The following is a 119,861-nucleotide window of genomic DNA, read 5'->3' as shown; positions in this document are numbered from 1 at the left end:
ATATCAATGCGACATATGTTTGTAATCAGTATAAAAGGGCTATTGACGGCAACTCATCAATGTCAGATGTCATAAATGAGGACCGGAAAAAGAAAGTGGAGGAAAACTATACTTACATTAAAACAATTGCAGATGTGCTCCTATTAACTGCCAATCAAAATATAGCGCAGAGAGGTCATTGAGAGTCTGATGAGCAGAGAGGTCATTGAGAGTCTGATGAGCAGAGAGGTCATTGAGAGTCTGATGAGCAGAGAGGTCATTGAGAGTCTGATGAGCAGAGAGGTCATGAGAGTCTGATGAGCAGAGAGGTCATTGAGAGTCTGATGAGCAGAGAGGTCATCGAGAGTCTGATGAGCAGAGAGGTCATGAGAGTCTGATGAGCAGAGAGGTCATTGAGAGTCTGATGAGCAGAGAGGTCATGAGAGTCTGATGAGCAGAGAGTCTGGTGAGCAGAGAGGTCATCGAGAGTCTGATGAGCAGAGAGTCTGATGAGCAGAGAGCAGAGAGGTCATTGAGAGTCTGATGAGCAGAGAGGTCATTGAGAGTCTGATGAGCAGAGAGGTCATTGAGAGTCTGATGAGCAGAGAGGTCATTGAGAGTCTGATGAGCAGAGAGGTCATTGAGATTCTGATGAGCAGAGGGTCATTGAGAGTCTGATGAGCAGAGAGGTCATTGAGAGTCTGATGAGCAGAGAGGTCATTGAGAGTCTGATGAGCAGAGAGGTCATTGAGAGTCTGACTCTCACAACAAAGGTAATTTTGGACAATCTTAGAAGAAATAGCAAAGCATGACCCTTTCATAGAGAAAAGGATGAATGCATGTGGCAAATGCTCAGTACACAAGCCACCAAATCTAGAAGGAAATTATTGAGGGCTTAGCTACGATGGTACAAAGTCAAATAATAAGAGAAAAAGGTAGTGAAGATTTTTAGTGTAATTTCAGATTAAACCAAACATTTAAAGACAAAATAACACGTCTTTAGTTGTGAGGTACTATAACAATGGGGGCATCCATAAAAGCTTTTATACTTTCAGTCAGCTGAAAGCTTAGATGTTGCAGGTCTCACAAAAATGATCATTGATTGCCTTGAAAACATGGACTGGACTATAGAAATAATCTTGTGGGGCAAGGTTATGACGGTGAATCCGCATTCTGGTGTGTCTGCATGGATTAAAAACAGTGCAAGATTTGCATTTTATGTGCACTGTAATGCACATTGTTTGAATTTGGTTCTTGTCGATGCTGTCAAGTCAGTGGCTGAGGCAAGGGCTGTGGATCTAGTAGGTGCCCTTACAGACACATTACAGGAAGGGCTGTGGATCTAGTAGGTGCCCTTACAGACACATTACAGGAAGGGCTGTGGATCTAGTAGGTGCCCTTACAGACATATTACAGGAAGGGCTGTGGATCTAGTAGGTGTCCTTAGACACATTACAGGAAGGGCTGTGGATCTAGTAGGTGCCCTTATTACAGGAAGGGCTGTGGATCTAGTAGGTGTCCTTACAGACACATTACAGGAAGGGCTGTGGATCTAGTAGGTGTCCTTACAGACACATTACAGGAAGGGCTGTGGAAGGGCTAGTAGGTGTGCCCTTACAGACACATTACAGGAAGGGCTGTGGATCTAGTAGGTGCCCTTACAGACACATTACAGGAAGGGCTGTGGATCTAGTAGGTGTCCTTACAGGAAGGGCTGTGGAGTAGGTGCCCTTACAGACATTTACAGGAAGGGCTGTGGATCTAGTAGGTGTCCTTACAGACACATTACAGGAAGGGCTGTGGATCTAGTAGGTGTCCTTACAGACATATTACAGGAAGGGCTGTGGATCTAGTAGGTGCCCTTACAGACACATTACAGGAAGGGCTGTGGATCTAGTAGGTGTCCTTACAGACACATTACAGGAAGGGCTGTGGATCTAGTAGGTGTCCTTACAGACACATTACAGGAAGGGCTGTGGATCTAGTAGGTGTCCTTACAGACACATTACAGGAAGGGCTGTGGATCTAGTAGGTGCCCTTACAGACACATTACAGGAAGGGCTGTGGATCTAGTAGGTGCTGTGGATCTAGTAGGTGTCCTTACAGACACATTACAGGAAGGGCTGTGGATCTAGTAGGTGCTGTGGATCTAGTAGGTGTCCTTACAGACACATTACAGGAAGGGCTGTGGATCTAGTAGGTGCTGTGGATCTAGTAGGTGTCCTTACAGACACATTACAGGAAGGGCTGTGGATCTAGTAGGTGTCCTTACAGACACATTACAGGAAGGGCTGTGGATCTAGTAGGTGCCCTTACAGACACATTACAGGAAGGGCTGTGGATCTAGTAGGTGCCCTTACAGACACATTACAGGAAGGGCTGTGGATCTAGTAGGTGTCCTTACAGACACATTACAGGAAGGGCTGTGGATCTAGTAGGTGCCCTTACAGACACATTACAGGACTACAGTAGTGAGGGTTACTTTGGATAACTATAGAAAGAGGTTCAAGAGGTTGAAGAGATTGCGGAACACTGCAAAATAAGTGTACAAACAGTGTGTAAAAGACAGCCTTAAACAAGCGTATGATTTCACGACTCATTGATGATGAGCCCTGTAGGACAGAAACATAGTGACCAAAGTGATGGTGAGAGCTTCCAAAGAGCTGTCTTTTATCAGCTGCTTGACAGTCTCACAGCTGAGCTGCAGAGGCCGTTTTTCAAAGAAGAATTGTGAGATAAAGCAAGGAATCCAGTCTCTCAACCCAAAGACTACAACATTCTTGAATGAGGAGCCTCTGTTTGCCTTCGCTCAGACCTTTGAGTCAGATTTAGAGGACCACAAACATGAGGGTCATCAAATCAAGCGACTTCTTGATAGGAGAGAGAAAGTTGGGAGGGACAGCCCGTCTACTCTCCTTAACTTGTTGTGTTTCTAGAACCTTTCTAGAACCTTCCATGAGCCCATATTGATGGGCACCAAAATAGTTTTTATTTTTCAAGCCCATTTCTGCTTGATACCTGGTATGTCAAATTGCAGTGTGTTTTTTTTGTAAATTTACTTTTTTGTAAATAAACTATGCAATTTATGTAACACACAAATTTAATAGGATTAATAGCATCATCATTTAACGGATTACAGTTTGAATCGGACAGCAGCCAATCAAATTGTGCCGGCTGAGAAAAGTTGTGCGTGGCAGTGCAGAGGAACATCGGCGGGTGAATTCAGATGGAGCCCTTGGAAATATACAAATACAACGCTGTATCAACAAAAAATCAATTGCAAGCCTCCCGGGTGGCGCAGTGGTCTAGTGCCACCAGAGACTCTGGGTTCGAGCCCAGGCTCTGTCGCAGCCCGCCGCGACCGGGAGGTCCATGGGGCGACGCACAATTTGCCTAGCGTCGTCCGGGTTAGGGAGGGTTTGGCCGGTAGGGATATCCTTGTCTCATCGTGCACTAGCGACTCCTGTGGCGGGCCGGGAACAGTGCACGCTAACCAGGTCGCTAACCAGGTGCACAATGTTTCCTCTGACACATTGGTGCGGCTGGCTTCCGGGTTGGATGTGCACTGTTTGTGGCTTGGTTGGGTTGTGTTTCGGAGGACGCATGGCTTTCGACCTTCGTCTCTACCGAGCCCGTATGGGAGTTGTAGTGATGAGACAAGATAGTAACTACTAACAATTGGATACTACAAAATTGGGGAGAAAAAGGGGTCACATTATTTTTTTTAATTAAAAAACATGCGGGAAGAAAATTACAGACAGAGGCGCAACAATTTCCAACTTTGTCCGACATTTGAAGCTGCACAAAGAACGCTAAGTCATGGCTAATATAGCTGACAGCTATATATTTGATTACTTTACTAGTGTATCAGTGTGTGTGTTAAGGTTGGGCGATTGTGTACAAGCCTACATCGCCCGATTGCGCCCCATAGTGATCCTCGATAGTCGATCACTAATGGGGGGGGTCTTTCTCATGGCTACCCATGTATTTCCATGGAAATATAACGTTTATTTGGAAAGTTATAAATATATAGATATTTTAAAGCATTCATGATTTGCTTAAATGTAATATACTAACTATTACTCTTGTTAAAAATATGAAAAGGAAGAGGACATTATGACTTGTTTAGGACTCGAAACTCAAAGTTTAGGACTTGAGACTTGACTTGAGACTTGACGATCTTGACTTGAGACTTGACTCGGACTTGCCTGTCTTGACTTGGGACTTGAGTGCTAAGACTTGAGACTTACTTGTGACTTGTAAAACAATGACTTGGTCTCACCTCTGCTGAAAATGTTTTGGATGTTCAACACTTATAGACCCAGTGTGTGTGTGTGATAAAGAAAGAAGTAAATTGAGCTGCAGTTCCCGAGGTAGAGACACTGAGTATTCAAAGTATCTTAAATAATTCTAGTGAAGTAACCCTTATTGACCTCACTATCTGCCTCATTGAAGAACTCTGGGTTCAGTGAATTATCACTTCTACCTCTAATCAGCAGTTATAGGATTCATTCATGCTCCTTAGATGCCAGGTTAGGGTTACTAACTAATGTTCTGTCATGGTCTATGGACCCCCTGAAGTAGCCTTGGCAACCCCCTTTGCCATCCCATGTAAAAAATTTAAAAAAGCTCTAGTTACGCCACTGCCTGTAACCAGTCTATGGACATTCAGCTTTGGTTGTATTTCCCTGGTTACAGGGTAAGCAAATCAACATGTCATTTTGTTATTTGGGTCAACTATCCCTTTAAGTTACAAATGCTATACAAACTCCCATAGGGGTTGAATTGGTTCCATTTTGTTCATAACTATAACTTTAATTATTACTTTCTATGCCACAAGGTACATCGTCAGTCTCCATCATACAATATAGCGGAGTTTATACATGCAGCCCAATTCTGATCTTTTACCCAAGTCTTGGCAAAAGATCGGATCTGACTGGTTAAAAGACCAACAATTGGACCAAAATATCTGAATTGGACAACCTGTATAAATCAGAATTGTGCTGCCTGTGTGAACGCAGCCAGTGAGGTACAGCTCTTATTCCAGCCACAGTCTGTCTATAGCCTACTTGAACAGCAACCAAGCTCAGATCTAGTGGGACACAGGTGGCCTATGGTATCTTTGTATAAAATATTCAATAGCATTAGAAACTCCTGGTACTCTTAAAGCACCACTCGAGACCTCATCTCATTCAGTCCTCTCATATGCGAAAAAAGAAACAAACACTTGAATAACAAATAAGGCAATTTACTGGGAAACTATTGCTATTGCTACCCACAAATGATTGATCCATGTCGATTGTGTGCCTGGATAAGGCACAGCCAAAACATCTGTGTTTCTTCCTCAGTACGTCTTTATGAGTGTTGTTTGCTTTCTCAGGAATGGGGAAATGTGGGGATTTGGTTCACACCCATACAGGACGCCAGAGATCCAGGCAAGCAGACAGTGTTTCAGGAATAGTATCGTGGTAGAACTGCATGTACAAGTACTCGTACATCATAACACTGTCTGGCAGGTGGTGAAAGGTCTGGAGTTTTGCCTGGGGGAGACTGAGGACTGAATACTGGAGACGGCCATGAGGAGCTGAAAGACAGGCATTTCTCCCTTAACACCTTCAGGTTGATTGATCACACGCACACACATTAGGGAAGTCATTCAAACAGGGTTCAACTAAAATACAATACATACAGTGTAGATATAGGGTTTCACGCTTCGGTTGATTTTATCATTTATGATGTCAATAATTGATATGTTGGATTCACATCTCTATCTCAACCAAAAATCTAAGTTGAAGAATAGGACTAAATCAAATCAAACTTATTTAAAGTTAGATTTAATTTAGTCCTATTCTTTAACTTAGATTTTGGGTTTAGATAAGAGATGTGAATCCAACATATTAATTTGTAGACAAACTGGAATTAAAGTCAGACTAAGTCAGTGGCAGAAGATATACATCTCCTTCAAATGTTGATATTTCGTTGCATTGACAACCAAACACAATTCAATATGACTTTTGCAATACACTATATAGACTTTTAACTTGTCCACAAGTGATATGTTGGATTCATGTCTCCAACTAAACCAAAAATGCAAGTAAAAGAATAGGATTAAGTGATGTAGGTGTCTCAGATGAAACTATCCAAGCACTAGATACATCTCCTTTAAATCTTGATATTTGGTTGCGTTGTCAACCTAAAACAATTAGATATCACTTTTGTAAGACAGTAAATAGCCTAAAGTTAAGGCTACCTTACAAACTAATGTACAGTTGAAGTCGGAAGTTTACATACACTTAGATTGGAGTCATGAAAACTAGTTTTTCAACCACTACAAATTTCTTGTTAACAAACTATAGTTTTGGCAAGATGGTTAGGACATCTACTTTGTGCATGACACAAGTAATTTCTCCAACAATTATTTACAGACATATTATTTAACTTATAATTCACTGTATCACAATCCCAGTGGTTCAGAAGTTTACATACACTAAGTTGACTGTGCCTTTAAACAGCTTGGAAAATTCCTGAAAATTATGTCAACGCTTTAGAAGCTTCTGATAGGCTAATTGACATCACTTGAGTCAATCGGGGGTGTACCTGTGGATGTATTTCAAGGCCTACCTTCAAACTCAGTGCCACTTTGATTGACATCATGGGAAAATCAAAAGAAATCAGCCAAGACCTCATAATTATTTTTTAGATCCCCACAAGTCTGGTTCCTCCTTGGGAGGATTTCCAATTCCCAAACGCCTGAAGGTACCACGTTCATCTGTACAAACAATACTATGCAAGTATAAACACCATGGGACCACGCAGCCATCATACCACTCAGGAAGGAGACGTGTTCTGTCTCCTAGAAATGAACATACTTTGGTGCGAAAAGTGCAAGTCAATCCCAGAACAACAGCAAAGGTCCTTGTGAAGATGCTGGAGGAAACAGGTACAAAAGTATCTATATCCACAGCAAAACGAGGCATATATCGGCATAATCTGAAAGGCCGCTCATCAAGGAAATAGCCACTGCTCCAAAACCGCCATAAAAAGCCAGACTACGGTTTGCAACTACACATGGGGACAAAGATCGTACTTTTTGGAGAAATGTCCTCTGGTCTGATGAAACAAAAATAGAACTGTATGGCCAAAATGATCATCGTTATGTTTGGAGGAAAAGGAGGATGCTTGCAAGCTGAAGAACACCATCCCATCCGTGAAGCATGGCGGTGGCAGCATCATGTTGTGGGGGTGCTTTGCTGCAGGTGGAACTGGTGCACTTCACAAAATAGATGGCATCATGTGGCAGGAAAATTATGTGGATATATTGAAGCAACATCTCATGATATCAGTCAGGAAGTTCAGGCTTGGTCGCAAATAGGTCACAAAGCCCTGGCCTCAAACCCATAGAAAATTTGTGGGCAGAACTGAAAAAGCGTGTGCGAGCAAGGAGGCCTACAAACTTGACTCAGTTACACCAGGTCTGTCAGGAGGAATTCACCCAACTTATTGTGGGAAGCTTGTGGAAAGCTACCCGAAACATTTGACCCAAGTTAAACAATTTAAAGGCAATGCTACCAAATACTAATTGAGTGTATGTAAACTTCTGACCCACTGGTGATGTTATGAAAGAAATAAAAGCTGAAATAAATCCTTCTCTCAACTATTATTCTGACATTTCACATTCTTAAAATAAAGTGGTGATCCTAACTGACCTAAGACAGGGAATTTTTACTAGGATTAAATGTCACAAATTGTGAAAAACTTGAGTTTAAATGCATTTGGCTAAGGTGTATGTAAACTTTCGACTTCAACAGTAACAGTTTTTATTCAACCTTAAAATTAGTAACTCATACATGGCCACATTTTAAAGTTACTTTACCTCTAAAAGTCGTATTGTGTGATCATAGCAAGCGTGCATGGTCAAGATAGCATGCAAAGGTTGCAATTTTGTGGAGATCTTCACATTACAAATATCCAAACAGAATCTCCAACGGCATTGATCACTTGTACCATGTACTTTTAATCTATTCTCAACTGCAATCCAGGTCATTTGGTTCATTTGGTCTATTAGATGAAGCGCGGTGAAAACACACATTTGACAATGTATTCCCATTTCAACTTTGCTGTGTCTTTCATTGGTTGAAAGTGCAGTGATAACACATTTAGATTACTACTCAAACAGAATGTCTCAGAGGGAATGTCCACAGTGGGAATGTCCATAGATTGAATGTCCATAGTGGGAATGTCCACAGTGGGAATGTCCATAGTGGGAATGTCCATAGTGGGAATGTCCCAGAGGGAATGTCCACAGTGGGAATGTCCACAGTGGGAATGTCCATAGTGGGAATGCCCACAGTGGGAATGTCCATAGTGGGAATGTCCACAGTGGGAATGTCCATAGTGGGAATGTCTACAGTGAGAATGTCCATAGTGGGAATGTCCATAGTGGGAATGTCCACAGTGGGAATGTCCACAGTGGGAATGTCCACAAGGGGAATGTCCATAGTGGGAATTTCCCAGAGGGAATGTCAATAGTGGGAATGTCCATAGTGGGAATGTTCCAGAGGGAATGTCCACAGTGGGAATGTCCATAGTGGGAATGTCCACAGTGGGAATGTCTACAGTGGGAATGTCCATAGTGGGAATGTCCACAGTGGGAATGTCCATAGTGGGAATGTCCCAGAGGGTATGTCCACAGTGGGAATGTCCACAATGGGAATGTCCACAGTGGGAATGTCCATAGTGGGAATGTCCACAGTGAGAATGTCCATAGTGGGAATGTCCATAGTGGGAATGTCCACAGTGGGAATGCCCATAGTGGGAATGTCCACAGTGGGAATGCCCATAGTGGGAATGTCCACAGTGAGAATGTCCATAGTGGGAATGTCCATAGTGGGAATGTCCACAGTGGGAATGTCCATAGTGGGAATGTCCACAGTGAGAATGTCCATAGTGGGAATGTCCATAGTGGGAATGTCTACAGTGAGAATGTCCATAGTGGGAATGTCCATAGTGGGAATGTCCACAGTGGGAATGTCCACAGTGGGAATGTCCACAAGGGGAATGTCCATAGTGGGAATTTCCCAGAGGGAATGTCCATAGTGGGAATGTCCATAGTGGGAATGTTCCAGAGGGAATGTCCACAGTGGGAATGTCCATAGTGGGAATGTCCACAGTGGGAATGTCTACAGTGGGAATGTCCATAGTGGGAATGTCCACCGTGGGAATGTCCATAGTGGGAATGTCCAGCGTGGGAATGTCCATAGTGGGAATGACCATAGTGGGAATGTCCCAGAGGGAATGTCCACAGTGGGAATGTCCACAGTGGGAATGTCCACAGTGGGAATGCCCATAGTGGGAATGTCCACAGTGAGAATGTCCATAGTGGGAATGTCCATAGTGGGAATGTCCACAGTGGGAATGCCCATAGTGGGAATGTCTACAGTGGGAATGTCCATAGTGGGAATGTCCACAGTGGGAATGTCCATAGTGGGAATGTCCACAGTGGGAATGTCCATAGTGGGAATGTCCATAGTGGGAGCAGCAGCAGGGGGGGGTGAGAAGTGGATGAAACAATAATAAGGGATGGGCAACATTGATGGGGGTGGGGGCCACAGCGGCTCGCGGGTCCCCCTATTTTAGCAGCCCTCCTCTTGACAGCGAAGAGAAAACGTTTGAAGTTAAACATTTAATTGCCTGCAATTCTACACATTTTGCCATAAGATGTGGAGACAAATGTTTGCAGCTGTTAATAAGAGTATTTGATGAGGCCGCATATCGTCCATGACAAACGCATCATCAGTAACATTCCACCATGACGGCTTCACTGCAGTAACGTCGCGCTGGCTAAAAGGAAACGAGCTGTTTAAAAGAACACTTAGGACTCTTGTCAGGCTTTTGTCACATCTAATTCCCATGTCAATGAGAGGCCCAGGCCCTTTTGTGTGGTGCGGAGTGCAAATCTGTACATGAAGGACGGGTGGACAACCCCCCCCCCCCACAGAGGTCAGACGAAGAGAGCGATCTCCCCAGAGCTGGGAGGATGATAGGGGACTGGAGTCAGCCCTGTGGCCTCTTGATGTCCATCACACCTCTACCATTGTGTCTGTCTCTCTGTGGGGCCCAGTGCAGGTCAGGGGCAGTCATGTGACCTTTAGTGGCGTAAATTGAATTCCATCAAACTTTATTTAAACATCAATGGGAATTGTTTATACTAGGTGACGTTGTGTGTGTGTGTGTAAATACGTGACGTTGATACATTAATCTATCGTAATATCTTCATTCAAGAAAAAAAACATTTGACTTTTTATTTTTATTTTTAACTACAGAAAGTGTATAAATGCAGGAAACTATTAGAGTCAGAAGAATCCCATGGCAAAGCACAGCAGACTTGACCCAGGCAAGGCAGCTGAACTGAGGCAGTCCTTTTCGTTCAGTCATACGAGCCCTGGGGCCAGGGTAGCAGAGGATGGTTCATCCTCTCAACATTAGCCCCATTGTGAGCGCAGAGCGCCTGGGTGACCGTGCTAAATGCAGTGTTGTTGTTTTTCATTATAACGTATGATATTTCATTATATCTCCCCTAATCAGTTGTCTCAATATGGCTGACATGGTTGCTTCCCCAGGTATAGGCCGTCATCGTTGATTTCGATGGTCAAACATATTGTTACTTTATGTCGTTCACTGTGCGTCCCATTTTATAGTGTATTGCAGAATAAACAGTTGCTTTGCTGGAGAATCATGATGACTTATATTTCAAACTTTTATATGAAACAATGTGTTGAAAACTCTGTGTGAATGAACAAAGACATTGAAATTGTTTGTCTGTGGAAGAATGAAAGTTAACATTTTATGACAAAAAGATGTGCATATATTTCTAGGCATCACCTTGACTCCAATATATATATATATATATTTATTTATTTATTTTAAATGTTATTTTATTTAAAAAAAAATGTTATTCAACCTTTATTTAATTAGGCAAGTCAGTTTTAAGAACGAATTATTATTTACAATGACGACCTAAAATAGCCCAATTGACTGACGTCTGTGGATTTCAACTGAAAACATTTTAAGACATAACACCGCACCCATGCATTAATAACGGTGTTATCATACTGTTCTCATGTCACCGTTAACCCGGTCCTCTTGTGACCGGTGGGCGTTACCCCGTCCGCGCATGCCCAGTATGTTCTGCGTGTGACCATAGGGCCAGAAGTTGTCTTTCTCATCCACAGTTCTCGGCCTGCACATGAGCGGATCACCAGAGAGCCGCAGTCGCTGATGACGCCGATACAGAAGGTCGCATGGAGCTTATCAAGGCGGCAGTGTTTTTGTTGTATTTTCCTTCACAATGCACTTTAGGATTTCAATAAGATGTATGTGTGTTTTGAGATAGTGACTTTTCTTCTCGCGTTCAACTTCTACGATTTGGTTCTTACTCAGGGTAAGTCTCCTGTTGGTTTTTCTTATTTCGCTAAACGTTACATACAGTAATTGTCCTGTGTTTAAGTCCATTGTTGTGCTCTTAGGGGTTGTAATTGTTTAAAAACATGCAAGCTATATACAATGGTAAAGTTCGCTTAGCTGAGAACAAATAATTGTAGGGGACGCAAGTATTCTGTGCGCTGAGTTTGACTTTTTGATTCACTCCTACAGTGTAGCCTACAGTCCGCATCTTGCAATATGAGCGACCAACAACCGTTGTACAGATTTATTAATAACAGAATAGACCATACTTTGTGTTTTCTAACGGTAGCCTACTTTGTATTGATATAGTTTTTACTCTTATTTTGGAGGGAATACACTAAGTCACTTTCCATATAGGTTTCCATTGTGAACTTGATATCCGTCATATTTCTCCACATTGTATCACGTAAATGGGGAGGGTCGCTTTACCGGTGATGGACTTGTAACCAGCCCGTAGCTTGTAGCCTATACCGGTGATGGACTTGTTACCAGCCCGTAGCTTGTAGCCTATACCGGTGATGGACTTGTTACCAGCCCATAGCTTGTAGCCTATACCGGTGATGGAGCTGTAACCAGCCCATAGCTTGTAGCCTATACCGGTGATGGACTTGTAACCAGCCCATAGCTTGTAGCCTATACCGGTGATGGACTTGTTACCAGCCCATAGCTTGTAGCCTATACCGGTGATGGACTTGTTACCAGCCCATAGCTTGTAGCCTATACCGGTGATGGACTTGTTACCAGTCCATAGCTTGTAGCCTATACCGGTGATGGAGCTGTTACCAGTCCATAGCTTGTAGCCTATACCGGTGATGGACTTGTAACCAGCCCATAGCTTGTAGCCTATACCGGTGATGGACTTGTAACCAGCCCATAGCTTGTAGCCTATACCGGTGATGGACTTGTTACCAGCCCATAGCTTGTAGCCTATACCGGTGATGGACTTGTAACCAGCCCATAGCTTGTAGCCTATACCGGTGATGGACTTGTAACCAGCCCATAGCTTGTAGCCTATACCGGTGATGAACTTGCCCATTACCAGCCCAGCCCATAGCTTGTAGCCTATACCGGTGATGGAGCTGTAACCAGCCCATAGCTTGTAGCCTATACCGGTTATGGACTTGTAACCAGCCCATAGCTTGTAGCCTATACCGGTGATGGAGCTGTAACCAGCCCATAGCTTGTAGCCTATACCGGTGATGGAGCTGTAACCAGCCCATAGCTTGTAGCCTATACCGGTGATGGAGCTGTAACCAGCCCATAGCTTGTAGCCTATACCGGTGATGGAGCTGTAACCAGCCCATAGCTTGTAGCCTATACCGGTGATGGACTTGTAACCAGCCCATAGCTTGTAGCCTATACCGGTGATGGAGCTGTAACCAGCCCATAGCTTGTAGCCCATAGGTGATGGAGCTGTAACCAGCCCATAGCTTGTAGCCTATACCGGTGATGGAGCTGTAACCAGCCCATAGCTTGTAGCCTATACCGGTGATGGAGCTGTAACCAGCCCATAGCTTGTAGCCTATACCGGTGATGGACTTGTAACCAGCCCATAGCTTGTAGCCTATACCGGTGATGGACTTGTAACCAGCCCATAGCTTGTAGCCTATACCGGTGATGGAGCTGTAACCAGCCCATAGCTTGTAGCCTATACCGGTGATGGAGCTGTAACCAGCCCATAGCTTGTAGCCTATACCGGTGATGGAGCTGTAACCAGCCCATAGCTTGTAGCCTATACCGGTGATGGAGCTGTAACATAGCACGTTGTGTTCATGACATTAAATCGTGTAATACGTGTTACGTTGTTGCTCATCGGTGAGAATAGCCTGTGTATGAGGCTACAGTAGATGAGTGCTCCCACAAGAGTATAGCTAGATATCGTTGATGTTAAATCTCAACGTTTTACTTGTTAGGTAATAAACATGGCTAAACATTTGACACACGAATCAAGTGTATGACAATGATGAGCTGCTGATCCTTCACACCAGGCAATTAGCAAACACAGAGGTGTACTTACACTTGTATTGGTGTTAGAGGTCTGCCCTTGACTTTGCTTAAGTCATTGAATAAGGCAATAGTTGTTGTATGTTGACATGTGTCACACTTTAACAATGTGTTAACCAGTTGGCGCACCCACGTTTCAACATGTAGGCATACAGTAGGCGTACCCTTTAAAAGTTACTCGTCAATATTCATTTGTCCGACATCATTCAGCTGATTCCTCAATCGTTACGGATGGGGTTAGTTGGCAGCGGCAGCTATTAATTCGCATCTGGCGGTGTGGAGACTTTGATGTTGAGAAAATTGCTGTTTGTCCACATGCGCTCAGGATGTGGATTACTCCGCGTAAAATATCGCTTTAAAGTTACTGACACAAGACATCTGTCACGGTGTGCGTGGAAGATGAAAGAATATCGCTTAGAACTTCAGTTGGGAACACTGATGTATGTAAAACCTAGATTGCTAATGCTATGTATTGGCCAATGAAAGGCTTTGAAGCCGGTGGGCCATATTGGCACTCCCCAGAAGACGCAGACCTACCTAGGAATGACTGGAATTCTACAGTATTTCAATTAAATGTTTCAAGGACAATCCATTTACTATTTAAGTATTTTTGGTTGTAGTGGGGACAGTAACACTGTTACTTAAAAATATATATGTTTCTATATATATATTTTATGTTTAGCTCACTTAATATAATTTAAAAGTTTGCATTAAGGTGTCTGTAATAGAATATACTTGTCTAAAACGAATATAGACATTAATAAATGCATTTCTATATCTTCCAAAATATTTTTAACACCGGTCGGAGAGTGCCAAGATGGAGGTGTGGTGGCTTCAAAACAGTGCCCCCTGTCAGTCATCTAGTCTTTATATAAATCATTGGTTTGGACCCATATTTGCAAGCTGACATTATGAAGAGGACAAAGTCGCCTACACACAGGGCCTTTTTTTTAAAGTTCTAAAATGGGAATGATAGTGGCCTCGCACCTTGGGAACATCTGTGCAACTAGTTTGATGCCTTCCAGACCACTACACTGCCTCAAGATAATGGTTTTCTCATTGTCCAACTCCCTCCGTTACTTCATGTAAAAAGAAATGTCTCCGGTTAGCTGAAACTATCTCTCCCTTTCCCTTTTAGTTTCTTTTCAAGCATCCGCTATTGTGACTAGGCATCCCTTTTTTTAATCTGCAAACAATTGAACCTTTCAAGAGAACCACAATGGAAATAAGTCCCAGACTTTATTGTGTGTTGTCCTCGATGTTTTAACAATGGAAATAAGTCCCCAGACTTTATTGTGTGTTGTCCTCGATGATTTTTAAACTGTTTTTAAAAAATATATATATATATTTTTTTTAGCCCTTTTTCTCCCCAATTTCATGGTATCCAATTGTTTTACTATCTTGTCTCATCACTACAACTCCCGTCCGGGCTCGGGAGAGACGAAGGTTGAAAGTCATGCGTCCTCAGATACACAACCCAACCACTGCTTCTTAACACAGCGTGCATCCAACCTGGAAGCCAGCCGTACCAATGTGTCGGAGGAAACACCATGCCCCTAGCGACCTGGTCAGCGTGCACTGCGCCCGGCCTGCCACAGGAGTCGCTAGTGCGCGATGAGACAAGGATATCCCTACCGGCCAAACCCTCCCTAACCCAGACGACGCTAGGCCAATTGTGCATCGCCCCACGAAATGAAGAAGTACTCCTATTCTTCTACGTGTCACTCAGAAGGTCTCTATTCTTTTGGTGTGCGTGAACAAGAGCGCGCTCCATGTTGTTTTTCTTCGGTATTGGAAACTGTTTATCCCGTCTTATATTTTATTGTTTATTTACATTTTAGGGTACTTGAGTTTGGATTAGAAACGTTGTTTGAAATGTTTGGACCAAGTTTACAGGTAACTTATTAGATACTTTGTAGTCATGTTGGGCGAGTTGGAACCGGTGTATTTCTGAATCAAACACGCCAAATAAATGGACATTTTGGGGATATAAAGAAGGAATTTATCGAACAAAATGACCATTCACTGTGTCACTGAGACTTTTAGGATTGCAAAAAGATGAAGATCTTCAAAGGTAAGGCATTTACTTATATCGTTATTTCTGACTTTTGTGTCGCACCTGGCTGGTTGAAAAATTATTTTCATGTTTCTGTATGCGGGGCGCTGTCCTCAGATAATCGCATGGTGTGCTTTTGCCGTAGAGCCTTTTTGAAATCTGAAGTTAAGCTTTATTTTGATGTAGTACACTTATATTTTTGTGAATGTCGACTGTTTATATTTCTGTAGTTTGAATTTGGCGCTTTGCAATTTCACCAGATGTTGTCAAATCTATCCCTCTAATGGGATTGGTGCTTTAAGGGATCCCTTAACTCACGTGCACGTATGGCTTTTTCAGGTTTTATGTGAGCTGGTTTTATAAAATGGTCAAATTAATAAACTAAATTAAAACTAAATCCTCAAAGTAAGGCTGTTTTAGGAACATGAGAGGCAGAATAGAATGGATGGCATTCCTTACCTCAGCATGTTGTGCCATGCTTTTAAAGCCCACAACAAGAAAAACATTTCACAACCAAGGCTATTAACTTGGTGCATGGTTAATGAACTGAACTGTATTTATTTTGATCTGACTCCAATAATTGTTCATTTGGGAGGGTATAGAGAATGTTTGCAAGAACATTGGTTTTCATTAACATTAATGTATTTCATGTTTCAGATCCGAGACCTAACTGAACAGTTTTCAGGTTATTAGATGAGAAGTAACAAGGCTTGAGGCCTTCGGCTCTGTAAAACATCTGTATTTATGTTGACACAAGTTGTTACATTAAGGGCTACCATAAATGTCAAGGTTACCAAATGAAACCTGACTGCGACTGAGGATTACTACATAGGCACGGCTTCATTTCTGTGCCAACTTCAAAGAGCAATACCTGACCCAGGATCTGTTTCTTCAAAGTGCAATACCTGACCCAAGATCCGTTTCTTCAAAGTGCAATATCTGACCCAAGATCTGTTTCTTCAAAGTGCAATACCTGACCCAAGATCTGTTTCTTCAAAGTGCAATATCTGACCCAAGATCTGTTTCTTTAAAGTGCAATACCTGACCCAAGATCTGTTTCTTCAAAGAGCAATACTTGACCCAGGATCTGTGACTTCAAAGAGCAATACCTGACCCAGGATCTGTACAGACTTGAAAGGGACACACTATTAAACTCCATAGCCATTTGTATAGCATTCAAGGCTGATTTTAGAACTCAGCTTATATTACCTTGCACCTCAAAAGCAAATGTGTATTACGTTGGCGCTGTTCAATCAATCAAATGTATTTATAAGCCCTCTTTACATCAGCAGATGTCACAAAGGGCTGTACAGAAACCTAAAACAGCAAGCAATGCAGATGTAGAAGTGCAGTGTCTAGGAAAAACTCCCTAGAAAGGCATGAACCAAGGAAGAAACCTAGAGAGGAACCAGGATCTGAGGGATGGTGAGTAGTCTTCTAGCTCTGTCGAGTGGAGATTATAAGAGCACAAGGCCATTAAAGCCAGATTGTTCTTCAAGATGTTCAAACGTTCATAATCACAGTGGGTGTAGAGAGTGCAACAGGTCAGTACCTCAGGAGTAAATGTCAGTTGGCTTTTCATAGCCGAGCATTCAGAGGTCAAGACAGCAGGTGCGGTAGAGAGAGAAAGTCGAAAACAGCAGGTTTGGGACAAGGTAGCACGTCCGGTGATCAGGTCAGGGTTCCATAACTGCAGGCAGAACAGTTGAAACTGGTGCTGCAGCATGACGAGGTGGACTGGGGACAGCCAGGTGTCATCAGGCCAGGTAGTCCTGAGGGGAGGGAGAGAAGGAGAGAGAATTAGAGGGAGCATATTTAAATTCACACATTACACCTGATAAGACAGGAGAATTACACCAGATATAACAGACTGAGCACAGCTTCATTTCTGTGCCAACTTCAAAGAGCAATACCTGACCCAGGATCTGTTTCTTCAAAGTGCAATACCTGACCCAAGATCTGTTTCTTCAAAGTGCAATATCTGACCCAAGATCTGTTTCTTTAAAGTGCAATACCTGACCCAAGATCTGTTTCTTTAAAGTGCAATACCTGACCCAAGATCTGTGACTTCAAAGTGCAATACCTGACACAAGGATCTGTTTCTTCAAAGTGCAATATCTGACCCAGGATCTGTGACTTCAAAGAGCAATACCTGACCCAGGATCTGTGACTTCAAAGTGCAATACCTGACCCAAGATCTGTTTCTTCAAAGTGCAATACCTGACCCAGGATCTGTGACTTCAAAGAGCAATACCTGACCCAGGATCTGTACAGACTTGAAAGGGACACACTATTAAACTCCATAGCCATTTGTATAGCATAGCCCCCCGGCACCTAAACTATAGCAACATAGATACTGGAGACTGAGACAGTGGGATGTCGGGGACACTGGTCCCATCAGACGATACCCCCGGACAGGACCAACCAGGCAAGATATAACCCCTCCGACTTTGCCAAAGCACAGCCCCCCACACCACTAGAGGGATATCAACAGACCAAGTTACTACCCTAAGGCAAGGCTGAGTAAAGCCCACGAAGATCTCCTCCACCGCACGAGGGGGCACAAAACAAGTAGATTGGATTTGAATAAGTCCAGAGCAGACTGTCTGACCAGCAGGCTCAGAGGCTGGCCGCAACAGCAGGATATTATGTAATAGAACAAGATGTGCTCCTTGTTTGATCGCTTGCCAAAAAAAAGACACTGAACTGATTCTATCACCACTACCAATCCTTCCCTCAACACACACACACACACACACACACACTCATGCACAAATGCACACACACACCACTTCCCTTCTTTCCCCTCTACCTGGACGTTTGTTCGCTTGTTAATTTACTCTATCCGTCTCCGTACTAAAGGTCGACTGATTATGATTTTTCAACGCCGATACCGATTATTGGAGGACCAAAAAAAGCCAATACCGAATAATCGGCCGATTTTTATTTATATTTGTAGTAATGACAATTACAACAATACTGAATGAACACTTTTATTTGAACTTAATATAATATAATATCTATTTAGTCTCAAATAAATAATGAAACATGTTCAATTTGGTTTAAATTATGAAAAAACACAGTGTTGGAGAAGAAGGTAAAAGTGCAATATGTGCAATGTAAGAAAGCTAACGTTTCAGTTCCTTGCTCAGAACATAAGAACATATGAAAGCTGGTGGTTCCTTTTAACATGAGTCTTCAATATTCACAGTTAAGAAGTTTTAGGTTGTAGTTATTATAGGAGTTATAGGACAATTTCTTTCTATACCATTTGTATTTCATATACCTTTGACTATTGGATGTTCTTATAGGCACTATAGTACTGCCAGCCTAATCTTGGGAGTTGATCGGCTTGAAGTCATAAACAACGCTGTGAAGCAAGCATTGCTAAGAGCTGCTGGCAAATGCAGGAAAGTGCTGTTTGAATGAATGCTTATGAGCCTGCTGCTGCCTACCACCGCTCAGTCAGACTGCTATATCAAATATCAAATCATAGACTTAATTATAATATAATAAACACACAGGAATACGAGTACATTAATATGGTCAAATCCGGAAACGATCATTTCAAAAACAAAATGTTTATTCTTTCAGTGAAATACGGGACCGTTCTGTATTTTATCTAACGGGTGGCATCCCTAAGTCTAAATATTGCTGTTACATTGCACAACCTTCAATGTTATGTCATAATTATGTAAAATTCTGGCAAATTAATTACAGTCTTTGTTAGGAAGAAATGGTCTTCACACAGTTCGCAACGAGCCAGGCGGCCCAAACTGCTGCATATACCCTGACTCTGCTTACACTGAATGCAAGAGAAGTGACCCTAGTTAATATTGCCTAAGTTAATATTTCTTAACTAAATATGCAGGTTTAAAAATATGTACTTGTGTATTGATTTTAAGAAAGGCATTGGTGTTTATGGTTAGGTTCATTGGTGCAACGATTGTGCTTTATTTTGCGAATGTGCTTTTGTTAAATCATCCCCCGTTAGGCGAAGTAGGCTGTGATTTGATGATAAATTAACAGGCTCCGCATTGATTATATGCAACGCAGGACAAGCTAGTTAACCTAGTCATATCATCAACCATGTGTAGTTAACTAGTGATTATGTGAAGATTGATTGTTTTTTATAAGATAAGTTTAATGCTAGCTAGCATTTTACCTTGGCTCCTTGCGGCACTTGGGTAACAGGTGGTCAGCCTGCCACGCAGTCTCCTCGTGGATTGCAATGTAATCAGCGACCAAAAATGCCGATTACCGATTTGTTATGAAAACTTGAAATCGGCCCTAATTAATCGGCCATGCCGATTGGTCGACCTCTAATGTGTACTATTTCCATGAATCCCAATTTTTTTAAAGTTGAGTTTTTGCGTCTTTTACTTTCGGTTTCAGCTTCAAACAGCGGGAAAACAGTATTTTTGGTGTCACAGCGGTGTAGAGGGTACTATGATTCTCTACACTACACTTGCTTGTTTTGTCACATTAACTGAAATTAGGCAAACTATTAGAATGTTTGCAACCAGAAAATGCATCTTTAACGTCGCAGTTGAAATCGCTCGTAGTCTTAACGCCTGCCTCAGACCTCTCGTAGAACAGCTTAGTGAATCGTTAGATCTCCATTTACACTCCCGAGTCACTTTCCACACAGAAAATATCTGCTAAACATATGAGTATCTGTGACAGCCTGATAGTCGAAGTCGAATATAAATAGCCTAAAATGTTTGCAATGTTATTAACAAGCGAATCAAGGATGGCCTCAATTTGTTTTATGAAAACGTGATAACCAAATTATATTAAAGCTAGATTATTAGCCTGAATATTGACCTCACTTTCATGTATGTGCAATCGATAGAACTACCTAGTATTAAACCATTAGGCTACATCTGAACTGCTTCAATATTCATACCAAGGCTACTATTATCTCAAAGCTCACACTCTCTGTAGCCTAACTAATAATCTAAAGGTCAACATATTAGGTATATGGCAACGTCGATTAACTTATTTTAATTGTTTAATTATTGAATTGTTTTGACTTTGGCTTTATTCATTCGTGTTCACAGTTTACCCAAACTGAAGAAATGCATCATTTACATAATCAAAATACCAATAAAAAAACATTTAGAATACAGAACACATGGCCAACATAATACAAACAATTAGAATACAGAACACATGGCCAACATAATACAAACAATTAGAATACAGAACACATGGCCAACATAATACAAACAATTAGAATACAGAACACATGGCCAACATATTATAAGCACTTAGAATACAGAACACATGGCCAACATATTATAAGCACTTAGAATACAGAACACATGGCCAACATAATACAAACAATTAGAATACAGAACACATGGCCAACATAAGAATACAGAACACATACAAACAATTACAGAACACATGGCCAATACAAACAATTAACACATGGCCAACATAATACAAACATTTAGAATACAGAACACATGGCCAACATAATAAACAATTAGAATAAAACAATTAATAGAATACAGAACACATGGCCAACATATTATAAGCACTTAGAATACAGAACAAACATGGCTAACATAATATAAACAATTAGAATACAGAACACATGAAACAATTAGAATAAACATAATACAAACAATTAGAATACAGAACACATGGCTAACATAATACAAACACTTAGAATACAGAACACATGGCTAACATAATACAAACAATTAGAATACAGAACACATGGCTAACATAATACAAACAATTAGAATACAGAACACATGGCTAACATAATACAAACAATTAGAATACAGAACACATGGCTAACATAATACAAACAATTAGAATACAGAACACATGGCTAACATAATACAAACAATTAGAATACAGAACACATGGCTAACATAATACAAACAATTAGAATACAGAACACATGGCTAACATAATACAAACACTTAGAATACAGAACACATGGCTAACATAATACAAACAATTAGAATACAGAACACATGGCTAACATAATACAAACAATTAGAATACAGAACACATGGCCAACATAATACAAACAATTAGAATACAGAACACATGGCTAACATAATACAAACAATTAGAATACAGAACACATGGCTAACATAATACGTACAATTAGAATACAGAACACATGGCCAACATAATACAAACAATTAGAATACAGAACACATGGCTAACATAATACAAACACAATAGACTAGAAAACATGTCTTCTCTTGATGGGAAAACTGCATTGTGTAAAAAAAAAAATATGACTTTGAATAGGCATAAATCATTTAAGCGCTACAGCAAACTCTTTAGCCTATATTCTGGAAGAATGTTCAGCACGGGACAGCTCCTGTAACAAGACAGTTAAGTGTCCCTTTGTGACAAGTGCACTGCTAGTTTTTTTTTTTGGGGGGTAAATTGGTGTGAAATCTTCAGCCTTTAGTTTTACGATGCATCGTTAAAACTCTCGTAAGTCTAAGTTCCATGGCTTTTGGGATACCGGGCCCCGGAGCACACATAGACCTGCTGATCACACTGGCTGTCTTTACCTAGCCAGAACCACTGTCACTAAGGTTTTCTCCTGTCATGTTATGGCAGAATAGTCCAAACTTTATGTGCTTATGTAGATAATGTGAAGTCAGGCATGCATGCGCAGAAATGTATTATGTTGTTGTTCCCAAAAGGATAGGAACACTTACTGTTGGGTCTTGGATGAATTCTTGTGGGCTGTGGTGGGCGTTGTGGCTCAAAGCATTGTGATTGTGTTTGTTGAATTCCAGAACCTGCGTTTGATGACCCAAAAAGTGGGTCATCAATCGTGGTTGAACATTAAAAGGATATTTTGGAAAATATCTACTTCCCAAGAGTCAGATTAACTTGTGGATACAATTTTTATGTCTCTGTGTCCAGTAGGAAGGAAGTTAGAGGTAGTTTTGCAAGCCAATGGCAATAACTGGAAATCTGTGGGTATCTGCTAGCATGCTAGCAGATGCCCTAGACTTCCAGTCATTATACTAACACTGGTTAGCAACTCCCTTTAAACTGCGAATCCCAAAGTATCCATTTAAGGAACCACCATGTTTGGAGATCAGAAATTAAATCAATCAAATGTATTTAGAAATCTATTTATACATCAGCAGATGTCACAAAGTGCTTGTACAGAATCCCAGCCTAAAACCCCAAACAGCAAGCAATGCAGCTGTAGAAGGCCTGTTTTGTTTTTGAATATTGTAACGTGCCAGGAGCAGTGTTATTGGTAATTGCTATATTTCTTATTTGTTGCTATGAGGTTCCAAAATGGAAGTTGATGGATTTAGACTGGACCCTGATTATGGATCAGTCATCCATCTGATTTTAGCTCAGAGACACATCACTATATCACTCTCTTCCCCCTGGTTGTTTTATGAGTCTCTCAATCCTCACAGATGTCATTTAAAACAGCTGGAGGAAGACATTAGCAATGACAAAGCCTTAGGTTTTTGATATCTAGCACTTCATCCATCATGTAGCTTTCATTTATATATTTAGAACTTTGTGGGAAGACATTTTTTCTTCAAAATGGAACAGACTTTTATAGATGCAAGAAACTACTTATGGCCTTTCATGCTTTCAAAACCCAAATACATTCTCTTTAGCTGGTTTCTTATTGATCTTGCGTGATGGAGGAACACGGACCGTTGCCAAATAATTTGACAGCCCAGCATGCGTAATAAACACACATTCTTGTTGTAATTTGACTGTTGTTTGTCTATTTTGCAGTTACTCTGTTAAGACACTTCAATGAGAGGAATCAAATACACAAATTTTAGCATTAGTCAGTTGAATAATTACAAGGACGTTTATTTATCAACCACTGATATGAGAAGATTTGGCTTCCATGGATCAGGGGTTCTAATGATAATATGAATATTCACGATTCATTCACGTGTTGATTTGAATAAGTGGAGTCTGCTGCTCTTAGTCCTATTACACACCAGATACATACAGTTGAAGTCGGAAGTTTACATACGCCTCAGCCAAATACATTTAAACTCAGTTTTTCACAATTCCTGACATTTAATCCCAGTAAATATTCCCTGTTTAGGTCAGTTAGGATCACCACTTTATTTTAAGAATGTGAAATGTCAGAATAATAGTAGAGAGAGTGATTTATTTCAGCTTTTATTTGTTTCATCACATTCCCAGTGGGTCAGAAGTTTACATACACTCAATTAGTATTTGGTAGCATTGCCTTTAAATTGTTTAACTTGGGTCAAACGCTTCAGGTAGCCTTCCACAAGCTTCCCACAATAAGTTAGGTGAATTTTGGCCCATTCCTCCTGACAGAGCTGGTGTAACTGAGTCAGGTTTGTAGGCCTCCTTGCTCGCACACACTTTTTCAGTTCTGCCCACACCTTTTCTATAGGATTGAGGTCAGGGCTTTGTGATGGCCATTCCAATATCTTGACTTTGTTGTCATTAAGCCATTTTGCCACAACTTTGGAAGTACGCTTGGGGTCATTTGTCCATTTGGAAGACCCATTTGCGACCAAGCTTTGACTTCCTGACTGATGTCTTGAGATGTTGCTTCAATATATCCACATAATTTTCCTTCTTCATGACGCCATCTATTTTGTGACGCCACCTATCAGATGCTTCTAAAGCCATGACATAATTTCCTTGAATTTTCCAAGCTGTTTAAAGACACAGTCATCTTAGTGTATGTAAACGTTTGACCCACTGTTATTGTGATACAGTGAATTATAAGTGAAGTAATCTGTCTGTAAACAGTTGTTGTAAAAATTACTTATGTCATGCACAAAGTAAGTGTCCTAACCGACTCGCCATAACTATAGTTTGTTAACAAGACATTTGTGAAGTGGTTGAAAAACAATTTTTTATAACTCAAATAGAAGTGTATGTAAACTTCCGACTTCATCTGTACAGTATATGTGCATACAAAACATATACACTACAGGATGTCTCATTCCAAAATCATGGCCATTAATATGGAGTTGGTCGTCCCCCCGCCCCCCCCTTGCTGCTATAACAGCCTCCACTCTTCTGGGAAGGCTTTTACTAGATGTTGGAACATTGCTGCAGGACTTGCTTCCATTCAGGCACATAGTGAGGTCGGGCACTGATGTTGGGCGATTAGGCCTGGCTCGCAGTCGGTGATGTTGGGCGATTAGGCCTGACTCGCAGTCGGTGATGTTGGGCGATTAGGCCTGGCCCGCAGTCGGTGATGTTGGGCGATTAGGCCTGGCTCGCAGTCGGTGATGTTGGGCGATTAGGCCTGGCTCGCAGTCGGTGATGTTGGGCGATTAGGCCTGGCTCGCAGTCGGTGATGTTGGGCGATTAGGCCTGGCTCGCAATCGGTGATGTTGTGATGTTGGGCGGTGATGTTGGGCGATTAGGCCTGGCTCGCAGTCGGTGATGTTGGGCGATTAGACCTGGCTCGCAGTCGGTGATGTTGGGCGATTAGGCCTGGCTCGCAGTCGGTGATGTTGGGCGATTAGGCCTGGCTCGCAGTCGGTGTTCCAATTTATCCCAAAGTTGTTCGATGGGGTTGAGGTCAGGGCTCTGTGCAGGCCAGTCAAGTTTTCCTCACCGATCTTGACAAACCATTTCTGTATGGACCTCACGTGGTGCACAGGGGCATTGTCATGCTGAAACAGGAAAGGGCCTTCCCCAAACTGTTGCCACAAAGTTGGAAGCAGTTTGCATTATGTATTGGGGCAGGTAGCGTTCTCCTGGTATCCACCAAACCCAGATTTGTCCGTCGGACTACCAGATCGTGATTCATCATTCCAGAGAACGCATTTTCACTGCCCCAGAGTACAATGGAAGCGAGCTTTACACCACTCCAGCCGACACTTGGCAGATATCTTAGGCTTGTGTGCGGCTGCTCGGCCATGGAAACCCATTTCATGAAGCTCCTGACATTGTTTCTAGAGGCAGTTTAGAACTCAGTCGTGAGTGTTGCAACTGAGGACAGATGATTTTTACACGCTACGAGCTTCAGCACTTTGGGGTCCCGTTCTGTGAGCTTGTGTGGCCTACCACTTCGCGGCTGAGCCTTTGTTGCTCCTAGATGTTTCCACCATAACAGCACTTACAGTTGACTGGGGCAACTCTAGCAAGGCAGAAATTTGACGAACTGACTTGTTGGAAAGGTGGCATCCTATGACGGTTTCAAGTTTAAATTCACTGATCTCTTCAGTAAGGCCATTCTACTGCCAATGTTTGTCTATGGTGATTGCATGGCTGTGTGCTCGATTTTATATACCTGTCAGCAACGGTGTATAAGGGCCTATATATATATTAATGCAGTTGATACAAATACAGTATTTTCATTGAATAGAAAATAGAGGGTTCAGACTGCCATTGAGGAATACGGGAGCAACCCAAACACCAGACAAGTATCCATGACAATTCACCATTGTGTTTGTGTTTGTTATAGCCCCGATGGTGAGAGGAGGACAGCCTAGGCTGAGTTCTGAGACATAATAGTGGCGATTATGAGATTACAAACTATATATTTTGTGTCTGCTTGTTATATTATTGACATTTTTGGAGAGAAATAACACAGAGCGAAAGACAAGGCAACCTCCACAAGAGTGTCCACGCAGGAAGCAGACTGGCAGGAAACGTGGAGCAGTGTTTTTGGGGCCCGCGTATTGAAATTCCACTCTTCACCGGTAGCTATATGTTTCAGCCAGGGCTAGCACTGCTGCTATTTTGTTTGAAGCCCACAGAAAACCTAGAAACAAATTTCATCAGACCGTAGGAAGGTAGTGAGCAAAAAATGCAGCCATCTTTGTCCGGCCAGCATCAACACACACTCCAACTGTCAGAACCCGGATTCACAAAACATCTCAGAGCAAGAGTGCTGATCTCAGATCAGGTTTATTATGATCTAAAAGGCAAAACTGATCCTAGATCAGCACTCATATCCTGAGATGCTATGTGAATACAGGCCCATACATACAGTAAGCTAAGCAAAGAAAACAGCTGAATAAAGCAACTGAACCAACCAAGGCCCCGGCCAGCCCACAAGAGAAAGACAGACACAACACTGGCCTGTCTCAGTCTGGCTGGTGCCAAGACTCCAGCATCAAACAGATCGGTGGTGTGGACCGAGGGGTTTTACTCCAACCGCACAGGGCCACATAGCTACTGTACTCACCCACACATTACAGATGCCTGGGTGAGCAACAGAGCCATAGAAATACAATACAGGCTTTGGTAGCATTTCAAATGGGGACTTTTTACAGGTGCCATGTTGGCACCTAAAGACATACATTCTGGCATGAATGTCAATTGGATTGTTATTGTCATGGAACTATGGAGGATAGTGTGTTGAACTCTATCTATAGGCCTGGGTGAGACTAGTTAATGTAGCTGTAGTGGCTTAAAGATGGACGTCTCACACTGCATGTCTATCAGCGTTTAATTCTACATATTTTACATATTTGTCAAAATGACTCTTGGTCAGAGGTTTGTAATTTTCTCAGTGGGCCCTAATACTGTGCTATTGTAGTGCCTGTTTCCCTCCTTCCTTCCTCCCTCCTCCCTCCTCACTCCCTCCTCCCTCTCTCCTTCCTCCCTCCTCCCTCTCTCCTCCCTCCTCCTCCCTCTCTCCTCCCTCTCTCCTCCCTCTCTCCTCCCTCTCTCCTCCCTCTCTCCTCCCTCTCTCCTTCCTCACTCCCTCTCTCCCTCTCTCCTCCCTCTCTCCTTCCTCACTCCCTCCTCCCTTCCCTCCTCCCTCCCTCCTTCCTCCCTCCTCACTCCCTCCTCACTCCCTCCCTCCCTCCCTCCTCCCTCTCTCCTTCCTCCTCCTTCTTCTGCCCTTTTTCCTCCCCTTTCCTATCTCCTTATTCCCTCCATACTCCCCTTTCCTCTCTCCTTATTCCCTCCGTACTCCCCTTTCCTCTCTCCTTATTCCCTCCGTACTCCCTCTTCCTCTCTCCTTATTCCCTCCGTACTCCCTCTTCCTCTCTCCTTATTCCCTCCGTACTCCCTCTTCCTCTCTCCTTACTCCCTCCGTACTCCCCCTTCCTCTCTCCTTATTCCCTCCGTACTCCCCTTCCTCTCTCCTTATTCCCTCTGTACTCCCTCTTCCTCTCTCCTTATTCCCTCCGTACTCCCTCTTCCTCTCTCCTTATTCCCTCCGTACTCCCTCTTCCTCTCTCCTTACTCCCTCCGTACTCCCTCTTCCTCTCTCCTTATTCCCTCCGTACTCCCTCTTCCTCCCTCCTTCCTCCCTCCTTCCTCTCTCCTTCCTCTCTCCTTCCTTCCTTCCTTCCTCTCTCCTTCCTCTCTCCTTCCTCTCTCCTTACTCCCTCTCTCCTTCCTCCCTCCTTCCTCTCTCCTTCCTCTCTCCTTACTCCCTCTCTCCTTCCTCTCTCCTTACTCCCTCTCTCCTTCCTCTCATCCTTCCTTCTAAGCCTTTGTTATTAGCCACCAGTCTGTGCATTGTATACTTGGAATGTCAGTATGCATCTGCTATGAGTGCTCAGTCTTGTGATCTTTCAGGACAGTCATACGGTACATCTCCCTTTTTATATCCGTTGCCGAGACAGGAAATGGGATGGCTATGCCTTGGCAGATTTGTCTCCGTCCCGCTGATGAAAGCGGCGTGTCTGACATGATCGATTCCCACCCCATAACATCTGCAAATCTGTGACAAATAAACTTTGATTTTGATTTGAGGAGAAGTAAAGGGCATCACATAGGGAGAAGAAGGACCTGAAGTATCGCACACTTCACACACACCGACAGATGGGTTTGTAGGAGAAACGTGGTGTACTGCACACACTTTCTCTCTCTCACATTAACCTTCGCACGCACGCACACACACACACACACACACACACAGCCTGCATGGCCAGCAGTATGTTTCTCAGTCCCAGTGACCTGTTGAGTGCCAGTCAAGGGTTCACTTCTCAGGCCTTTCCAGCATGAGGACACAAGGACAGAGCAGATTTTCCCAAACTAGACCCCCTAGCTCTCCTAAACCTGCCACAACATAGAGTTAGCTACATGTCTGTCACCCACCCAACCTAGATGACCACCCCTTCAAATACTTTTCAACAGTCACACCCCTTCCTTTGTGTTTCTTTAGCCCTCGATGAGGACCCCTGATTACCCACCCTACCACCCCAAACCAACTCATCCCAGATAAGGACCCCTGATTACCCACCCTACCACCCCAAACCAACTCATCCCAGATGAGGACCCCTGATTACCCACCCTACCACCCCAAACCAACTTCCCAGATGAGGACCCACCCTACCACCCCAAACCAACTCATCCCAGATGAGGACCCCTGATTACCCACCCTACCACCCCAAACCAACTCATCCCAGATGACGACCCTGATTACCCACCCTACCACCCCAAACCAACTCATCCCAGATGACGACCCCTGATTACCCACCCTACCACCCCAAACCAACTCATCCCAGATGAGGACCCCTGATTACCCACCCTACCACCCCAAACCAACTCATCCCAGATGAGGGACCATGGTTACCCTGCCTACCACCCAAACCAACTCATCCCAGATGAGGAACACTAATTACCCACCCTACCACCCAAACCAACTCATCCCAGATGAGGAACCCTGATTACCCACCCTACTACCCACCCTACCGCCCCAAACCAACTCATCCCAGATGAGGAACCCTGATTACCCACCCTACCACCCCATACCAACTCATCCCAGATGAGGGACCATGGTTACCCACCCTACCGCCCCAAACCAACTCATCCCAGATGAGGGACCATGGTTACCCACCCTACCACCCAAACCAACTCATCCCAGATGAGGAACCCTGATTACCCACCCTACCGGCCCCAAACCAACTCATCCCAGATGAGGAACACTGATTACCCACCCTACCACCCAAACCAACTCATCCCAGATGAGGAACACTGATTACCCACCCTACCACCCAAACCAACTCATCCCAGATGAGGAACCCTGATTACCCACCCTACCACCCCATACCAACTCATCCCAGATGAGGGACTATGGTTACCCACCCTACCGCCCCAAACCAACTCATCCCAGATGAGGGAGCATGTGGGTCCCCTCTGTCCTCCTGATTACCCACCCTACCACCCCAAACCAACTCATCCGTTATCTCCTGGAGTTGAAGATAACTGTGTGTGTGTGTGTGTGTGTGTGTGTGTGTGTGTCAAATTTAAATCAAATTGTATTGCTCACATACATGTGTTTAGCAGATGTTATTGCGGGTGTAGTGAAATGCTTGTGCTTCTAGCTCCGACAGTGCAGTAATATCTAACAAGTGATATCTAACAGTTTCCCAACATATAGCCAAAATACACGTAAATCTAAGTAAGGAAAGGATTAAGAATATATATACATATATGTCAGAGCAGCATTGGACTAAGATACAGTAGAATAGTATAGAGTACAGTATATACATATGACATGGGATCTTTCCCTTGATCCTAACTAATCTCCCAGTCCCTGCCGCTGAAAAACATCTCCACATCATGATGCTGCCACCACCATGCTTCACTGTATGGATGGTGCCAGGTTTCCACCAGACGTGACGCTTGGCATTCAGGCCAATGAGTTCAATCTTGGTTTCCTCAGACCAGAGAATCTTGTTTCTCGTGGTCTGAGAGTCCTTTAAGTGCCTGTTGACAAACTCCAAGCGTGCTGTCATGTGCCTTTTACTGAGGAGTGGCTTCTGTCTGGCCACTCTACCATAAAGGCCTGATTGGTGGAGTGCTGCAGAGATGGTTGTGCTTCTGGAAGGTTCTCCTATCTCCACAGAGGAATTCTATAGCTCTGTCAGAGTGACTATCAGGTTCTTGGTCACCTCTCAATGCCCTTCTCCCCCTCTCAGTTCGGCAGGGCAGCCAGCTCAAAGAAGAGTCTTGAAGGTTCCAAACTCCTTCTATTGAAGAATGATGGACGCTACTTTCCAAATCATGTCCAATCATTTGAATTTACCAAAGGTGGACTCCAATCAAAACATCTCAAGGATGATAATTGGAAACTCAACTTCGAGTCTCATAGCAAAGTGTCTGAATACTTACAGTACCAGTCAAAAGTTTGGACACACCTACTCATTCCAGGGTTTTTCTTTATTTTTTAAACGTTTTACATTGTAGAATAATAGTGAAGACATCAAAAGGATGAAATAACACATATGGAATCATGTATCGTATCGAACTCGAATCGTACTACAACGGCTCCGACACTCGTCGGATGTGGCAGGCCATGCAAACTATTATGAACTACAAAGGGAAGCCCAGCCGAGAGCTGCCCAGTGACACGACCCTACCAGACGAGCTAAATAACTTCTATGCTCGCTTCGAGGGAAATAACACTGTAACATGCATGAGAGCATCAGCTGTTACAGACGACTGTGTGATCACGTATTTCGCAGCCGATGTGAGTAAGACCTTCAAGCAGGTCAACATTCATAAGGCCGCAGGGCTAGATGGATTACCTGTACGTGTACACTGTGCTGACCAGCTGGCAAGTGTCTTAACTGACTTTTTTTTTTTTAACCCCTTTTCTCCCCAATTTCATGGTATCCAATTGTTTAGTAGCTACTATCTTGTCTCATCGCTACAACTCCCGTATGGGCTCGGGAGAGACGAAGGTTGAAAGTCATGCTTCCTCCGATACACAACCCAACCAAGACGCACTGCTTCTTAACACAGTGCCATCCAACCGGAAGCCAGCCGCACCAATGTGTCGGAGGAAACACCGTGCACCCTCCCTAACCCGGATGACGCTAGGACAATTGTGCGTCGCCCCACGGACCTCCCGGTCGCGGCCGGTTACAACAGAGCCTGGGCGCGAACCCAGAGTCTCTGGTGGCACAGCTGGCGCTCCCCTAATTGAAGTAAAATAATGGAGAACAATACTTATGCTTCTACGTTCAGCTTTTACATACTATATGCCTTTTACGGACACAGTATATTTTACATGAGTTATGTTTTTTAATTTGTTTTAGTCCCACCCTTCTGCTCCCCTCAACCCCTCCCATCTATCTTTGAACACTATCTGGTTTTGATTTGTAATTGTCCCATTCATCCCAATGGAAACATCCCAATGGAAACATCCCAATGGAAACATCCCAATGGAAACATCCCATAGGAAACATCCCTATGGAAAAACCCCTATGGAAACATCCCAAATGGAAACATCCTAATGGAAACATCCCAATGGAAACACCCCTATGGAAACACCCCAATGGAAACACCCCTATGGAAACACCCCAATGGAAACATCCCAATGGAAACATCCCAATGGAAAACCCCCTATGGAAACATCCCAAATGGAAACATCCCTATGGAAACATCCCTATGGAAAGATCCCTATGGAAACACCCCTATGGAAACACCCCTATGGAAACACCCCTGTGGAAACACCCCAATGGAAACATCCCATAGGAAACATCTGAATGGAAACATCCCAATGGAAACATCCCCAAAGGAAACATCCCAATGGAAACATCCCTAAGGAAACATCCCTATGGAAACATCCCAGTGGAAACAAAGGTCACAAGGTCTCAAAAAAAGAGAAAGCACAACAATGCTGGAGCAGAACTAGTGCCGTTGCCATGGCTTTTATCAACTGTCTGCCCTTGGCAATGGGTTATTTGTTTGGCCCCGTCTGAATGTCTCGCGTTCCTCTCTCTCCGGGGCAAGGAGCACAAAGGGGTCAGGCGAACGTCCATACAGGTACGGGAGGAGGACTGGAGGCTAAACGATCCGCTGCATTGTGTCAGTTGTGTCATTTAAAATGGCAGCTCGTTAAGAAAGAGTAGTGCTGCCCGGCGGACGCCACAATGCAGGCTCTGAGCGGGTCGGCTGAGGCTTGGCTCCTTCCTTCCGGCGGGTGCTTCTAGGCTGCTAGCGGTCGGCGGATGTCCGTCCCTGCCCTATACAGCGCATCCTGCCTCCCTCCTCTCCCTCTGGAAGCTTGCTAGAATCTCTTCCATTCTCTCTTATCACCGCTTCCCTCTGTCCAAAAGGATTTGCAATGTTTACATGTTTACAACCCCCCCCCCATCTCCTCTTCTCTGGGAATAGCATCTCTGGCTGTGGGTCAGTTGAGACAGGAAATGGGTAACACTCCTCCACTGTCTATTTCCTCTCTTTCCTCTCCTCTCCTGGACTGGGGAGGACACAGAGTCACAGACACACAGAGTCACAGACACACACGGAGCCAGTGTGCCCAGTGAACCCATGGAGTCAGGGAGCAGAGGCCTGTTCTTCCTTACCACGACACGACGTCAGTCGGGCCAGAATGGAATCCAGAGGCTGTTGTGGCTGCTCCCTCCATGTGGCTGCTCCCTCCGTGTGGCTGCTCCCTCCGTGTGGCTGCTCCCTCCGTGTGGCTGGTCCCTCCGTGTGGCTGCTCCCTCCGTGTGGAAGCCACGGGGCCACAGGGTTCCACGGCCCCATATTGTAAACTGTCCCTCCCTCCCTTTTTCTGCTTCTCATTCGTGTTTGATCAGCTTTGCAGGGGATGTTAAGTGCCGACCCTTTTCATTTTTTTTTTGCCTTAATTCCCGCCAGTTCCTTTTCTCTCTCTATCGTTCTCTATCCAAGTCTATCCAAATCTCTGGACGTCAAATGCTGCCTTTTCGCGTAACTCACGCAAGAGAGGGACGCTGGGTTGATATGTTTGGTCCCTTTGCTGGAAACAACTTCTGTGTGTAGTAGTTTGAGGAGCAGGGCGGGAGGTGACGGGGGAGGCAGGGAGGCTGGGTTAATATGTTTGGTCCCTTTGCTGCAAACAACTTCCGTGTGTAGTAGTTTGAGGAGCAGGGCGGGAGGTGACGGGGGAGGCAGGGAGGCTGGGTTAATATGTTTGGTCCCTTTGCTGCAAACAACTTCCGTGTGTAGTAGTTTGAGGAGCAGGGCGGGAGGTGACGGGGGAGGCAGGGAGGCTGCCTTCCCCTTGTGTGTGATGGGTCCAGAGGGACTGATCCGAAGGGGAGGGGGGGCTGGTTGGTTAAGTTAGCGTGGGAGTGGTGCATTAAAATAGGGGTAAGTGTGTGTACTGAGAGAGAGAGAGAGAGTTTGGGGGGAGGGGCTTAAAGAGGGGGATTCCTTTGATGTGGGTTGTGTGGCATTATTACTATTCCACTGAAAACAGGGGCACGGTAGCAGGGCTAGCTCAAAGTGCTAGCACATGTTAACGGGTTCACTATGACAAGATTCACAGAGAAAGAGGTGGAGAGAGAGAGGGAGATCGATTGAGAGAGAGGGAGATAGAGAGAGAGCAAGTCAGGGAGAGAGAGAGAGAGTGTTTGAGACGCCTAGCACTCTGAATCACTAAAAGGGGCCCTTAGGTCGAGAGTGGCTAGAGTTTTTGTCGCACTGCTTTGCTTTATCTTGGCCAGGTCGCAGTTGTAAATGAGAACTTGTTCTCAACTAGCCTACCTGGTTAAATAAAAATAAAATAAAAAGGACAGAGACAGTGTCACAGTTCTTCCTCTAATGACAGACCATCTCTGTCCAAGACCACTGCATCGCTAATCCACTTTACCGCACTATATTATATTGTATTATATTGATCATAGTGATTCAGGAGTAACATTAAAACAGAATAATATGCCCCGACAACATTAGACAACAATACAGAAAACGCTCAAATTACTCTGCCAGACCACTGACTCAGAGGTCTCATGAGCCCCTCCTTTATAGTAGAATCCTCATTCAAGTTTATAAAGACGGTTGACATCTAGTGGAAGCCGTAGGAAGTGCAACTTTATCCATATCTCAATGTGTATTCCGTAGGCCAAGCTTTGAAAAACTACAAACCTCAGATGTCCCACTTCCTGGTTGCATTTGTCTCAGGTTTTCGCCTGCCATATGAGTTCTGTTATACTCACAGACATCATTCAAACATTTCTGGAAACTTCAGAGTGTTTTCTATCCAATACGAATAATAATATGCAAATATTAGCATCTGGGACTGAGTAGGAGGCAGTTCACTCTGGGCACGCTATTCATCCAAAATTGAAAATGCTGCCCCCTATCCCAAAAGAGTTTAAGCATCCTAAACAATGCCATAGATTCAGTTTGTGAAAAAGAATAAACTTGAAGGCAAAAAGGACAAGTATGATGTATGATGATTATAGGCTACTAAAGACAGCGACTTACCTCTGCGCCACAGAGTTTTGATGAAAACAGAAGAAATAAAATCTATCTGAGAATCACTCGCCGTTATTTATTGACCAGCAGATGTCACTAATGTGCATTGTGAGAGGATAATGAAGCTCCGAGTAATGAAGCGTTTTTCAGCGCAGTTTGGTGAAAGCTCCAAAGCCTTCAGATAGCCTCGGTTTCCCATCACTATAAATCAGTGGTTCCCAATTCTCTCCTTAGGGACCCACAGCCATTCCAGAGCTAGCGCACCTGATTCAACTTGTCAATTAACACAATAATAAAAATGATATACAATATAATATGGATAACCAGGAAATGTTTTTAGCTGTATAGTTCTTTATAAGGTCATCTGTAGAACCTTTTTGATTGAGAAATTCTAGAAGTACCATTCTAGAATGTTTTAAGAAGTCTATATAGCCCCAACAATGGTTGTAATGATAGAGGAACCCTTGTTGGTGCTATATAGAACCATTTGTTTTTAGTGTCTAGTGAGTTTAAACCAACATGAATCAGGCCTGGGCCTGGTTTGTTTGTGGTGCGGTTTGGTGCTAAGCTGTTAGCCAAGCGCCCCTCGTAACATTCATGTCTTCCTCTTTGTGGTGCGGTTTGGCGCTAAACTGTTAGCCAAGCGCCCCTCGTAACATTCATGTCTTCCTCTTTGTGGTGCGGTTTGGCGCTAAGCTGTTAGCCAAGCGCCCCTCGTAACATTCATGTCTTCCTCTTTGTGGTGCGGTTTGGCAGTAAGCTGTTAGCCAAGCGCCCCTCGTAACATTCATGTCTTCCTCTTTGTGGTGCGGTTTGGCAGTAAGCTGTTAGCCAAGCGCCCCTCGTAACATTCATGTCTTCCTCTTTGTGGTGCGGTTTGGCAGTAAGCTGTTAGCCAAGCGCCCCTCGTAACATTCATGTCTTCCTCTTTGTGGTGCGGTTTGGCGCTAAGCTGTTAGCCAAGCGCCCCTCGTAACATTCATGTCTTCCTCTTTGGTGTGTGTCACGCTGGGTCTTTGTGTTTACTCACAGGCCTTTATAGCCTCCTAATGAATATAGTGATGTTACAAGCCAATGGAAACCATCGTAGCAACATGATAACTGCTTTTGTTTAGTGTAGCCTATCAAACAGGCTCTCTCACCTCAGAACAACAATGAGACTGACAATTGTTTTGTGGTAGGCTACGCAGAGAGAACACTGATGCAGATAGACACTCTCTCTCTCTCTGCGCGCTCTCTCGCTCTCTATCTCTCTCTGTGGATTTCTCTCACTCTCTCACACTCTCACACACATACATACACATACACATGCATACATAGGCACACAAATAAATATCTATATACTCTCTCTCTTACACACTAACATGCAGGCATAACGCACTATGCTTTCTGTTATGTTTTTGGTCACCCATCTACACACAATACCCCATAATGACAAAGTGAAAATATGATTTTAGATATTATGGCAAATGTATTAAATAATAAATACAGAAATATCTCATTTACATAAGTGTTCACACCCCTAAGTCAATCAATGTTACTATCACATTTGTCAGCGATTACAGCTGTGAGTCTTTCTGGGTAAGTCTCTAAGAGCTTTGCACACCTAGGTTGTACAATATTTGCAAATTGTTCTTTTAAAAATGTTCAAGCTCTGTCAAGTTGGTTGTTCATCATTGCTAGACAATCATTTTCAGGTCTTGCCACAGAATTTCATGTCGATTTAAGTCAAAACTGTATCTAGGCCTCTCAGGAACATTCAATGTCTTGGTAAGCAACTCCAGTGTTTATTTGGCCTTGTGTTTTAGGTTATTGTCCTGCTGAAAGGTGAATTTGTCTCTCAGTGTCTGTTGGAAAGCAGACTGAACCAGGATTTCCTCTAGGGTTTTTGCCTGTGCTTAGGTCCATTCCATTTATTTTAATCCTTGAAAATATTGAACATTTTATCCTTGAAAATATGAGGAGTGGTACTCAGTGATGTGTTGTGTTGGATTTGCCTCAAAAATAATGTTTGTATTCAGGAATATTTGGAATACCAGAGCACCCACTGACCAGAGCACCCACTGACCAGAGCACCCACTGACCAGAGCACCCACTGACCAGAGCACCCATGGGAATGGCCATTTGTATTGTTTATATGGTATTGTAGTTTTAACAAACAAAATATATACAGTATATAAGAATGAAACAAATATGTTTTAAAAGTCTAGCGAACCTACCGGTCGGTTCCCAGAGGAAGAAGCATCTACTTTATGTTTTCCGATAGAAACACCATTCTCCATGCACTGTAATTTACAACTTGATAAGAGCTAGGTAAATGAGTCATGAACAAGGGGATTGTAAATATAAATAATGACACTTGTTTTAGATATATTTGACCTTATAATCACTGGAGAAAAATGTGAAACCAGTCATATGGCAACAAACTGAAGCAGTGAAGTTGATAAAATGCTGTGCCATTATGCAGAATTTAAATAATGCATCCTTTTAACTTGCAGGGTTGGGTACTCTCAAATGTCTTAATTATAGGCTACCGACTTTCTATGTTTCCTATTTCTATCTTATGCAACGGGTGGGTCTAATCCTGAATGGTAATTTGTAAAAACCGCATTCCAGCCGGTGTCTATTCCACAAATTACCACCGGCTAAATCTATGACATTAAATTGCCTATTTACTCTGTTCCATCTGACTGTGCAATCCACTGTCTCATCAGCCCAGCCAGGCAATGTATAAACTTGATCTCCATTTTAAAAAGCATCTAGACATTATCTCACATTTCTTTTAGACTAACATTTAGTTTCTCAGCTGGCATCTGTCTGGTCCAGCGATGGGGGGGTTTGTGCCCTTAGGCGACGTTGTTGCCGGTGATGTCTGGTGAGGACCTGCCTTACAACAGGCCTACAAGCCCTCAGTCCAGCCTCGCTCAGCCTATTGTGGACAGTCTGAGCACTGATGGAGGGATTGTGCGTTCCTAGTGTACCTCGGGCAGTTGTTGTTGCCATCCTGTACCTGTCCCGCAGGTGTAATGTTCGGATGTACTGATCCTGTGCAGGTGTTGTTACACGTGGTCTGCCACTGCGAGGACGATCAGCTGTCCGTCCTGTCTCCCTGTAGCGCTGTCTTAGGCGTCTCACAGTACGGACATTGCAATTTATTGCCCTGTCCACATCTGCAGTCCTCATGCTTCCTTGCAGCATGCCTAAGACCAAAGGACAGATTTCCACCGGTATAATGTCCATTGCTCTTGTTTCTTGTCCCAAGCAAGTCTCTTCTTATTATTGGTGTCCTTTAGTCCTTCATTCTCCTCTGAACAGTTGATGTTGAGATGTGTCTGTTACTTGAACTCTGTGAAGCATTTATTTGGGCTATAATTTCTGAGGCTGGTAACTCTAATGAACTTGACTTAACTCTGGGTCTTCCTTTCCTGTGGCGGTCCTCATGAGAGACAGTTTCATCATAGCTCTTGATAGTCTTTGCAACTGCACTTAAAGAAACTTTCAAAGTTCTTGACATGTTCGTCGTTGACTGACCTTTATGTCTTCAAGTAAAGATGGATTTCTCTTTACTTATTTGAACTGTTCTTGCTAAAATAGGGAGTTGGTATTTAGGGCTATCTTCTGTATACCAACCCCCCTTGTCACAACACAACTGATTGGCTCAAATGCATTGGGAAGGAAAGAAATTCCACAAATGAACTTTATACAAGGCACACCTGTTAATTGAAATGCATTCCAGGTGACTACCTCATGAAGCTGGTTGAGAGAATGCCAAGAGTGTGCAAAGCTGTCATCAAGGCAAAGGGTGGCTATTTGAAGAATCTCAAATATAAAATATATTTTGCTTTGTTCAACACTTTTTTGGTTACTTCATGATTCCATATCAAATCAAATCAAATCAAATGTTATTTGTCACAAACACATGGTTAGCAGATGTTAATGCGAGTGTAGCGAAATGCTTGTGCTTCTAGTTCCGACAATGCAGTAATAACCAACGAGTAATCTAACCTAACAATTCCACAACTACTACCTTATACACACAAGTGTAAAGGGATAAAGAATATGTACATAAAGATATATGAATGAGTGATGGTACAGAACGGCATAGGCAAGATTGCGGAGCTTCCAGAGGCCTGCAGAGGCCAAATCGAACTCCATACCGCATTTTTGCAACAATGCAGAGGGCTTTGTATAGTTCCGCATTGACATGATTGGTTGACGTAGGTGAGGGTGGGAGGTCCTGTATAGACACAAACTCACTACCTTGACAACTTTTTTGACAACACCTCTGCGAAGCGCAAGAAGTGTGAATGTCCTGACTTCTGCAGAGGCCATGTCACCGTAAATGCTGTACGACCAATGCAGATGTCAGTTTGACCATGCAGTGCCTTTTACTCCTTTCTCACCCCCCTCTCTCTCCCCCTCTCTTGCTCTATCTGTCCCCCCCTCTCTCTCTCTGTCTGTCTGTGTTTTTCCTCCACAGATTCCTCCTGCTGCCACCATGCTGAGGAGCTCTCACCATGTTGGGAAGCATGCGATCAGGTAAGGGAGGCCACAGACTGAAAAGACAGACAGACAGACAGACAGACAGACAGACAGTCAGTCAGTCAGTCAGTCAGTCAGTCAGTCAGTCATTCATTCATTCATTCATTCATTCATTCATTCATTCAGTCAGAGTCAGTCCAGTCAGTCAGTCAGTCAGTCAGTCAGTCAGTTGTCAGTCAGTCAGTCAGTCATTCATTCATTCATTCATTCATTCATTCATTCATTCATTCATTCATTCATTAATTCATTCATTCATTCATTCATTCATTCATTCATTCATTCATTCATTCATTCATTCATTCATTCATTCATTCATTCGAAAGAGCCCCAGAACGATAGTCTCAGTATTATTTGTAGCTGGGCAGTCTATGTGATGAATTGCAGCAATGAGAGCTTGTATAAATGTTCTCCCATTTGAGCTAAGAGCAGTTAAAGGGTCTCTCTGATGCCCCCCCTCTCTCAATTCATTTCAAGGGGCTTTATTGGCATGGGAAAAATATGTTAACATTGCAAAAGCAAGTAGATAATATACAAAAGTGAAAAATCTCTCTCTCACTCTCCACCCCCTTTCTCTCTCTCTCTCTCTCTCTCTCTCCCACCTCTCTCTCCCCTCTCCCCTCTCTCTCCCTTCTCTCTCTCTCTCTCTCTCTCTCTCTCTCCCACTCCCCTCTCTCTCTCTCTCTCTCTCTCTCCCTCCCCCCCTCTTTCTTTCTCTTTCTTTCTCTCTCTCTCTTCTCTCTCTCTCCCTCCCCCCTCTCTCTCTCTCTCTCTCTCCCACCCCCTCTCTCTCTCTCTCTCTCTCTCTCCCTCCACCCCTCTCTCTCTCTCTCTCTCTCTCTCTCTCTCTCCTCCCACCCCCTCTCTCTCTCTCTCTCTCTCTCTCTCTCTCTCTCTCCCTCCCACCCCCTCCCCTCTCTCTCTCTCTCTCTCTCTCTCTCTCTCCTCCCACCCTCTCTCTCTCTCTCTCCCTCCCACCCCCTCTCTCTCTCTCTCTCTCTCTCTCTCTCTCCCTCCCCCTCTCTCTCTCTCTCTCTCTCTCTCTCTCTCCCCACCCTCTCTCTCTCTCTTTCTATCACTGCATCTTATTGTTATTTATCATCGGAATCGGCCAAGGCAGAGCTTTAATGGATTATTACCTTCAGTTCCTTCTTTACATCACTAAGACATGAGACATCTGGAAGGCCTAGAGTCAAACAGGGTTGATCGCACAGTACACAGGACACAGTTAACCCCTAGCCCATTTTAGTGGGTTGTTATTGGGGGAATACCCCCAGCACCACTCTCCCCTCCCCTTTAAAGAGAGCGAGAGAGAGAGACTAATTTATGCTGTATTGGTTGCCCTGTCCCCAGCACTGCACCTGCTACTGGGAGGGAGGGAGGGAGGGAGGGAGAGGGGAGAGAGAGGTGGAGGGAGGGAGGGATAGAGGGAGGGAGAGAGAGAGAGGGAGAGAAAGAGAGAGAGAAACAAATGACAGATAGATGGGAGAGAAAGTAAGAGAGTGAGAGAGAGAGAAAGAAGCGGGAAGTGGACAGAGGGACAATGGCCATCTTGTTAGCCTTGTGCCAAGCTGCTATGTTTCTGCAGAGAAAGGTTTTTTTCAGGGGTGTGCCACAGGGCTCCGTGTAAACTCCCTTCTATTTCTTAATGGAGGGTCGGCTACCTCTTTGATGAGGGGAGGGCTTCAGCCTCTGAAAGGACATGTATTAATCCTTCAAAGACGGAGAGAAAGAGAGGAAAATGTTTTAGAAATGGCCTGAGTAGGTTGGGCGTTTTCATGGCCTTGCCTTTGTAGTGTTCTGGAGAGTTCTTTGATTAACGGCCAAGAAATCGGCTCAACATCTGCTTTTGTTTTTGAACGTTGCGACTGTATGAAATTACTGTCCGTCAATCCCCAGCGTAAATGATTTCACCTCACAAATAAGAATGTACTACCTAGATAGAACATGGAGGAATGATGATGAATGGTGAACAGAAAGCAGAACAAGACCGTTTTTATCACCCTGACTAGAATTAAACAATTGCAGAAGCCTGGTGGTGGGGATGATTCACAGTCATAGGGAAGATCTGGTTCAACAGTTGGACCTGAACTCCGCTTTAATTTAGAAATACTCTACTGTGCTCTACTACTACTGCACTCTACTACAAATTATTCAGATGTTACGTCATAACCTCAAGTTAAAGTGTGCAATTTCTCACAAGGAATCCAACGGTGGTATTATTTATGAAGTAAAACAACGAAGGAGTGAAGGAGACCAACCAAAAACAACGTCAACTCCCAGCTCCCATCATTTGTGTAGTCTTTTAGAAAGCTCTTACTAAGTGGTCATAAATCTCCCAGAGCTAATTTCATGACTGTTCACTAAACCAGAGAGTGCTGGCAGGCTCAGGATTCTCCCAGGCCTTGTGAGAGTCAACCAACATCTCTTCACCCTATGTTGATAACGCTGCAGTCGTCAGCTGTCATTGGCCATGCCCGGTTTGTTTTGTGTAGCAGTGTCACACGGTCTAGAGAGCCAAGTGTGAACCCCTTTGGCCATTTGGAAAGATACTATAATGTTGTTAAATGAACTCAAGATTGATAATGACCATTTAATGATACAAAACCTTTTTACAGAGGTTTCAGATCAAATGTTTGGACTTGGTGAAAACATGTTTTGAATACAATATAACACACTGCTTTCTGTTTTCAGCTCGCCACCATAAAAAGTGAATCCCGTTTGAAGCACCTATTACAGCGATTACCAAGCTACTGCCCTGAGTCTATGGTAAGTGGGGATTTCTGATCTAAAAATAGCTTTCAGTAGCTGTAATAAAGTTGGCTACGAAATCTTTCATAATGACACAGGAAATATATCTGTGGCTATGGCAAAGCTTATAAGCATTTCTCACAAGTCTATTGTACCTGGTCTTACTAAAGGTACAAAGAAGTATCAAAGAAGTATTCAAGAAGTATTATTCAAGAAGTATCAAAGAAGTATTCAAGAAGTATCAAAGAAGTATTCAAGAAGTATCAAAGAAGTATTCAAGAAGTATCAAAGAAGTATTCAAGAAGTATCAAAGAAGTATTCAAGAAGTATCAAAGAAGTATTCAAGAAGTATCAAAGTAACATCAAAGAAGTATGACTGTATAAAGAAATATCAAATAAGTATCAACGTATCAAATAAGTATCTAAGAAGTATTAATGTATTAAATAAGTATCAAATATCTAAGAAGTTTCAAAGTATTAAAGAAATATCAAATAAATATCAAAGAATTATTAATGTATCAAAGAAGTATTAATGCATCAAAGACGTATAAAAGTATCTAAGAAGTACTCAAAAAGTGTGAAAGAAGTATCAAAGAAGTATAAAAGTATCAACAAAGTATCGAAGAAGTATCCACGAAGTTTCAAAGGAGTATCTAAGAAGTATCAAAGAAGTATCAAATAAGTATCAAGTATCAAATAAGTATCAAAGTATCAAATAAGTATCTAAGAAGTACCAAAGAAGTATGAATGTATTAAAGAAGTATCAAAGTATCAAAGAAGTATCAAATAATGATGTAAGAAGTATCAAAGTATCAAAGTATCAGAAAAGTATCAAATAAGTATATAAGAAGTATCAAAGAAGCATCAAAGTATCAAATAAGGACGAAATAAGTATTAAAGAAGTATCAAAGTATTAAAGAAGTATCAAATGATCTAAAGTATCAACAAAGTATCAAAGAAGTATTAATGTATCAAAGAAGGATCAAAGAAGTATCAAATGATCTAAAGTATCAAAAAGTATCAAAGTATCAAAGAAGTACCAAAAAGTATGAATGTATTAAAGAAGTATCAAAGTATCAAAGAAGTATCAAATAATGATGTAAGAAGTATCAAAGTATTAAAGTATCAAAGTATCAGAAAAGTATCAAATAAGTATATAAGAAGTATCAAAGAAGCATCAAAGTATCAAATAAGGACGAAATAAGTATTAAAGAAGTATCAAATGATCTAAAGTATCAACAAAGTATCAAAGAAGTATTAATGTATCAAAGAAGGATCAAAGAAGTATCAAATGATCTAAAGTATCAACAAAGTATCAAAGAAGTATTAAAGAAGTACCAAAGAAGTATGAATGTATTAAAGAAGTATCAAAGTATCAAAGAAGTATCAAATAATGATGTAAGAAGTATCAAAGTATTAAAGAAGTATCAAAGTATCAGAAAAGTATCAAATAAGTATATAAGAAGTATCAAAGAAGCATCAAAGTATCAAATAAGGACGAAATAAGTATTAAAGAAGTATCAAAGTATTAAAGAAGTATCAAAGAAGTATCAAATGATCTAAAGTATCAACAAAGTATCAAAGAAGTATTAATGTATCAAAGAAGGATCAAAGAAGTATCAAATGATCTAAAGTATCAACAAAGTATCAAAGAAGTATTAAAGAAGTATTAGTGTATCAAATAAGTATCAACGAAATTTAAGAATCTAAGAAGTATTAAAAAAGTGTCAACGTATCAAAGAAGTATAAAAGTATCTAAGAAGTATGAACGAAGTATCCAAGAAATATCAAAGAAGTTTCAAAGAAGTATCTAAGTATTAAAGAAGGATGAAATAAATATCAAAGAAGTATCAATGTATCAAAGAAGGATCAAAGAAGTATCAAAGTATCTAATAAGTATCTAAGAAGTATTATAAAAGTGTCAATGAAGTATCAAAGAAGTATAAAAGTATCTAAGAAGTATCAACAAAGTATCCAAGAAGTATCAAAGAAGTTTCAAAGTATCTAAGAAGTTATAAAAGTATCAAAGAAGTACTAAAGAAGTATCAAAGTAATAAAGAAGTATCGAAGAAGTATCAAAGAAGTATCAAATAAATATTAAAGAAGTATCAAGATATCAAATAAATATTAAAGAAGTATCAAGATATCAAAGAAGTATTAAAGTATCAAAGAAGTATCAAAGTATTAAAGAAGTATCAAATAAATATTAAAGAAGTATCAAATAAATATTAAAGAAGTATCAAATAAATATTAAAGAAGTATCAAATAAATATTAAAGAAGTATCAAATAAATATTAAAGAAGTATCAAATAAATATTAAAGAAGTATCAAATAAATATTAAAGAAGTATCAAGATATCAAATAAATATTAAAGTATCAAAGAAGTATCAAAGAGCGGGGCTTGAAACAAGGCTAAACACTCCCCACCCACCAACGTAACTACAAACCTGGAGAGCCCAACTGTTTTTCATCTGCACTGCTCCAAACAGCCAATTAGAAACAAGTCTGTCATTAGCTGGAGTTAAATACTTTGTGTCCTGCTATTAATGAGCCAAAATGGATCTTATTTGGTGATTTTGGAAACGATTTCAGCAGAATATTAGTACTGCTGCTCCAAGGTCCCTCACACCCTCAGACACCACAAAACATCTCACAGCCGTTCCAATGGATTGTTTCCAAGGGATTGTTTCCAAGGGATTGTTTCCAAGGGATTGTTTCCAAGGGATTGTTTCCAAGGGATTGTTTCCAAGGGATTGTTTCCAAGGGATTGTTTCCAAGGGATTGTTTCCAAGGGATTGTTTCCAAGGGACTGTTTCTTGGCATGTTGAGGTCTAATAGTAGTTGTACTTGGAGGGCTGCTAAATTCCACCCTCCACTGCCATTCGTCCTTCATGTTCCCAAATCTTCTTGGGTTTCCCTTCATCACAAATTATGTTTATGGTTCATGTAGAGATACCATTTCTCTCCGTCGGCATCGTAAAGGATGGTGAAGCCTCCTGACAAGTGACTCCTCTGTTTGAGAGCCAACAGACATGAGGGACTGAGCTGAACCTCAGACAATGTCCAGTTTATATAGTTCAGTATCTTGTTCAGGGCTAGAGACAGAGCAGTGAGTGGCCCAGAGAGCATTCTCTATCTCCATGCGTCATGTTTTTTATCCATACGTGCCTGGGATGTTTGTGTTTATTGCTGTGTGTTATTAATCCCACAATATATTACCACAAACCTCTTATGACTTTGTGTGGTTTATATGTCTCTGTTTCCACTGCATAATATATTTTTTAATTAGACGGCAGTCATATAAAAAAATTAATGTTCTCTATGAAATTCAATAGCCCCTGCAAACGCAGTAAATTACAGTATGCTGTTTCACCCAAAGAACCACTAGTTATCTGATATAATTTCCTGTTGAGAGATGAAAGACAAAAACTAAGACAGGATTTCTAGAAATGAACGGACATTCTTACTTTCACTAAGGCCCCTAACAGAGGTCTTCCATGTGGCTCCTTCACTAAGGCCCCTAACAGAGGTCTTCCATGTGGCTCCTTCACTAAGGCCCCTAACAGAGGTCTTCCATGTGGCTCCTTCACTAAGGCCCCTAACAGAGGTCTTCCATGTGGCTCCTTCACTAAGGCCCCTAACAGAGGTCTTCCATGTGGCTCTTTCACTAAGGCCCCTAACAGAGGTCTTCCATGTGGCTCCTTCACTAAGGCCCCTAACAGAGGTCTTCACTCTTTCAAGGCCCCTAACAGAGGTCTTCCATGTGGCTCTTTCACTAAGGCCCCTAACAGAGGTCTTCCATGTGGCTCCTTCACTAAGGCCCCTAACAGAGGTCTTCCATGTGGCTCCTTCACTAAGGCCCCTAACAGAGGTCTTCCATGTGGCTCTTTCACTAAGGCCCCTAACAGAGGTCTTCCATGTGGCTCCTTCACTAAGGCCCCTAACAGAGGTCTTCCATGTGGCTCTTTCACTAAGGCCCCTAACAGAGGTCTTCCATGTGGCTCCTTCACTAAGGCCCCTAACAGAGGTCTTCCATGTGGCTCTTTCACTAAGGCCCCTAACAGAGGTCTTCCATGTGGCTCCTTCCTTTGAATTTTGTCCAACTCCAGAAAAACCTCTGTACGTCAAAACAACCTGTCCTTCTGTTGTGAACTGGGCATTTTCTTCCCTTGTTCTCTTGCTTGTTTTGGCATTGGTCTTCTGTTCATAATGAAATGACCTTTTCTCTCTGTTTCACAGAATGAGCTTTGGATCTGCATCAACTCCACACTACCTGGTGAGCTATGGGGGGAGCGTTTCCAAGGGGATACGGTGCCATTACCGACAAATCCACCTGTCAGAACATAATGCCTCCCAGATGCAAAAACATTATTGCTTAGCTCAACACTTTGTACCCACTGAGCCCACACTAAAAGTCCATATATGTCCACAGTTTAATATGCTGCCCATAAGCGTCTAAATGTTTTACAAAACCCCCCGCAAGAGGATAAAGTTAATCCATACTTTAATTCTGATAATGCTACACCCATCAAGGGTTTGTGGGTAATGTGGACCATGTTTTGTCTACAGGGTCGTCCAGGAAGTCTGATGGTTGGGTGGGCCTGGGCTGCTGTGAGCTGGCCATCTCGGCTGAGTGCCGCAGGGACTGCAAGCAGGTGAGGGAGGAAGTTAGTTTGGCCTGTTGTAGCCTTATCCATTTTGCACATCACCTCATTTCCCATTCTCTGACCCTATAGGCATCATCCAAGACCGACATCACAAGAGTATGCAAAAAAGACACAGAGGTAAGTAAAACAAGGTCATGTTTTGTGTAGTAGTATGTTCTTGAAATTGAGTATCACACATACTGTTGACTTTGAGAGACTGTATTGTAGTCTCTGGCTGCCTTTCCCTGGCCTTTAAAACCTCAGTGCTGATTGGAGCCTGTCTTGTCAAAGGAGGAGAGGAGTGAAGTCCTCTACTCCCGCTAAGAAGATGGCTTAACTCAGAGCCATATATATATATATATATATAGAGAGAGAGAGTCAGGCCAAGTTTTAGAACGGACGCCATTTTAGTGACCATATAGAACTTTATTATTGGATTGTTTGTGATGTAACAGTATGGGAGCGATGGAAATGCTTTTGGCAGTTCTGTGGGTTCTGTGGGTGGCACTGTGTGGTCTTTTCCAAGCATGGGTCCCGGTGTCTTGGGGGCACTGGGATCCAGGGGGGTGGGGGTGGTCTGCTGGTCACTGGGTATACACAACCCAACTTGGGATGGGGAGGGGTTTTAGTGGGTGGAATGTTGGTGAACAATTGGAGGTTTTCTTAGTAGCAATGCAAATATCATGGTACAGCTATATGGACACTCAATCACTACTTTTTAATGGTGAGTTTACAAACATATATAATGATAAATAGATTTGGAACTTTTATCCCATTATGGCAGTTGGTGAAATTACCATAATTACCAAAAGACTGGGGGGGGCAAAATATATTTCTCCCATGGGCAATTTAATTCAAAAGGGGTGGTGATATTAATTAACGGTAATTTTGATCCGAATGTCATTCTCTCTGGCACCAAAAGTTCAAAAATGGTTGATCGGGGACAGAATGCAGTCAGACCATCAAATAATTGGCATATATATTACTCTTACAGAATTTCCACGTGGGCGAGGATATTGGAAATGTATTCAAAGCCTATTGGATGATAACATGTTTTGAACTAAAACAAAATAATTTAGAACAGACTTTTTCTGACATACTGTAGTTAGATCAGATCCCCTTATTGTATGGGACACTTTTAAATGTTCCTTTAGAAGCCATGCAATTCAATACTCATCTCTAAAACAAAAGCAATTCAGGTCAAATAGGTCCATATTAACAAAGGAAATGCAAGAACTAACAGTACAGGTAGATAGCAATAAAAACTGTACCATAGAGGCTCAGACTAAGTTAGAGGAAAGGGAGGGACTTATTCAAGAAAGATCTATTGTAATATATTACAAAAATAAAGCGAACTGGATGGAATATGCACTAAATTATTTTTTAATCTTTAACATAGAAATGCTAGCCCTCCAAAAATTGTACTGAGTCTCCCATGATTCACCAAACTATATTTTGAAAGAGGAAGGAAAGTACTTTAAGAATATGTTTTTGTTTTATTCTCCTCCATCTCCACTAACCGAAGTTAATTATATGGATTTTGTTTCTATTAATAATGTAAAAGTAACAACTGTACAGAAATACTCATGTGAAGGCCAAATTACAGAGGAGGAACTTCTTGGCTCCAGGGCTGGATGGCATACCAGTGGAGGTATACCAAACCTTTTTTGATATAATTAGAGGACCGTTATTAGCATGTTTTAACCACTCCTTGTAAATGGTAGATTATCGAGCACTCAACAAGAATGTCTGATTTCATTATAACTGAAACGGGATCTAAGTGGTAAATATAAAGATCCAGTCCATTAAAAAAATTGGAGACCTCTTACACTTCAGTGTTGTGATGTAAAAAATCTAGCAAAATGCTTAGCACATAGAATTTAAAAAGTAATGTCGGATATTATTCATCCTAATCAGACAGGTTATTTACATGGACGATACATTGGAGATAATATAAGACAAGTACTGGAAACAATTGAACACTATGAAAAATCTGGGAAACCAGGCCTGGTATTCATAGCCGATTTTGAAAAGGCCTTTGATAAAGTAGGACTGGAGTTTATATATAAATGACTGAAATATTTCAACTTTGGAGAATCTCTTATAAAATGGGTTAAAATTATGTATAGTAAAAAAGTAAATAATGGCTACTTCTCAGAAAGTTTTAAACTGTCAAGAGGCGTAAAACAAGGCTGTCCACTATCGGCATATCTTTTTATTATTGCCATTGAAATGTTAACTGTTAAAATCAGATCCAATAATAATATCAATGGCCTAGAAATCCAGGGCAAATCCAGATCCCTCCACAGCCTCATAGATGATCTAGATACTTTTTCCAGCCTCTCTGGATTTAAGCCAAATGATACTAAGTGTATTATATTATGCATTGGATCACTAAAAAATACAACTTTTACATTACCGTGTAGTTTACCAATAAAATGGTCTGACGTGGATGTGGACATACTCGGTGTTCATATCCCGAAAGAAAGAAATTATCTCACTCCAATACGTTTTTATAGGAAGTTAGCAAAAATAGATAAGATCCTGCTACCATGGAAAGGAAAATACCTGTCTTTTTGTGGAAAAATAACTCTAACTCCTTAGTTATATCCCAGTTCACCTTGATTAACTCTTTAGTTATAGCCCAGTTCACCTTGATTATCTCTTTAGTCATATCCCAGTTTACCTATTTTCTTATGGTCTTTCCTACACTTAGTGACCTGTTTTTTATTTATTTATATGAGCAAAAAATATTCCATTTAATTTGGAAAGGCAAGCCAGACTAAATTAAAAGGGCCTATTTATATAATTAATATGAATTCGGAAGGCAGAACTGATTAAATATTAAAGCATTAGACATCTCAATAAAGGCATCAGTCATACAAAAGTTATACTTAAATCCGGTGCTCTAGCAAATTTGGAAGAATGTCTCACCCCATGTTCAAGAATGGCCTTTTTCCCTTTATTCTCACTTTCAGTTATTTGAAAATGAAAATTTCTCCAAAATATCTCTATTTTTAAACTAGCCATAGAAAGTTGGTTGCAATTTCAGTTTAATCCACCAGAAAAGACAGAACAAACAACAAATATTGTGGTTAAAGTCAAATATACTAATTGATATAAAACCATAATTTTTTGATAATGTTTTTAAAAAAGGTATAATCTTTGTAAATGATGTCATAAATAGGACTGGTGAAGTTATATCACACATGCAGCTATCACAAATATATAGAAATGTCTGCTCTACACAAAATTACAACCAACTAATTGCAGCATTACCGCAAAAATGGAAGAGGCAAGTGGAAGGGGGGGAAATTAGGGAACTTGTCTATTGGCCCTGCATTAAAGATAAAAATTGGTTAAAGAAAATTGTGATAAATACAAATATATACCAGTTTCATTTAAGGACCAAAAAATTGTACAGCTGTGCCAGATTGCCAAAAAAGTTGGGAAGAGATTTTCGATGTACTGATTCCATGGCACATGGTTTATGAACTGATACGCAAAATGATGCCAGATTCAAAACTTAGAATTTTTCAATTTAAATTATTATACAAAATTCTGCCAACCAATAGAATGTTATATACTGTATATATGACAACATCACTGCTCTAGAGGAGATCTGCATGGAGGAATGGGCCAAAATACCAGCAACAGTGTGTGAAAACCTTGTGAAGACTTACAGAAAATGTTTGTCATTGCCAACAAAGGGTATATAACAAAGTATTGAGATAAACTTTTGTTATTGACCAAATACTTATTTTCCACCATAATTTGCAAATAAATTCATTAAAAATCCTACAATGTGATTTTCTGGATTTTCTTTCTCATTTTATCTGTCATAGTTGAAGTGTACCTATGATGAAAATTACAGGCCTCTCTCATCTTTTTAAGTGGGAGAACTTGCACAATTGGTGGCTGACTAAATACTTTTTTCCCCCACTGTATATATAAGGGAGCGCCTCCGACAGTTCCCTATGAAATGGCTTGCTGTAAACAAGCAAAACAACAGAGCAGTGAATTTAACCAACGTTTTTATTGATTAGCATTCAGGATATTGTGTATCCAAGTCTTTACTGTGGTGCAGGGTCAACAAATTGCAAATCTGCTTTCACTGGACATCTTCATAGTGTTAATTATCATCTGTTAAATTCACTTCAATCAGTGTAGATGAAAGGGAGGAGACAGGTTAAAAAGTCATGTTTAAACCTTGAGACAATTGAGACATAGATTGTGTGTGTGCCATTCAGAGGGTGAATAGGCAAGACACATTTAAGTGGCTTTGAACTGGGTATGGTAGTAGGTGCCAGGCACACTGGTTTGAGTCAAGAACTACAACGTTGCTGGGGTTTTTTCAACAGTTTCCTATGTGTATCAAGTATGGTCGACCACCCAAAAGACATCCAGCCAACTTGACACAACTGTGGGAAGCATTGGAGTCAACATGGGCCAGCATCCATGTGAAACGCTACCGACCCCCTGTAGAGTCCATGCACCAACGAATTGAGGCTGTTCTGAGGGCAAAAAGGTGTTCCTAATGTTTTGTGCACTCAGTGTACATGTATATGACTCTGGCTTACCTTAGCTAATAGCGTAGCATAGCTTAGCTATTAGCGTAGAACAGCATAGCAATTAGCTTAGCCTAGCGTAGCCTAGCGGCGTGCTAGCAGAGGACTCCTTTCATCTGGCTCGCCTCCTCATTCCAAACAAACAAAAAACAAAGCGGCGGGCTTAATGTTTAGTTTGGACCACGACCAAACTCCCCTCCCCAGCTTTAATAAGGCGCTGGCCTCTTTCATCTTGCCCTTTCATTAATCGTTGCTGCAGGAGCCAAAGCACGCAGCAACACTGGCCTTTATGGTCCTTTATGGTCTTTTATGGTTTTGATGGAAAGAAGCTGTGAGTTTTCTGATGGAGGTTTAACTGTACTGAGGACAGAACAGTGAGTTTTCTAATGGGGGTTTAACTGTACTGAGGACAGAACAGTGTGTTTTCTGATGGAGGTTTAACTGTACTGAGGACAGAACAGTGAGTTTTCTAATGGGGGTTTAACTGTACTGAGGACAGAACAGTGAGTTTTCTAATGGGGGTTTAACTGTACTGAGGACAGAACAGTGAGTTTTCTAATGGGGGTTTAACTGTACTGAGGACAGAACAGTGAGTTTTCTAATGGGGGTTTAACTGTACTGAGGACAGGACAGTGAGTTTTCTAATGGGGGTTTAACTGTACTGAGGACAGAACAGTGAGTTTTCTGATCGAGGTTCAACTGTACTGAGGACAGAACAGTGTGTTTTCTGATCGAGGTTCAACTGTACTGAGGACAGGACAGTGGATGAGGTCTCCATAGAGAGAGAAGAGGAACAGGTTCAGAATATTTCAGATAGAAATGTCATGAATAGAGCTGACTCAATAATGGTTGTTCAGTAATGAGTGTTCAATAATGGTATGTTAGATCACAGAAGTGTTTTTCTTGTCTTTTACAGAAACCACTGCACAGCTGTATCACCAAAAATGAGAGTAAGTTTCCAACATTCTCTACAACAAGATGCTAACCCAAGTGCACCAGTCAGAGTGTGACGTGGCTCAGTTGGTACAACATGGCACTTGCAACGCCAGTGTTGTGGGTTCGATTCCCACGGTGGACCAGTATGGAAATGTGTGCATTCAGGACTGTAAGTTGCTCTGGATAAGAGCATCTGCTAAATGACAAAAAAATGGCTATGTAAAATGAATAAACATGAAATCAGCCCTGCTTTATGAGCCATGTTTATGTGCCTTTGGTCCGCAGAAATGATTTAATCAGTCAGTCAGCCGAGGAATCCCTTATTTGTATTAGGAGCTGCAACACATTGGTGTGAACCTGCCCTGCAGACACGACTTTGGGCCGATTTTGAGGATGTAAGGTCTTGCACTTCCTGAAGTCTAGCAACTGGGAGATCACCTCCAGTGTTCACCATGCATATTTAATCAGACTATTCTCTAGGAAATCCTGGAAGTCTATTGTATTCTGATTAACTCCTCATGTTTGAATGTTGATCATGTTTGCAATGTCTGTCATCTATTTTATGAAGCTAAAGGCGACTTCAAGACAAAATAGTCTAAATAGCCTTAATGATATTTACAATTCCATTGAAGTGAATGGAAAGCATATTGTAACTGTGTGTGTGTGTGTGTGTGTGCTCTGTCAGTGGGCTCGTTGTGCTGCAGCTATGCAGGGAGACACACCAACTGCAGAGATTACTGCCAGGCCATCTTCCGGACAGACTCCTCCCCCACCGTCTCGCAAATCAAGGCTGTCAAGGAATACTGCCAGAGCATCAGCCCCGAGCTCATTGGCTGTGTGGGCAACTACACCAAGTCTTACCCAATCAGGAGCCCAATAGACAGTGAGTATATCTAATACTGACCTATCAGTAGCCCCAGATCTAGTGTGTATCTTGTTTCTGTGTTGCATTCCTCCAATCACTGGCTATGACTTGGTACAGTGCATTCGGAAAGTATTCAGACCCCTTGACTTTTTCCACATTTTGTTACGTTACAGCCTTATTCTTAAATTGATTTTTTTTAAATGACATCATCAACGTACACACAATATCCCATTATGACAAAGCAAAAACAGTTATTTAGAGATTTTTGCAAATGTATTAAAAATACTAAATTAAATATCACATTTACGTAAGTATTCAAACCTTTTACTCACTACTTTGTTTAAGCACCTTTGGCAGCGATTACAGCCTCTTGGGTATGACACTACAAGCTTGGCACTCCTGTATTTGGAGAGTTTCTCCCATTCTTCTCTGCAGATCCTCTCAAGCTCGGTCAGGTTGGATGGGGAGCGTTACTGCACAGCTATTTTCAGGTCTCTCCAGAGAAGTTAGATCGGGTTCAAATCTGGGTTCTGGCTGGGCCAATTCAAGGACATCCAAAAACTTGCCCTGTAGCCACTCCTGCATTGTCTTGTCTGTGTGCTTAGGGTCATTGTCCTGTTGGAAGGTGAACCTTCGCCCCAGTCTGAGGTCCTGAGCGCTCTACAGCAGGTTTTCTTAAGGATCTCTGTACTTTGCTCCATTAATTTTTCCTTCGATCCTCACTAGTCTCCTTGTCCCCGACACTGAGTCCCACAGCATGATGCTGCCAACAACATCCTTCACCGTAGGGATGGTACCAGGTTTCCTCCAGACTAGTCACTTGGTGTTACGAATCCCTTTTGGCCCGTCAGTCTAGGGGGGGATGGAAACGAGACCCGTAACATAACTCATGCAAATCATAATAGTGAAAACGGATAACCACAGACAACATAAATCTACCGTCAAACACTATTGGTTTATTTTTAAACACACGGTAAAGGGGGGCGGGAAAAGGGGTTGAGCTGGACCCAAGGAAAGAAACAAATATCCAAAACACCCCTAAGCTAGACGAGCCTACTTCAATACAGCTAACTAACTAACCAAACATACAGTGGGTCGTCTGCCCAGTTCTACCTAGTGTTCTTAGACAAAGTAGTCCTACGGGTAATGTATGCCCATGGGCGACTGGGCTTGGTACCCCCTTTTTCCCACCATCAAACAAACAGTCAATCACAATAACAAAACAATACTCACAGGGTAACGGACAAAGTGACATGTTGTAGCAAAAACACAAGAGAGATCTCCCTCTACAAGGGAGAGAGAGAGATTGAGACACAGAGAGATTGAACTCCAGAGAAAACAACTGACTGGGTTTTTAAACCAAGGGAAAGGGGATGTGATAGGGAAAAGGTAAAGGAGCAGGTGTCTTCTGATTGGGGAATGATGATTGTCACCTGTGAGGGGAGAAGGACAGAAAAGAAATACACACAGGATACTTGTATCCGTAACACTTGGCATTCAGGCCAAAGAGTTCAGTCTTGGTTTCATCAGACCAGAGAATATTGTTTCTCATGGTCTGAGTCCTTTAGTGGGCTGTCATGTGCCTTTTACTGAAGAGTGGCTTCCGTCTGACTGCTTTACTGAAAAGCTCTATTTCTTGAACTACATTGTCGTATTCGGTGCAAATAACATTGGATTTAATTTACCATAAAGGCCTGATTGGTGGAGTGCTGCAGAGATGGTTGTCCTTCTGGAAGGTTCTCCCATCTCCACATAGGAACTCTGGAGCTCTGTCAGAGTGACCATTGGGTTCTTGGTCACTTCCCTGACCAAGGCCCTTCTCCCCCTGATGGCTTATTTTGGCCTGGCGGCTAGCTCTAGGAAGACATTTTTTGGTACCCTTCCCCAGATCTATCCCTCGACACAATCCTGTCTCAGAGCTCTATGGATAATTCCTTCAACCTCATGGCTTGATTTTGGCTCTGACATGCACTGTCAACTGTGGGACCTTAAATAGAGAGCTGTGTCCCGTTCCAAATCATGTCCAATCAATTGAATTTACTACAGGTGGGCTCCAATCAAGTTGTAGAAACATCTCAAGGATGATCAATGGAAACAGGATGCGATGTGCCTGAGCTCAATTCGAATCTCATAGCAAAGGTTCTGAATACTTATGCAGATGAGGTATTTCTGTTTTTATTTTTAATACATTTGCATAAATGTCTTACAACCTGTTTTTCCTTTGTCATAATGAGGCATTGTGTGTAGATCGATGAGGAAAAAATGTAATTTAATCAATTTTAGAACAAGGCTGTAATCTAACAAAGTGTGGAAAAGTCCATATCCATCCATCTGTCTGTCCGTCCAGGCCTGTACTGCTGCGACCGGGCCGATGAGCCCCACTGCCAGGTGGCGTGCCGGCGGATCCTGCGCACCATGACGACAGAGCACGAGATAATGGAGGGCCTGATCGATGAGTGCGGCAGCCAGCCACTGCCCCAGGACCCGCTGTGGCAGTGCTTCTTGGGCAGCGCCCACCCCCCCACCAAGAGCGAGATGGAGACCTCACCTACCGCCAAGATGGACGGTGCCAAGCTGCACTGCTGCTACAAAGCCAATACCTCACTGTGCCGGTTAGTTGTACTCTGATGAGATGCTTGTAGTGATTACAATGGCTTACAGCTAGTGATAACACTCCCAGCCCGTCACATACTGCTCCCCGCCAGAGACCAGGGTTCAATCCCTGCTTCCACCCTTCCTACATTTTCCTGTCCCCCCCTCTGTTTCCAACTGTCTGAGTAAAGTGTAAAAGGTAACTCCTGAGTGGCGCAGCAGTCTAAGGCACTGGATGACAGTGCTTGAGGCGTCACTACACACCCGGGTTCGATCCGGGAGAACTATGAGGCGGTGCACGGTGTCTCCGGGTTAAGCGAGCAGTATGTCTTGGCGGGGTTGTGTTTTGGAGGACACATGGCTCTCGACCTTCGCATTATCCCGAGTCCGTAGGGGAGTAGCAGCGATGGGACAAGACTGTAACTACCAATTGGGGAGAAAAATTGGGTGAAAGTTAAAAAAATATGTATATATTCTTTTTTTTTTAAACGCCCCCCAAAAAAAAAAAAAAAAAGAGTTCATACATAAATAGATACATTTACTAAATGTATGTATGACACCTGCTCGTCGAACATCTCATTCCAAAGTCATGGTAATTAATATGGAGTTGGTCCCCCTTTGCTGCTATGACAGCCTCCACTCTTTGGGAAGGCTTTCTACCAGATGTTGGAACATTGCTGCAGGACTTGCTTCCATTCAGGCACATAGTGAGGTCAGAAACTAATTTCTTGAAGCTCCCGACAAATTATTTTTTATTTTGATGACGTTGCTTCCAGAGGCAGTTTGGAACTCGGTAGTGAGTGTTGCAACTGAGGACAGACGATTTGTACACGCTTCAGCACTCGGCAGTCCCGTTCTGTGAGCTTTAGTGTCCTACCACTTTGCGGCTGAGCCGTTGTTGCTCTTATAAGTTTCCACTTCACAATAACATCACTTACAGTTGACTGGGGCATCTCTAGCAGGGCAGAAATTTGATGAACTGACTTGTTGGAAAGGTGGCATCCTATGACGGTGCCATGTTGAAAGTCACTTAGCTCTTCAGTAAGGCCATTCTACTACCAATGTTTGTCTATGGAGATTGCATGGCTGTGTGCTCGATTTTATACACCTGTCAGCAACTGGTGTGGCTGAAATAGCTATATCCACTCATTTGAAGGGGTGTCCACATACTGTTGTGTATATATATAGTGTAGATATAAAGGATTACAGTATACAGTATAGTGTAGATGGGGTCTTCCATGATATGCAGGTAACTCATAGGGTTGGTTTCCAGGACACAGTTCTGATCAAAATACATAGAAAGTCTCTGAACATTTGAGTTGATTTTTTTATGTACATTTTTTTTACCCCTTTTTCTCCCCAATTTTGTGGTTTCCAATTGGTAGTTACAGTCTTGTCTCATTGCTGCATCTCCCTTATGGACTCGGGAGAGGCGAAGGTCGAGAGCCGTGCGTCCTCCGAAACACAACCCAACCAAGCCGCACTGCTTCTTGACACAATGCCCACTTAACCAGGAAGCCAGCTGCACCAATGTGTCAGAGGAAACACCGTACACCTGGCAACCGTGTCAGCGTGCACTTCGCCTGGCCCACCACAGGAGTTGCAAGTGCGCGATGGGACAAGGACATCCCTGCCGGCCAAACCCTCCCCTAACCCGGACGAAGCTGGACCAATTGTGCTCCGTCCCATGGGTCTCCCGGTCACGGCCGGCTCTGCGACAGAGCCTGTACTCTAACCCAGAATCTTAGACCACTGCGCCACTTGGGAGGCCAAGTTGATGTTTTTACATGCTTGTGTTGTCTGTCTTTATGTTTAACTCTGTTTGGTCATAAAGCCCTGAGAAGGACAACTTGCTGTGTAAACGTTGGTGAATAAATGATTACATCGGAGGTGCTAGAGTGTGCAGCTTTCCTTTTTCTTTCAAAGTAACTCTGTTTCGTCCCCCACAGGGATATGTGTCAGGAGATCAGCACCAACTGGGGAACTCAAACGTGGCAGGAGTTTGACCAGATGTGTGAGTACAGCCCCGTGGAGAAACCCCTGGTCACCTGTCTGGCCGACGTCAGGGAACCCTGCCAACTGGGATGCAAGGACCTGGGCTACTGCACGAACTTCAACAACAGGTATGTTGCTATACCTAGCTACTATACCAGATTATATACCTGCTATAATATACCTTCTGCACGAACTTCAACAACAGGTATGTTGCTATACCTAGCTACTATACCAGATTATATACCTGCTATAATATACCTTCTGTACGAACTTCAACAACAGGTATGTTACTATACCTAGCTACTATACCAGATTATATACCTGCTATAATATACCTTCTGTACCAACTTCAACAGCAGGTATGTTGCTACTATACCAGATTATATACCTATAATATACCAGATTATATACCTGCTATAATATACCTTCTGTACCAACTTCAACAGCAGGTATGTTACTATACCTAGCTACTATACCAGATTATATACCTGCTATAATATACCTTCTGTACCAACTTCAACAACAGTTATGTTACTATACCTAGCTACTATACCAGATTATATACCTGCTATACCTGTTCAGAGAGTCTGTTCACTAGTACACGACTACACTCTTAGGAAAAATGCTTCCAAAAGCGGTTCTTCGGCCGTCCCAATAGGAGAACCCGTTTTGGTTCCAGGTAGAACTAGGGCTATGGCGGTCATGAAATTTTGTCAGCCGGTGATTGTCAAGCAGATAACTCCCGGTCTCACGGTAATTGACCATTATTTAACATAAACAGGTTTAGCATCTCCTGGCTTCCACACACAGCCTACAAGCCACTAATTCAGACCTTTGGAACATCTACATTTTAAAAAGTCTAATACATCCATGTAATATAGCCTTCACCTTCACAATAAATCCATGTAATATAGCCTACACCTTCACAATACATCCATGTAATATAGCCTACACCTTCACAATAAATCCATTATTTAATTTAGATATGTCTATAAAAACATGATATGATGAAAATGTAGTCTATTTCAGAATAACAAAATAGCATACTCTGAGTTGTTCTTATGTTAGGTCCTGATCTGACTATGCCATATGGCTGTGGGCTACACTCTTTTAGCAGACAAGATTTGCTTAGAATTATTAAAATATTAATATGAATAATTATTTTAATATTAAAGGTTTGAGGTAGTGCATACACGCGCCTATTCTGTGTTGAGCGGTTAACAAAGACACAGGTACTCCTATATGCTTAATTTAGATGTATTTATGCAACTTTAGTTGTGATACAAACGTTGGGCTATATGTTTAGATTTTCAATACATTCTAAGGCTGCATGATGAGACTTTAATGATGATTTGAAAAAATTAGATTGAAAGGCATGAACTCTGCTTTGTTTTTTTGCGCAGGCTGTACACACTTCATCAGTCTCTCATTCACAATTTGACAATGATAATTGATAATGCCTCGAATTTCCTGGTGGTATCCCCTTTGTGTGGCCGTAATGCCCCCTAAAAAAATCCATGCTTTTTGTAGCCAGTGACCGTTGTGCCCTTGGGCTGAATATAATCATTTTAATTCCCTTCTCCATGCGGGCTGCATGCTCCAAAGCACTTCTCACTCACATGGCTCTCCATCACGTGATCGGATCTTTCTCACAGGCTACAAGTGAAGATAGACACATCGGGGACGCAACTGCGCGCGTCCTTATCCAATTCGGAGGCGCATATTGAAGATATTGGAAGAACTGTCCACATTTACGTTTCGTCAGCCATCAAGATGAGTAGGCCTAACGAACAGCAAAACCACTAGCCTATGTCAATCTACAATCCCCATAGTACAAAAATGAAACTATTCTGTGCGAGAAATAAATATTACAAACATAGTCTGGAACAGTTGTGGGATGCGATAGATCCCAAATTAATACAACCACCAGCATCAAAAAAAACATTTCTTAAGCAATGAGACCGTCGCAACAGATCAGAACGTTTAACTTGAAATGTTGATAAATTATTAGGCTATTATCTTCACATTATAAGCACAGCAAAGAGCACATGGCAGTAGGCTATACGTGCAAATGTTCCATTAGCGGCAAAACAACATTATCAGAAGTGACCGCTAATGCAGTAATGCTTTTATTATAAAGGTGCATTTTTTTATGGTGAAAATGATCTTCCCCAAACATGAAATGTATGCCAGTTAGGCTCTACACCCTTTGTAAAGCGGATTAATGTGCTTAAGTTTAAGAAGTTTTTTGGCCACTTTAGTATGATACAAATCTTATCTAGACCTATGGGCTAGGCTATATGAGGTGTGGGACTGTGTTGTTTCATGCCTTATGCTGTGCCTCGTTCACAAGTGATAATAAATTATTCACAAGTGATAGGCTAATATTGTCACAGATCAGACTATTCTTAATGTAATCTTGTCTTTACATAAACTAAATAATATATGTGTGAAATTTGTTTTGATTTAAAACGGACCATTATCATGCACCTGTATCGAAACAAAGGCAGTGGGAAAAAATACATGTAATCTATGCACTTAAATAGTGAATGGAGGACACTTTTCCCCTGGTTCATTTTAATGACAGCCAGGTAGACTATACTCCTGTTGTTAAGATAAGCAATGTGGTTAATATTAGGAAAGTTGAGAAATTAATATAGTAGGCCTAGCCTATAGAAAGCTGATGGGATCCTCCTCTTTTTATTAGTGGCCATCACTCTATTCTCCCGCACTTGAAAAACCTATAGAAATGTTGTGCAACATGAGCTCATGGGCTGTCATAAAGTCTTTGAATAGATTTGAGATCATATTTACATTGATGTCAGAGTGATTAGAGGGACAATAGAGTGCTGAGTTCCAGGCAGTTAGAAAGTTCAGTAGTCTACTAATGATCAGCAGCAGCATCAGAGCATGGAGAAGCCTAATTACTGTGACTAAACGGTCATGTGGAATTTGCCTAATTTCATGACTCGTGACTGCCGGGGGGCGGAAATACGGTCACCGTAACAGCCCTAGGTTTAATTATTTTGGGTTCCATATAGAACCATCTGGGGAAAGGGTTCTACATGGAACCCAATAGGGTTCTACCTGGAACCAAAAGGGTTCTACCTGGAATCAAAAATGGTTATTCAAAGGGTTCTCCTATGGTAACAGCCAAAGAACCCTTTTGGGTTCTAGATAGTACATTTCTTTCTAAGAGTGTGTGACTGATGGCTCTGTGACTGATGGCTCTTTGACTGATGTGTGTTGTGGTCGGCTTCCACGCTAGGTTGTTTAGAGGTCACAGAGAAAGGAGGAGAGAGAAAATGGATAGGGATGTGTATGTGTGTGTGTACGTGTGTGTGCCGTTATACTGTAGTTTATGGTGTTTGCATTTGACCTTGGAGGCCAACCGTGTCACAGCTTGCTGCATCCTGGTCTGGCATGGGACCAGCAGACCCCTGCTTGACACCATCAAAGCCCGGCCGGCGAACACACAGTTCAACAGAACACTCCCCGCCTGTGGACTCATCCCCATCAGGCACTGTCCACAAAGCTACATTTCACCACAAGCCACCCGACATTAGCTTTGTCAAGTTTCAAAAGCGTTGATTTTCCAGGCTGTAGTCAGGGTCAGAGAAAACATCTGATTGGACACTAGGGGATCTGAAGGACGTGACATCATCATGGGCTACAGACTCAAACATAATCTCATCTCTCGACCTCTCTTTGACATCCCCATCACCTCTCTATGACCTCTCTTTGACATCCCCATCACCTCTCTATGACCTCTCTTTGACCTCTCCATCACCTCTCTATGACCTCTGACGTCTCCATCACCTCTCTATGACATCTCTTTGACCTCTTTAGGACCTCTCTTTTACCTCTCTATGACCTCTATTTGACTTCTAAATGTGTGTGATATATTTATGTATCTTTGTCAATTGACTGTAAGGTATCATGTTGTTCAGTAATGGTGATAACCATAATGTCAAGATGATCAAAAAAACATGCAGTATTTACTTTTGAATTGCAGCTCAGCAGTAATCAAACCCTAAAAAGCCCCAGAAACGTTTCATGCTAGACCCCTTTGTAGAGAATGTTTGAAAACAATCCCAAGTATTCCGTGTATTATTTTTCATTTCAGAAGGATGATGAAGACACCGAGTTCAGACAAACAAATTCTGTCTCATTTCCTTTGAAGGAGTCCCAGGGGCCAGCTTTAAGGAGAGCCGTCCTCCCTGAGGGGTTCAAAACCTGGGGTGACAAGTATCGTGAGGGGGGGGGGGCAGCCGGCCACAGTCACACTATGGAAGACAAACAGGGCTAGAGGCAAAGGGGATAGGGATCTCTGAAGTACTGAGAAACCTGCGGCGCTGTGTAGCTACGCCAGCGCTGTGCACTGTCACTGGGCCCTGAGTGCCACACCCCAGGGGCCTGGATCTCTGTGTCCGCGACATAAATACACTTCCCAGCCAGGTCGTATGGAGATTACAGGGGCACCATCCTGTTGACTGGTCGTATGGAGATTACAGGGGCACCATCCTGTTGACTGGTCGTATGGAGATTACAGGGGCACCATCCTGTTGACTGGTCGTATGGAGATTAGAGGGGAACATCCTGTTAACTGGCAGCTCTAAGGCTCTGATGAGGCTGTTCTGTGTCTCAGTGATATCTCCCTGACTGCTTTAGAGCTGGTATTCTTGTCTGCCTCCCTGTCTGCCTCCCTGTCTGCCTCCCTGCCTCCCTGCCTCCCTGCCTCCCTGCCTCCCTGCCTGCCTGCCTGCCTGCCTGCCTGCCTGCCTGCCTGCCTGCCTGCCTGCCTGCCTGCCTGCCTGCCTGCCTGCCTGCCTGCCTGCCTGCCTGCCTGCCTGCCTGCCTGCCTGCCTGCCTGCCTGCCTGCCTGCCTGCCTGCCTGCCTGCCTGCCTGCCTGCCTGCCTGCCTGCCTGCCTGCCTGCCTGCCTGCCTGCCTGCCTGTCTGTCTGTCTGTCTGTCTGTCTGCCAGTCCTATCCGTCCGTCTGTCTGCCTGTCTGGACAATATGCAACTCTTGTCATGGTCCAGGGCTCACCAAGGTCCAAGGCAGGAAGTCTCAATCCACATGCCAATCATTCTGAGAGAAGAGTGGGAGAGGAGGGCTGAGATAAAGAGAGGGAGGAAGGGAGGATAAGAGAGTGGGGGGAAAGAGGTAACGTATACAAGCCCAGGGATGTATTTAACAAAGCTGACCCTGTAACTACACAGATAAACCCCTTCTTATTCTGGTTGATGAAGAAGGCTGAAGTTGAATGTGGGTTCCTGAAAGTATGGACACCATACACACCATGTCTATTTTTAACATGTACGAAATATAATACCCTGCTTGGTGAAAATGTAATCGATTATTGAATAACTAACTATCCTAAATATCCTTGTTTTAACTGAAGCTACTTTACTTGCCATTTTAATGTGGGTCAATGTGTAGAGAGACAGAAAAGAGAGGAGATGGAGAGTAGAAAGAGAGGGACACTAGGAAACCAGTCACTGTAAATAAAAGTGAAGAGGTCATTCAAGTTTACTTTTGGGGGTGGAGTGGAAACCCACTGTGACCGCTACCCATGCATGGAGTCATGCTTGGTTCATGACCTGGAGCTCAGGCATGGCTGTGGTCCCTCTGCTTGTGGCCAAGACCTCACTTTCCTTCCCCTCTCCTCTAACACACACACAGCTTAATTTTCTTGGAATGTCAGAACTTTTTGGGACGTAAACATGTTAGACCGTTAAATATCTAATTTTCCCTAATCCTTACTCTTAATCTAACCCTAACCTTAACCTTACATTTAGAATAGCATTTGAATAAATTCAGGACATTAAACAAATCCTGACTTTTCAAAAACGTTATTGCGTTCCTACCTTGTCAGGACATTGGGATGAATTGTCAGGACATTGGGGTGAATTGTCAGGACATTGGGGTGAATTGTCAGGACATTGGGGTGAATTGTCAGGACATTGGGGTGAATTGTCAGGACATTGGTGTCTTGATAAGTTAAGTAAACAAGAACACAGATACAGACATATACACAGGAGTGGCCAGTGGGATATTTTAAAGGCTCTAAAGTTAACAAACTGACTGAATATCAGCACTTAGCCACATCTAACATCAACCACCGAAGTAACCCCCCTCCCAGGGAAACATACCAATCGTGAAATACACTTCCTACAACTCGTAGATCATTAAAGAAAATAGTCCACCTCCCGGCAACAGGTTTCCTCAGGAAGTAGTCCCTCTCAGCCATTGGTCATTGGCCTCTGTCTCCAGGATGTTTCTGCAGTAGTAAACAGTGGCCATCTGGCTGGCCTCCTTCTGACATCACCATCAGCCACATCCATGTGGTGTTGAGCTGTGGAGACGACATCTGGACACACAAGGCAGAGTGAATATGCATTTCATTAGACAGACAGAAACAGTGTTGTGTCTCATTAGACAGATAGAGACAGTGTTGTGTCTCATTAGACAGATCGAGACAGTGTTGTGTCTCATTAGACAGATAGAGACAGTGTTGTGTCTCATTAGACAGATAGAGACAGTGTTGTGTCTCATTAGACAGACAGAGACAGTGTTGTGTCTCATTAGACAGATAGAGACAGTGTTGTGTCTCATTAGACAGATAGAGACAGTGTTGTGTCTCATTAGACAGATAGAGACAGTGTTGTGTCTCATTAGACAGATCGAGACAGTGTTGTGTCTCATTAGACAGATAGAGACAGTGTTGTGTCTCATTAGACAGATAGAGACAGTGTTGTGTCTCATTAGACAGACAGAGACAGTGTTGTGTCTCATTAGACAGATAGAGACAGTGTTGTGTCTCATTAGACAGATAGAGAGACAGTTTTGTGTCTCATTAGACAGATAGAGAGACAGTTTTGTGTCTCATTAGACAGATAGAGACAGTGTTGTGTCTCACTAGACAGAGAGAGACAGTGTTGTGTCTCACTAGACAGAGAGAGACAGTGTTGTGTCTCATTAGACAGAGAGAGACAGTGTTGTGTCTCATTAGACAGAGAGAGACAGTGTTGTGTCTCACTAGACAGAGAGAGACAGTGTTGTGTCTCACTAGACAGAGAGAGACAGTGTTGTGTCTCATTAGACAGAGAGAGACAGTGTTGTGTCTCATTAGACATATAGAGACAGTGTTGTGTCTCATTAGACAGATAGAGACAGTGTTGTGTCTCATTAGACATATAGAGACAGTTTTGTGTCTCATTAGACAGATAGAGACAGTGTTGTGTCTCATTAGACAGATAGAGAGACAGTTTTGTGTCTCATTAGACAGATAGAGACAGTGTTGTGTCTCATTAGACAGATAGAGACAGTGTTGTGTCTCACTAGACAGAGAGAGACAGTGTTGTGTCTCATTAGACAGAGAGAGACAGTGTTGTGTCTCATTAGACAGATAGAGACAGTGTTGTGTCTCATTAGACAGACAGAAACAGTGTTGTGTCTCATTAGACAGAGAGACAGTTTTGTGTCTCATTAGACAGACAGAAACAGTGTTGTGTCTCATTAGACAGACAGAAACAGTGTTGTGTCTCATTAGACAGATAGAGACAGTGTTGTGTCTCATTAGACAGACAGAGACAGTGTTGTCTCATTAGACAGATAGAGACAGTGTTGTGTCTCATTAGACAGACAGAAACAGTGTTGTCTCATTAGACAGACAGAAACAGTGTTGTGTCTCATTAGACAGACAGAAACAGTGTTGTGTCTCATTAGACAGATAGAGACAGTGTTGTGTCTCATTAGACAGACAGAAACAGTGTTGTGTCTCATTAGACAGAGAGAGACAGTGTTGTGTCTCATTAGACAGATAGAGACAGTTTTGTGTCTCATTAGACAGATAGAGACAGTTTTGTGTCTCATTAGACAGATAGAGACAGTGTTGTGTCTCATTAGACAGAGACAGTTTTGTGTCTCATTAGACAGAGAGAGACAGTGTTGTGTCTCATTAGACAGACAGAGACAGTGTTGTGTCTCATTAGACAGAGAGAGACAGTTTTGTGTCTCATTAGACAGAGAGAGACAGTTTTGTGTCTCATTAGACAGATAGAGACAGTGTTGTGTCTCATTAGACATATAGAGACAGTTTTGTGTCTCATTAGACAGATAGAGACAGTGTTGTGTCTCATTAGACAGATAGAGAGACAGTTTTGTGTCTCATTAGACAGATAGAGACAGTGTTGTGTCTCACTAGACAGAGAGAGACAGTGTTGTGTCTCACTAGACAGAGAGAGACAGTGTTGTGTCTCATTAGACAGAGAGAGACAGTGTTGTGTCTCATTAGACAGAGAGAGACAGTGTTGTGTCTCATTAGACAGACAGAAACAGTGTTGTGTCTCATTAGACAGAGAGACAGTTTTGTGTCTCATTACAGACAGAAACAGTGTTGTGTCTCATTAGACAGATAGAGACAGTGTTGTGTCTCATTAGACAGATAGAGACAGTGTTGTGTCTCATTAGACAGACAGAGACAGTGTTGTCTCATTAGACAGACATAAACAGTGTTGTGTCTCATTAGACAGAGAGACAGTGTTGTCTCATTAGACAGATAGAGACAGTGTTGTGTCTCATTAGACAGACAGAGACAGTGTTGTGTCTCATTAGACAGATAGAGACAGTGTTGTGTCTCATTAGACAGACAGAAACAGTGTTGTGTCTCATTAGACAGAGAGAGACAGTGTTGTGTCTCATTAGACAGATAGAGACAGTTTTGTGTCTCATTAGACAGATAGAGACAGTTTTGTGTCTCATTAGACAGATAGAGACAGTTTTGTGTCTCATTAGACAGATAGAGACAGTTTTGTGTCTCATTAGACATATAGAGACAGTGTTGTGTCTCATTAGACAGAGACAGTTTTGTGTCTCATTAGACAGATAGAGACAGTGTTGTGTCTCATTAGACAGAGAGAGACAGTGTTGTGTCTCATTAGACAGAGAGAGACAGTGTTGTGTCTCATTAGACAGAGAGAGACAGTGTTGTGTCTCATTAGACAGACAGAAACAGTGTTGTGTCTCATTAGACAGAGAGACAGTTTTGTGTCTCATTAGACAGACAGAAACAGTGTTGTGTCTCATTAGACAGATAGAGACAGTGTTGTGTCTCATTAGACAGATAGAGACAGTGTTGTCTCATTAGACATATAGAGACAGTTTTGTGTCTCATTAGACAGATAGAGACAGTTTTGTGTCTCATTAGACAGATAGAGATAGTGTTGTGTCTCATTAGACAGAGACAGTTTTGTGTCTCATTAGACAGATAGAGACAGTGTTGTGTCTCATTAGACAGAGAGAGACAGTGTTGTGTCTCATTAGACAGACAGAAACAGTGTTGTGTCTCATTAGACAGAGAGACAGTTTTGTGTCTCATTAGACAGACAGAAACAGTGTTGTGTCTCATTAGACAGATAGAGACAGTGTTGTGTCTCATTAGACAGATAGAGACAGTGTTGTCTCATTAGACAGAGACAGTTTTGTGTCTCATTAGACAGAGAGAGACAGTGTTGTGTCTCATTAGACAGATAGAGACAGTTTTGTGTCTCATTAGACATATAGAGACGGTTTTGTGTCTCATTAGACAGATAGAGACAGTGTTGTGTCTCATTAGACAGACAGAGACAGTGTTGTGTCTCATTAGACAGAGACAGTTTTGTGTCTCATTAGACAGATAGAGACAGTGTTGTGTCTCATTAGACAGAGAGAGACAGTGTTGTCTCATTAGACAGACAGAAACAGTGTTGTGTCTCATTAGACAGAGAGACAGTTTTGTGTCTCATTACAGACAGAAACAGTGTTGTGTCTCATTAGACAGATAGAGACAGTGTTGTGTCTCATTAGACAGATAGAGACAGTGTTGTGTCTCATTAGACAGAGAGACAGTGTTGTGTCTCATTAGACAGACAGAAACAGTGTTGTCTCATTAGACAGACAGAAACAGTGTTGTGTCTCATTAGACAGATAGAGACAGTGTTGTGTCTCATTAGACAGATAGAGACAGTGTTGTGTCTCATTAGACAGACAGAAACAGTGTTGTGTCTCATTAGACAGATAGAGACAGTGTTGTGTCTCATTAGACAGACAGAGACAGTGTTGTGTCTCATTAGACAGAGACAGTTTTGTGTCTCATTAGACAGATAGAGACAGTGTTGTGTCTCATTAGACAGAGAGAGACAGTGTTGTCTCATTAGACAGACAGAGACAGTGTTGTGTCTCATTAGACAGACAGAAACAGTGTTGTCTCATTAGACAGACAGAAACAGTGTTGTGTCTCATTAGACAGACAGAGACAGTGTTGTGTCTCATTAGACAGAGAGAGACAGTTTTGTGTCTCATTAGACAGACAGTTTTGTGTCTCATTAGACAGATAGAGACAGTTTTGTGTCTCATTAGACATATAGAGACAGTTTTGTGTCTCATTAGACAGACAGAGACAGTGTTGTGTCTCATTAGACAGAGACAGTGTTGTGTCTCATTAGACAGAGACAGTTTTGTGTCTCATTAGACAGATAGAGACAGTGTTGTGTCTCATTAGACAGATAGAGACAGTGTTGTGTCTCATTAGACAGAGAGAGACAGTGTTGTGTCTCACTAGACAGAGAGAGACAGTTTTGTCTCATTAGACAGATAGAGACAGTGTTGTGTCTCATTAGACAGATAGAGACAGTGTTGTGTCTCATTAGACAGACAGAGACAGTGTTGTGTCTCATTAGACAGACAGAAACAGTGTTGTGTCTCATTAGACAGACAGAAACAGTGTTGTGTCTCATTAGACAGACAGAGACAGTGTTGTGTCTCATTAGACAGACAGAGACAGTGTTGTGTCTCATTAGACAGACAGAGACAGTGTTGTGTCTCATTAGACAGAGAGACAGTTTTGTGTCTCATTAGACAGATAGAGACAGTGTTGTGTCTCATTAGACATATAGAGACAGTTTTGTGTCTCATTAGACAGATAGAGACAGTGTTGTGTCTCATTAGACAGAGACAGTTTTGTGTCTCATTAGACAGAGAGAGACAGTGTTGTGTCTCATTAGACAGACAGAAACAGTGTTGTGTCTCATTAGACAGAGAGAGACAATTTTGTGTCTCATTAGACAGAGAGAGACAGTTTTGTGTCTCATTAGACAGATAGAGACAGTGTTGTGTCTCATTAGACATATAGAGACAGTTTTGTGTCTCATTAGACAGATAGAGACAGTGTTGTGTCTCATTAGACAGATAGAGAGACAGTTTTGTGTCTCATTAGACAGATAGAGACAGTGTTGTGTCTCATTAGACAGATAGAGACAGTGTTGTGTCTCACTAGACAGAGAGAGACAGTGTTGTGTCTCATTAGACAGAGAGAGACAGTGTTGTGTCTCATTAGACAGATAGAGACAGTGTTGTGTCTCATTAGACAGACAGAAACAGTGTTGTGTCTCATTAGACAGAGAGACAGTTTTGTGTCTCATTAGACAGACAGAAACAGTGTTGTGTCTCATTAGACAGACAGAAACAGTGTTGTGTCTCATTAGACAGATAGAGACAGTGTTGTGTCTCATTAGACAGACAGAGACAGTGTTGTCTCATTAGACAGATAGAGACAGTGTTGTGTCTCATTAGACAGACAGAAACAGTGTTGTCTCATTAGACAGACAGAAACAGTGTTGTGTCTCATTAGACAGACAGAAACAGTGTTGTGTCTCATTAGACAGATAGAGACAGTGTTGTGTCTCATTAGACAGACAGAAACAGTGTTGTGTCTCATTAGACAGAGAGAGACAGTGTTGTGTCTCATTAGACAGATAGAGACAGTTTTGTGTCTCATTAGACAGATAGAGACAGTTTTGTGTCTCATTAGACAGATAGAGACAGTTTTGTGTCTCATTAGACAGATAGAGACAGTTTTGTGTCTCATTAGACATATAGAGACAGTGTTGTGTCTCATTAGACAGAGACAGTGTTGTGTCTCACTAGACAGAGAGAGACAGTGTTGTGTCTCACTAGACAGAGAGAGACAGTGTTGTGTCTCATTAGACAGAGAGAGACAGTGTTGTGTCTCATTAGACAGAGAGAGACAGTGTTGTGTCTCATTAGACAGACAGAAACAGTGTTGTGTCTCATTAGACAGAGAGACAGTTTTGTGTCTCATTAGACAGACAGAAACAGTGTTGTGTCTCATTAGACAGATAGAGACAGTGTTGTGTCTCATTAGACAGATAGAGACAGTGTTGTGTCTCATTAGACAGATAGAGAGACAGTTTTGTGTCTCATTAGACAGATAGAGAGACAGTTTTGTGTCTCATTAGACAGATAGAGATAGTGTTGTGTCTCATTAGACAGAGACAGTTTTGTGTCTCATTAGACAGATAGAGACAGTGTTGTGTCTCATTAGACAGAGAGAGACAGTGTTGTGTCTCATTAGACAGACAGAAACAGTGTTGTGTCTCATTAGACAGAGAGACAGTTTTGTGTCTCATTAGACAGACAGAAACAGTGTTGTGTCTCATTAGACAGATAGAGACAGTGTTGTGTCTCATTAGACAGATAGAGACAGTGTTGTCTCATTAGACAGAGACAGTTTTGTGTCTCATTAGACAGAGAGAGACAGTGTTGTGTCTCATTAGACAGATAGAGACAGTTTTGTGTCTCATTAGACATATAGAGACGGTTTTGTGTCTCATTAGACAGATAGAGACAGTTTTGTGTCTCATTAGACAGACAGAGAGACAGTTTTGTGTCTCATTAGACAGATAGAGAGACAGTTTTGTGTCTCATTAGACAGATAGAGACAGTGTTGTGTCTCACTAGACAGAGAGAGACAGTGTTGTGTCTCACTAGACAGAGAGACAGTGTTGTGTCTCATTAGACAGAGAGACAGTTTTGTGTCTCATTAGACAGACAGAAACAGTGTTGTGTCTCATTAGACAGATAGAGACAGTGTTGTGTCTCATTAGACAGATAGAGACAGTGTTGTGTCTCATTAGACAGACAGAAACAGTGTTGTGTCTCATTAGACAGATAGAGACAGTGTTGTGTCTCATTAGACAGACAGAGACAGTGTTGTGTCTCATTAGACAGACAGAAACAGTGTTGTGTCTCATTAGACAGATAGAGACAGTGTTGTTAGACAGATAGAGACAGTGTCTCATTAGACAGACAGAAACAGTGTTGTGTCTCATTAGACAGATAGAGACAGTGTTGTGTCTCATTAGACAGACAGAGACAGTGTTGTGTCTCATTAGACAGAGACAGTGTTGTGTCTCATTAGACAGAGAGACAGTGTTGTCTCATTAGACAGATAGAGACAGTGTTGTGTCTCATTAGACAGACAGAGACAGTGTTGTGTCTCATTAGACAGACAGAAACAGTGTTGTGTCTCATTAGACAGACAGAAACAGTGTTGTGTCTCATTAGACAGACAGAGACAGTGTTGTGTCTCATTAGACAGAGAGAGACAGTTTTGTGTCTCATTAGACAGAGAGAGACAGTTTTGTGTCTCATTAGACAGATAGAGACAGTGTTGTGTCTCATTAGACATATAGAGACAGTTTTGTGTCTCATTAGACAGACAGAGACAGTGTTGTGTCTCATTAGACAGAGACAGTGTTGTGTCTCATTAGACAGAGACAGTGTTGTGTCTCATTAGACAGATAGAGACAGTGTTGTGTCTCATTAGACAGATAGAGACAGTGTTGTGTCTCATTAGACAGAGAGAGACAGTGTTGTGTCTCACTAGACAGAGAGAGACAGTTTTGTCTCATTAGACAGATAGAGACAGTGTTGTGTCTCATTAGACAGATAGAGACAGTGTTGTGTCTCATTAGACAGACAGAGACAGTGTTGTGTCTCATTAGACAGACAGAAACAGTGTTGTGTCTCATTAGACAGACAGAAACAGTGTTGTGTCTCATTAGACAGACAGAGACAGTGTTGTGTCTCATTAGACAGACAGAGACAGTGTTGTGTCTCATTAGACAGACAGAGACAGTGTTGTGTCTCATTAGACAGAGAGACAGTTTTGTGTCTCATTAGACAGATAGAGACAGTGTTGTGTCTCATTAGACATATAGAGACAGTTTTGTGTCTCATTAGACAGATAGAGACAGTGTTGTGTCTCATTAGACAGACAGAAACAGTGTTGTGTCTCATTAGACAGATAGAGACAGTGTTGTGTCTCATTAGACAGACAGAGACAGTGTTGTGTCTCATTAGACAGAGACAGTTTTGTGTCTCATTAGACAGATAGAGACAGTGTTGTGTCTCATTAGACAGAGAGAGACAGTGTTGTGTCTCACTAGACAGAGAGAGACAGTTTTGTCTCATTAGACAGATAGAGACAGTGTTGTGTCTCATTAGACAGACAGAGACAGTGTTGTGTGTAGTATTTTAGTGTACTAGGAGTTTCTGTAGTAAGATTCACTCTGTGTCCACGTGGGATTCCGTTTCCATGTTTGTTATTTAGCCGACTCTGTTCTCCAGAGTGACTGAGGGTCATTCAACTGAAGTAGATAAACAACCACGTATCAGTCAAAGCTAGAACAACATATCTGATATCATTACTGAGATTGTTATTATAGTTTCAAAGTGTTTGGTAGTTTTCTTGTTTTTTCTGTTTTTGTTTGTTTTTCCCCTTCTGAACTTCGAACCATGATCACTTCCTGTCTAAAGCTTTTGTCGAAGCTATAACACAAGTCATGTGACAAAGGGGAGAAATTATACATGTTCCACACTGCAATCTTCATTCGACTCCATTTGGGTTTCTGTCGTGTGCACATTTCTATCACTGTTGATAGGTACATAGCTATTGAGTACACCTGCTAATTCTATCATGTCTCTCTCTCTTGTCATATTAACTCTAGGCCCACAGAGCTGTTCCGTAGCTGTAACGTCCAATCAGACCAAGGCGCCATGAATGACATCAAGCTGTGGTCCAATGGGACGATCAAGATGCCCTTTATGAACATCCCCGTCCTGGACATCAGGAAGTGTCGTCCGGAGATGTGGAAGGCTGTGGCCTGCGCCCTGCAGATCAAACCCTGCTACAGCAAGTCCCGTGGCAGTGTCATCTGCAAGTACGTAGCTAATCTTTTCATTCTGTTATTTCTTCCCTTTTCTGCAGTCAAACGACCTCGTGACCTCATAGGTGGAATGTTATTCATATTTGTCATAATTTCCTAAACATTTTTTATTCCCGAATATCCGATGTGTCAATGTCAAATGGTTTGTGTTATATTTCAGTCTCCTGTGATGTATATAAAATGTATTATTGGGAGGTAAACTCAACATGGAATATATTTTAACTCTATATCTGACATGGTACAGGTGTCTTCTTTGTTTAAGCCCATATCCATGTGTGTGAGGTGTAAACTTTTGTATCAAAGCAGATTTGTTTAAGACTACCAAGAAACACTCTGTGTGAACCTGATTTAGCCCACTGCAGTAAAAGGTTCAAGTATTTAGTCTGACTTTGAGCTAGTTTCGCAGAGATTAAGCCTATGTCCAATAGAGATTCTCTATTGAAAGTGATTTTTAGTCAAGGTGTAGGCTTAATGTGGTTCTGCTGCTATTGCTGTACCATTCATCCTGCCTTTACAGGACGTTACTGTAAAATAGACTGTTTCCTCAATCACCGACCTGGTTAGATAAAGGTAATAAAGTGAAATAAGTACATACATCATCCCACCTTCACCTGCAGTAGAATCCCGTGGTCACAGTAAAAAGCATCCCTCGGGAAACGACCGCCCGAAGACCCAGCTGGAACCTAAAAACTACATGAACCAAATACAGTTGGTCTCTCAGACATGACAACACATAGACATACCAATCCCAGGGAGGATGTTGTGCTTTCTGCAAGGCTTGACTCACTACTGCACCTCAGGTCATTTATCAGCAGATCTTTTGACTGGAGTTTTTTCCACTGAGAGTAATTACAGCTGGGCTTTTGTCAGGCTGAATGAAGTAGTTAGTGTGTTAGCGATGTTTACCTGTACTGTAGGCTAGCCCTCAGGGCTGTAACAGCCAATGTACAGTACCAGTCTAAAGTTTGTACACGCTTACTAATTCAAGGGATTTTCTTTATTTTTACTATTTCCTACGTTATAGAATAATAGTGAAGACATTAAAATAGCACATATGGAATCATGTAGTAACCAAAAAAGTGTTAAACAAATCAAAATAAAATTTGGATTCTTCCAAGTAGCCAACATTTGCCTTGATGACAGATTTTGCACACTCTTGGCATTCTCTCAATCAGGTTCACCTGGAATGCTTTTCCAACAGTCTTGAAGGAGTTCCCACATATGCTGAGCACTTGTTGGCTGCTTTTCCTTCATCTCTGCAGTCCAACTCATCCCAAACCATCTCAATTGGGTTGAGGTCAGGTGATTGTGGAGGCCAGGTCACCTGATGAAGCACTCCATCACTCTCCTTGAAATTTAGCAGATTGTCTTAAAGTAATGATGCTCTTTGGTTATTGGAGCTGTTCTTGCCATAATATGGACTTGGTATTTTACGAAACAGGGCTTTTGACTGGTTCTGTATGTGGAGGACTGGTCAATGTGATTCCAGCTGACAGGCTTTATTCAAATATTGCTTTCAGACATTTTGAAACAGTTTGGAACGTTGGGATCTAACCCTGTATCTTCTGTCTAAACCACTTCAGGTCGGACTGTGTGGACATCCTGACACAGTGTGGTGACCGCAGACGCTTCTATGAAGGACAGACGGCCGAGCGCATCTGTGAGATCCTGTCCCCCATAGACGACCCTGAACGCTGCATCCCCCTGGAGAGATATCTCAGTGAGTGGTAACGTGTGTGTGTGTGCGCGTGTCCGTGTGTGTGTGTGTGTGTGTGCGTGTGTGTGCGTGTCCGCGTGTGTGTGTGTGTGTGTGTGTCTTACCATTACCAATTTACATCTTATTGAAACAATGAGGTGGTTCGTTCTTGCATTTTCTTTGGCTGAAGTCGTTTCATTGAATGTTGTTTACACGTACAAGAAGTGTAATGCTACAAGGAGGAAATATGATTCTTAGACCTTTTCTCATTGTCAGAGTCTTAACATGTTGTTCTTCTCCATCCTCACTCCAGCTCCTAGCAACCTGGGTAATATCATTGAGGAGGTCATCCACCCGTGTAACCCCAACCCCTGTCCCAGCAACCAGCTGTGTGAGGTGAACAGGAAGGGCTGCCAGCCTGGACAGGATTGCCTGCCTTACTTCTGTGTGCCTGGTACAGTATACTAGAACTTGCAGTACCTCCCTGTAGCCCTAGGGGGAGCCTATGTCCACTGTATGTGTAGACTTATGACGACTGTTCTCTGTGTGTGTGTGTAACGACTGTGTTATGTGTGTGTGTGTGCGTGTGTGTGTGTGTGTGTGTGTGTGTGTGTGTGTGCGTGTGTGTGTGTGTGTGACTGTGTTCTCTGTGTGTGTGTGTGTGTGTGACGACTGTGTTCTCTGTGTGTGTGTGGTGTGTGTGTGTGTGTGTGTGTGTGTGACGACTGCGTTCTCTGTGTGTGTGTGTGTGTGTGTGTGTGTGTGTGTGTCAGGCTGTAAACTGGGTGAGGCCTCAGAGTTCCTGGTCCACGTGGATGCCCGTATCCAGGTGCCCATGCGTAATGGCCATGCGGGCTGCTTCGAGGTTTGTACCTGCGGACAGAGTGGCAGGCTGGATAACTGTGCCGAGATGCCCTGCATCGACACCTCCAAGACCTGCGTTGTGGGGGGCCAGAGAAAAAGTACGCTGCCCTCTTCACCAGCAGTGTGTAGCACCCACCTGGTTTTCACAGAGGTTTTAGACAGCATGCGCAGAGAGAGAGAGAGAGAGAGAGAGAACCCTCTCTGTGCATGAGTCCTTGGTGTTGTTGTGCCTGGTTGTTAAATGCTTCCTGTGGTGTAAACATCGCTTCCTCTTCCCCTAGCAGCACGGCAACGCTACAGTTAGAAAAAAATTAACTAACCAACCACACACTGGTATTTCCTTCCCGCGGTCTCCCTCTGGCCCACCCTCAATGTAACTACTGTGACTTGAAAGGAGCCTGCTGCCAGAGTGCCTCTCTCGCTCACATTCAATTCAAGGGGCTTTATTGGCATGGGAGACATATGTTAACATTGCCAAAGCAAGTGAAGTAGATAATAAACAAAAGTGAAATGAACAATAAAAATGAACAGTAAACATGACACTCACAGAAGTTCCAAAAGAATAAAGATATTACAAATATCATATTATATATATATATACAATTTGTAACGATGTACAAATGGTTAAAGTACAAAAGGGAAAATAAATAAGCATAAATATGGGTTGTATTTACAATGGTGTTTGTTCTTCACTAGTTGCCCTTTTCTCGTGGCAACAGGTCACAAATCAATATGTGTCTCTAATTTGGTCATACATTTGGCAGGAGGTTAGGAACTCTCTTTCTCGCACACACACGCACGCACACACTAACACACACAAGTCTCTCCACACACTTTCTCTCCACATAGCCTTGTCTCTCTGTGATGCTGCCTCCCAGTTCATCACATCTACATAGAAGAATAACACTTTTTTTTCTTCATATATAGGTTTTATTTTTGCTACTTTTCTCCTGTCTAATTGTTTCTTGTTACAGATTTGAAACTTCATTTGTTTAAATCTAAATCAGTTTATTGTTTTTGCTTTTCCGGTTGTTTTCGCTCCATTCCAAAGGGGGATAAGACATTTAGGCCTTACCTGATCTGTTACATCCCAGGATCAATACCTGATCTGTTACATCCCAGGATCAATACCTGATCTGTTACATCCCAGGATCAATACCTGATCTGTTACATCCCAGGATCAATACCTGATCAGTTACATCCCAGGATCAATACCTGATCTGTTACATCCCAGGATCAATACCTGATCTGTTACATCCCAGGATCAATACCTGATCTGTTACATCCCAGGATCAATACCTGATCTGTTACATCCCAGGATCAATACCTGATCTGTTACATCTCAGGATCAATACCCGATCCGTTACATCCCAGGATCAATACCTGATCAGTTACATCCCAGGATCAATACCTGATCTGTTACATCCCAGGATCAATACCTGATCTGTTACATCCCAGGATCAATACCTGATCTGTTACATCCCAGGATCAATACCTGATCTGTTACATCCCAGGATCAATACCTGATCTGTTACATCCCAGGATCAATACCTGATCAGTTACATCCCAGGATCAATACCTGATCAGTTACATCCCAGGATCAATACCTGATCTGTTACATCCCAGGATCAATACCTGATCTGTTACATCTCAGGATCAATACCCGATCAGTTACATCCCAGGATCAATACCCGATCAGTTACATCCCAGGATCAATACCCGATCAGTTACATCCCAGGATCAATACCTGATCAGTTACATCCCAGGATCAATACCTGATCAGTTACATCCCAGGATCAATACCTGATCAGTTACATCCCAGGATCAATACCTGATCAGTTACATCCCAGGATCAATACCTGATCAGTTACATCCCAGGATCAATACCTGATCAGTTACATCCCAGGATCAATACCTGATCTGTTACATCCCAGGATCAATACCTGATCTGTTACAAGTCTTATCAGCAATACCTGGAGTCTGCTGTGGATCAATACCCGATCTGTTACAAGTGTCAGATAACAGTTACATCCCAGGATCAGCCATATTACATCCCAGGATCAAATACCCGATCAGGGTCTCACATCCCAGGATCAATACCTGATCAGTTACATCCCAGGATCAATACCTGATCAGATACATCTCAGGATCAATACCTGATCAGATACATCTCAGGATCAATACCTGATCAGTTACATCTCAGGATCAATACCTGATCAGTTACATCTCAGGATCAATACCTGATCAGTTACATTGGTGTCGTGACCCAGATCCCATAGTTACAAGTCTTATCAGCTGCTGGAGTTGCTGTGGACGGGAAGATTGAAAGTGTCAGATAACAGTTACATTGACAGCCATATAACCAATTAAATCAGACAGGGTCTCACACGGGGATGATGTGTCCTTGTCCCACAGACCACGGGTCGTCATTCAGGGTGGACTGCCACCCCTGCTCCTGCTTTGCTGGAGAAACCATCTGCTCCACCCGCCAGTGCCTGAGTGCTGAAAGTTCAGACGAGGACCGTCGCCTATTCACAGGTGTGTGTTGGTGTGCGTGTCCGCTCCTGTGTGTGTGTGTGCGTGTGTGTGTGTGTGCGCGTGTCCGCTCCTGCATGTGTGTGTGTGTGCGTGTCCGCTCCTGTGTGTGCGTGTCCGCTCCTGTGTGTGTGTGTGTGTGTGTGTGTGTGTGTGCGTGTCCGCTCCTGTGTGTGTGTGTGTGTGTGTGTGTGTGTGCTCCTGTGTGTGCGTGTGCGTGTGTGTGTGTGTGTGTGTGCGTGTCCGCTCCTGTGTGTGTGTGCGTGCGTGCGTGTGTGCGTGTGTGTGTGTATTTGAGGGTTGAAATATTGATGCACAGTACTATTTTTCTTTATTTTTTTCCCCCTCCCTGATTCTGAAACATTTCTCACCCTTCATAATCTCTCTCAATTTAAGGGCTGTATTGGCATGGGAAGCTTATGTTAACATTGCCAAAGCAAGTGAAATATATAATAAACAAAAGTGAAATAAACAATAAAACATGTACAGTGTTGTAACTACGTGCAAATAGTTAAAGTACAAAAGGGAAAATAAATCAACATAAATATGGGTTGTATTTACAGTACAGTGGTGTTTGTTCTTCACTGGTTGACCTTTTGTTGTGGCAACAGGTCACAAATCTTGCTTCTGTGATGTCACACTGTGGTATTTCACCCAGTAGATATGGGAGTTTATCTATTATTTGTGTGTCTGTGTAATCTAAGGGAAATATATGTCTCTAATATGGTCATACATTTGGCAGGAGGTTAGAAAGTGCAGCTTAGTTTCCACCTCATTTTGTGGGCAGTGTGCACATAGCCTGTCTTCTCTTGAGAGCCAGGTCTGCCTATGGCGGCCTTTCTCAATAGCAAGGCTATGCCCACTGAGTCTGTACATTGTCAAAGCTTTTCTTAAGTTTGGGTCAGTCACAGTGGTCAGATATTCTGTGTACTCTCTGTTTAGGGCCAAATAAGCATTCTAGTTTTCTCAGTTGTTTCCAATGTGTCAGGGAATTATCTTTTTGTTTTCTCATGATTTGGTTGGGCCTAATTGTGTTGCTGTCCCCAGGACCAGCTTGCTTAGGGGGGACTCTTCTCCAGGTTCATTTCTCTGTAGGTGATGGCTTTGTTATGGAAGGATTGGGAATCACTTCCTTTTAGGTGGTTGTAGAATTGAATGGCTATTTTCTGGATTTTGATAATTAGTGGGTATCGGCCTAATTCTGCTCTGAATGCATTATTTGGTGTGTTACGTTGTACACTGAGGATATTTTTGCAGAATTATGCATGCAGAGTCTCAATTTGGTGTTTGTCCAATTTTGTGAATTCTTGGTTGATGAGCGGACCCCAGACCTGACAACCATAAAGGGCAATGGGCATTGGGTTCTATAACTATATACAGTAAGTATTTTTTAGCCAGATCCTAATTGGTAGGTCCAATTTTATGTTGCTTTTGATGGCATTTAAGGCCCTTTCCTTGTCTCCCAGATGGTTCACAGAGGTATGTATCGTTTTTTGTGTCCAATCAGCAAACAGTAGACATTTGACGTCAGATTCTAGTAGGGTGTTGCAGACTGTTCTAGTGCCCTCGCCAATTCGTTAATGTATAGGTTGAAGAGTGTGGGGCTTAAGCTGCATCCCCGTCTCACCCCACAGCCCTGTGGAAAGAAATGTGCATGTTTTTTGCCAATTTTAACCGCACACTTATTGTTTGTGTACATGGATTTGATAATGTCGTATGTTTTTCTCCCAACACCACTTTCCATCAATTTGTATAGCAGACCCTCAAAGGCTTTTTTGAAATCTACAAAGCATGAGAAGACCATGCCTTTGTTTTGGTTTGTTTGTTTTTCATTTAGGGTGTGCAGGGTGAATACGTGGTCTGTCGTATGGTAATTTGTTAAAAAGCCACATTGTTTTCACTGAGGAAATGTACGAGTCTGCTGTTAATGATGATGCAGAGGAGTTTCCCTGGTTGCTGTTGACAAATATCCCACGGTACTTATTGGAGTAAAATGTATCTCCACTTTTGTGGATTGGGGTGATCAGTCCTTGGTTCCTAATATTGGGGAAGATGCAAGAGCTAAGGAGGATGTTAAAGAGTTTTAGTATAGCCAATTGGAATTTGTGGTCTGTATATTTTATCATTTAATTTAGGATACCATCAACCCCACAGGCCTTTTTGGGTTGGAGGATTTGTATTTTGTCCTGTAGTTAATTCAATGTAATTAGGAGAATCCAGAGGGTTCTGGTAGTCTTTAACCTCTCTGGGATATGTGGGATGCGTCCCACCTGGCCAAAAGCCAGGGAAAATGCAGAGCGCCAAATTCAAATAAATTACTATAAAAATCTAACTTTCATTAAATCACGCATGCAAGATAGCAAATTAAAGCGACACTTGCTGTGAATCCAGCCAACATGTCAGATTTCAAAAAGGCTTTTCAGCGAAAGCAAACGATGCTATTATCTGAGGATAGCACCCCTGTAAACAAAGAGAGAATAGCATATTTCAAACCCGCAGGCGCGACACAAAACGCAGAAATAAAAAATATAATTCATGCCTTACCTTTGATGAGCTTCTTTTGTTGGCACTCCAATATGTCCCATAAACATCACAAATGGTCCTTTTTTAAAAATTTATTTGGAGCGTTTGATCCAGAAAAACACCGGTTCCAACTTGCGCAACATGACTACAAAATATCTCAAAAGTTACCTGTACTTTGCCAAAACATTTCAAACTACTTTTGTAATACAACTTTAGTTTTTTTTTTTACTTACATAATCGATCAAATTGAAGACGGGATGATCTGTGTTCAATACAGGAAGAAAACAAACTGTAGCTTTCTGGTCACGTACCTCTATCTAACAGTACACTTCAAGTGACCCTTGTTCAAGATGGCCGTACTTCTTCATTACACAAAGGAAAAACCTCAACCAATTTCTAAAGACTGTTGATATCCAGTGGAAGCAATAGGAACTGCAAGAAGGTCCCTTAGAAATCTGGATTCCCAATGAAATCCCATTGAAAAGAGAGTGACCTCAAAAAAACAATCTGAATGGTTTGACCTCGGGGTTTCGCCTGCTAAATAAGTTCTGTTATACTCACAGACATGATTCAAACAGTTTTAGTTCTATCTAATCTAATCTACTAATTATATGCATATCTTATCTTCTGGGGATGAGTAGCAGGCAGTTGAATCTGGGCATGCATTTCATCCGGATGTGAAAATACTGCCCCCTGTCACCAATAAGTTAATAGTTGATTCTAAGATTGGTATTGGATCATGTCTATGTTTTTGCTGTTTGTTCTCTGGGTCTCTATGTTTTTGGTTGGATAGGTTTCTCAATTTCTTTCTTAAGTTATTGCATTCTTCATCAAACCATTTGTCAATGTTGTTAATTTTCTTAGGTTGTCTGCTTGAAATGTTTTGATTTGATAGGGAAGCTGATTTCTACTGCCAAGTTTACACCTTCACCATTACAGTGAAATATTTTGTCTAGGAAGTTGTCCAAAAAGGGATTGAATTTGTTGTTGCCTAATTACTTTCCTTCGATCTATAGCATTTCTTAATGTTATTCAGTTCCTTTTGCTTTGATGCCTCATGATTGAGTATTGCTCTGTTCAAGTAGACTGTGATTTTGCTGTGAACTGATAGGGGTGTGAGTGGGTTGACTGTGAACGCTCTGAAAGACTCTGGGTTGAGGTCAGTGATAAAGTAGTCTACAGTACTACTGCGAAGAGATGAGCTATAGGTGTACCTACATGTACATGCCTAGCGTGCGACAGAGCTGCAGGAGTTGTGACCCACTATGTTGCTTATTTTGTCGTAGTTGTGTCTAGGGGGGCATATGGGGGAGGGAATGCTGTCACCTCCAGGTAGGTGTTTGTCCCCCTGTGTGCTGAGGGTGTCAGGCTCTTGTCGAGTTCTGGAATTTAGGTCGCCATAGACTAGTACATGTCCCTGGGCCTGGAAATGATCGATTTCCCCTTCCAGGATGGAGAAGCTGTCTTCATTAAAGTATGGGAATTCTAGTGGGGGGATATAGGTAGCACACAGGAGGACATTTTTCTCTGTTGAGATAATTTCCTTTTAAATTTCAAGCCAAATGTAAAATGTTCCTGTTTTGATTAATTTAATGGAGTGACTAAGGTCTGCTCTATACCAAATTAGCATACACCCTGAGTCTCTTCCCTGTTTCACATCTGGTAATTTGGTGGATGGGACTACTAGCTCTCTGTAACCTAGAGGGCAACCAGTGGGTCCGTCTCCTCTATACCAGGTTTCTTGCAGGATGACAATGTCTGTATTTCTGATTTCTTTGGTGAAGTCCAGGTTCCTGCTCTTTAGGCCAAAGGCAGATGACCTCAGGCCTTGGATATTCCAGGATGATATAGTGAAGACTTTGTCTTCCATAAACTGTCCAATGTTGTTAGTCGTGTGGTTTGGCCTCAGACCAGTTACTCTCTCTATCTCTCTCTAATAGGGCTCCCGTGTGGTTTGGCCTCAGACCTGTTACTCTCTCTATCTCTCTCTATAGGGCTTCCGTGTGGCTGCCCTGACCGTTTTGTGCCAGTGTGTGCCCGTAACGGCCGCACCTACCCTAGTGCCTGTGTGGCCCGCTGCATGGACTTCAAAGACGACCAGTTTGTGTTTGGCCACTGCCGCAGCAGTGACCCCTGCTCCCCCAGCCCCTGCCAGAGGAACCAGAGGTGAGACACTGTCCTGACCAGCGTTGGAGTTCTTTCTTCCTCACCACATTCCTTCCATCCTTCAATCATTTGTTTACTGGCATAATAACTGATCGAACACTATTGGATAGGTGAATGCAAAATCTCCCACTATGTACATTGGCTTTCACCTATCCAATCAGGTGCGATTAATGATTACTTCAAGAAAGGGAGGGAGGAAGGATGCATTTTCTTTTACAGCGTTCCGTACAGCCCTTTGTGGATAAGATTGAACACCTTGACTCTAGTCTAGAGGATGCTATTTCTCTCCGAACAGAGGCCTTGAGCCCTGATTCTATTCCACCTCAGTTGACTAGCCTTGGTCCTATTCCACCTCAGTCGATGTTTGTTATTTCCTGTCTTGATAAATCCTATTTTCCTTCACCCTGCTTCACTCTTCCTTCAAATCTCCCTCTCACATTTCCCTGTGTCCAGAGGTGACGGACAGTCTGGTTGTTTGTTCAGGTGTGACCAGGCTGCGTCCGCCCTGTGGTTGCCAGCGGTATCTCTGCCATAAGACACACCAGTATGGGGTGTGCTGTTGTAACCCTCCTATCCGGAATCGCCTTGAGCTCCCAAAGCCCTGAGGCTCCCAACTCTTCCCCAGGCAGCATCATCGATCTAACATCACTCCAAACAACACCAAACACAGCGTTGGTCGGTCGTTACCTCACTTCTGACCCTCAGGGGGGCAAACATACAGCCCATGGGTCATTTTCTGCTCCCCTACAGCCACCATTTCTCTGTGCTGTAACAGAAATAGAGCCCCATTAAGGAATGGGGCTCTGTGCTATTTGTCTTAATCTGTGTCACACGGTTCACTAGCTCGTCAGTGGACCCCAAGCGCACAATGTGATCTGGGCGCAGGTAGCCTAGTGGTTAGAGCGTTGGACTAGTAACCGAAAAGTTGCAAGATCGAATCCCTGAGCTGACAAGTTAAAAATCTGTCGATCTGCCCCTGAACATTGCAGTTAACCTAATGTTCCTAGGCCGTCATTGAAAACAAGAATTTGTTCTTAACTGACTTGCCTAGTTAAATAAAGGTAAAATAGTTTCTTAGGACACACTCCCTAAACACACATTGTTAATAAGGACACACTCCCTAAACATCAGAGTCTCTATAGTAACCTGTTGATGTCATCCTATCATCAGAGTCTCTATAGTAACCTGTTGATGTCATCCTATCATCAGAGTCTCTATAGTAACCCGTTGATGTCATCCTGTCATCAGAGTCTATAGTAACCCGTTGATGTCATCCTATCATCAGAGTCTCTATAGTAACCTGTTGATATCATCCTATCATCAGTCTCTATAGTAACCTGTTGATATCAGTCTCTATAGTAACCTGTTGATATCATCCTATCGTCAGTCTCTATAGTAACCTGTTGATATCATCCTATCATCAGTCTCTATAGTAACCTGTTGATATCATCCTATCGTCAGTCTCTATAGTAACCCGTTGATGTCATCCTATCATCAGAGTCTCTATAGTAACCCGTTGATGTCATCCTGTCATCAGTCTCTATAGTAACCTGTTGATATCATCCTATCGTCAGTCTCTATAGTAACCCGTTGATGTCATCCTATCATCAGAGTCTCTATAGTAACCCGTTGATGTCATCCTGTCATCAGAGTCTCTATAGTAACCTGTTGATGTCATCCTATCATCAGTCTATATAGTAACCTGTTGATGTCATCCTATCATCAGAGTCTCTATAGTAACCCGTTGATGTCATCCTGTCATCAGAGTCTCTATAGTAACCTGTTGATGTCATCCTATCGTCAGTCTCTATAGTAACCTGTTGATGTCATCCTATCATTAGTCTCTATAGTAACCTGTTGATGTCATCCTATCATCAGTCTCTATAGTAACCTGTTGATGTCATCCTATCATCAGTCTCTATAGTAACCTGTTGATGTCATCCTATCATCAGTCTCTATAGTAACCTGTTGATGTCATCCTATCATCAGTCTCTATAGTAACCCGTTGATATCATCCTATCATCAGTCTCTATAGTAACCCGTTGATATCATCCTATCATCAGTCTCTATAGTAACCTGTTGATATCATCCTATCATCAGTCTCTATAGTAACCTGTTGATATCATCCTATCATCAGTCTCTATAGTAACCCGTTGATGTCATCCTATCATCAGAGTCTCTATAGTAACCTGTTGATGTCATCCTATCATCAGTCTCTATAGTAACCTGTTGATGTCATCCTATCATCAGTCTCTATAGTAACCTGTTGATGTCATCCTATCATCAGTCTCTATAGTAACCCATTGATATCATCCTATCATCAGTCTCTATAGTAACCCGTTGATATCATCCTATCATCAGTCTCTATAGTAACCTGTTGATGTCATCCTATCATCAGTCTCTATAGTAACCCGTTGATGTCATCCTATCATCAGTCTCTATAGTAACCTGTTGATATCATCCTATCATCAGTCTCTATAGTAACCCGTTGATATCATCCTATCATCAGTCTCTATAGTAACCCGTTGATATCATCCTATCATCAGTCTCTATAGTAACCTGTTGATATCATCCTATCATCAGTCTCTATAGTAACCTGTTGATATCATCCTATCGTCAGTCTCTATAGTAACCCGTTGATGTCATCCTATCATCAGAGTCTCTATAGTAACCCGTTGATGTCATCCTGTCATCAGAGTCTCTATAGTAACCTGTTGATGTCATCCTATCATCAGTCTCTATAGTAACCTGTTGATGTCATCCTATCATCAGAGTCTCTATAGTAACCCGTTGATGTCATCCTGTCATCAGAGTCTCTATAGTAACCTGTTGATGTCATCCTATCATCAGTCTCTATAGTAACCTGTTGATGTCATCCTATCATCAGTCTCTATAGTAACCTGTTGATGTCATCCTATCATCAGTCTCTATAGTAACCCGTTGATGTCATCCTGTCATCAGTCTCTATAGTAACCTGTTGATATCATCCTATCATTAGTCTATATAGTAACCTGTTGATGTCATCCTATCATCAGAGTCTCTATAGTAAGAGTCTCTATAGTAACCTGATGTCATCCTATCATCAGTCTCTATAGTAACCTGTTGATGTCATCCTATCATCAGTCTCTATAGTAACCTGTTGATGTCATCCTATCATCAGTCTCTATAGTAACCCGTTGATGTCATCCTGTCATCAGTCTCTATAGTAACCTGTTGATATCATCCTATCATTAGTCTATATAGTAACCTGTTGATGTCATCCTATCATCAGAGTCTCTAGAGTAACCCGTTGATGTCATCCTATCATCAGTCTCTATAGTAACCTGTTGATGTCATCCTATCATCAGTCTCTATAGTAACCCGTTGATGTCATCCTATCATCAGTCTATATAGTAACCTGTTGATGTCATCCTATCATCAGTCTCTATAGTAACCTGTTGATGTCATCCTATCATCAGTCTCTATAGTAACCCGTTGATGTCATCCTATCATCAGTCTCTATAGTAACCCGTTGATGTCATCCTATCATCAGTCTCTATAGTAACCCGTTGATGTCTGCAGTGAGAATAATACACAGTCGGGTACACTACTTTACAGTCATTCGGTGCTCAACTCAAAGCAAAGGCTCCACGCTACATTGAAAATAATAGTATTGTACACTGATGGAAGTCATAGATGGAATGCGTCCGTGTTTTTTTTTAAGTACTTAAAACAATGACATAAATGAACCTCTTTTCCTCTCGTCTTCCCATTGGTCCACAGGTGTATCGCCAACCGTAGAGTGTGCCTGACAGACATGGCTGACTACCCCTGTCCTCAGTTTGAGTGTGTGGGTCGCCCCTCAGGTTGTGACAAGAGTCACGTGGACCCAGCATGTGACACAGACAACGTGGAACATCCCAACCTCTGTCAGCTCCTCCTGATGAGCAAGACCTTGTCCTATATGGGCCACTGTCAGGTACAATTTGACGTTCATGTCAGTTATGCTTTTAGTCAAAGCAATGTTCTGAAGTAGAAAATGTTTTTATCATACAGTCTCAATGTCTCTGCTTCCATAACATCTACACCATCATTCCCTAAATTGACTGAATATGTTGACAGCATTTAAGGGCTTTTTTGGGGGGCATTTCAATAGATATAATTCATCGGCCATTTGAGAAGCAGCCTGAAACCAATTTACTGGAGACGGGTGACCAATATTAAGTCAATCACACAGAGATCACCCTGTTTTTAGAGCCTCAGAAAAGCTTCTCTCTGTTTGTGGTCATGAACACTTAAATGAAGAACCTGCTTAGATCTGTCAGAGGCATGACGACACGTCCCAGCTGTTAGCAGTACAGACATACACATTACACATTTCAATACCACTACCATACTTTCAGTAAGTGACGGAGTGTCTTTGTACCTTGGATTATGAGAGGCGGCAGATATCCCAGCCCACCGAAAGCTGAAATCAAAATAAAATCTAATGTTATTTGTCACATGCAACAGAATACAACAGAATAGAACCTTACCGTGAAATACTTACTTACGAACCCCTAACCAACAATACAGTTCAAGAAATAGAGTTAAGAAAATATTTACTAAATAAACTAAAGTAAAAAATAAAATAAAAAGTAACACAATAAAATAACAATAACGAGGCTATATGCAGGGAGTACTGGTACCGAGTCAATGTGGGGGCTATATACAGGGAGTACTGGTACCGAGTCAGTGTGGAGGCTATATACAGGGAGTACTGGTACCGAGTAAGTGTGGAGGCTATATGCAGGGAGTACTGGTACCGAGTCAATGTGGGGGCTATATACAGGGAGTACTGGTACCGAGTCAATGTGGAGGCTATATACAGGGAGTACTGGTACCGAGTCAGTGTGGAGGCTATATACAGGGAGTACTGGTACCGAGTCAATGTGGAGGCTATATACAGGGAGTACTGGTACCGAGTCAATGTGGAGGCTATATACAGGGAGTACTGGTACCGAGTCAATGTGGGGGCTATATACAGGGAGTACTGGTACCGAGTCAATGTGGGGCTATATACAGGGAGTACTGGTACCGAGTCAATGTGGAGGCTATATACAGGGAGTACTGGTACCGAGTCAATGTGGGGGCTATATGCAGGGAGTACTGGTACCGAGTCAATGTGGGGGCTATATACAGGGAGTACTGGTACCGAGTCAATGTGGAGGCTATATACAGGGAGTACTGGTACCGAGTCAGTGTGGAGGCTATATACAGGGAGTACTGGTACCGAGTCAATGTGGAGGCTATATACAGGGAGTACTGGTACCAAGTCAGTGTGGAGGCTATATACAGGGAGTACTGGTACCAAGTCAGTGTGGAGGCTATATACAGGGAGTACTGGTACCGAGTCAGTGTGGAGGCTATATACAGGGAGTACTGGTACCGAGTCAGTGTGGAGGCTATATACAGGGAGTACTGGTACCAAGTCAGTGTGCGAGGGTACAGGTTAGTTGAGATAATATGTACATGTAGGTAGGGGTAAAGTGACTATGCATAGATAATAAACAGCAAGTAGCAGCAGTGTAAAAACAGAGGTGGGGAGGGTGTCAATGTAAATAGTCTGGGAGGCCATTTGATTAATTGTTCAGCAGTCTTATGTCTTGGAGGTAGAAGCTGTTGAGGAGCCTTTTGGACCCAGACTTGGAGCTCCGTTACCACTTGCAGTGTGGTAGCAGAGAGAACAGTCTATGACTTGGGTGACTGGAGTCTTTAAACATTTTTTGGGCCTTCCCACTGTAGCTCCTTATGGTCAGATGCCGAGCAGTTGCCATAGCAGGCGGTGATGCAACGGGTCAGGATGCTCTCGATGGTGCGGCTGTAGAACGTTTTGAGGATCTGAGGACCAATGCCAAATCTTTTCAGTCTCCTGAAGGGGAAAAGGTGTTGTAGTGACCTCTTCACGACTGTCTTGGTGTGTTTGGACCATGATAAAAGTTTGTTGGTGATGTGGACACCAAGGAACTTGAAACTCTCAACCTGCTCCACTACAGCCCCATCCTGTAGTCTACGATCAGGTCCTTTGTCTTGCTCACGTTGAGGGAGAAGTTGTTGTCCTGGCACCACACTGCCAGGTCTCTGACCTCCTCCCTATAGACTGTCACATTGTTGCCTGTGAACACTGTTGTGTCGTCAGCAAACTTAATGATGGTGTTGGAGTTGTGCTTGGCCACGCAATCGTGAGTGAACAGGGAGCACCAGTGAGGGGCCCCGTGTTGAGAATCAGAGAGGCGGATGTGTTGTTGCCTACCCTTACCACCTGGGGTGCGGCCCATCAGGAAGTCCAGGATCCAGTTGCAGAGGGAGGTATTTAGTCCCAATGTCCTTAGCTTAATGATGAGCTTTGAGGGCACTATGGTGTTGAACACTGAGCTGTAGTCAATGAACAGCATTCTCACATAGGTGTTCCTTTTGTACAGGAGGGAAAAGGCAGTCTGGACAATCCCCTAAAGTATTGTCTAATAAACTCATATGTTGTATTCAGGTTCTTAGTCTTTCCACATGTGCAGACACATGCATCTCCTGTTTAGGACTGTGTACGTATATGATACACCCGAAATCCCCCCATGTTTGTTTGTGTGTCTGTTTGTTTGTGTGTCTGTTTGTTTGTGTGTGTCTGTTTGTTTGTGTGTGTCTGTTTGTTTGTGTGTGTCTGTTTGTTTGTGTGTGTCTGTTTGTTTGTGTGTGTCTGTTTGTTTGTGTGTGTCTGTTTGTTTGTGTGTGTCTTGTTTGTGTGTGTCTGTTTGTTTGTGTGTGTCTGTTTGTTTGTGTGTGTGTGTCTGTTTGTTTGTGTGTCTGTTTGTTTGTGTCTGTTTGTTTGTGTGTGTCTGTTTGTTTGTGTGTGTCTGTTTGTTTGTGTGTGTCTTTGTTTGTGTGTGTCTGTTTGTTTGTGTGTGTCTGTTTGTTTGTGTGTGTCTGTTTGTTTGTGTGTGTCTGTTTGTTTGTGTATGTTGAGAAACTCGGCAGTGGTTGAATTAGAGTGGTTTGTTAGTGATTAGGACCTGGTGGGATCATGTTTCTCCTTGCGGTAGGTCGCAGCGTCGGCCTGATGGCGTCTCACCTCAGTAACTCTCAGTGGAACAGGCCGGATTGGGTTATACAGTTGAAGTCGGAAGTTTACATACACTTAGGTTGGAGTTGTTAAAACTCGTTTTTCTACCACTCCACAAATTTCTTATTAACAAACTATAGTTTTGGCAAGTTGGTTAGGACATCTACTTTGTGCATGACACAAGTCATTTTTCCAACAACTGTTTACAGACAGATTATTTCACTTATAATTCACTGTATCACAATTCCAGTGGGTCAGAAGTTTACATACACTAAGTTGACTGTGCCTTTAAACAGCTTGGAAAATTCCAGAAAATGATGTCATGGCTTTAGAAGCTTCTGATAGGGTAATTGACATAATTTGAGTCAATTGGAGGTGTACCTGTAGATGTATTTCAAGGCCTACATTCAAACAAAGTGTCTCTTTGCTTGACATCATGGGAATATCAAAAGAAATCAGCCGAGACCTTATAAAAAAAATTGTAGACCTCCACAATTCTGGTTCTTCCTTGGGAGCAATTTCCAAAGGCCTGAAGGTACCACATTCATCTGTACAAACAAATACTAATTGAGTGTATGAAAACTTCTGACCCACTGGGAATGTGATGAAAGAAATAAAAGCTTAAATAAATAATTCTCTCTCCTATTATTGACATTTTCACATTCTTAAAATAAAGTGGTGAGCCTAATTAACCCAAGACAGGGAATTGTTACTAGGATTAAATGTCAGGAATTGTGAAAAACTGAGTTTAAATGTATTTGTCTAAGGTGTATGTAAACTTCCCAACTTCAACTGTACATCCATTTAACGTCAACGACACCCCATTAAAATACCCACTTTAGGCCCCGTGTCAAGTCACCAAACCAAGAGCCTCGCAATTAGCCAATAAACCCGCCCATTCTCTGTGTTTTCCTGAGACAGTGATTAAAGGGTACATGAGAAGAATGGAACACTGATGTGTTGTGAAATCTGTGAAAGTTTTTTAAATGTTTTAAAAATTGTACAACTGCCATTTATTTCTGAGCCCCAGGAAGAGTAGTTGCTGCCTTGGCACATGTGAATGATTCATCTGGATGTGAATGATTCATCTGGATGTGAATGATTCATCTGGATGTGAATGATTCATCTGGATGTGAATGATTCATCTGGATGTGAATGATTCATCTGGATGTGAATGATAACATCTGGATGTGAACGATTCGTCTGGATGTGAGTGATTCATTATTATATGTGTGTTCTATGCAGGACGCCTGTAAAAGGGCCCGGCCCGTGTGCGGCCACAATGGCGAAACGTACAACACGGTGTGCGAGGCCTACTCGGACCGCGTTGCCGTGGACTACCAGGGGCGGTGCCATGCCGTGGGGGCGGTGGCAGAGTTTGCCTCTGACTCAGGCTGTGACATGATCCCCTGCCCCGCCCTGTCCACCCCGGGCTGCATCCCTGTCACACCACCTGGTCAGTACAATAGAGACAGAAATTATATCATATATAATGTTCTATTAGCGCTATGGTCAGTACACTCAGTGGCTGTGGAACCCTGACCTGTTCCCCTGGACGTGCTACCTGTCCCAGACCTGCTGTATTCAACTCTCTAGAGACAGCAGGAGCGGTAGAGATACTCTGAATGATCGGCTATGAAAAGCCAACTGACATTTACTCCTGAGGTGCTGACCTGTTGCCCCCTCGACAACCACTGTGATTATTATTATTAGACCCTGCAGGTCATCTATGAACATTTGAGGCTGGGTTTCTGTACAGCACTTTGTGACATCAGCTGATGTAAGAAGGGCTTTATAAATACATTTGATGGATTGAACCACATACATTCACTTTGTCATATACACTCAGTGGCCAGTTTATTAGGTACACCACCCTGTTCATGAAAATGGTTCGCTCCGACAGACGGGGAGTCATGCGGCCGTGGCTTGTTATATAAAGCAGGCAGACAGGCATCGAGGCATTCAGTTACTGTTCAATTGAACGTTAGAATGGGCAAAACGAGTGACTAGCCAACTTTCAACGTGGTATGATCATTGGTGCCACGCTGCCTGGTGTCAACGATACAGGAGAGTGGCGGTGGAGTAATGATGAGTGGAATGTGGTCCTGGCACATGTCAGGTCCCTTGATACCGATGGAGCAATGTTTCCATTCCACAAAGAATTTGGCCTGTTCTGGAGGCAAAGGGTGATGGGTACGACCCAGTACTAGATGGGTGTACCTAATATACTGGCCACTGAGTGTAAATCTCTGTTATACTTATGATTTTTCTACATGGGAACACAAGTCAGATTCAGATATTGTTTTGATTGACACCTATCCTCTGACCCCTGACCTCTTGGTGCTCCACCTATCAGGCGCCTGCTGTCCTCTGTGCGCGGGCATGCTGCAGATCCTGTGGAACAAGGAGCAAATGAAAGTCTTCGCTAAGGTCAGAACCGTCTGCCATGTGCCTCAACTATCTGGGTGTGGGCCTGGGGCTTTGTTCCATTTCAGAAAATTTGTCCCCTTCCCTCTCACTCCTTTATGGATCTGTCTAAGTCACAACAGTAGCTCCACCAAATTCAGTATGCTGTGTGCAGGTTTAGATTCCGCTAATAAAGGGCATACAATCGTGTGTGTTAGAGCAGGGCAGGAACAAAAGCCTGCACACCCAGTTGAGTAGCTCTCCGGGAGATGGATTGGCCACCCCTGGGGCACAGGCTGTGGGTTTTGAACTGTAGTGACGCAAGACGACCACTAGAGGGAGGCATAGATATAAAATACCTAGCATCAACATCACATGCCTCCTTCTGGGATACTTAGCAAGTTTGAAATGACTAGATCGGACACGGCTTACTGAGCTCAGAAATGCTTCTTATACATGCTAATAAGAAATGCTTCTTATACATGCTAATAAGAAATGCTTCTTATATATGCTAATAAGAAATGCTTCTTATACATGCTAATAAGAAATGCTTCTTATACATGCTAATAAGAAATGCTTCTTATACATGCTAATAAGAAATGCTTCTTATATATGCTAATAAGAAATGCTTCTTATATATGCTAATAAGAAATGCTTCTTATATATGCTAATAAGAAATGCTTCGTATACATGCTAATAAGAAATGCTTCAAATACGTGCTAATAAGAAATGCTTCTTATACATGCTAATAAGAAATGCTTCTTATATATGCTAATAAGAAATGCTTCTTATACATGCTAATAAGAAATGCTTCTTATATATGCTAATAACAGCTAATGAAAAATGTAATTCAAAGCAGATTCATTATAAATGTGAGCTAGGGCTATTAGTCCCTAATCTCCAACACAATTATTTTATCAACGTTAAGTCTAGACCATAAGCCTGCTAATTCCAAACAAATGACCTTTGGAAATGCTGTCACGCTGAAATTATGTAGCGCCGATGAGACAACGACTCGCTCAGACCAGCCATGGAAATAGACAGCGTAGATTGCCAACCTACCCTTCATTCCCTGACAGTAGGCACTGTAAAACATTCATTTCACTTTCAACTACTGTTCACAGACGCATTTCATGTTTGTTATTAAATCGGGATGAATACAATTTGCTCACCACATAGAGTGCCAATAAACCTGTTTTCAGTTCCATTTTCCTCAGTCTGCAGTGAATTGAATCTCCAACTCTATATGGCTCTGGTTGTCTGTCCTGCTGGTTTGGTGTGTCAGTTGAACAGGAAGCAACCAGTGACGGTCCATGACATCTTGAGGATCCTGCGTCTCCACATCTCCGTGCCGCAATGTGACATCTTCGGTTACCTGAGCATCGACTCAGAGATCGTCATCCTCATCGTCCCCGTGGACCAGCAGCCAACCCCACTGCAGGTAAACACACAGAAACTGAGTTCACACACTGGCTACACACTATCACACACTGGCTACACACTATCACACTGGCTACACACTATCACACACTGGCTACACACTATCACACACTGGTTACACACTATCACACACTGGTTACACACTGTCACACACTGGGTATGTAACCGATGTGAAATGGCTAGCTAGTTAGCGCTCTCTCTCTGTCTCTCTCTCTCTCTTTCTGTCTCTCTGTCTCTCTCTTTCTGTCTCTCTTTCTGTCTCTTTCTGTCTCTCTCTCTCTCTGTCTCTCTCTTTCTGTCTCTCTCTCGGTCTCTCTGTCTCTCTTTCTGTCTCTCTCTCGGTCTCTCTGTCTCTTTCTGTCTCTCTCTCTGTCTCTCTCTTTCTGTCTCTCTGTCTCTCTTTCTGTCTCTCTCTATGTTTCTCTCTCTCTGTCTCACAGAGACCTGTCGACTGACATTAATTCACAATTCTTCTGTGTGCCAAGGCCATTGCCCTGTTTTGTTTTGATTCTAGGTTGATCGGATGATGCATGACCTGGAACCTAATCAGCATAGCATACAGTACACCTTAGGGCCAAATCATCCCATCATGGTGTTGTGAGCATTTTTATTTCCCACTTAAAACGGAGCCCCTTTCAGGCAGCACCAGCAGCATGTTCTCCCCCCCCCTGTCTATAAACGCAGTGGATTACACAGTGATTACTGCAGAACAGAGGAGGCCTTTGTTAACAAGCTGAGCAGTCACACAGAGGATGCGTTTAGAGATATCGGGGAGCACACAGGAGACATGGGGTGAAGTTCTGGAAGGGTCTTTTTTTTTTAGAGCCGCACCCGACCACGCTGGCCACATCAATTCCGAGCCCCACCCGATACCCGACATCAGGAGCAACCCGACCCACCCGCACAGAATTGTTCCGATCCGTGACCCGGCAAATAACATTAATTTATTTAATTGTTTTTTTGGACTCCAGAATAACAGGCTATTATTCCCTTCCCTGCATGAATTCATTTGGCTACATGTCTATTCAACATTTGAATAAAAGGTAACCATACCTTCTAATTAGCCCTCTTACCTAATGAAAGCATATAGCGACATTCAATATTGTTTAGATAATCAAATTGTTTAATTGAAATTCCCAGAATCGAATACATTGATTTGGCCTAGGGTTCTCAAATTCTTACCAGCGCACCAGTTTTAACCTGTGGATGGTCTAAATGAACAAAAGCCTGAATTAACATAATAATGAACTGATAATAAACTGAAATGGCCTATCGTAAACAAATACCGATATATCTACCAGGTGTATCTATCTACCAGGTGTATATATCTACCAGGTGTATCTATCTACCAGGTGTATCTATCTACCAGGTGTATCTATCTACCAGGTGTATATATCTACCAGGTGCATCTATCTACCAGGTGTATCTATCTACCAGGTGTATATATCTACCAGGTGTATCCATCTACCAGGTGTATCCATCTATATCCAGGTGTATCCATCTACCAGGTGTATCCATCTACCAGGTGTATCTCTACCAGGTGTATCCATCTACCAGGTGTATCCATCTACCAGGTGTATCCATCTACCAGGTGTATCCATCTACCAGGTGTATCTATCTACCAGGTGTATCTATCTACCAGGTGTATATATCTACCAGGTGTATCCATCTACCAGGTGTATCCATCTACCAGGTGTATCTATCTACCAGGTGTATATATCTACCAGGTGTATCCATCTACCAGGTGTATCCATCTACCAGGTGTATCCATCTGCCAGGTGTATATATCTACCAGGTGTATATATCTACCAGGTGTATCCATCTACCAGGTGTATCTATCTACCAGGTGTATCTACTACCATAGGTGTATCTATCTACCAGGTGTATATATCTACTAGGTGTATCTATCTACCAGGTGTATATATCTACCAGGTGTATCCATCTACCAGGTATATCCATCTACCAGGTGTATCCATCTACCAGGTGTATCCATCTGCCAGGTGTATATATCTACCAGGTGTATATAACTACCAGGTGTATCTATCTACCAGGTATATCTATCTACCAGGTGTATATATCTACCAGGTGTATCCATCTACCAGGTGTATCTATCTACCAGGTGTATCTATCTACTAGGTGTATCTATCTACCAGGTGTATATATCTACTAGGTGTATCTATCTACCAGGTGTATATATCTACCAGGTGTATCCATCTACCAGGTATATCCATCTACCAGGTGTATCCATCTACCAGGTGTATCCATCTGCCAGGTGTATATATCTACCAGGTGTATATAACTACCAGGTGTATCTATCTACCAGGTATATCTATCTACCAGGTGTATATATCTACCAGGTGTATCCATCTACCAGGTGTATCTATCTACCAGGTGTATCTATCTACTAGGTGTATCTATCTACCAGGTGTATATATCTACTAGGTGTATCTATCTACCAGGTGTATATATCTACCAGGTGTATATATCTACCAGGTGTATCCATCTACCAGGTATATCCATCTACCAGGTGTATCCATCTACCAGGTGTATCCATCTACCAGGTGTATCCATCTGCCAGGTGTATATATCTACCAGGTGTATCCATCTGCCAGGTGTATATATCTACCAGGTGTATATATCTACCAGGTGTATATATCTACCAGGTGTATATATCTACCAGGTGTATATATCTACCAGGTGTATATATCTACCAGGTGTATCCATCTACCAGGTGTATCCATCTACCAGGTGTATCCATCTGCCAGGTGTATATATCTACCAGGTGTATCCATCTGCCAGGTGTATATATCTGCCAGGTGTATATATCTACCAGGTGTATATATCTACCAGGTGTATATATCTACCAGGTGTATATATCTACCAGGTGTATATATCTACCAGGTGTATATATCTACCAGGTGTATATATCTACCAGGTGTATCCATCTACCAGGTGTATATATCTACCAGGTGTATCCATCTACCAGGTGTATCCATCTACCAGGTGTATCCATCTACCAGGTGTATATATCTACCAGGTGTATCCATCTACCAGGTGTATCCATCTACCAGGTGTATCTATCTACCAGGTGTATATATCTACCAGGTGTATCCATCTACCAGGTGTATCCATCTACCAGGTGTATCCATCTACCAGGTGTATCCATCTACCAGGTGTATATATCTACCAGGTGTATCCATCTGCCAGGTGTATATATCTGCCAGGTGTATATATCTGCCAGGTGTATATATCTGCCAGGTGTATATATCTACCAGGTGTATATATCTACCAGGTGTATCTATCTACCAGGTGTATCTATCTACCAGGTGTATCTATCTACCAGGTGTATATATCTACCAGGTGTATCCATCTACCAGGTGTATCCATCTACCAGGTGTATCCATCTACCAGGTGTATCCATCTACCAGGTGTATCCATCTACCAGGTGTATGGTGATGTGGAGGTGGCGGGTGATGTGGAGGTAAACCCAGGCCCAGCATGTCCCCAGGCACCCTCATTTGTTGACTTCTGTGATCGAAAAAGCCTTGGTTTCATGCATGTCAACATCAGAAGCCTCCTCCCTAAGTTTGTATTACTCACTGCTTTAGCACACTCTGCTAACCCTGATGTCCTTGCCGTGTCTGAATCCTGGCTCAGGAAGGCCACCAAAAATTCGGAGATTTCCATACCCAACTATAACATTTTCCGTCAAGATAGAACTGCCAAAGGGAGAGGAGTTGCAGTTTACTGCAGAGAGAGCCTGCAAAGTAATGTCATACTTTCCAGGTCCATACCCAAACAGTTCGAACTACTAATTTTGAAAATTACTCTCTCCAGAAATAAGTCTCTCACTGTTGCCGCCTGCTACCGACCCCCCTCAGCTCCCAGTTGTGCCCTGGACACCATTTGTGAATTGATCGCCCCCCATCTAGCTTCAGAGTTTGTTCTGTTAGGTGACCTAAACTGGGATATGCTTAACACCTCGGCAGTCCTACAATCTAAGCTAGATGCCCTCAATCTCATACAAATCATCAAGGAACCCACCAGGTACAACCTTAAATCTGTAAACAAGGGCACCCTCATAGACGTCATCCTGACCAACTGGCCCTCCAAATACACCTCTGCTGTCTTCAACCAGGATCTCAGCGATCACTGCCTCATTGCCTGTATCCGCTATGGAGCCGCAGTCAAACGACCACCCCTCATCACTGTCAAACGCTCCCTAAAACACTTCTGTGAGCAGGCCTTTCTAATCGACCTGGCCCGGGTATCCTGGAAGGACATTGACCTCATCCCGTCAGTTGAGGATGCCTGGTCATTCTTTAAAAGTAACTTCCTCACCATTTTAGATAAGCATGCTCCGTTCAAAAATGCAGAACTAAGAACAGATACAGACCTTGGTTCACTCCAGACCTGACTGCCCTCGACCAGCACAAAAATATCCTGTGGCGGACTGCAATAGCATCGAATAGTCCCCGCGATATGCAACTGTTCAGGGAAGTCAGGAACCAATACACGCAGTCAGTCAGGAAAGCTAAGGCCAGCTTCTTCAGGCAGAAGTTTGCATCCTGTAGCTCCAACTCCAAAAGTTCTGGGACACTGTGAAGTACATGGAGAACAAGAGCACCTCCTCCCAGCTGCCCACTGCACTGAGGCTAGGTAACACGGTCACCACCGATAAATCCATGATTATCGAAAACTTCAACAAGCATTTCTCAACAGCTGGCCATGCCTTCCGCCTGGCTACTCCAACCTCAGCCAACAGCTCCGCCCCCGCAGCTACTCGCCCAAGCCTCTCCAGGTTCTCCTTTACCCAAATCCAGATAGCAGATGTTCTGAAAGAGCTGCAAAACCTGGACCCGTACAAATCAGCTGGTCTTGACAATCTGGACCCTCTATTTCTGAAACTATCCGCCGCCATTGTCGCAACCCCTATTACCAGCCTGTTCAACCTCTCTTTCATATCGTCTGAGATCCCCAAGGATTGGAAAGCTGCCGCAGTCATCCCCCTCTTCAAAGGGGGAGACACCTTGGACCCAAACTGTTACAGACCTATATCCATCCTGCCCTGCCTATCTAAGGTCTTCGAAAGCTAAGTCAACAAACAGGTCACTGACCATCTCGAATCCCACCATACCTTCTCCGCTGTGCAATCGGGTTTCCGAGCCGGTCACGGGTGCACCTCAGCCACGCTCAAGGTACTAAACGATATCATAACCGCCATCGATAAAAGACAGTACTGTGCAGCCGTCTTCATCGACCTTGCCAAGGCATTCGACTCTGTCAATCACCATATTCTCATCGGCAGACTCAGTAGCCTCGGTTTTTCAGATGACTGCCTTGCCTGGTTCACCAATTACTTTGCAGACAGAGTTCAGTGTGTCAAATCGGAGGGCATGCTGTCCGGTCCTCTGGCAGTCTCTATGGGGGTGCCACAGGGTTCAATCCTCGGGCCGACTCTTTCTCTGTATATATCAATGATGTTGCTCTTGCTGCGGGCGATTCCCTGATCCACCTCTACGCAGACGACACCATTCTATATACTTCCGGCCCGTCCTTGGACACTGTGCTATCTAACCTCCAAACGAGCTTCAATGCCATACAACACTCCTTCCGTGGCCTCCAACTGCTCTTAAACGCTAGTAAAACCAAATGCATGCTTTTCAACCGTTCGCTGCCTGCACCCGCACGCCTGACCAGCATCACCACCCTGGATGGTTCCGACCTTGAATATGTGGACATCTATAAGTACCTAGGTGTCTGGCTAGACTGTAAACTCTCCTTCCAGACTCATATCAAACATCTCGAATCAAGAATCGGCTTTCTATTCCGCAACAAAGCCTCCTTCACTCACGCCGCCAAACTTACCCTAGTAAAACTGACTCTCCTACCGATCCTCGACTTTGGCGATGTCATCTACAAAATTGCTTCCAACACTCTACTCAGCAAACTGGATGCAGTTTATCACAGTGCCATCCGTTTTGTCACTAAAGCACCTTATACCACCCACCACTGCGACTTGTATGCTCTAGTCGGCTGGCCCTCGCTACATATTCGTCGCCAGACCCACTGGCTCCAGGTCATCTACAAGTCCATGCTAGGTAAAGCTCCTCCTTATCTCAGTTCACTGGTCACGATGGCAACACCCATCCGTAGCACGCGCTCCAGCAGGTGTATCTCACTGATCATCCCTAAAGTCAACACCTCATTTGGCCGCCTTTCGCTCCAGTCCTCTGCTGCCTGTGACTGGAACGAATTGCAAAAATCGCTGAAGTTGGAGACTTTTATCTCCCTCACCAACTTCAAACATCTGCTGTCTGAGCAGTTAACCGATCGCTGCAGCTGTACATAGTCTATCGGTAAATAGCCCACCCATTTTTACCTACCTCATCCCCATACTGTTTTTATTTATTTACTTTTCTGCTCTTTTGCACACCAATATCTCTACCTGTACATGACCATCTGATCATTTATCACTCCAGTGTTATTAATCTGCAAAATTGTAATTATTCGCCAACCTCCTCATGCCTTTTGCACACAATGTATATAGACTCCCCTTTTTTTTCTACTGTGTTATTGACTTGTTAATTGTTTACTCCATGTGTAACTCTGTGTTGTCTGTTCACACTGCTATGCTTTATCTTGGCCAGGTCGCAGTTGCAAATGAGAACTTGTTCTCAACTAGCCTACCTGGTTAAATAAAGGTGAAATAAAAAAATTAAAAAGTATATATCTACCAGGTGTATCTATCTACCAGGTGTATCTATCTACCAGGTGTATCTATCTACCAGGTGTATATATCTACCAGGTGTATATATCTACCAGGTGTATCCATCTACCAGGTGTATCCATCTACCAGGTGTATCCATCTACCAGGTGTATCCATCTACCAGGTGTATCCATCTACCAGGTGTATCCATCTACCAGGTGTATATATCTACCAGGTGTATCCATCTGCCAGGTGTATCCATCTACCAGGTGTATATATCTACCAGGTGTATATATCTACCAGGTGTATATATCTACCAGGTGTATATATCTACCAGGTGTATCTATCTACCAGGTGTATCTATCTACCAAGTTGTTGCCCTTGTCCACAATCCAAACCACAAACCAAACCCGGGGATTTCAGCTGTTTCCACGACGACGTTGACCTATACCCCTTCTTTTTATTTCTCCATTAGCCATTTTCACATGAGCTATACTAGCCAGGGAAAGTAGGCTTGGCAACGTATTCTCACGTGGGGGGTCAACTACAAGCTGATCTGTGGCTTTGACATAATGTTTTCATTCCATCCGCCAGTGGATTTGTTTTTTTGCGGATCAACAGCAGGGAACCTTGGGAATCCGACCCGATGCAGGACTAGTCTCAGGCAGTGACTCCTAGGCAATATTTAACTGTTATTTCGAACACTACCATCTCCGGTTTTTCTCTCAGAGAATTAGATTTAATTGAGATAGGACTAACCTGGATAAACAGAAGGTTAAACAAAGATTTTCTCATGACACCAGAGACTTAGATGATGAACGAGAGACCTCAAACCCCCGTCTCGCTGAGAGACAATCTAACTCCTCTCAGAATCTCTTTCACTCCACTGGGACTCATAATCAGACGTTTCATCTCTGCCAACAGTTCTGTCGCATCGAGTGTGAAACTCCCAATTAAGTTGTTTTTCATACCCTTTCCACCCCTTTTATTGATATCTCTGAAAAAAAAACAGCCCTGAGCAATAATTATCGATGGAAACCGGGAAATGAAGGTTATGGGCCGGCCTCCTGTCATTCTCTCGAGGAACTATTAGTCAAGAATGTTACTCACTGTCGGTAACTTTTAGATGGTTCAATTAGGAATGTTTCATACACAAACAAAGAGCCTGGTTTGTTACGTTATAACAAAATAACACGTTTGGATTTCAGAAGGGAATTAAGACGATGCATAACATCATACATGTAAATGTGTGTGTGTGTGTGTATCATGTCTCAGATTGAAGCCTGCAGCATGGAGGCGGAGAAGATCGACTCACTCATCAACTACGGCAGCCCCACCCTGGTCTCCCACGTGCCTCTGTCTGCTTTCCTCACCTCCGACGTCTCCATCTCCACCATCAGGTCCACGGGATACCCCAGCTCCTCGGCCTCCTCCCTGCCCATCTTCCTCTGCCTCGCCTTGGGCCTCGTCCTCATTCTAGTCCCAGGCATAGCCGAGGCCTAGCTAGTCCCCAGTAGCCAGCCACGCCCTGGTGGCACGAGGCCTGGTGTATTGTGGACTATTCTAAGGGACCCTCTCTCTCCAAGCATCATCCTGTAAAAGCCTTGACAATCAACCCTATAAACTCTACTGCACAAGCGTCAGTCATAGACGAGAAGCTATGAGATTCATCTTGTTCCAATGACAGAGGAGACACAATCACATTCCAGCTTTGGTTCCATAGAACTCTCTATATATCGTGACAGGGAGGATTCGTTTTTTATTACACAGTGTTTTGTATCCAGTAGCTCTCTCCTCCTCTAAAGCTGTGGAGGGGTGTGTGTGTGTGTGTGTGTGTGTGTGTGTGTCTGTCCTCCTTACCTTTTCCCTCGCCCACTTCTCCTCTCTCTCTCCTCACCTCTCCTCCCCTCTCCTTCTCCTCCCCCTCCTTCTCCTCCCATCTCCATCTCCTCACCTCTCCTCCCCTCTCCCTCTCCTTCTCCTCCCCTCTCCTCCCCTCTCCTTCTCCTCCCCTCTCCTTCTCCTCCCATCTCCCTCTCCTCCCCTCTCCCCTCTCCTCCCCTCTCCTTCTCCTCCCATCTCCTTCTCCTCCCCTCTGCTTCTCCTCCCCTCTCCTTCTCCTCCACTCTCCTTCTCCTCCCATCTCCTTCTCCTCCCTCTCCTTCTCCTCCCTCTCCTTCTCCTCCCCTCTCCTCCCCTCTCCTTCTCCTCCACTTCTCCTCCCCTCTCCTCCACTCTCCTTCTCCTCCACTCTCCTCTCCTCCCTCTCCCTCTCCTGCCCTCTCCCTCTCCTCCCCTCTCCTTCTCCTTCCTTCTCCTTCCCTCTCCTTCTCCTTCCCTCTCCTTCTCCCCCCTTCTCCTCCCCTCTCCCTCTCCTCCCCTCTCCTTCTCCTTCCCTCTCCTTCTCCTCCACTCTCCTTCTCCTCCACTCTCCTTCTCCTCCACTCTCCTTCTCCTCCACTCTCCTTCTCCTCCCCTCTCCCTCTCCTCCCCTCTCCCTCTCCTCCCCTCTCCTTCTCCTCCCCTCTCCTTCTCCTCCCCTCTCCTTCTCCCCCCCTCTCCTTCTCCTTCCCTCTCCCTCTCCTTCCCTCTCCTTCCCTCTCCTTCCCTCTCCTTCTCCTTCTCCTCCCCTCTCCCCTCTCCTCCCCTCTCTCCCTCTCCTCCCCTCTCCTTCTCCTCCCCTCTCCTTCTCCTCCCCTCTCCTTCTCCTTCCCTCTCCTTCTCCTCCACTCTCCTTCTCCTCCCCTCTCCTTCTCCTCCCTCTCCCTTCTCCTCCCCTCTCCTTCTCCCCCTCCCTTCTCCTCCCCTCTCCTTCTCCTCCCCTCTCCTTCTCCTCCCCTCTCCTTCTCCTCCCTCCCTCTCCTCCCCTCTCTCCCTCTCCTCCCCTCTCTCCCTCTCCTCCCCTCTCTCCCTCTCCTCCCCTCTCCTCTATCCAGGTTTTGCATTTGTACTATTGTAAATAGAGAAGGAGTTGGGAGTTGCAGACTGAGACATTCTGAACGTCAAACAGGTGGAAGACAAGCATCCCCCCCAACTCTATAAGCTGAAAAGACACAAAAAGGGAACCCCTTTATTCCTTTAGTGTAGATAAGATATATTTAATAAAATAACAGGAACAACAGCCATGTTTTTAATGAAAATGACAATCATCACTTTACCCAGCACTGGGGTAAAACAAACGTGGGACAATATGCCTTGTATATAGTTCCCATAGAAAGCAAATGCAATAACTCTGTAATGTTGATAATAATTATTCTGAAAATATTCTATATTTGATATGCATAAGACATGGATTGAAACGTGATTCACTATGTGCCTCTTTTTTAAATTGTATTTGATGTTATATTCTTGCATGATGACAATTAATTTTTTATCCAGAATGTATTGTATTGGTCCTGTTCGTTTGATTTGATGATGTTTCTATGACTACGCAACATGAGGTGTTGTCTCCGTCGTTCTACAGTATTATCGAGGCAGCTTTGAAGCAGCACATCATTGTTTTTCTCCGAGGGTCTTTGTAGTATTACACCTGTTTGTCTCTCAGAGTTTTTGTTTGTTTGTTATTTTTTTGTGATATCATATTGTGTTCATATTGCCAATGTTTAGAAAGAACAGCGATGTAGACTCTTACGCAATACTTTAATCATCACTCTATTGCATCATTTTCCCGGGGCGGAGATGCCAGTACTTTGCAATGTGTGTGTGTGTGTGTAAAATGCCAACAGAATGCATATTTTATGGAATATAAAATCCTCCAATCAAACAGACCGGTTGCTTTTTGTTTTACATTACATCATAACTCTTTAGGAATATATATTTTTTTTCTCCAGATTTCACAGGTGAGTCGAGTACTACATAAAATATGACCAATCTAATCAATATGATTTTGCTCAAGAGTGAATTAGAACTGAAACACCACAGGTTAAACTCTTCATTATCTTCAGGCTCTTTCGCATTTGTTTTCCTCATCTTCCTCGGTTCTCAAACGGAGAAGTTCCAAGATCCCTCCTCTCAGTGGGTTTTGTGAGAAAGAGGCAAGGGGAGAGGACACGAGGAATCAAAGGAAAAGCCCAAAGCCCCAACCCGGCACCTCTAACATGTAATAACATACTATTACCACAAGGGGGCAGGCTGTGACAGAGTAACGGAGACAAGAGTGTCTGCTTCCTCAACACTTCCTAGGGCCCCTTGTCTGTAGTGCCCCAGAAAGTGGATGAGAAAGTGGAAAGACCCTGGTGTCTGATAATGGTCTCGGCGGCTCCCCTTAAGTCTGATTTACATGATCCACTGTGTAATTAATGACCATGACAAACACAGCCTCCATGGGTCCTCTCTCTCATCCCTCTCTCTCTCTCTCTCTCTCTCTCATCCCTCTTCTCTCTCTCATCCCTCTTCCCTCTCTCTCTCTCTCTCTCTCATCCCTCTTCCCTCTCTCATCCCTCTTCCCTCTCTCATCCCTCTTCCCTCTCTCTCTCTCTCATCCCTCTTCCCTCTCTCATCCCTCTTCCTCTCTCATCCCTCTTCCCTCTCTCTCCCTCTTCCCTCTCTCTCATCCCTCTCTCTCTCTCTCCCTCTTCCCTCATCCCTCTTCTCTCTCATCCCTCTTCCCTCTCTCTCTCTCTCATCCCTCTTCCCTCTCTCTCTCTCTCCTCTTCCCTCTCTCTCCCCTCTCTTCCTCTCTCTCATCCCTCTTCCCTCTCTCTCTCTCTCATCCCTCTTCCCTCTCTCTCATCCCTCTTCCATCTCTCTCTCTCTCTCTCTCTCGTTCTCTCGGATTTGGGCTGGTGTGTGTCTGCTTGAGATGTGTAAATATTTTTAGTGGGATGAACCACTCTCGGCTCTCCCTAAGAGCAGTAATTTATCCAAATGTAAAATGTGTTCCTAGAACAGAACAGCAGTTTTTTTTTCTGATCCACTGCTGCTAAGTAACTACCAGTGACCACTAGAACCTACTGCCCATACAGTAATGTACTAATACACAGATTATGGGATGGGGGTGTAATCATTAGTCCGAAACGTTTTGCAACGAAGACCGTTTGCTTCAAACGGAAACCGTTTTTTCCAATTCAGGTAGGTCCTCTCCCTGTTTCGTTCCGTTTGCTTCAAACGGAAACCGTTTTTTCCAATTCAGGTAGGTCCTCTCCCTGTTTCGTTCCGTTTGCTTCAAACGGAAACCGTTTTTTCCAATTCAGGTAGGTCCTCTCCCTGTTTCATTCCGTTTGCTTCCGTTCCCAGTAAAGACGCCCCTGGCTTGGGCAGTCATGTGATGGAGATTCCAATGAGATCTAGGGAGGAGCGGAGATGAACTTGCCTTTTCAGCAATTTTACAGGAATATGAAATCCCATTGAAGAAGCCCGAGCTCCGCCGTCTGATAATCCCTCAACGTGAAAGAGCACGTGAACGTCTAACTAGCCGGTGCCCAAGACGCCAAAGGTCACATCTACAGCCACCTGCCTCTCTAACTTTAGGAACTGATCCTCTCTCGCTGGTTCTGTAAAGCAGCGTGGTATGTTGTCCTGTAATGCACCCTGTTAGATAAACAGCAGAATTTATTTGATACACAGTCACTTTTCTTTCCTTTCACGCTTATGATCATAATGGATTCAATTCATGTAACTGCTTTCAATTACAGCTCCCAAGGCTCTTTACATGGTGAGCTGAGTCATTTACTGTAGATCACTCATCACTGGTCATAATATCACCAGCTATAGTGATGCATGGCAGCCATTTTGTGCCAGATGGCTCGTTGTACATTAGCAGTAGCCGTGGAGAGATGAGAGATGACCAAAGTCAATACTGAGATTCCTGATAGTGAACTCTATCCCTGAGCTCATTGTCACAATCTCTTCAGAGTGGCTCATACCTGCTTGGCAATTTACCTGCATTACAGGTTCTGCCCAAAATCATTGTTCTGCCCAAAATCATACAAAAGTGGTTTCTCAGTCTTCCTCAGCCTAAATATAATGTCAAAATGCATTTATTTGACCTTTATTTAACTAGGCAAGTCAGTTAAAAACAAATACTTATTTTCAAATACGGCCTAGGAACAGTGGGTTAACTCCCTTGTTCAGGGGCAGAACGACAGATTTCTACCTTGTCAGCTCGGAGGATTAAATCTAGCAACCTTTCAGTTGCCGCATTGCTCAGTCTACCATAATGGATCAAACAAAAGGTTCTGGATTACGTGAAGCCTTAACACTCTCCAAATAAGTAAAGTACACATTCAATTTCATGGCAGAAATTCTCATTGTTCGAAGCTGAGAAAGAGAGGGTCAGTTTAGAGCAGGTATATGATTCATCCATCCATAGTTTACAGGTATAAAAGCTGCAGTGCTAGCTTCCTCAAGATTACAGTACAATAACCAATATCAATTATATCATAGGAATAAATATATTATATAAATATAACAGTGTTATCTTGTGATCAAGCCGTCAATGTTTTGTCATTATTGGTGTCGTAAAAAATGTTAACTAACGGGTTAGCAATTAGCATGTTTGACATTTCAGTGGAACTACTATCAAATCAAAGTCTATTTGTCACGTGAAATGCTTACTTTTTGATAAGCGATTTAGCAAAACAAGTACATCCTGTATTATCGGCATACGGTCCTCAGTTATTGGCCACCTTACTGTTTTGTTCAATTCTAAGATATATCCGTTAAATGTTGTTCTAAAAAAGAGACACCAACCTCGTATCCAAAGTGTTAACTAGATAGTTAACTGGTTGGCTAGCTTTCCGGTAAAAAAAAAAAATGACTTGCCTGAAATATTTTAAATATATTTCAGAGGTAAAATGTTGGATGTTAAATGATGTGTGGTCTGTCGCGCAGTCACATTTTACAATATACAGTAGTCCACAAAATGTCTATATATATATATATATATATTCGTGTTTTTTTTTTACTCTCAAAACCTAACTTACGTAAATTGCAATGGAAATCGGTGGTCAGCTAGCTAGAAGGGTGTCTTTAGTTGCAGAACGTACTGTTATTTTCCAGTCCGTTTAAATGTTAAACTCGAGGTGATTTAATCCTCTAATCGCTAGAGAGTGTCCGAAGTTAGGGGGTGTACGAAGTTAGGGGGTGTACGAAGTTAGGAGGTGTACGAAGTTAGGAGGTGTACGAAGTTAGGTGTACGAAGTTAGGAGGTGTCCGAAGTAGGGGGTGTCCGATGTTGGGGGTGTCCGATGTTGGGGGGCAATTAGCTAGTAATTAACTGACATATACACAATAGGATATGTAGTATAGATTATTAATGTGACATGTCAAGTATGACTTTATTTACAAATATAGAGTGGATAGTGTCACAAAGTTGAATCAATAGTATATAATAGAACAGCAGCATTGTGTGTGTGTGTGGGTGTGTGTGTGTGTGTGTGAGAGAGAAAGACGGCCTAGGAACAGTGGGTTAGCTGCCTTGTTCAGGAGAAGAATGACAGATTTCTACCTTGTGAGTGTGTGTGTGTGTGTGTGTAAAGGATAGATGTATGGACAGTCAGTGTAGGTCTGCGCAGGAAGACAATTAGGGTTAGCTGTACAGCAGTCTGATTGCCTGGTGGTAGAAGTGGTCTTGGAGCCTGTTGGTCCGAGGCCCAGACAGTAACAGAGTCTTCCGGGTCTTCCTCCTACACCTCCTGACATAAATGACGGCAGGCAGGGAGCTCGCCCTCTGTGATGTATTGGGCTGTTCTCACCACACTCTGTGGAGCATTGCGGTTGAGGGCGGTGCAGTTGCCATACCAGGCGGTGATACAGCTGGTCAAGATGCTGTCGATGTCACAGCTATAGAACTTCTTGAGGATCCGAGGGCCCATTACAAATTTTCTTCAGTCGTCTGAGGTTGAAGAGGCGCTGCCGAGCCTTCTTCACCACAGTGTCGGTGTGATTGGACCATGTCAGGTCCTCTGTGATGAACACACCGAGGAACTTGGTAGTCCGCAATCAGCTCCTTGGTGTTGCTGATGTTGAGGGATAAGCTATTTACCAGGCACCGCTCTGCCAGGGCTCTAACTTCCTTTTTCCACACTGCAGAATCCCATCGTGTGTTTGGTTTACAGGTGACAGGTTGGGGACACGACACGGTGTTGGTGGCAGACCCCCTCTTCATGTGGTAAATGGGATGTCACCAGCTGTCTAGGCTGGTACATCCAGGATCCTATTTGGGAGCCATATGTGCGTGCACCCCGCATCATTAGTGGGAGAGAAGGAGGGCAACACCATTAATATTCACATCTGTCACTCACTCCTGAAAGAACACCCCCATTGCTGGCCTCGTTGCTCCCTCTCTTTCACTCAAACGCCCCTTTCTAAAATTGTCGCATATTATCACCACGCATTGTCACAAAGACACAGACGCCATGTTTCCTCTTTTCTTCCTTCCTTGTTTACTTTCTTATTTCCTTCTTTCCTTCCTTCTTTCCTTCCTTCTTTCCTTCCTTCTTTCTTTCCTTCTTATCTTCCTTATTTCCTTCCTTCTTTCCTTCCTTCTTTCCTTCTTTTCTCCCTATCTTCCTTATTTCCTTCTTTCTTTCTTTCTTCCTTCCCTCGCACAATGCCAGACCTAGTAAGACTGAACAAAGATATGTGTAGTAAATCTCCATGTTACTGAGGAAATGCATAGGAAAGGTGATGACATCCCTGCCAAAGGCTAAGCTAACTGAACAAGAGTGTGCAAAGCTGTCATCAAGGCAAAGAGTGGCAACTTTGAAGAATCTCAAATCTAAAATGTATTATCAAAATTCTTCAAGCTCTGTTAAATTGGTTGTTGATCATTGCTAGACAACCATTTTCAGGTCTTGCCATAGATTTCCAAGTGGATTAAGTCAAAACTGTAACTGGGCTACTCAGGAACATTCTTCTTGGTCATCGACTCCAGTGTATATTTGGCCTTGTGTTTTAGGTTATTGTCCTGCTGAAAGGTGAATTAATCTCCTAGTGTCTGGTGGAAATCAGACTGAACCAGGTTTTCCTCTAGGATGTTGCCTGTGCTCAGCTCCATTCCGTTTATTTTTTTTCCTTAACGATTACAAACATAACATGATGCAGCCACCACTATGCTTGAAAATATGGAGAGTGGTACTCAGTAATGTGTTGTATTGGATTTACCCCAAACATAACCTTTTGTTTTCAGGACATAAAGTTAATTGTTTTGACAGATTTGGAATGCATGTTTTGGAATATTTTATTCTGTACATGTTTCCTTCTTCTCACTTTGTCATTTAGGTTAGTATTATGGAGTAAGTATTATGGAGTAAGTACAATGTTGTTGATCCATCCTCAGTTTTCTCCAATCACAGCCGTTAAACTATGTAACTGTTTTAAAGTCACCATTGGCCTTATGGTGAAATCAGTGGAGGCTGCTGAGGGGAAGACAACTCATAATAATGTCTGGAACGGAGCAAATGGAATGGAATCAAACACATGGAAAACATGTTGGATGTATTTGGTACCATTCCACCTGTTCTCCTCCAGTCATTACCACGAGTACATTCTCCCCAATTAAGGTGCCACCAACCTCCTGTGGGTGAAATCCCTGTGCGGTGTTTTTCGTCTCCGGAGACTGAGTTAGCAAAGACGCCTGTATCTTTGTAGTAACTGGGTGATGCACCATTCAAAGTGTAATTAATAACTTCACCATGCTCAAAGGGTTCAGCTAATTTTGACTTCTGAACTTATTTACGCTTGCCATAACAAAGGGGTTTGAATACTAATTAACTCAAGACATTTCAGCTTTTTATTTTTAATTAATTTGTAAACATAACAACAAAACAAAAAAAATAGAATTCCACTTTAACATTATGGCAGCGTGACTCTGTCCTTGGGACCCCAAGGAGTGCACGTTTGGTTACTGACCTAACAATACACAGCTGATTCAAATGATTAATGATGGATGATTAGTTAATTATTTTGGATCAGCTGTGTGACCCGAAGACCGTGTTAGGGAAACCTTGCATTATGGGGTATTGAGTGTAGCCTAGTGACTAAACATATCTAAATGTAATCCATTTAAATTCAGGATGTAACACAACAAAATGTAGAAAAAGTCAAGGGGTGTCTGATGTCACTCCCTTTTTGGTTGTTTGTAAAACAATGTTTTGTTGTTGTTTCTCTGTAAAGCTACTTGACACTTAACAATTGTATGAAGTTGTCTTCAGCCCAGATAGGGTTCACAATCTCCAAACCTCATAACTAGATACCAAGAAGCCATTTCAGGCTATCAAGTTAGAGTAGCTAGCTTGTCTAACCATCTCAGCTGGCATGCCTGCTGGCAAGGGTTGGTAGACTGGAAAAGCAAGCAATTACTAAATGTACTGAATAAGACTCAAATTCCTTTCAAACTTTTACCCCAATTTCAGCAGAAATGCAGAGAAGCATATTTAGTTTCTTTAAAAAAAAAAAATATCCACCAGCCAGGAGGATATACAGACAGCTTAAAAGGTATACTTAGATAAATCAGAAAAATATACATATTTATTTTACATAGAATGAAGCATAATGGTTATCAAATCGAATGTGTCACATCGTAAAACAACAGGCGTAGACTAACAGTGAAATACTTCCCAACAATGCAGAGAGATATTGAAACATTTTTTTAAAAGTAATAACACAAGGAAGAAATACACAATGAGTAATGATAACTTGGCTATATACATGTGTTACCAGTACCGAGTGGATGTGCAGGGGTACGAGGTCATTGAGGTAGATACTGTATGTACATATAGGTAGGGGTAGAGTAACTAGGCAACAGGATAGATAATAAACAGTAGCAGCTGCCTATGTGACGAGTCAACAGGATAGATAATAAACAGTGGCATGTGATGAGTCCAAGCACTCTGTAAAAGCGTGTCAATACAGACTATTTATTTGTCTTATGGTTTGGGAGTAGAAGCTGTTCAGGGTCCTTCCTGTTGGTTCCAAACTTGGTGCGTCGGTACCAAATGCTGTGCGATAGCAGAGAAAACAGTCTATGACTTGGGTGGCTGGAGTCTTTGACCATTTTTAGAGCCTTCCTCTGACACCACCTGGATAGCAGGGAGCTCGGCCCCCACTACCCTCTCTATCGACTTGCGGTCGGATACCAAGCAGTTGCAATACCAAGCGATGGTGCAGCCAGTCAAGATGCTCTCGATGGTGCAGCCAGTCAAGATGCTCTCGATGGTGCAGCTGTAAAACTATTTGAGGATTATGGCTCAAAATTGCAGGAAAATGCTGTTTTTCCAAAAAAATACTAAATTCTTGTGCCCCCTCAGATATTTTGAGTGCATGACGTCCCTGAGAGAGAGAGACTCTGGTTTCAGTGCTCCACCAGATTTACTCAGCACATGGCTAATTTGCCCCTCCACCTATCTGTTCCTCTCATTTGCATGGCCATGTGGTGCAGTTGGTTTCCTTCCAAGGAGAAGAGGCCACTTCAAACTGAACCAGACACTAGCTACAGAGACTTTGGTGGAGGCCAGTGCACTTTCTAGAGACATTTCAAATCAACAGTTACAAGGTTTCTTCTAACCAACTGTTACATGGTTTCTTCTAACCAACTGTTACATGGTTTCTCAAGAGAAGCCAAAACAAAGCATACCGTGGGAGCTGCTCACTGATAAGGGAGATGTTATCTACTCGGGTTGATTGCCATTGTGAGTCAAAAGTATTGATGTAACCGTTTCCTGTGTCCTCAATAGAGAAGTAGACACAGCAGAATGCTGCTGCCTTTGGTTACTCCCTCTGATAAAACATATGTATTTATTTCATCTTTATTTAACTAGGCAAATCAATTAAGAACAAATTGTTATTTATAATGACGGCCTACCAAAAGGCAAAAGGCCTCCTGTGGGGACGGGGGCTGGGACTAAAAATAAAAATGTAGGACAAAACACAAAATCACGACAAGCGAGACACCACAACACTACATAAAGAGAGACCTAAGACAACATCACAGCATGGCAGCAACACAACATGACAGCACAACATGACAACACAACATGGTAGCAACACAACATGACAACACAACATGGCAGCAACACAACATGGCAGAAAAAACATGGCAGCATCATATGACAACACAACATGGCAGAAACACAAAATGGCAACAACAACATGGCAGCAACACAATATGACAACACAACATGGTAGCAACACAACATGACAACACAACAAGACAACACGACAAGACATGGCAGAAACACAACATGGCAGCAACACAACATGACAACACAACATGGTAGCAACACAACATGACAACACAACAAGACAACACGACAAGACAACATGGCAGAAACACAACATGGCAGCAACACAACATGACAACACAACATGATAGCAACACAACATGGCAGAAACAACATGGTAGCAACACAACATGACAACACAACATAGTAGCATCACAACATGGCAACACAACATAGTAGCATCACAACATGACAACACAACATGGTAGCATCACAACATGACAACACAACATAGTAGCATCACAACATGACAACAACATGACAACACATGACAACACAACATGGTAGTATCACAACATGACAACAACATGACAACACAACATGGTAGCATCACAATATGACAACACGACAAGACAACATGGCAGCAACAACATGGCAACACAACATGGTAGCAACACAACATGACAACATGGCAGCAACACAACATGACAACACAACATGATAGCAACACATGGCAACACAACATGGCAGCAACACAACATAGTAGCATGACAACAACACAACATGACAACACAACATGACAACACAACATGGTAGCACCACAACATGGCAGAAACAACATGGTAGCAACACAACATGACAACACAACATAGTAGCATCACAACATGACAACAACACAACATGACAACACAACATGGCAGCAACACAACATAGTAGCATGACAACAAAACAACATGACAACACAACACGACAACACAACATGGTAGCAACACAACATGGCAGAAACAACATGGTAGCAACACAACATGACAACACAACATAGTAGCATCACAACATGACAACAACACAACATGATAACATGACAACACAACCAGGCAGCAACACATGACAACACAACATGACAACACAACATGGTAGCATCACAACATGGAAAAAACAACATGGCAGCAACACAACATGACAACACAACATAGTAGCATCACAACATGACAACAACACAACATGACAACACAACATGACAACACAACATGGAAAAAACAACATGGTAGCATCACAACATGACAACACAACATGACAGAAACAACATGGTAGCAGCACAACATGACAACACAACATGGTAGCATCACAACATGACAACACAACATGGCAGAAACAACATGGCAGAAACAACATGGTAGCAACACAACATAGCAGAAACAACATGGTAGCAACACAACATGGTAGCAACACAACATGGTAGAAACACAACATGGTAGAAAAACAACATGGCAGAAACAACATGGTAGCAAAACAACACAACATGACAACACGACAAGACAACATGGCAGCAACACAACATGACAACACGAAAACACAACATGGTAGCAACACAACATGAAAACACAACATGGTAGCAACACAACATGGCAGAAACAACATGGCAGAGACAACATGGTAGCAACACAACATAGCAGAAACAACATGGTAGCAGCACAATATAGCAGAAGCAACATGGTAGCAACACAACATGAAAACACAACATGGTAGCAACACAACATGGCAGAAACAACATGGCAGAGACAACATGGTAGCAACACAACATAGCAGAAACAACATGGTAGCAACACAAAATGGCAGAAACAACATGGTAGCAACACAACATGACAACATGGCAGCAATACAACATGACAACACAACATAGTAGCATCACAACATGACAACACAACATAGTAGCATCACAACATGACAACATGACATGACAACAACACAACATGGCAGAAACACAAAATGGCAGCAACAACATGGTAGCAACACAACATGACAACGCGACAAGACAACACGACAAGACAACATGGCAGAAACACAACATGGCAGCAACACAACATGACAACACAACATGACAACACAACATGGTAGCAACACAACATGGTAGCAACACAACATGGCAGCAACACAACACGACAACACAACATAGTAGCATCACAACATGACAACAACACAACATAACAACACAACATGAACACACAACATGGCAGCAACACAACATGACAACACAACATGGCAGCAAAACAACATGACAACACAACATAGTAGCATCACATCACAACATGACAACAACACAACATGACAACACAACATGGCAGCAACACAACACAACAACACAACATGACAACACAACATAGTAGCATCACAACATGGCAGCAACACAACATGGTAGCATCACAACGTGACAACACAACATGGCAGCAACACAACATGAAAACACAAAATGGCAGCATCACAACATGACAACAACACAACATGACACACAACATGGAAAAACATGGCAGCACCACAACATAAAAACAACACAACATGACAACACAACATGGCAGCAACACAACATGGCAACAACACAACATTACAACACAACATAGCAGCATCACATCACAACATGACAACAACACAACACAACACAACATAACAACACAACATGACCACACAACATGGCAGCAACACAACATGACACACAACATGATATCAATACAACTTAACAACACAACATGACAACAACACAGCATGGTAGTAGAACAACATGGCAGCAGCACAACATGACAACAACACAGCATGGTAGCAGGACAACATGGTAGAAACACAACATGGCAGCAGAACAATATGGTAGCAGCACAACATGACAACAACACAGCATGGTAGCAGGACAACATGGTAGCAACACAACATGGTAGCAGCACAACATGACAACAACACAGCATGGTGGTAGAACAACATGGTAGAAACATAACACGGCAGCAGCACAACATGGTAGAAACACAACATGGTAGCAACACAACATAGCAGCAACACAACATGGCAGCAGCATAGCATGTTACAATAGCAACACAACGTGGTAGCAGCACACACGGTGCCAATATTGTTAGGCACAGAATTCAACTGATTGTAAACATGGGCGAAAAAGCCAGTCTGTCACTCGGAGACAAATCAAAAGGCTGCAAAGGGATAGGAGGAATATGCAAATTGGAGGAAGGTATCATTGTGGGACGTAAAAAAAGATACTCAAATATACATCTACAGAGGATCTACTTTGTAAGGCCTCGCAGCAAGCGACGTCTTGCGGAAATAAAGACAGCAACCTGTCACGAATTACATCAAAGTGAATGTGCTGGTGTAATGTTATTTTTATGATTGTATTGCTTGAACAATTGTTCACAAAGTGGCTGTGCTGTATTTGTATTGATATAGCTGCATTATGGTTGGGGGGGGGGTGTCTGCGGGCTTTCAGCTTCGTTCTACTTCAGTAGATAAGCTGCTTCCTACTGAGGGGGGCCAACGAATGCACACCACTTTTCATCAAAGGCGAACACTAATGATTCAAGTTTAAATAATTTTTTGTGCCTCCCTGTACTCTTTCCAGTAAGGAATTCTGGAGAAACGTGTAGTGTTCAACATGAAGGACAAGACTTGTAAGAGATATTCAGGAGCTTTAACTTTTCCCTTTTTTTCTTCTTCTTCTTCTTCTAATTAGTACAGACATTCTGTTATCTTTCCAGTACGATGTAATTCACTGAACAAGTGCACTCGAGAGCAAGGCCCTCCCTGAAGATAAAATATTTTTTCACTTGCCCTACTTAAATCCTTTACATTTAAACAGAAACAGACTGTTTTTTTTTGTAGTTGAACATACAGTGCCTTGCGAAAGTATTCGGCCCCCTTGAACTTTGCGACCTTTTGCCACATTTCAGGCTTCAAACATAAAGATATAAAACTGTATTTTTTTGTGAAGAATCAACAACAAGTGGGACAAAATCATGAAGTGGAACGACATTTATTGGATATTTCAAACTTTTTTAACAAATCAAAAACTGAAAAATTGGGCGTGCAAAATTATTCAGCCCCCTTAAGTTAATACTTTGTAGCGCCACCTTTTGCTGCGATTACAGCTGTAATTCGCTTGGGGTATGTCTCTATCAGTTTTGCACATCGAGAGACTGAAATTTGTTCCCATTCCTCCTTGCAAAACAGCTCGAGCTCAGTGAGGTTGGATGGAGAGCATTTGTGAACAGCATTTTTCAGTTCTTTCCACAGATTCTCGATTGGATTCAGGTCTGGACTTTGACTTGGCCATTCTAACACCTGGATATGTTTATTTTTGAACCATTCCATTGTAGATTTTGCTTTATGTTTTGGATCATTGTCTTGTTGGAAGACAAATCTCCGTCCCAGTCTCAGGTCTTTTGCAGACTCCATCAGGTTTTCTTCCAGAATGGTCCTGTATTTGGCTCCATCCACCTTCCCATCAATTTTAACCATCTTCCCTGTCCCTGCTGAAGAAAAGCAGGCCCAAACCATGATGCTGCCACCACCATGTTTGACAGTGGGGATGGTGTGTGTTCAGGGTGATGAGCTGTGTTGCTTTTACGCCAAACATAACGTTTTGCATTGTTGCCAAAAAGTTCAATTTTGGTTTCATCTGACCAGAGCACCTTCTTCCACATGTTTGGTGTGTCTCCCAGGTGGCTTGTGGCAAACTTTAAACAACACTTTTTATGGTTATCTTTAAGAAATGGCTTTCTTCTTGCCACTCTTCCATAAAGGCCAGATTTGTGCAACATACGACTGATTGTTGTCCTATGGACAGAGTCTCCCACCTCAGCTGTAGATCTCTGCAGTTCATCCAGAGTGATCATGGGCCTCTTGGCTGCATCTCTGATCAGTCTTCTCCTTGTATGAGCTGAAAGTTTAGAGGGACGGCCAGGTCTTGGTAGATTTGCAGTGGTCTGATACTCCTTCCATTTCAATATTATCGCTTGCACAGTGCTCCTTGGGATGTTTAAAGCTTGGGAAATCTTTTTGTATCCAAATCCGGCTTTAAACTTCTTCACAACAGTATCTCGGACCTGCCTGGTGTGTTCCTTGTTCTTCATGATGCTCTCTGCGCTTTTAACGGACCTCTCAGACTATCACAGTGCAGGTGCATTTATACGGAGACTTGATTACACACAGGTGGATTGTATTTATCATCATTAGTCATTTAGGTCAACATTGAATCATTCAGAGATCCTCACTGAACTTCTGGAGAGAGTTTGCTGCACTGAAAGTAAAGGGGCTGAATAATTTTGCACGCCCCATTTTTCAGTTTTTGATTTGTTAAAAAAGTTTGAAATATCCAATAAATGTCGTTCCACTTCATGATTGTGTCCCACTTGTTGTTGATTCTTCACAAAAAAATACAGTTTTATATCTTTATGTTTGAAGCCTGAAATGTGGCAAAAGGTCGCAAAGTTCAAGGGGGCCGAATACTTTCGCAAGGCACTGTACATGATGGAAATGACTATGGTTCAGTGGAAAAACTAAAAATTCTATAATAATAAACCAGTTTAGTAGGTCACATGTTTTGCCCCATTTTTAAATACATACATACATATAAATACATTTGATTTGATTTGATTTGAGTGGACTGATTGTTAGTTGCCATCGTTTCAGACGTTCCAAGAGATGTTTAGAACATCATACCATCTTCACTTTGACATAACGTCAAGGTTTTCGTCTGCAACCTTTACTCATCCAGATTTCTAAGCCAATCAGGTTGGCTGAACATAGGCTACTGTAAGTATGATAGTCGAGCTCATTGCCTGGCAAATAAGTTGAACCCCAAAAATGTGCAAAATCTGTATTGGAAGGGAGCTACTTCAGAATATTAAGAACTGAAAAATATAAAGTGACAAATTCTACATAATTTGACCATATGTCCTGGTTCTGATCTCGGATCAGATTTACGGTTTAAGCTCCGCCTTACAGACAAGACCAGGTGGGAGGGGGAAACATATTCAGGACCATCGGAATGGGCCACGCCCTCCAGAGTGAAATGACACAATTGACAAAAGTCAACATCTTGTCTGGGGGTTGTCGTGCTAGTCTGACACAGCGTAGCATCTGTAAACTCTCCTCAGTCTTCTGCTCTGTCCCTAAGGGGACAAGACGCCACAGTGGCCAAGATCCTAATGGTGGTGTATAGAGGGGATTTTTTGGGGGACAAGGTCACCCCACCAAAAATAGGAATGACAGATAAAGGACACCCAACCATTCCTGGCCTGCGCTGGCACTCCTCCATCACCACCACCAGAGCCTGGGCTGTTTCTGGGTAGATGACTCCAAGAGGGGCATAGTCCACTCTACTCTCTCTCTGTTGAGCAAACACTGGCCTGCCGGCTGTCGCAATATCCACAGAGCAACGTTTTCACGTTGATTCCCCCTTCGTTTTTTTTTTTTAGGAGGGGACTCATTAATGCATCTGTGGGGGTTTGGTGGGACTGCAGAGTGTGCAAACTGAATATTCAGGAAATTACACAGATGGAGATCAAACAATGGACCATCATCAATCTCTGTCACCAACCACAGGTATGGGAGGGGAGGTCAGGGACTTTATCCTGTTGAGGGTAGCAGAAGGGCAGAGTGAGTGAGTGAGTGAGTGAGTGAGTGAGTGAGTGAGTGAGTGAGTGAGTGAGTGAGTGAGTGAGTGAGTGAGTGAGTGAGTGAGTGAGTGAGTGAGTGAGTGAGTGAGTGTGTGTGTGTGTGTAAACCTAACCTTAACTATTGTAATTAACCCTTCCCCTGACCCTATCCTTAGCCCTTTAATTTAACTCCTAACATAACCCTAACCTTATTATCCCCTAAATGTAACCCCTAGCCTAGCTAACATTAGCATTAGCCACCTAGCCACCTAGCTAAATTTAGCCACAACAAATTGGAATTTGTAACATATCATACGTTTTGCTAATTCGTAACATATTGTACGTTTTGCAAATCTAGGTCCAGTTTCCTGATAACGATGAAACTTAAACTTGTGAGTGTTTGAACAATGTACCAATCAGTGCACTTGTTACGAATTTAAACTGAACGGTTTTATTTTTTTATTTTTTTTATTTCACCTTTATTTAACCAGGTAGGCTAGTTGAGAACACCTTTATTTAACCAGGTAGGCTAGTTGAGAACACCTTTATTTAACCAGGTAGGCTAGTTGAGAACACCTTTATTTAACCAGGTAGGCTAGTTGAGAACAAGTTCTCATTTGCAACTGCGACCTGGCCAAGATAAAGCAAAGCAGTGTGACACAGACAAAAACACAGAGTTACGAATATGTAGCGAGGGCCAGCTGACTAGAGCATACAGGTCGTAGTGGTGGGTGGTATAAGGTGATTTGGTAACAAAACGGATGGCACTGTGATAGACTGCATCCAGTTTTCTGAGTAGAGTGTTGGAAACTATTTTGTAGATGACATCACCGAAGTCGAGGTTCGGTAGGATAGTCAGTTTTACTAGGGTAAGTTTGGCGGTGTGAGTGAAGGAGGCTTTGTTTTCAAAATAGAAAGCCTATTTTGGATTGGAGATGTTTAGTATGAGTCTGGAAGGAGAGTTTACAGTCTAGCCAGACACCTAAGTATTTATAGTTGTCCACATATACTAGGTCGGAACCGTCTGGGGTGGTGATGCTAGTCGGGCGGGAGGGTGCGGGCAGCAAACGGTTGAAAAGCATGCGTTTGGTTTTACTAGCGTTTAAGAGCAGTTGGAGGCCACGGAAGGAGTGTTGTATGGCCTTGAAGCTCGTTTGGAGGTTAGTTAGCACAGTGTCCAAGGAAGGGCCAGAAGTATACAGAATGGTGTCGTCTGCGAAGAGGTGGATCAGGGAATCGGCCGCAACAA

At 42.7% G+C, this 119,861-nt stretch overlaps 1 protein-coding gene across 1 annotated transcript; it reads left to right on the top strand.

Moving 5' to 3' along the window:
• Positions 1 to 11,195: 11,195 nt before the first annotated feature.
• Positions 11,196 to 101,927, top strand: LOC112216466 (reversion-inducing cysteine-rich protein with Kazal motifs). The gene is made up of 21 exons (XM_042298731.1): positions 11,196 to 11,419; positions 39,129 to 39,187; positions 41,882 to 41,956; positions 46,178 to 46,214; positions 46,508 to 46,593; positions 46,675 to 46,722; positions 52,069 to 52,102; positions 52,774 to 52,971; positions 55,301 to 55,565; positions 57,495 to 57,668; positions 72,394 to 72,606; positions 74,196 to 74,332; positions 74,622 to 74,762; positions 75,082 to 75,270; positions 77,588 to 77,710; positions 82,225 to 82,396; positions 86,159 to 86,354; positions 90,714 to 90,924; positions 91,825 to 91,898; positions 93,160 to 93,315; positions 101,299 to 101,927. Exons 1-21 carry the CDS (start codon positions 11,350 to 11,352, stop codon positions 101,524 to 101,526), a joined length of 2,886 nt encoding a protein of 961 aa, XP_042154665.1. The 5' UTR covers positions 11,196 to 11,349; the 3' UTR covers positions 101,527 to 101,927.
• Positions 101,928 to 119,861: the final 17,934 nt, after the last annotated feature.

This window comes from Oncorhynchus tshawytscha, linkage group LG16, assembly GCF_018296145.1.
Source record: "Oncorhynchus tshawytscha isolate Ot180627B linkage group LG16, Otsh_v2.0, whole genome shotgun sequence".
Classification (NCBI taxonomy): Eukaryota; Metazoa; Chordata; class Actinopteri; order Salmoniformes; family Salmonidae; genus Oncorhynchus; species Oncorhynchus tshawytscha.
The sequence above is the reverse complement of the archived record's forward strand: the minus strand, read 5'-3'. Positions and strand labels throughout refer to the sequence as shown.

Bases quoted from the DNA above. Each gene is read 5' to 3' on its own strand.
- LOC112216466 (XM_042298731.1), top strand. From the start codon at position 11,350: ATGTATGTGTGTTTTGAGATAGTGACTTTTCTTCTCGCGTTCAACTTC. The intron at 46,594-46,674 runs GTGAGGGAGGAA...CTGACCCTATAG, and splicing joins GCCGCAGGGACTGCAAGCAG to GCATCATCCAAGACCGACAT. The intron at 72,607-74,195 runs GTACGTAGCTAA...AAACCACTTCAG, and splicing joins CGTGGCAGTGTCATCTGCAA to GTCGGACTGTGTGGACATCC.